This window comes from Trichoplusia ni, chromosome 14 (assembly GCF_003590095.1).
Source record: "Trichoplusia ni isolate ovarian cell line Hi5 chromosome 14, tn1, whole genome shotgun sequence".
Lineage (NCBI taxonomy): Eukaryota > Metazoa > Arthropoda > Insecta > Lepidoptera > Noctuidae > Trichoplusia > Trichoplusia ni.
Genome location: NC_039491.1, coordinates 1475884 through 1620062, shown reverse-complemented (window position 1 = coordinate 1620062; position 144179 = coordinate 1475884). Strand labels below are relative to the sequence as shown.

The window sequence follows — 144179 nt, the reverse complement described above, 5'->3', positions numbered from 1 at the left end:
TAATTATATTTATTATGCTATTTTTTTATTCTTAATTCCAATCGAATTTGAATCAAAACGAAAGATAACTGTTCAGTTATTATGGACGGACAGCCGAGTAGCATACGGACGTACAGTCAGACAGACATGAGCATTAGGGCCGCAGTCTTAATAGGGCATTCATTTTAACCCCTTTCGTACTGAATTCTCAAAACATTGGCATAGAATAACCTTTTTTTTTTAATTGTTTCAAACTGCTATGAGTTGCAATCTGGCAGCAGAATATTATGTTACCGAACTACGTTAGAAAACAAAACGGTGTACAAATAGTGGTTCCGGTCTTACCTCCAATAACCAGACTTTGTCAGTCATGTAAGTATTGTCACTCAAAACTAACACTGCGGTTTTCAATATTGTTGGCGAAAACAGAAATATAGAGAATTCCTTCTGGGTATTTCTAATATACATGTAGGAACAGAGTTTTTTGTTATTTTAAGCGAACACTTATTCAAATCAAAGCCAAATATTATTGCAAAATTTTAATCGTTTATTTTCCAAAAAAATAATTTAGTTAAAAACCATTTTTGGTGGAATTTCAGCTTTTAGCATTATTTTTGTAACCATTGTTACTGTAACATACCCAGTGGTGTACAGTCTTTGAAATATACTTACGTATCAAAAATAAATTAAAATCTTCACACTACATTCTCCTTCAGTCTTTCTACTATTATTATAACTACTATTCATTAGTTTCGGTACCTTAAGCAACGTCAAGTGCAAGTACACATAATATAATACAAGGTATCCGTCAGTCCTTGCTATGATACCTTTCAAAATATTGAGTCAATTTGAATTTGACTGAGGCTATCGAATGCAAATTCCTTTGGGATTCCAAAGATGAACGCAACCTGAATGTTGTAAAAGAAGCTTCGTTGCGATGAAAGCCTTCGCTAGTCTAAGCGGAATAAAAAACCTCGAGGAATCGGAATTACACTGGAAAATGCAGTTGTCAAGCAAGGTGTACTAGGTTTATAAGTTTACTTGTTTGTAAAAAGCGTTTGCATTTGAATATGAGATACAATTAGATTTTAAGGGTTATGACAAGCATTAAGGTTCTTGTTCACCTAAATGCAAAATTTAGAAATCGTTATTTCCAAACACTGTTGAGTAACTTACAGTCACGACTAATCAACAAAATGAATCTAATTAAATTGTCAATAATAAGCTTCAAATTTTGTTCCTCATAAATCGTATACATTTTACAAAGAGTCCAAATCTTTGAAAGATTACGAACTAATGAATCTTAAGACTTGAAATTCCGTCAATATTCTTGTAAAGTTGGTGTAACGAGAATATAAATTCCTTTGAATTATTCCGCTAAGCCGCTGTAGTTGCAAACGGGATGGGCTATTAAACCGGCTAGGACATCTTCATCACCGGCCGCTGGACTCAATAATTAACGCTGAGAAATCACAGCTCTAAAATGAAATAAACCTTATTCCCAAGACTCGACTGTAATTTAAACATTTCCATGATTTTAATTTGAAAGTAGCTTTTGCAGAAGGTATAAGTGGTAATACAAGTGGTATTTTTACGTGGAACGTTCCTTTTGAACTATTGTGCAGAGCGAATGTAGAAATTTGATTCATTTGAAAATATATTTAAAACGCTTTATGTTATTAGGAATTTCGACTAAACCGCAAAAGCTTGATAGAATTTCGAGAAAGATTTTGAATAAATATGATAACATTTTTAATACAAAATTATTAGTTGAATGGAATACGTTTAATTTAAATGGCAGTTCAAGTTTTTTTTACTCGACATTAGGATTAGATTAATTATATAAATACTAGCTGTTACCCGCGACTTCGTCCGCGTGATTAGGAAATAAGATATTTTCTCGTAATGAATCGTAGCCTATGTGTTAATCCAGGGTGTCAGCTAACTCCATACCAAATTTCATTCAAATCCATTCAGTAGTTTTTACGTGAAAGCGTAACAAACATCCATACATCCATACTTACAAACTTTCGCCTTTATAATAGTAGTAGGATGTTTAATCCGTTTGAAAGATTTCCAAAAAATATTGAATACGTATTTTTCATTTTATTACATCTTTAAAAAGTAAAGAAGATTAAAAGCGTTTGAGATGATGAAATGTACCTATGGTAGATGGTACACCACCCTAGTAAACAGCGTACTGGTAAGTGACGTCACACAAGATTTTAAATTTCTGTATCAGCAATATTTTTTTTTGTGTACGGAGATAAAATAAAAATACGTATCGAATATTTTTTGTAACTATGTCTGACGGAGATTTTTTTTTGTCAATTACCCTATTTTAGACTTGGTTCTTGTTAGTTCGATTTTCGGTCACGGTTACTCAACTTAGTCTTGCTATCGGCCCAGATAACAAGGGGACCAGTGAGTGCTCGAATATATATCCTCTCTCTGTTTCCTGTAATAGTGCGATGGGGCATCAATCTGACACAACCGAAGGGAGATTAGGCATAGGATCAATGAGTATTAACGGCTTCGGGGTTTAAAGAGACGAGGGTTATATGTCTATTCACCACGTTTATTATTTAATACACATAATAGGCTATGAAGCGGATGATATTTGCATTCGGATGTGATGCTGTTGGTCCAGTGGTTAGTGACTCTGATTTCTATACTAGAGGTCGTGGGTTCACTTCCCACTCGGGACATTTTTTTATTTGATCACGGTCATTTGTTCTGTGCCAGTGTGTAATTTATCTATGATATTTTAATATGAGGAAACAAATAATTATGTTTATTAGTTAGGTTTGAATCCTATCTAATGTTTGAATTTTTTTATTGTATTTTCATACGATTTTTCTACCATTTCCATCTACACATTTAACTTAGGAGAATCAAACTTCTTTGTCACTTTTTTATTCACAACACAACGTCCACTTGAAAGGCGAAACCTACATTACACAACATCAAGGTAAGGTCTGATAAAACAATGCCTGCATGAGTATCTTAGAATTCTTTAATAAACTTAGACACACGCGGTTTCAGACCGAACAAACTTGGAAGCTACTTTTTGAGACCAAAAACTTCGATACACCGGTCAGTTTGAACCTGGTTAACGTCTTTGAGAGAAACGGGATTTCTTCGATTTTATTTCAAAGCAAAGTAACTTTAACGTAAGTGTGCTTTGTACATATTTAGTGCCTCGGTGAACGATTGTTGGTAAATATTTTTCACAAGTTCGTTGCAAACACGGTGCTTTTAACATTTGCAAATCTACTTACTTGTCGAAAAAGGTTTGTAAACTTTTATATAATACACAAATGAAATTTTCCGTGAAACTTTCAACTGTCTAGCAGTGAAGATAAATTAATTTAATTTTGAAAATATTTAGCACATACATACGAGTACATACATGGGCATATACATACATGGGATGACATGAATTAGGAAGAGAGCAGTTCTGTCATAAATAGCCATGGCATGAAAAAGTGTTAGTACAAAGTAATTTCGCGATTTATGAGATACAGCCTGGTGATGGGCGGACGGATGGACAATAGTCGGTAAAAGAGTACCGTTTTACCCTAAAAACTGGTATTCCACATAAACCACGTGTAAAACGAACATTGTTTTTATCGTTAGTTTCTCGAAGGCTCCAAGCCCATATTTTAAGAAGACAGTTGGTAATAAATATCTACTTGTGACACCCCGACTTAGATGCAGACCGTTGTTTTTACATAAACAGTCACTAACTTAGTTTGCTTTGTTTTTTTGTATACTTCGGGCCATATTTTATCATTCTGCCAAAGTCGTGAAACAAATATTGGAATGAAATAACCTTTAGTATATTCCAATGACAAACACACAAACAATTCGAAACACAATCCGTTTCATTGGCACGTTTGTTATCACAAATACAAGTGATAGGTTATGTAGTTTTTCTGCACCAAATTTTTTGTACCAAACTTTGCCCATCTATCTATACTAATATATAAAGCTGAAGAGTTTGTTTGTTTGTTTGAACGCGGTTATCTCAGGAACTACGGGTTCAAATTGAAGAAACCTTTTCGTATTGAATAGACCATGCATCGAGGAAGGTTATAAACCATCAAGCTGCGACTAATAGGAGTGAAAATATAATCTATACTAATATATAAAGCTGAAGAGTTTGTTTGTTTGTTTGAACGCGGTTATCTCAGGAACTACGGGTTCTAATTGAAGAAACCTTTTTGTATTGAATAGACCATGCATCGAGGAAGGTTATGTTAAAATGTGGATAAATTATATCTTCTAACTACGCGGACGAAGTCGCGGGCAACAGCTAGTTAAATATAAAAATACTCTTAATTGAGCAGTTTAGCCGTAGAACGCAACACACATTATTATTATGGTGTTATAAACTCTGTTTAGTTTTCCAAAAAGCTACATCAAAACCACACTCACACGGCTTTTGTTGCTGATTGTACAAAAGTAAACATGTCTTGCTGACATACGGGACAGACAAATGACAACTGAACGATAAGACTGGCGTTTCTACAGGAGTGGTCGATCTAAGGTTTACGACGTGACACGTCACAATGGCGACCTACCCTCGGATCACGTGTGTTACGAGTTTGCATTTCTTTTTATCCCATTCCCAAAAGTGCCGGTACTATGGTCTTTTGTCGTAGCTATTTCACTTGCTGTGAAGAAAAAAACATTAAGTCTTTAAAAGACATACACCCAATGAGCCTTTATCGAAGGGTCACATTTTGGAAAAGCTTAAAATATGTATTGTTTTCGCGACAAATATTTTTCTTGTGGTTATTAATATCGAATCTAAAGAGCATTCTTCAAACAAGGCAAGACCAAAACCTTATCTGCAGCATTCTAAGTATTCACACAACTCACGCCGCCCCACGAGCATGTTGAATAGCGACACTTTAAAGATGTGAAGCCATTGTGAAGCCAGTAGTTGTTTCAACGGAGGTTGTATTGTGTAGTCAGGCAAACGTCACTAGCACGTCCTGTTTCCGGTAGGCTGCGCTTCAAAACTGCGCCATTCTCTTGTATGTAGGGCTGTGGAACATTTTTTCGGACTATGTCCATTTTGTAGGCAACTTTTTCGGACGCCATGTTGGATTGTACGTAAGTTTGTAAAATTATTTTTGATGAATTTGATATAATTATTTTGAAAACGATACATGAAAGTGGCTTTTTAAGCTTCTACAGGGCGAATGTAATGGGGAAATAAAAATATTTAAAAAATAAAATTGCGACTAACTAAAAACGAATTTAAAAAAAAAAGTTAGAAGCTTCAGTACAAAAGTTTATTTTTGCCACCTCGTAAGTTTCAACAGTGTTTGTCAGGAAGTCTCTTTAGATAAGAATGATCAGGCAAGTTATATTTGAGCGAAAAGGAAACTTAAATTGAAAATTGTGTTTCATGTCTCTTGAATTTAATAAAAATCAATCCAAATTATTGTCAGAACACTTGAATAGACATGTGTTAACGTCTATTTAAGACATTAATTTTATAATACTCTGACAAGAGACCTAATAACATTTAGCTCGTGATGTAATTTGAGGTTCTATACCACGATCAATAGTACACGAGTCTTATTAAATAAAAGAATACTTAACTCGCAAGAGTATATTAAGTTCAAAAGAGTTTTTCCCTAGAGCGAAAAGTTTATGAGAAGAATAAGTCCTTTCAAAATGTGGCCTTGTTTTAGCCAAGGTAGATTTATAACGTTAGTTATTACATCGTTTTTATCGTTCTTCGATATTTTTTGGTTTACAATATGAGAAACAAATTACTTTTTTTTCTTTATAAATCAGAAAGTAATTTTCAGAATAAGTTGACGAATTAAAAATTGAATTGAACTGTGTTTATGAATGATTTCTTTTTATAAGAAAAACTGATCCATATTACATGTATATTATTACTTTAAGTATGGTTTGCTATCCATAGACTTGAGTATTACTTACACATTATAAATAAAAAAAGTTATACCAACTAGATTTACATTCACTCATGGAGATTCAATAAAAGAAGAAATATAAATGATCAAAAATCTTTAGAAAAAGTGCCGGTACCTTAGTACCTATGTATATATATGTATCTTTAAAGTTTCGTAATCAAAGGGCTCGCCAAAATTTTCGCCAATCCATCCGACTGGCTGTATCTCAAGAAACGTGATAACTGAATAGGATACATTAAAAAAAATGCTGCACTTCTGTTTTTAGAGGTTAAAAAATGGTTGAGGCAATGGTAAATTTAATTGGTCACCATTTTGTTCTGAAATGTTGTTTTTCTTTAACACATTTGTGTGGGATCCTTAGTGTGACGAGTCCAATACGTACTTTGTCAGGTTTTATATTCACTGGGGGATCGCTAAGTCCTCAAGGAAAGCTGTTTTCTTTTAAGCAGGTCTTATATTACTTTGTATGCATGACTTGTCTCATACGTAGAGCATAAAGAAGTACCTTTGACTAATTCTATGAATATATTAAACGGAGATCCTTTGATTGTACACTTTCATTACGTATTTAAAATATGGTATTTAAATCATCTTTCACGTAAAGAAATGAATCTTGGAAATTTGTTTTCAAATTATCTGACCCTAACTTATTTAAAAATATTTGAAATGTTTCGAGATCGATCCTTATATAAATTTGGAGTCTCGACTAGACCTTTCATATTATTATCTGTGTAACTGTATCATTACGAGTATATGTGAAGTGGATCGTTGGTTGTAACCCTAGCAGGCAATAATGAAAATTCATATGAGTATCACTAAATAATTATCTAAATATAACTAGTAAAAATAACAAATAGAAATATAAATTCAATTGACGATCGTAACATACAAAGATAAAAATACATCCTCCAAGTGTCTCCTTACAACACTAAATCAATTATTTAAATACTAGAAAAGATACATTAAAAAGGTTTTCATACCTTTAGTAAGGCTTTAAGGCTGTATTTTATTAACAGACTATAATTGACAACCCTACAGTGACGATTGTTGCATGATCGTCTCTCTGTTCATTTAGAATCAACATTATGAATAGCATCATATTTTTAACTAAAAGGTATTTTGTGCAGTCTAATGTAACTGACATTTATGGAAATTATTGATATAAGCATAATATTTTTAAACTAAACTTATTAACATATTTTTTATGTTTTAGGGTACTGTAAGCCATTACCCTAAGGGTGATTAGGCTCCGCTGTCTGTCCAACTGTCCGTCCGCCTGTCACAAGCTTATGTCTCATAAAGCGTTATGGTAATACAGTTTGGTAATTTCTCTAGATACTGTATTTCGGTTGCGGATACAACAACAAATACTTACTAAACGGAACAATAAAAAACTCTCGAACAATTTTTTTTTTTCGAATCTTACAGTTAGCAAAAACCTTGCACTTGGCTTTTACTTTATTTAACTAATATTCATGTAATTAATTAAAAAGTTTGAGCTAGAGTAAGACGGTTCCAGCTTGCAGAACCAAAACTGTCTAGATTAACAAGAGCGTCTATATATTGCAGTGTTCAGTCGAGCAATATTGTTACCAGTTAACTTAACCAACACAGTTAAATCGTAGAATACCGTGCACCTAGGGCTGACTACTGACTATATATATGTATCCCCCTTTTCATAAAGTTCTAGCTGATAAGTTTATTTGACAATAGGGCATTTGACTAAACTAATCATATAGGTACAGATAGACAGATTTCCAAAAATATTGAATAAGTATTTTTCATTTTATCACATCATTAAATTTTGCAGCCCTTCGCAATGTCTAGAATAATCGGCAAGTTTTATGACGGACCTCTCTATTGAAGCCATAAATTATCTACCACTTAGTATCATTCAAGAGTTATTTACCGAAGACAAACCGAGTAAGTGTCGATGAAGATACCAAGTGTTTGAAGTGGCCACCAATCTGTGGCTGAACCCCAGTCGGAGCTCTCCTCATTGAGTACCTTAGGAACAACTCAAGCATGTTGATAATCTCCTAAATAGGCATTACAGAAATCTGCTAGAATGATGCTTAAATATCATATTTTATTGTTATTACTATTATATAATATTATATTATTTTATTTACACCCATATTTTATTGTCAGGGTTGGAGAGGGGTATTCCAAAAAACGAAGGAGCTTGTTATGATATAAATAGTCACCCATCCACGGATCGACTGTATCAAGCGTCATTTAACCTGTGATCTAAGTAGTGGTGCAGGTGTAGCTTAGCCAGAAGTCAGATACCTTATTTTATAAGTGAATGTGAATAGGAAATTAAAAATGCGTCTTTAAAAGCCAAACCAATTAAAACCCTTCCCTATGTGGAAAGAGGTATTTGCTCCACAGAAACACATTTTCAAATTATATTAATATGTTTTCAATACACTGAACATCGAACTTAAGACTTAAATAGTATTTAATGAAAGAAAATGACGTCACATTTGTATTATTAAACTTTTGTGACTTGACAGATGGTTTGCACTACACTAATGTATTATTTTTAAGTAAGTTACAGAAACGTGTAATACAAAACTTGAAATTCTTCGAAATACGTCTAACAATGTTCGATCGTGTTCGTTCAAATAGTAGCAAAGGAAACTGATATGAAAGTGGAGAGCTGTCAACGAGTTTTCCGTTCGAAACTATCTTCTAAAACGACGAGTTTCTATGAACGAGTCTGCTATCGAACACGCTATGTTCAATATTGTTTTCAATTTGTTTCAAAACTATTGTTCATGAACAAATATAATTATGAAGAGTTATTGAGAAATGGAATTGCTTGGTAGCTTTGAGGTACGGTGACTCTTTTTCAAAGAACTGTCCAGATAGTCAGGCTTTAACTGCTTCACCACCGATCAACATAACATAATGTACGGAAATAAACTCTGGTGATTAAAGTATGTCATTGTACGCATAGGTATCATGACGGCATGGTAGCCTTGCAGATCTATGCATGGGTTTGTAAGTATGAGTTGCAGGTTCCATCCATGTGCCACCGCAATCAAAAGTCGAAAAAAATGTTGAATGTTTGTGCCGTTATAAAAATTCATACTTAAAATATGGAGATTTAGCTACAGTCATACATTTAATGGGTAACAAATGCAGTTATGAAAAATTGGTTGGTGGAAAATTAATTAGTTTATCTAGCCCCTAGCTGATTCCACTTGGCCGTTTTTTTTAAATTAAAATACTGATTTTCTTTTCTTTACATTCACACACACCCATATTTGTTATAAGAACAAATCTATATCTAGCTGGAGAGTTTGTTTGTTTGTTTGTTTGAAGGCGCTAATCTCAAGAACTACTGGTCCAAATTGAAAAATTATTTTAGTGTTGAATAGACCATTCATCGAGGAATGCTTTAGGCTATAAACCATCACGCTGCGACTAATAGCAGCGAAGATAGGTACAATGGAAAATGTGAAAAAACAGGGCAGGTATAAATCATAACTTATAACTTCTACCCACGGGTACGAAGTCGCGGGCAACAGCTAGTTGAATATATTCCTCTCGATTCATTACAAGCTTACTTGCTTAAATAATAATGAATTTCTTCACTTTTATCTCCTGTCTCCACACAAAACGCAGAATCAATATCGACTAACACAATTGATTTGCTTCCGTGGTTCATTTCCATCGCATATCAATTAATATTCAAATGAGATTTTTCATTGCTTGGTCACCCTCTCTGCCTACCAATGAATTTTATAAGCCATCGAAGAGGATTTTGTTGTTTTATTCCATTCAAGTCCTTATAGGGTTCTGCATAATAATATGTTTCTTGCAGTTTTCTGTCTTTATAGTTGTAATGAACGAAGGTTGTAGAATATTTGATTTGAGGGTATTGTATGGTAATTATAATTATGTTTACTTTTTATGCAAATGGGAATAAACGAGAGGTACTGAAAATGCATTTCATTTCTTCTTAATAAAGGCTAGACGACTTCTTTCTCCTAACTTCTTATTTTAGTTTCTTTTGAATCATTCCCATATTATAGACGGTTTATTTCTTGTGTTAGACGTACCACTGAATAAACACCAAGATAACATTATTTATTTTTTACTGTTGCACTTATTTTGTACGGTAAAATAAGATGATATTTTTTCCAAATGAATGAGAAATCATGAAATTACTCCTCCCAGTTGGAATTGAGCGAAAGGAAGTGTCAGATTTGTTTACTGACCGAGCCCTTCCCCATGTATCTTGCTTTGCCCTAAGTATACCGATGCCCTGGTAACCTATATGCACAATCTTGCTGGACCAGCAAGCAACAGCTCTCTTGGGCTCCAAAACACTTACTGACAAAAAAATACATCCATATCTTTTCACTATAATTCAGGATATGAGTATCAACAAATAATCCTACATAACGCCTTTAGACTTATATTAAGTTAAGCCCAAAGTACTAACTGAAGATCATTTATATGTCACAGATGTTTAGTACAACTAACTACAATTAAGGCACTGAAACTTTCACTTAATATTGTCGAAGAAGGGTTACTATCACAACTTCAGCGCGTAGCTTTAGCTTATATTAAGAGGTTACATGATTTTGGGATTGTTTCACATGATAAAATTTTATTAATTACTAGTTTTACATATGACTGAAATGTGGACAAAATTTGTGTTGATTTTTCCCTCATTTTTATAAACTCACTTTCTTGTTTGATTGTCGTTCCGATTGGATTTTTGCCACTCAAATTTGAGGCACTTCCCGATAAGCTAGCAGGCTGACATATTCAATCTAGCTTCAAACCCGATGGCAATGCATTTTACAATTCTAAAATCGGCTGGATCAATTTTGATAAAATTTTAAAACGTGGGTTTTTAGATTTTTTAAATCTATTAATTTTCATATTATTTATGACTAGCTGTTGACTAGCTATAAGAAGTTATGACGTCGTACAAACGGCTTAATTTTGAAATCGACACGCAGACAGAGTTTTTTATTTCGTACAAATCCTAAGTAATACATAGAGATTCTTTTAATATTACTTCCAAATAACAAACCGAAAATGAATAACCAAAGGTACTTTCACACAATCTTTGATTTAACGTTGTTTTGTTCATAGAATCATCCAAGTTTTATTATTTATGACGTAACTTGTATGAGCTTACCTACTGGTTTAATTATTATACTTAGTATAAGTTTGTGTTATACAGGGTGCCCAAAATTCTTTATCTAATATTTGCAATTTATTTTTTATATCTAATGCGATTCCTCGTTTTTTTTTTGTTATGTTTTGCGGATGACCAGACGCTGTTTTATTGAATCTCGTCAGTATTTGGAGCTGCGTCTTTACTGTTGAGATATTGTAATTTCTAAGAACACCCTGTGCATTCAGATAATACGTAGAGTATTTGACTAGTGTAATATACTGTTGTTTCCAATAAGCCTGCCAGGCATGATTACTTATACCCGGCATGTATTGTTTAAGTACATAGATGTTCCTAGTTTTGTAATTATAAGAGGTTCTATTAAACTGATAATATAAAATGGTTGTGGATGTTCCATGGAATATATATTAGGTAGACTTTATTAATTACTAGCATCTAAATATTTTGATAATCTTACGGAATGTTTAAAATATGGTTGATAGGATCAGCCCGTGGATGGGCGATCATCGAACCATGAGGAGTTACTCCGAGTTTCGTAACGCACTGCAGCTATTCGTTATACATCTGTGTTTCGTTGCGGGTCGTTAGAAAAGTCTGACAGCCGTAGTCTTACTACTAAGGGCTATCATGTTGGCCAGATAACCAGGTAACTGGGTTAAAGAGATTTGCATCTCGTTGGCGCCAACCCTAACATAATTAGAAAAAGGCTATGCTGTTGTTTATATGAGCGATGTATACCTAAAATATATCTACCGTATATGTTTCTAAAACACTGAGATGATTTAAATATGTAATAGGAACTTTGTTGAATTAAAATAAATTATAATTCAATTTGCTACGAAACTTATTCACAGGATCGTAAAATAATTTTAACGTTAACCACATCATTTTGGGAGTCAGTGAAAAGCGCAACAATGCGTCTGTCTGTGCATCGAGATTGTCATCAATACCCGCTTCATTTCCGGGTGTTCGACTCGTGGAAATTGCGAGTCCATCGGATGTTGACACATCTAGGTACCACCACAACCTCTCAAAGTACCACTACAGTTGAGGAAAAGAGGAGGCAATATACTCTTTGTAGAGCGCTGTCTTGCTTCCTCATCTGCAGTAATACACACTTCAGTCGATGGTAGTACGTGCATTACGCTGTGACTGACGCATTTTAATATTTTTATTCGTGTTTTGTATTTAAACCGAGTTTTTAGACAAAGAGACAAAACAAGGTAGTTACCCTTTTTACACTTTTAAAACGTTAGGTATGGTATGCTTAGGCAGTACGACCCAGCAATAAGTTCTCTTATTGAAACAAATCCAACTTTGAATTGAAACATAACCACACTCGTCAGAATTATCGATGAATAGAGAATTTCAATTCATCCAAGACTGCGTACATATGAAATTGAAATTACTGAGACGTGAGGGCACGTAATGAAATCTTATTATGTTGAAGTTCGGTTATTTTAATGTATTTTGATTGAATTTGAATTAAGATATCCATTATTAATGCTTCTCTGTGATGTGAATACGAAAGTATGAATCTTGTTGCCCTAATCTTGCCTATTTTTAATGTGGAACAACTGGCTTGATTGTCAACTGATTTATTTCAAGTGCATTCTTTGATAAAGTACCTGCTTTCTTGACAGTTGTCTTTAAATTTCACCAAAATTCACTGTTTAGTGAATATGTAACTGAATAATGACGTCACTAAATCTGTGTTGTGGGGTTCTCCGTTTAGGACAGTGTTTGTCTGATCCACAAATGCTTTACAAGTGTCTTAGTGTGTGATATGAATGATTGTAAAAACCCTCGTGACACAAGGGTTAATTTGTTTAGTAGTTCTTTGGGGGATCGTTTTTAAAGGAAAAAAAGGATACTTGAATTTGTACATAGTAATCATTAAAACCGAAACGTTGACATGCCAAGGAAAGCAAAACATGATGCCCTGCCTATTTAGGTCATGTGGCTTTGCGTAAAACATTTGCCGTACGTAACTATAAAAGCAAGTCTCTAAAGCTTGGTTAGCAAGCATCCTCACGGGACGTCTATTATTACCGAGGCTTCCAGTAGGATTTGTTTTATGAAACTTTTTGCTTGTTAGCGTTGAGAGAGCATTTTTCAGTTTCCACGCCTAATGTATGGAGCTCATAAAACTCTCGCGCGTGTGCTTTAACGAGTGGAGTCGGGTTTTTTTTAATGGTTGACATTTGTAAGTAAATGCTTTGATTAGCATAAGTGTTTGGTTTACTTTACCCAAGTGTTGTTAGCTGTTAAATATTTTGACAAGACATAACATTAGAATAAATTTAGACATTCTTATAGAGATTATGTAAAGAAACCCAGAAGATTTTGAGCCTGATAGTTATTTTCGGATTTACAACCTCTCATTCAGTGGTACTCTCTAATGGTGTATGAACTACAATACTGATATTTCAATCCAAACGGCACCTTTACCGCATCGATCAAAATCATCGATAAGTAAGAGACATCCATAAGTAATCAGACGCATACACAAAAACACACCGACCGAATAGATAACCTCCTTTATGAAATCAGTAAATCACTACACATTTCCCACGTAGCAAAACCGTCAGTCGTTCGCATTCAATATTTTCCCTTTCACGTCACATCCTGTCATACATCACCCCAGAATATTCGCCATATTAGAATATGGAGTTCAAATCATATTAATGACAAAATGCAAGTGAAGCGTAGGATTTCCATTTCTCGATCGGAGTGAATTTTCACAATGTCTGCACTCAGCTGATATTCAACGTTTAATATTCACGTCTAGTGCCACGGCAGCTTTCCTTCCTTACACCGAAATTAGATATTCGTTTCTCAGCGCAAACTTCGACATTAGCCACTGAATACTCAAATTTGCTCCCCAAGTAACGTTTGTTCTTAGTTATAATGTTATTACCATTGTAATTGCCCAATTAGGTAATGTTGTGAACTGTTAAATGGTCTATTTAATATAGTTTCATTTGATTTTTACTACTTAGTTGGATAAGACGTTAGTCTTAATGACTCTTGATATCTTTAGAATTAACAAGCAATTTTCATAAACAACGGTCATCGACGGGTTTTTGTGCATACATGTGTAGGTATTATTTTCAAATACGCCTCTTATACTCAGGATCACCTTCAAAAACTTATAAAAAGTATTCGTGGATAACACAAACGCTAGTCCTGCACGGGGATCGAAACCGCGACACTTCGCGCAAAGTGGACTTAGAGTGGTGACTTCAACCGGCGCGGTTGCGCACCCGGCATGATGTATTACTACAAATCAAACATCACCCATAAATACTAGTCAATAGTGACTGATTAATGCAATCCATAGGCCTGCTTCATTTACATCAAACCCTATTAATAGTGTTTTAAATTATATACAATTTAAAACACTATTAAATCCAATATAAAATATCACCCACATATTGCCTTAAACGATACATAACTACAAATCTATATTTACAATATTTGCCACGTGTATGACCTTTTCATTTCTAGAAATATAAGTAGACTCAATTCAAGGCGTTCACTATAAAGGTCAGATCGTTCCGCCTGAAGTATTCAGTCTGAAAAGGAATAAACATGGCTGTTATATCGGACTTAGGCTTTAGCCTTCTTAGTTTTCAAACTCTGCACTGAGTCTTATACAAAAATATTACGTGAACTTCTAATATCAAATATAGCTATATTTATATCAATCTCACTATAATAATATCAATTATAGCTTTGTGGTCGTGATTTCGTGAAATGACATTTGCTGGCATATGGAGACTACTGTTTCCCACTTCTGTGCAAAGGCCTACCCAAAAATCTCTTCACGATTTTTAATCATGGGCTACATGGAACCCTACCACCCACCGCTTTCTATTCCGATCAAGCTGGCGCTGTTCGTTAAAATTATATCATTAACTTTTAATCCTTTTAAAGTAAAATTACTATGAGAGTACTGACCCATTTAATATGATATAAAAAAATCGATTGGATTCTGATATTTCTCACCTAGATAAAAAATACCGATAAGTTTAAAACTTGAGTTTAAACAAAAACTAAATCACTTTAAAATATTGGAAAAAGAAGAAATATTAATTCAGTTGCGACATTCGATATGGATTCCCAAAACTCCTCAGCACGTCTTGGATAACATAAAAGAAATCCAATTTACTTCAATATTAAAGTTTCTTGACTCAAATGTGTAATAGGTATCCCATTTCCATAAAAAAGCTGGTAGAAAACGTAGTAAAATGCATCAATTTACATATTCAGATTAAAGTTGCATTTGCCTTAGATACCATTCCGTTTTTTATTTTCACCACTTATTTTCCTTGAGGATTTGAATAAAATAATCGCTCTGTAATTACTTAAAAGATGGTACTTTTCATTATTTATTACAACTTAGCATATTAATTGTTGTTTCAAGAGGTAATAGTAACTTTGAGCAGCTTTATAACTAGGATTTTTGTTGCTGTGGAAGAAAGTGTGCATTAGACTGCGGATTATGGCTTCTCATTTCCACTTGAAAGGCTACAAAAGAATTATTTGACAAGTTTCAAAAATCAAAATCAAAAGTTTTTATTTCAAGTAGGCCGTTTTCCAGGCACTTTCAAACATTAAGGTGATGGCTCTAGTTGCTCGGTTCCAAAGTGTCACTCTTATTGAGAAGAACCGGCAAGAAACTCCATAAGTTACCCTTTTTAAAAATAATACAGTATAAATTTTACAAATATTATATTTATGCAAGAACAGCGTAAAATAGTAAAATGATAAAAAAAATACAACCATAAAAAAAGGCAATTTTACTGGGGTTTACACTGTTCATGCATTTATAAGGCATATTTGACCAAGTTTGTTTCAAGTCTTATCGAAAATCTAAGCTAGAACCCCGTACTATTATTCTACCGTTTTAACTCTTTAGGTAAGAAAACCCACGAAAAGCAAAATCAATGCCAAACACTATTGCCATTACCAATCTTTTAAAAACGTCTATGACTACACTGACGTTAATATATTACAACAAAACTCTTATAAAGGACCACACACAACCAAAAACGGTAAAAGCACACTCGTTAACAAAGACCCTCGTTTCGGAACACTTTATACCCAAAAACACAAACATTTACATTAATAAAACGCACATTGTACCTTAACAAGGTTACAACAGCAATAATTAAAAAACCACTTAATTTATTCATCGCCATACCTCGGTCTGAAGTCAAGCTTTCATTGTTTATATCTTTTTATCATATAACAGAAATGATTTCATTATTTCACTCAGCAGTACTTTGGGGGGAATAAAAGGTATATTCGTACATTAAATAATAAAATATATTCATGAAAATTTTCATTTGTATGCATGCATGTTTTTACGTTGGAGTTACGAGCTGGCTTTTATAGTTTAGAGGTTTTTGATAAGATTGTATTAGATATTAATATCTCGTGAGAGGCATGAACAAAGACCACATGATTAGAGCCACACGGTTCCGAAGGCCTAGGAAGTAGTGGTAGGACGATTTAGCCGCATACCGCGTGGGTTGGTTCCAAGTGGCCAAGTTTAGACATAGAGTGCAACACAGTAGGCTGGACAACAAAAGGTTATTTATTTCGCTAATATTGTAGAGTACAGAGCTTTTACAGTTGAATTTAGTTTTGGCACATTTTCATATTTATCTTAATATTGTAGTATTATTGAATAGTGTAAAAGTCGACAGAAAAAGTTTAGTATAAGGCTAGTTTTATAAAGCCATCGGCTATTTCTATAGGTGACTTCTTTTTTCTTTTATCTTCTTTATACTCAAATAGAGCAATAGATTCTCAGTATTATAAATTTTAATGAAAATTCTATTATAATAGAATGTAAGACAGACTTACCACGCTTATAACGCGATTTCAAGGAAAAGGCTAGTTTGCCTCCAAGAAAGGGCTTTTGTCGAGACTGACATCCACGTGGGCGAAACATAGAACTTTTTTCTCTTGACTATAATCCACGCAACAAATGAGTTTAATAAAGAAAATACTTATTGAAAATACATTTTTACTCTAGCTGCTGCCCGCAAGCTTACCCGCTGTAAATCGAAAATCCTCCTACGGGATCCTACGGGACATAAAGTCGGGATAAAAACTAACCTAGGCGTTAATTTTGGTTAAGAACTATTTGTGTACCAAGTTAAGTAGTACCAAGTTTAGTAAGTAGTTTTTGCGTGTAAGAGGACCAAACAATAGAAGGTATGGATATATCCACACATCCATCCAAAAAAACACATTTGCATGTAATGTATAAAAACATGAAAGTAATTCCAGCAATTTGAACAACGGTTTGAAATAAAATGATGCCAAGGGGAGTATTTACAAATGAATGCTTGATGATGTAGCGAAAAGGGACAAAAATTGTTCAGGAAGTTATTAGATATCGCGATCAATCATGCTCAATCGACACTTGTTGATTCTTTTGTGGAATGACAATCGATCAATTAATAATACTTTTCAATATTTTTCATTCAATAACGTGAGGAAACCTGAATTTCAAATATTGGAATTTGAAATTTCTAGCTCAGAGTGTTGTGGTTGTGATCTATGCTTAAAAATTCCCTTGTGTGAGATGGCACTTGCCCATCCGTTGGATATCTCTAGGCTGGTACTATAATTATTGTTTTTATTTCTTATTTAACCTCAACAAGGTCAACCTTAAATATGATGTGCTCAAAAAATTTTACTCTAATTGCAGCACCAGTGGCTAAGTTTTGATCTTTCAAAGTGCAGACCTTTACAAAATCCTGAACTCTGACCTAATTAAAAGAAATATAGACCTTTTGGAACCAAAACTAAAAAATATCTTATCTTTAAATTTAGAACATGTTATTAATGAGGCAGAAAGTTTCATTATTATACTTAAGAGAGTTCAGGGGTCACAAACAATTTTGCTCCATAAAGTTATGTTTGAGCAAAATTGGATAATAAAAGCAGACACACGTTGTTATCATGTTAACCTTAAAATGTTTAATTACGAATCTAATTTGACACGTAAGCATGTAATAATTTAACCCCTAATTGTAACTTAAGGGTCTTAAGGGACTGATAATGTTTTATGATGGTTATTCTACGAACATTATTTATAATTGTAACATTTATCTGAAAGTCTTCTGTAATTAATATTATTTTACACCTTAGTTTTAATTGCTGTTTTTTTCTCAGCTTAATTGAAAGTAAAGAAAAGACTGGATGAATCAATTTTTAAGTTTAAAAATTTGTTCATCCAGTCTGATAAAACAAACATCAAAAAAATATAACGATACCGACGAATTAAGAAACTCTTCCTTTCTGAAGTCGGTTAAAAAGTAAATCTATTTAAAAACTCTTCTATGAGATTTACGTTATGAACTTTAAAGCTTGTCTCAGATAAAGTTCTTTATACGGGTGGAAAGAACTTGGCTGAAATGTAAATTGATGTGACAACAGCTTTCAGATTATTCACGACTTTTTTATTTTCTTCCTTGTTTTTTGCGTTAATAAGGGAAAATAAAAAGGAGGGCTTTTGAGTACTACTGAAACCTACAAAAATTAGTTAAAAAATTTAGGTCAGCCTCAGCTCATAGTATATTTCTCATTTAGCCAAAATCCCACCCCAAATGGACTTTTTTATGAATACCATAACAAGACCGCCAAAGGAGTAACTGAGTTCCGTAAATTAAAACTTGGGCAATTTAACTTTTTGTCGTACCTTTAAGTTAGTTGGCGTTAAATCTTTAATAAGTTTATGCGGGAATTTGTTTTGATGCCACCCTTGACGTGGACAAATTCACGTATAGGGAATATTTATGGCAGTTTCGTAAGAATGTTTAAAAAGAAAAAAAAGTCATTTTGTAGAGCAGCCAAAAAAGATACATTTCATTTTTTTTTAATTAATGAAATTTAGAAAACTTGATGCAGATTTTGATTCGATTGATTGTGTCTATATATTATATTTTCTAAAAATTACAAAAAAGTGGCAAAAAAGATGGAAATCTTACATTTTTAAGTTGCAAAGAGCAACATAAAAAACCTGCTCAATTAAGGCTTTTATTCCTTAAACAACAATAATCGGTTTAATATTCTGTCTTTCCGTGTGTTCTGAGACGAATCTTCAGATATCATATAAAGACATCACATCTGATCCGAACTACATGTGTCATACACAATTATCTACCCAGCAAGATACATACACAAGAACGATTTACCAAAATGTACCTTATGGCCTTCACATATGAGTTATCGACATAACGTTTCTGCCGACGTTTACAGCGACAGTTGGAGTCATGTTAGTGGTAATGGCTTCTCAACATCAAGATCAAGGCAGTGACGTCATCAATGGGCTATATTTTGATAGGAATTGAAATTGAATGGAGTTGATATTGAAATGGTATGGAAATAGAAGTTTGCTACGATTGAAAGTGGATTTTTTAAGTATTTCACCCTATTACTGATGCTCTGTTCTTGTTTATCTGTTCGTACGTCTGTCACTAAAGTTTTTCTCATAAACCTTAATAGTTAGACTTTTAAAACTGATTATGTATTTTAAATATATAATATTCTTGCCGCTATAACAAAAATAAACATAGTAAAATAAAAGATATTAAATGTGTTTTATTTTCAAATGATTACATACAACGAATCAAATCTATTTTTTAAGACCTAAACCTAAACCTTTTTCTATCAGAAACCTACATAACTAATGCACCTATCTACAAAACCATTTTCAGACAAAACTGAAACTTTGAAACCGGTTTCGAAGCACTCTTGGAGTACCTCACTTGGTTATTCACCACGCTACGAGGCATTCTTCTCAACGAAAATAAATTGAAAGCTGTAAAATTCTAAGAGCACTCCCTCCATCTAGATCTAGGGTTTGAGAAAAACTCATGAATGAATTTTGAACTGCCTGACATAAAACAGTCGAAGAATGAATACACGTTTTGTTTGCCTGGTGAATATTTTAATTTGTTTTTTATTTATTTTATTTTAATGTTTACTTTTATTTGGGCTGCCATTTTATTTACCTATTTCTATTTTTGGAATTGCGTAATACTACGGTTTTTAGACACTTAGCATTATTTTAGTCGCCAAACTTCCATACTTATTTATGGAATGGTAGCATTAGAAAAAAAACTGTCATAAATTGTCGTATCGGTTTTTTCGAAGTATGGCAAGGCTTAGAAATTCTTGGTAAATATTTTATTAAATACAATTTTCCCTCCCGAGATATATTATATTCTGCATTTGATTTGTTCTTAATGGTAGCAAGTTCTTCCTATAGCTACTTGCTATACAGTTTCCAATATCGCTTTGCGACCATAAATCTTTACTTTCTGAATATAAAAGAGATTAGGAACGTTTCCATTCCATTAATTCGATAACAATGGGTGCCGATATCAATTTATATTTTGCTCTCGAAAGGTTTTTTTTTAATTTATATTTTGACGGAAATAAAATTCAGAACACAGCATCAACTTCTTCACTACAATATAATAACAAGCGGTTTATGAGACGACCGGATATATTTTTGTGTTTATAACTACAATGAAAGTTTCTCAATCACTTTTTCAAGAGTAAATCTCACAACCTTGGGTTACGATCACGTTTCTTTCAACAATATTGTGGTTCTGAAAACGTGATGGCGCAATACACTTGCTTTTTCCTTTTGTTTCAATAATCGATACTTATACTGTCAAGCCGACTTACAACCACAAAATAATCTTCAAACCTAAGTTCAGTCTCTGAAGACCCGCTAGAACAACCGTAGAATAACTAAGTTAACTGCTGACCGATGCTTTGACCTGAAACCTAAAGCGACGCTAAACTTAGCGCAGTTAAACTGACTTTAAAGATATTACATAATATCATTTTGGAAACTTCGGAGCTAAGTCGGCGTTTCCCGTTTGAATTGGAATATTGTTGCTTTCTAAACTCATGTTCAGCTACAGTCTGTTTAGAATTAGGATATTTCAATTGTTTAAGAATGGTTTACTCGTGCGTGTTTAACGGGATCGCTTGACTACTTTCAGACCCACCCGGAGTCCCTTGTAACAAGTCCAGTTGTCGAACTGTTGACTCACGACCCCGATTTTGATTGTCATATCTCAATTTATATGAACAGTATAAAAGATTTATTCTTAACCAATTTTATTTTTGTTTTATAATCATTCACAACACGAAACCACGATCGTGTGGAGTGCAATGTTTTAGCAATACAACCTAGAGAAGAAAATGGTTTGACCAGTTTCCATTAAATCGTACGAGCGAAAAATGGGCGTTTTCATTAGATCCTGCTCCGTAGTTCGACGAAAGGCGATTTGCAAGGCTTTTTCGTAGATTGAACGACATCCACCAAAAAAACCTATTCATCAACGGGCCATCGCTCATACAACGAGTTTTCAAAGGGAAATCATGTTCAAATATTTTCTTTACTAAAATGTGGAAATAGAAAATTAGTCGGCAAGAAAACTGTTAAAGAAAATGCAAGTTCGAATACTTTTTCGAAAAAAATAAAAAAGTTTAAGTTTAAAAGATAAAATGAAAGAATTTAAATAAGAGGGATGAATAAAAAACGGACAATTGAAGCCTCATTTTTTAAGTTGGTTTAAAATGTTGCAAATAAATACCTCGATTTGTTTGGCTTCGCTAGAATGATTGCCCTGTAACGGAATAAATTATACTACTCCATTTTCCAGCAGCATTTTATTGATCTAAGTAATTGTGTTTTTTTTTTCATTGTGTCTGTAGAGAAGCTTATTGTGATGTGGTGCTTCTGACCCCATCAACTTAGTTCATGTCTATTTTAAAATACTTTATTTACAAATAGACTGAAAAATTGGTTATGATTATGTACAATTTTGAACTTATTTTGTGTCAATAGAATCTTGTCGTTGTCAATAATTTTTAACACAAAAACCTGAGGTTTGTTACTATACGCATACAAGCAAAATATTTAGGTAAAATAACATAGAATACACAATATTTTATTCAAATAAAAAGCCTGCGTTTAACGCGTCGCAAGTATAGCGCGTTCGTCAGTGCCGACTACAAACAGGGGCGGGTCACAGCGAGCGGTCCCGCCAACTCATATAATGAATGCCAACTGCTTCTGTCCCATTGTAATGTCTCTGACACATTCATCCAAATTACCCCGTCCTCAACTCAAATGTCGGAAACTGAAAAAAATATTACATCGTAATTTTCCTGTAGGTTCCGACCTATAGGGTATAATCCCCTTTTGTGTGCTTCAGATGAAATGTTGTTGTACACAGTATTAACCAAGAAAGAAAATAAAAGGCTTGTTATACAAGTTCCGACAAAGCTGCTCTTGCATGGAGCGTTCCAATACTCTTTATAAGGCCAGTGACTGAAGATCCGAGAGCTTTCATCTAATTACCTCTCCACTATAGTACAGTAGTCAGTCGGAAAGGGGGCTGAGAGGTCAAGAAGACTGGTGTTCCTCCTATAAAATGAGAAGCCTTGTTATCACTAGATATTATGGCCGCGATGCAGACTTTATGTGCCGTAAAGCGCCATTCGTTAGCAAATGAAATAAAGAGTAAGTGATATGCGAAATTGTTATTCTAGTCACATAATTTGTTTCCCTGATTTATAGTGGTCTATAAATTTTGCCGCCAACTTACGTTCGACGTACCCGAAATCTGTTAAGATGTATGTTAGTGTTCAGTATTACAATTTACGTTTCCAATACGAATATATTTCTGTAATAGTGTGGTATAAGTTGTGTGACAATAATTGAACATAACATTCATGTTTTGAAAGCTAGTTTAAATTATATGGGATTTACAATGATATAAGGAAATAGTTCGAGTACGAATACACAATGTTCTCGAAAATGGGAGCATGTAAAAGAATTATTCACAAAAGTTCCGACAAATAGGCGCTACTAAAATGGGCCTTTGCTCAGCGAGGGGTGGATGCTCTTTCCTTATTTTATTCGCTGCCTATCCCAAAGCTGCAATGCTTCAATTCGCTTATATTAGAGAATATGAGATGGAATGAAGTGGCGCTATATCGACCGTGACAAGATTTGCAGTTCCTTCGTAGATATTCTGTTTGAAGACAATTTGAATCATTCGTTCTTGTTGCAGTGGGATTTATTCTTAAAACTATTTTCATTGTTTTTTGCTATGAGGGATTTTGTTTGAAAATAGTGATAGAAACTAAATTTTTACCACGTTCAAAGTCACTTTCAAAATTTTATTTTTTATTTTTTTAATAATTATGAAATAATTCTGAGGTCCAAAATGTATTCAAATATTGACCTACCTTACCATAAACAAAAGTTGTTTGTATAAAAGCAACAATATATTATCCTAAGGTCTACTTTTATTTTAATAGGACTACGGTGACACGGCTCAGGCCCTCCGAGGTCCAAATATTTACCTTCACGTACCAATGAATGATTTATTTGGGTGTCGGGCCCTTTAGTAAACAGAAACGACGCGATTACCTTCCTCTTGGTTTTGCAAGTCTTTTGTTTTGTATTTAGACGTTAATTTAACTTGATTTCTTGTTGAACAACTTTATTTTTGGTTACAATATTTGTTGTTTTTGTCTCAGTTTTAGGTTATTTATGCATTTGTTTGACACTTCTTTGTTTGCCATATTGTTTAACTACGAGTACGTAGAATGGGTGTAGACTCCATTCCTATTCGGGTTATTTTTTGTGTTTCACAATATGTTTTTTTGTTTGGATGTACTTAGTAGTTATTTTAAACAAAATGTTTTTTTTTTTTTTGTGTAGCGCACATAATACAAGCTTGCATAGAATGACACTAGATGGCGTTTTATCAAATTCGTTCAATCTGTATTTTTTAATTAATTTCATCATTCATCCATGGGACAACGTTAAACGTCTCAGAGTCAACTTCTAACCCATTTAACTAACTACTCTTTTTAAAACTATGGTTCATGTCACGACTAACTACAAAATATTGTCTCGAAAATTATTAAACAGAATGTGATTATGTTGTGACGAGAATTTTCACGCGTGTATCTTTATAAATGCGGTTAGCCATCTATAACGACTTTCTCGTTAGCCATTTAGTTACAAATGATAACAACACTTCTCAAACTGTTACCCTGCATCTTTGCGGCGTGTATTAGTTATCATGTTACCATTATGTGTAATATTTGTGGACTATTATATATGTTGGAGCTTATAATTGTGGAATTGTAAACTGTCTTTGCTTGGTTGAAGGATCTATTTTGCATACTTGCTGATGTTGCAATGATTTTTCTTTTAACGAATCTGAGCTGTTGCTGAGAATGATAATTAATTGTAATTATACAAAACTGTAACGTGTATTACAATTGTCTGTCTGGATTCCTCAGTCGATCCGGACACGGATCGCGGAGTACAGGCATTTCAGTGATCCAATAATCCATTACTTTGTGCTGATGACTTGAATGTTTGTGAAACACTGCGACACATGGAATAAAAAAACTACACTTTAAAAGACTAAGATTAAATATAGATATCTCAATCAATTAAATAAAACTATAATTATATAAAAAAGGTTTTATTTAATTGATTGAAGTAATAACGGTATAAACGATACCGAGTGGCTATGAAAGTCAAAGAGACAGCCTAGTTAGGACTATACCTAGACAAGAGATGTGTAATCGCTGAATTCGGGTAAAATATCCCAAAATATATTTTAGGGCTAGAGCGAGCACAGAAATACACGTATTCTTGGTAAACTTTATTGCATTTAGTTAAGAATAAAATAATGATCGACAGAGTTATTTTGTTCAAAGTTTTGAAGCATTTCTAAGATTTTTTTAATACTTAATCACAAAAAACTGTTATGATGTCATCAGTCAGACAAATAAGTCGAAATTCGACGTAGAAATCAGCCGTGGTCTAGACAAACATATTTTTTTATATAATTACATTAAAAAGTGACCTCTAGCTTGATCATTCAAATACCTATTTTTTTGTTATTTTAAAATTTTGTATATTACTGACAGATTTCAACGTGTCAAAGCACTCTTTGAAATTTATTAAAGTATTTTATATTTCACAAATATACCTAACAAAATGAAAAAATTGTGGAAGGATTTTCTTACGGCTGCGACTGTTAAAAAAAAATTAAATGCCTGACTAGTTAGAAATTATACGGAATTATAATTATATATTATTTTAGTTCTAATAATCCCAGCTTTGACTAATGAACATGATCTTTGGTCAAATTAAACTGTTTGATCGCTCAAATTTGCGGTTTTAAAGGTTTTCCAAACATTCAAGAACACTGTTTGCAGTCCGTTTGGTATTTTTTTTATATCGTGATGGCTTAGAAGTTCTTTGTATGAATTTCAAAATTGCTATAGTATTCAACTACTGATAAATAGCAGGTGTAGGAAAACATTTTCAGGAAAACTGGATTTCATGATATATGGGAAAAAAGCAACAATTTATTTTTGTGTTTACAACAAAAAGGAACAAAAACGTTGCGTTTTAACCAACTCTTTTGAACGCCTACAGCACCCTAAAGGAAATCCTTCAAAGTAAATAGCCACATATTTCTCATTGAATGAGTATTTTATATACAGAAAACAAATAAATTGATGACATAATGTGGTTGAATAGAATGTACAGCGAGAATCTCATAAATAAAGAAAAACAATTATTCTTTATTGCCAGTAATATATTCTTTAAATCTGATATTGGAGGCTGTATTGGTTCTTTCTCATTGACTTACAAATAAAGTGTTGATAGCATGAATTCAGTTTTCGTATCACGTACAAACTTTACTTTTTAGGATTCCGCACGCAAAGGGTAAAAACGGAATGCTATTGAGACTTCGCTGTTTGTCTGAATGCTACTAGCCTGTATGTCATGTTGAAAATTGAAATTGTAAATAAGGGTCAAACTGGTAATAGGCGGACGGATTCCACAGATAATTTAAATCTGCCGCTATTAAAAAAAAACCAAAGGTAAATCAACTGTGGGTGCGGTCATTTGAGACCCAGCCACGTCAGCTCATGATTAAGGACTCCGGTTGAGTCCGAAACTAGTCGGGCACCCCCGATAAATACGCGTGAATAAACCATTACATCATTTAATCATAAGTTTCATTAGTGAGCAGTTTTTTGCCAGTTGTGTTTGTACCATAATTGGACGGAACCCGCAGTGTACCGAGTCCTTCTCGCACGTGACCGTTTTTTTATATTTTCTATCTCTTTGTTGAATTCAATTACGAGTTACAGACATTGGCGCGGTAAACGATTTCTTCGAATGGATGACTTAGTTTCCCCCTTTCAGTTTGACTTCATAAAACATACAATGTATGTTAGTTTTATAAAAGCGGTAATTTGTATTACTTTATGACTTAGAAGTTTTCTTATCCTTGAATTTGCTGAACAGGAAGTAGTAGAAAAATTCATGTAATTTTTTGTGAATACGATTTATGCTCAAAGGTAACTATTAGGTTAAAACTGAGTACAGAGAAAGCCTAAAGGTATGATCGTTGGACTGCTAAGCTCAGGGTTGTAGGTTCAAAACCCGGACCGTAATATTTTTTTTTCGCAAACGTTGGCTAAAATTTTCACAAAATCACAGTCACTCATAAGATTTTTTCAAGGTTATGTTAAAAGCCAATTAAACTCTAGCACCTGATTGATGGTAAATCTACAAAAAAAATAAGTTTCATAAAATAGGGCCTAAAAATGATATACTGGGTCTCAAAATAACGCATTTCATGAAAAGACAAATAATATAAATTTTACAACGAAAAATCTGTATCGAAAATTCTCTAGTCTATTTGGCCCGCAAAGACACAACGTGCGTTTATTCAAATCGTCAAACAGTCAGCATTTTAACAGACGATTTCTCTTTCTCAATTAAAGCACATGTGTGCCAATCTACAGCCTTTTTAATTCTGTTGAAATGCCTAACGAACCGCCAAATGAATTACAGAGTAAACCTTCTCGAATAATTTATTCTGTAGGAAACTTCGTATAGGTAACGATGCTTTCTGTTAAAATCACATAGCTCCGAATTTATACATATTTCATCAGTGCTTGTTAATTTTGAAGGCTGTGGAGGGTTGTAATGACGTCAAGTTTCAGCTTTGTCACTGCGGCGCGAAAGTTATTATTTTTTTGCAGTTGACTTTTGGATTTTTTTAAAGGTCCTTATTTTTTATCTCCAACTCAAAAATAGTGTGACCATATCGTCATAGTTCCCGAACGGATAGAGCAATTTCATTTAGTGTATTTGGTATTAAAAGTGCATTGCATGCAGGTGTTTTTAGTTTAATGAAAATCGGTCAAGCAGTTTAAAAGTTGTGAGGGTGAAAGTGGGGAAGAATAATCCAATATCTACAAATATACTCGGGTGGGGAATCACCTGATGGCGCACTGAAATAGAATATTGATGACTTAATCAGGGCACTTCTTAGCTTCGTTTGATGTTAGAATTGGTGGTAATGCGTTAAATGTAAGGCGAAAATTGGGATATTGAAATCCGATTGTCATGTGAGAGAATCAATTACTCCATTTCAGTCTTTGCAATTCTACTGCAGATGATTGGTCGTGAGGTTTACCGTAGGGGGGTTAAATTTACCTCGTCACAAGTGTGTAAAATACTAATTCGTATAACATTTGTATTGATATTCCTTCGAAGTCTACTAAATTACGATTAAACTGCAGAGTAGAATTTAAGAAGCAAATGGAGCTGAATTTATACACCAGACAATTTAATTTATCTCTCTATAAACAAAATATATGTTTGTTTCAATATCAGTCTAATTATATCAACGTACCTAAAGCTCTACAACTTATCAAAAAAGATTCAAAATGTATTCATCCGAATGAAGGTATTTTGTTATAAAACTAAAGCTATGAATAGCATGTGGCGTGGTGGTTGAAATATGAAGCAATATCTTACCTGCCCTCTTTACTGCGCCTTACGATCGGAGCCCCGTTTATGAAGATACTTGCCTTGTACAGGAAAAAGGAAATCTGTCTGACTAGACACCATTTTATGCAAGGAGTATATTCTTTCTCATTTTACAGGCTGTTATTAGATACAGTTTTGCTTACACCGAGAAGCAAAGTTTTAGGAGTTCCGTCATCATCCCTTTTTCGTATCGGTTTTCAGTCTAACCGGACTTTTCCCAAAAATTTCGTGGTCGGCGTTCAGTCTAACCAGTGTTTTGCAAGGTCTGCCATCAAAATCGACTGTATCAAGTGTGCCTCGAAAGTCCTCCCTCATAAAAAATATACCGTACTGTTTGACTTAGCAAGCAGTTGTAGTTTTACGTACATAGTGTTTATATTTGAAGTTTTTGACTTTTAATGGAAATTGTGTCGATTTAAACATTATGACTAGATGTATTTAATAAATATCAAACGCTATTTCCAAAGGATTATGTTTTGTTCGATGGCAGGTATCTCTTAAATACCATTTCTGCAGAAGACCTTTCTAAAATCGTATAATAGCCACACTCACATTACTTTCATATTTATTATCATAAGTACTCGTAACTAAGACAATTCGAAACGGTTATTAGTATAATAAGCATTGCGTATAATTTATGAAACCTTCACAAACGAAATATTTAGCAATAAGATGGATCTGTAATTAATATCAGCGCTTACATTATATATTACGTAAAGTAATTGCTTCTGCAATTTCTCTACCTTAGGGTGGTTTGCTATTGCCATCTTTAAATTAATTTGGTTCAATATGATCGCATTCAGCAAATAATTATTCAAAAATTTTAAAATTTCGCTATTAAAGTTTAGTTATTTATTGTTAAACTAGCTGTTGCCCGCGACTTCGTCCACGAGATCGATTGTATCTTCGCCTATTAGTCGCAGCGTGATGTTATATAGCCTATAGCCTTCCTTGATAAAAGGTCTATTCAACACAAAAATAATTTTTCAATTCGAACCAGTAGTTCCTGTGATTAGCGCGTTCAAACAAACAAACAAACTCTTCAGCTTTATATATTAGTATAGATTAAAACTATTGTTCAAAGTTCACAACTGATTAGTCATTAGTTAGCCTCAACAAATCAAAATAACATTTTGTTTTGAAAAAAGTAATTCGGTACGAAAAAGATCAATTATCACTTCTACGTCATTCATTTAGCGCTTTTTTTGTTTATAATAATTCAAGTTTTTGATACATACACAAGTGTTGAAATCGGTTTGTTTGATTCCCAAAAATACCATTAAATTTTATTTTTTTATAATTGCTATGCTACCATAAAAATGTTTCGCGACTCAAAATTATACAAGAATTTATAATACTCAAAATTATAATAGAAATTATACAAGCGAACTTAAAAACCCAAGTAGTCCGTACAAGACTTGCTCCCAGTGTCACACGTCTCTTAGAGTGAGCTAGGCAACGAAATAAATCATTGTACACAGTCCCGACGTTTTAATTACATATCGTAGTAACAACCAGCTCAAGATTAACAGTCTGCGGCGAGAGCTGGACCAGGCTTTGTTATTATTATCTTTATCATCCAAACCTAGTTAGCGCCTTACTCAGACTTACCCTGCTCAGAACATCTCGTGTTCCATTTTTAATAGTCCATTTCTGCAAAAGTATGATTAGCTTGGGACAAACTAGGTACCAAGATTTCAAGAGTAGGTATTCTTTTGTCTTTTTCACATGTATGAAACCTTATTTTCTTTGTCCAAAATTGTAATAGAGAATCTTTAATCAAGGGATACCTAATAAATAAAACTGTGCATGATCTTATAATCTATTTTATTAATTAAACATCGAATTTTAGTATTATTCCTCTTTGGGCTCTTAGGGACTTTCGTTAAATTTAGCTATTGTACATTTCTTTATAAACTAGTATCAAAATCTTAAAGTAATTTAATTATATACTTTCGTTGGACAACCACTTTTGATCATAGTAGCATTCTTCTTTCGTAGGTTTCAGTCTTATAATACTATCCTCTGTAGCATAAATGATGTCTCCATTGCCTTCAACAGCTACTCCATAGATATTTTCCATTTTAAAAAGCTCATCAACTTCATTCGTGACTTCATTAATATAGTACACTCCGGTAGGAGTTGAGAAGTATAAGTTACCGTCGATGTCAGCTGTTATCCCATTCACAACAGCCGTATCCAAAAGGCTAGTGGTCATTCTAAGCTTGTTATATACGAACAACCCTGAAGAATTAGCGTATACCATATTCCCATCTTTATTGACAGCAATCAACATAGTTTTGATATTAACAAATTCTGGTACCACATCCACCTTCTTTTTTTTATACAAGAACGCCGTTTCTTCGGGGTAAGTTGTGAAGTACAATCCATCCTTGAAGAACATTTGCCATATATTGACGTTGTTTCTGATGTTGAGGTTGGTAGCGGTTTTATTTTGGTAATGGAACTTGTAAATGCCATCTTCACCTCCCATGTATACAATACTGTGCTTAGCATCGACAGCAGTGGCGAATCCTCCATGAATACCGGAAACGACGCCATATTCATTTGTTTTTAAACTTAGATATGCTATTTGGAACATTTCTTCTTTTCTGGCGGTGTAACTGAAGAATAGTGTATTCGTGTCATAATCTATTGACAGTTGATACGGGCTCTTAATGTCAACTTTAAGAACTTCCTTTTCGTAGCTTCTATTGCGTATAATTAAGCAATTAGGTCTGATTTCGCGAGCGTAGATCACAGCGAAGAATGATAGCAGGATTAAGAACTTCATCTGAAAAAGAAGAATCATTTTATTAACACATTGTTTAGCAAATTTTTGTGTGGGATGTGGTTGCGTGATATCATTTCATTCTGTGAGACATTTAAAGTCCTTCCTTATATGGAAAGATCGGCAAGACATTGTGTTTGGTAATCCTTGTGTGGCAGGGGTGTGAAAGAATCCTGGCTCTATCCTACTCGGGGATCAAACCCGAGTAGGATAGTAACTCTCTGCGAGTTACAACTTGGCTATCAATGCAGTCACTGACTTGACTCGATATGAAGTACTTTCCGCATGCTAAATTTTAGATAAACATGTGCCGTGGTATTAAAGTAAATCTATACATAATTCAATAAACCATATAAAAATTGAAAATCATACGTCATTGAACTGAAATAAAAGAAATACGGTAACTACAAAACAAAAACTAGAAGACCGGGATCTACCTCTTTAGATAGTCACTGTCAATGACACTTGACCTAGCCAATGATATACCTACTCATGTACATAATTATTTACAATGCTGTGATAAAATTTGTTGTTGTTTCACTTTAGTTTGAAGTTAGAAAATTCATGACCCGAAAAAATAGATAGTACTTCAAAATTTTCACATTTTATTCATAAAATAAAACATAAGAAAAATATTGAGCATGGAATGACTAGATTGTTAAAAACTTGGACAACGTGACTCTCAATAACAGTACTCACAGGAAATTATATTTTATAACGAAATTACATTATAACTGCAACAAAACAATATTGAAGGAAACGCTTAGGGAATTTTTCAAGACATTTAATCAGGTATTAAATTTCAGATACAAGATTAATTTACGAAAATATTGAACACAAACTGACTTTAATGGTTACTATTTTGTTATCAGAAAGATGACATGTCTCATGTAGTTTAAAGTAATATTTTACGGATTAATTGACATAATTAATTAAACCCATACTTTAAAGTCGCTACACTCGTAGGAGCTACTGCCAAACCATTTTAAGGCAACAAAAAATAAACAGTATTACGTACCATAATTGCTACACAACAAGTTCCGAACAAGTCAGAGATATTACTAACGTTTTATTTATTTGCGCGCAAATCAATAATAAATAATTGTTTTTACCTACTTGAGGTTACTACAAGTTATCACGATGACTCTCCTTTAAACCTTATGAATTATCTCGTACTTATTAATACTTAAGTTACGAATATAAAAAAGAAGGAAACAGCAATTTTCACTAGAATAAATGTGGTATGTGAGAAGTGAAATATTGCTATATGTACTCTAGGAATATTGATCACGTGGCTTCCCTGGACTCCCAGATCACTAAGTGGTGGTATGCCTCCTGTTTTTCTAAATAGCTTTATTGTGCACCATACATCTGTATATAATCTTATACATGTTAAAGGGACACCGAACCCAAAATAACATTATTTTATGTTCAACAGAATCAGGCCGAATGTTTGTTACGAGTTGTCTAGAAGCTAAAGGCACAGAATCGAGTGTGCGCGATAATGTAATAATTTATTGCACCATATTTCACCCAGCGTGGTCCAGCGAGACCCTGGTGACGACCGCTGCGAATCAGAAATGCGATAGAACACACCAGAGAATGGCCGAATATTGATTCGAGGACGAATATTCGGCTTGCATTTTCGGCTTTAAGCGTCTGAAAATACAGACATTACAAATGGTCTATGACCATTTTATTGGGGCTTTCTCAAAAAAGCTCATTTTAGGTATTTCTTTGATGTATATAGTATTAGGTATTTCATTGAAGTGTTGGAGTGTGATGAAACCTTAATCTAAACATATGTACGCTACGAGACTTTATTAAAAAAAATAAGATGCGCTACTTTTTGATTGTCAAATATAAAGTATTAGTATTTAAGGCCAAAGAAAACTTACTATTAGGCAGTAGAACTAAAAGCCGAATATTTATTGTTAACGAATACTGTAACGCCTCTATGTTCTAATTTTGCTGTTTATACGAAACAAATTATAGCGCCAGTACGTATAGTTTGAAGAGAAAATAGTGATAAAACCCGCATCACAACGCTGAGTATTTTGACCCGTTTTTTATCTACTAATTTGTTCATTCGACTTTAATATGGAAAAATGAAAGTTATGTTAATCTAAAACTGGGTGTCGGTTAAGAATAAAAAAAACGAAAGTATTATTTGCATTTAGCTTGGTACTGAATAATGTTTTGGTTTACTCCGAATTTTAGTTCAGTTTTGAATAATTGTATAAAATAAACTAAAAATAGACCAACCAACGCAACGAGCCTTTTTTCTCGGAAAAACCAAATAAACTCTTCGGCTTCATAAAAATGATATACAATAATATAACACAGATCAGTAATACGATGTCTCTATTTCTGTTTTTTTCCCATATTTTACCTACTTAATTACTTACCAAACAATAATATTTATTGTTGTTGTTATAATAATAATTGTATAGACAAAACATTTATTGTTGTTTAATTTACTTTTTGTACTCGATCGCTTATTGTTTCAAGTTTGTTATTTTAAAGGGTTATCGCACTTTAGTACTGAGTCAGCTTCCAATGTGTTTTTTTCTAGTTTAATTATTTTTTTCAAATCGTTTAATTGATCACATCAACGCAATGGGGATAGTTTCATTTTTTCAATTATTATCTAATTGTCTATTTTGAATATTATTTCTCTCATCCCGAAGACAGAAATTGATCAAATTACAGTGAATGGAACTTACAAGTGACGTCAAAATTGTGTATGAACTTTACGAAGTCGTTACGTCACAATATTATAACGCAGATAATAATTAGTGACGGCTGAAAAAAAACTAGTAGTAAAATAGGTAGATTCCCCACTACCCAATTTGACGTCAGATCTCCAATTGTATTTTGCACTTAATTCAGCTGAAACGTGCAGTCAGCAACGACAAATTAACAAATTTTCAGCAAATTTACACAGTTTCAGACTTTTTAACCAGTCTCAACACTTAGTTATCTCATCTATACCTATCCCTCGATGTAATTCTGAATTTCTCAGTGTTTTGACTTTTGCTGCCGACTGTACAAAGACAGTGACGATGTAGGCGTTAGATCGTTGGAGCGCGGGTTAGGGGCCCCGGAATATGTTTCCGGAGTCAGCCACGGGTGTTGTGACGCCTCGTTCTCGTTATACTGACTACTGGGTACTATATAGAGAGACATTATGTAGGTACCATTTACCGACACATCATGTCTGAATGTGTTGTAGGTATGCATCGTTGAATGAAGACTTGAGGCTGATTTTAAATGAAGTTTACATTTTAATTTTATTTCAAGTTTTTCGTTTTCTTTCTAAGACTTCAAAAATAATAAGGAAGAATCCTTTGTGTGATAAACAAATGCTTGTCCTGAGTCTTTGTGTATTTGTGTATGTGACTTGAATGTTTGTAAAACCCGCGACCCAAGAATCCAATTCTTTAGTAACGGAGTTGTTTTAAAAAAACGAACTTTTTAAAGTAACCTTGAATTATAAAAGCCTTTTTTTCTACGAAACTTATTTAACAAAGATATAACTATTAACAAATCATCAAAACAAAGAATCTGCAAGAAAAATTATATTCATGATTGAGGACTTCTTATAAAATCAATCAAATGATAAGTATTTTCCTATCCGATTAAAAACAAACCTAGGGAATAACGTGCGTGTAAAAACAATCCGCAACTTTCCTCTGAGAATATCGATGTGATGTCTACTACGTATTTTTTTCAAAGATATCTGCTTTTGTCACTTTAGGTGTAGCAATTTAATGAATATTAGTGACAGATTTGAAAATTCTTACAACTTACGCACGCGTATTAATTGGGGTTCGTTGACAAGTGGAGTTTTGATTCCGATAAATACGCGTGAGTAAGCCATTCTATCTTTTGAGTATGAAGCACTCCAGCAAAAGTTAAAAAAGTAAAGTTTCTACGACTGAATAAGAAGGTTTAACTAATGACTACATGAAAAAAATCATTTTAGTTTTTGGCTTTCCCTCTTCCCATTACAACAATTACTGCCAATCTCGAAATCAGTTTCTAAAATTAGGTCTACGCCTCTAACGTGATGTAGGACAAATGGGTATCACAATAACTTCAATTTCCCAAGCAATTTATTATAAAACGGTTCAATCAAACCCGTTGAACAAGACATATTGTTTTGGGCCAAATACAAATCACTCGGAGATTTCTTCACTGGCAAATACAGAATATGCATTGTCTCATCCATCATAACTTGACAACTTATGGCTGTCTCTCTTGTTACCATAACAAATTGACGACAAATCATTCCTTGTTTTCTATAAATATTCTTGCTTCTTGCCAAAATTAGTATATAAGGAAAATTGTCCATTGATAGGAATATTCCTGAGGATAAATCTAAATCAGATTTATCCTCAGGAATGTTTTGTTTTGTTTTCTTTGTTCTTTGATACCATGCCGATGTTTGCGTTGATTAGTTTATTTATATGATTTCTACGTATTTTGGAAATAAATCCACTGAAAATTACTGAGAAATGTGATTAGATTATTTATGTAGTAATAGCTAGTCGAATAAATTAGTTCGACGACCTCCGTGGTCGAGTGGCGTACGCACCGGTTTCAAGGTGTCGCTAGCTCTGAGGTCCCGGGTTCGATCCCCGGTCGGGTCAATGTAAAAATTCACATTTCTACATTGTCTCGGGTCTGGGTGTTTGTGGTACCTTCGTTGTATCTGAATTCCATAACACAAGTGCTTTAGCAACTTACTTTGGGTTCAGAACAAGGTATGTGATGTTGACGGCATTTTTATAAAAAAAAAGAAAAAAAAAATAGTTCAAATTTGTTAAGCTGTTATTGTAATTTGTTAATGCTGTTAACATGTAATAAAAACGATATTATATTACATTAATAACTAAAAAAATAAAAATTGACTTGCGCAATGCAGTCGAAATGCAAATTGAACTGAGACCCTGCAATTAAAGTACCCAATCAAATTCAACAATCCATAGATAAAAGAGTGAGTTCGTGTCCAATTAACTTAATTATTCTCTAAGTTTGAAAAAACAAATTGCGAATATTTGATAGTTTTTATTTTTAAATTAAAAGTAACTATTATCAATAAGCATTTTAATATCACGATAAAAAGTTGGTTTTATTGAATTTGGCAGTATATTATTTAAGTGCCATCTATAAATATTCGCAATTACCTAGCGGTAACGCCTTATGTTTCATGTATAATTACCAATAAATTCCCACTTTTATAAGGTAAAAAATAATTTAGCGACATTGTAAATCCACTTATATTATACTATAAGTCTTAAATTCAATTTCTTCTCTTAAAATAATGTCTTAAAATTAAATTATTAGAGCTTTTGCTACTTCGTATTCTTGTCGTAATATTTAAGGAATTTTCGTGCCACGAATGATTTGGTACCGAGAAAACGATGAAATAATGATAGGTGCTTTTAATATGAGGTGTTTCTTTTTTATCTAGACCTCTATGTCTCAATGCTGGGCAAAGGCCTCCCCCAAATCCTTCCATTATTCTCTATCCTGGGCCATATGGAACCTGGGCCAAATGATTACGGACTCCGTTTGGGTCCGAAACTAGTCGGACAATCCCGATAAATACGCGTGAGTATTTAATAATGAATCATTCTCACGACAGTTACTATCAAAATACCCTCAAAGATTCGATGGACTAACCTAACCTAACGTCTTTTCCAAGTCAACCCTTGGCCTGAAAATAGCCCTACTTTTCCAATACCTTCATTTTTATTCCTAACTTTTACCTAGGCTTCGCAACCACAAGCGTTCTAACTACAAATAGATGACCCTATCATTTACACCTTCTTCTGATTATGGTCTGTAAAAACAATTGAGCGCTACGTGCAACGATCCCTTTCTTGTTTCTTCCACAATATTATATTTTTTATACGTCACAGGTTGTGACTATTACCTACCTGACTTTTGCAAAGGATAATAAGGTCACAGTTACCCTTTCTGGAAGATGGGACACGAAAACTTCATTTAAATCCTCTTATCAAAACCTTTGCCATAAATGTGTTCGTTAAAAGCATTATAATATTATTATTTTACGAGTCATTTGGATTTTCGTTAAACTAATTGTCTGGTAAAAATTATTGCACAGTCCAAAGCTTTTAATTTCTATACTTACAAAATTACTTTATGTATTTCTTTAGTATCTGAAATTTATTAATTCGTCGCCTCTATCAACGTTTTTTTCAAGCGCCTTAGAAGTAGAATTTTAAGACATAAACGATATTATTTTAACTACAACATCACAGCAAACATACCATTGATTTCAAATTAAAACTACTGAGTTAAACTCGAGTATTTTTTATGAGACCAAATGACACCTAATTCGCATCAAATGAAAAGGAATTCGAATTATTCGAAATTGAGAACCTCCTTTTTTCCTATCCTCCTCTTTCCCGTCCATCGTTTGAAAAACAGTATTCAAGTAAGAGCTGAGGAAATTAGAATCTGTTAAACTGAACATCGTATCTCTAATAGAATTAAAAAAGAAATATCCAAGTGAGTGTCTTCCAGTGTAAAACTATACAAACAAATATTAAACTGACAGCTAGAGAATAATAGACACTAGCACAGAGTGAATTCATACACGTTATCACGTCTCCCACACATCGGTAATATGAACACACAATGAACAAAGTGGAGCGAGATGAGAATCGATGTTTCCAGTAAATCGGGGCCAGATCGACTGTGTCGATTTACTTAGAAATAGCAGCACTATCTAGAATTTAAACATGGATGTTGAGAAATGTTTCTGGTCTGGTGGATTTCGGTTTCTATTTTCTGTGAATGGGTTTTTGATTGGAAGCTCTAGACACCTTTGGAACTGGATATTCTTTTGATAACAAGGAAAACAAAGCTACATTGTTGAATAATTCAGTAATAACTCGCACACATATCATAACATCGTTAAGGAACTCGATGTGACTTTTTGTACATATGTATTGAGTAATGAGAAAAACATTACTAGTTTTTTTTTGTCTATAAAACCATGAAGCATAAACTGTATGCAAGTGTCAAGTTATTTTTATCATGCGTGTAGTCAAAACTAAGGAATTATAATAATTAAAGCTTATACTTATTTCCTTTATGTGTATATTCTTGAATTTGCATCTTTATAGTTGTTTATTAGCTGTAAATTAATTTCGTAGCGTTATCTAAATATAATGAGTATGTTCTATTAAAACTGGCATCCAAATCAGTTCAAACGCTTAGGAGGGTGGCACAAACAATAACACACGTCTCGGTGAAATTTAAAACGCACCTTTATATAAAAATAAAAATATCCAAGTTCAAACCGAATTTTGGATTTATTCTTATTTGCCCTATTCAGTTTAGAAACGTATTATAATAGTACTGATAGAACTATCTAGACTGCATGACAAACACATAAATCTATGCATATAAATCAAGGAAATAAGCATATAAAGGAGGTTTCCAGATTCATTGAACTCGTCTACACGCGTTAAGAAAGAGCCCATTGTGCACTTGGATTCAATTTAGATATAATACATTTTGTTTAAACAAGACGTGTGCCAATAACATACTGTATTCAAGCCAGAATGTTTATAAGAAATTAGAACAATAGCTCGAGATTCTTGTAAAACGATTGTTATTACGAAATCCCTATTCAACACGAATATATTCTTAAAAAAATAAAATGCTTTCTAATAACTACGCTCCAATTATTCGTTTGTAATGCAAATATTGTTCGCTTACGAGTAGCTTTATGAATTTAAAATTAGGTTGATTAAGAAAAAGGAGGTTCTAATACACGTACATTAGAAACTGCGTGCCGGTACCAACTTTTCCTTTTTGTAACTTAAAAACCTTTTCATTACTCCGGCATTGAGGAGGCCCCAAGAATTATAACGTGCCCTGAATACTCCTCAATGATTAGGTGACATTAATGAGTAGGAACGTGGTTACCCAAAATCGCCTAATGGGAACACAATTATTCACTTAACTTATCTTAATTATGTTGAGACGTAAAAAGGCTCGTTTATAAAGAGATCTAAAGGCCGCGAATTATAAAACATTGTTGGATTAATCCTCGTTTTTACTTCAGAGATAAATAATAGATTAGCCCGCCATTTTTGTTTTGAAATGGCATAGTTAATTTTCTCAATTTGTGGTTATAGCCGACAAAACGTTTTCTAGATTACGGAATTGGAGCCGTGTCGGGAATATTTTATACAATATTCGAGGCTTGGAAACATTTTAAATTTGTACAAAATATAATTTTTGTCTTAAACTTTAATACAGATGATTTTGAAGAAAACTTGGTATCCATATTACATACATAAACGAATATTAAGAATAGAAAAATAATAGAATATTTTTACCTTGTTGAAGATAGCACCGAGAGCAACGTTCTAGTCACAAAACGATTTGTGTAATAAAAGTCATAGCACGGCCCATTATAATATAGGACGCGTGAATGATGAATGAATCAATATTTTACAATTCATTCACAGTTCAAACATGATACGTGTGTGACCTTTAAACAATGAAATCTTACTCATCATAATATTTCTCATCGAACGTCCCCTTTTCCTATGCGGAATGTTCAAGCACGCGATTATATAACGTTTCATTTCTAGTTAGTGATTGACAATAAGGTGGTGAGTAATATGAAACCGGTTAACGGTGAGTCGGACTTACGACACTGAGGTTACAAATAGGCTCTAGATAAAAAATCGATGGGATGTCAAATAAAGCGGATACTGTACTCAAATTTATTTGTCACTCAGCAACAAATATATCTCCGTAAAAACCTGAAAGTTTCAATTATCTAGCAAACACGGTTTCTGATAGACGGACAGACGGTGAAAACTCAGTAATAAAGCTTTGTATTTTCCCTTTGGGTACGGAACCCTAAAAACTGTATTATGAATTATGAAGCAGTAGCCGACGACGTAGCCGAGACGATAAGTACTCCGATTGTAGAGTGACATGCATCACTTCCAACACAGCAACAGTCGTAGTTATTGTTAAGAGCTAGAAGACTGCCCATGTCGAAGATATATAATAGATCCCAATTTTCAATAGGGTATTTGCCAAATAAAGTCTGTATAGCCCCTCAGAAAGATTTTCAAAAAATATTGAACACGTATTTTTTCTTTTATCTCGTAAACAAAAAATAAAGATGGTACAGTGATTTACAATGTCGTGTGACGTAACTTACCAGTAGGCTTTTTACTAGCAAGTAATGTTTTAGCCTCTACTACCTTAGTTAGTGTTTTTTATTTTCCTTACTTTTTAATGATCCATTAACACTTTTAATTATATTTATCTTTAAGATCAACCTTATTCACACGACATACGACTTTCAGTCTTACAAAATATGTAAATAGCAAACAGTAGATGTAATCACTTGAGTGTGCCCTCGTATCTCATTAGGTCCAACGGCATGGACGTCCGTTTTTTCTCGTCCCCTGATTAAAATCTTTCATCAGAATTAAAGTACTCCTTTAGATTTTCCAAGCTTGCTCAACTTTGAAACGTGATTAGAAAATATGAAGTTTTCAAGATCGAGCAAACCTTCATATTGTGTATAAGGTATGGACGTAATTGCAAGCTCAGGTTTGATATTGGTTTCAGTGAAATACAGTTTGAGTTGGAAGTATTTTTCCTCGTTTAGAGTGTTGAAGTGATTTTCATTGCTTTTATTAGATTGGTGTGAAAGTGATTAAAAAAAGCCTTCATTGAAAAAAAAGGTAGATATTTTTTTCTAAAAAATTATTTCGTTTTTTTTTCAAAGAAATCAATCTACCGTACTAGTTAATATGGTTTAATAGTTATGTATTTTTTTTCTATTCATAAATTTTATAAGATCAATATTAACGCCATTTACATAAAACGAATTTTGTTAAGAGTAGTGTTCAAATTACACCATTTTTAGAAATAGATTTTTTGTGAAGCAATGTTCATTAAATACAGTAATTTTACACACGTCTGATCATATGACCCGTTCCTGAATAAACGGTCGAGGTACATAAAGCTTTGTTGATGCCACTTAAACTCTACTTGCTACAAATGAAGTAACACGATGTACTATGCCCCAGTATACCGCGTTTGTACTTTACCGTCAAACCAGCTTATGTCCGGCCGAATTCAATTACTAGCTGCAGCAACGCTTCATGCGTACAAGCAAAGGGTAACTGTCATTCATTTACGACAAGCACGAAACTGGAACTGGTATATTAATTTCTGGTATTTGACGAGAGATGAGATAAGTGATTTTGTGAATTATAGAATCTGTATTAAACGCGCAAAAAGGTGTGATTACGATAATTTTGAGCAACATTTTGATAGACTTCACCTCGCTCTGGTTACCAGAGTTAAAAGAACTCTTCTTTTAACTCTGGTTACGAAGGTGAGTTTTGTTACAAAACCAGACAGCAAATGGCTCCGAATCTTAATGATAATTCTAGTCCTATTTTTTCTTTAAAATCTGTATGATACATAAACCAGTCAATTAATTTAAGCTGGGATTGTCCATTGCTGGACATGGGGTTCTCCAAGTTCATTCGCACCATTCTAATATATAATTGTCCTAAAATATTTATCCGCAAAAAAACAATCTAATAATTTGACTTTCTATGCATCGAAGTGGCCGTTTTGTATATATAATATAGGCACTGACGCTCTACCCATCTAGCTCTAGTCTGAATCTCTTTACGATGTATTTCACTTTTAATAACATTGAGAGTTATGAAAATAATATTCGAATTTTATGGATTCAATTGTAACGTAGCTACTATTCAGTCCGCCTCGATAGTAACATAGAACATATTACTCTCTAAATAATTCACTATAAGAATTTCTGAACAATAAAATAAATATTTTTTGTTTGAACCTGAATAAAAACGTACTCCTGTCATTTTACCTTTCACATTATTTTCGCGTAAACGTTGTAGTGTGAATTAAAGCTTCAAAAAAGAAAAATGAAATAACTGAAGGGCATGCTCAGTATTCTATATTACATAAATGTTTAGTGAGAAAAAAGTCGAAAAATACAAATATACAGGATGACCAATAACCAAAAAGCCTTAAAGTTGAGGAAGAATTTTTCACCCCCAAAATAATATAGTAGAGACCATGAAAGAAGATGTTAACTGACACTTAACTTCTTAAATAAATAACGGATATTCCGTTTCTATATCTGACAAAAGTAGAAACATACAGCAGGGGAAAAATACATCGCCTTTAAGTAAACTTGTTACCGTGAACAGTAAATTTCCAAGCAGCTACAGTCATCTGCATCGATAGGGTACCCATTACTCATATTAAAAGTTTTAAAAAATATTAGCAATTTTTATCAAATACCTTTGAAATATTAATTGGATACACTCTGTATTAAATAAAGTACTTTTTTAAATAAGTCGTTTGATCTATTTACAGTTCACACAACACACTATTTAAATATTTAAAGCAATATTTTCTTGTTAGAGAATATACATATTTTCAGATTCTAACTCCAACACCCTATCGAAGCATTCAACTGTACATAGCTTCATGTTTGCCGAAATAAAATATGCATTGTAAGCGAATGTGAGCATCTCAAGAAAATAACCGTGCGTGTTGGACAAAAGCTTTTAGAGAGCTGCATCCCATACATATTTGTAGAGTTAGGAACTTGACACACGGGCGTCGGGTAACCGCAAACTTTATGTAAATACATTCCACGTTCAATGCCTGTACTATAAACTGCAAAGCTAGGACTGGTATCGCTGCGGAAGCGAGATGGCGCAAAAATTTAAATGTAGAGTCTAGCTTCCACAATGCTAGCAGAACTGTTTTAAGATATCATGGTAGAGGTAAAGATACTACGCTATTCCCTCCCACTATCTCGTCTCTAAATTTTATGAGAATTAAAATATGTAGGTACTTTCAAAAAGTTTATTGGAGACCTAAACTCTAAGGACTGCTTAATGGAATTCATGGACCAAACTTTCTGATGAGCGGAATTTTTAAACTCCTGTCTGTCTATGATCTGACGGCCTGAGATATTAGTTCCGGACCAGTTTCTTCTAGTTCAAGGCAAGATAATAATCTATATATTAATATATAAAGCTGAAGAGTTTGTTTGTTTGTTTGAACGCGCTAATCTCAGGAACTACTGGTCCAAATTGAAAAATTATTTTTGTGTTGAATAGATCATTCATCGAGGAAGGCTTTAGGCCATAAACCATCACGCTGCGACTAATAGGAGCGAAGATACAATGGAAAATGTGAAAAAAACAGGGCAGGTATAAATCATAACTTATATCTTCTACACACGGAGACGAAGTCGCGGGCAACAGCTAGTTATGAAATAAAGGAGTTGTACGGCTAATGACTTATGAAAAAGGCAAATAAATAATTTAATAGAACAAACAATGGAAAAATGACAAATATCAAATACCAGTAAAAGGCAAAACAAAACTGATTGTTTTATACATACACGTATATCATAATCTAAGGTATTTTAAACTAACCCCAGTTTACTTAAAAAAACGATAATATGAGAATTTTTCTCACAACAAAATATGAAATCTCATACAACCATAAATATCTGGAAACAATAGAGCTGTTACGTAAATAGATAATACGATCTGAGACTGGACTTGAATTCACCTCTGAGACAGACGGACGGTTTCAAATTATCCGCCACATAGAATTCAGTGAATAACACAAGTTTGGTATTCGCAATCCGTGAACTAAACGGACACTGTGAGTGTGGCATGTGACGGGTTAGATTAAAAAAGTAAGAAAGCTAGATAAAGAAAAATCTATTTTTCAGTCGGATGGCTGGATCGTGCGGTTCCAGTGCTTTCTGTCTATCTCTTGTAAGCAAAACCAGTGGAGTGTAAACTTTTTAACACAGTTGAATCCTCTTGAGTTTTCTATTTTGGATGCTCGACTTACCATGTCTGGGTGCAAAGAATAACTGCCAAGCAAGTTTTAGAGAAAAAATGTTGTCTGTCTCGGTACTTCGGGACCGTTTTTTCTTTGACAATATTTAATCAAATACCCCAAAAAGGGTAAAGTTACTCGTTATTTTGTCACCGCTATATGTAGATCTATTTGTACGCGCTACCTAATGAACCGTCATAGCTCGACGATTGAAATTTTAAATAATTATATAAATAAAGGTCGAAGTTTTTTCAGTCATAAATTGGTTGGGTTAATTCATTTATGTGTCACTAAATTACTACGGAAACCTGTGTGGTTAGTCTGACTCGCAGTTAACCGTTGTTTACTCTCATTGACAATAACAGGTGCAAAAAATGCTTAAGAATACATTTTGCATTTGAGTGGTTAGCTAAAAAGCATACTCCTCCATACTAACGTGTGGAACGTCTCTAACTTTCTGAATACGCGACGACCGAGTACATTTTCATGAATCACATTTAAATGACACTCTCTAGCGATGAATGACTTACACTTCGCTCACTCGGTACTGAAATATTTATTTGTCTGCCGGTGTATTCAAATGTTTGTGTAGCGTATTGAAGAGGTGGGTGCCTACCGCTACACCTTAAAGTATTATTTTTGTGTGGGAAAGAGACGCCGCTCTACGCAGTGTATTGCGCTCTCTTGCTTCCACAAACATAAGTATTTTACTTAAAAACCCTCAGAAGGAATTTGGAGGTTTTTTCCTAGGAGGCTTATTTTTATGGATGAAGATATTTAATCCTTATAAAATTTCAAATTGTGCACCAATATTTTTTTGTAGTCTAAATTCAAGATTGAAATAATTACTCTGTTCCTTACCGCATAAATTAACGTACTCGTGTGCAGTTCTTCCTCTTCATAACTCCAGAGCGCCACTCAATTGTAGGTGGTTCTTTGAACTCGCCTGCATAAAGAACTATTCCACTGAAGGGTTTCTTTTTGTTCTAAGGAAACTCTCTGACGAGGATTGTGGGAAATGACGACAATTTCCCCTCCTGTACAGTCGTAACTGTTTTTACTTCCATTCAACACTCGTCTCTTGCAAAACCTCGTCTTGTTTACATAAAGTTGAAGATGTAGTAAACGCACTTTGGGAAACACTCGTGCATACACTTCAACTCTTGACTTTGTGTCATTTATCACGATTGAAAAGCTGAGAAATGCACTTCAATTTCAACAAATGGCAGGTAAATGGGACCTGACATCAAAGTAAATGTGTCACCTATACAGTAACCACTCTACTAAGAATATTATATTAGAATGTGTACGCATAAAGTCGTATATAGTCGTAGGTTTGCGTCAATAAATTCAGATGGCAGGCGCGGAATTCCAGTGCCGGGAATCCACATTACGAAGAGATATTTACATGCATTGCCGACGAGTTTTCAACAAATACTCGCTTAGTTCAACGGAAGATATAAAATTTATTGAACTCTTATAGAAACTTCTTATACTTTTTTATATAAAGCAGCAGCTGATCTTGAAATTGGAAAATATAACTGATTGCATTCACGGATGCGATTTGTTCTGTTTTCATTTGAACAAGTAACTCCTCTATTGATAACGAGTTAATTTATGAATGTGATCAGTTCAGTATTTTAATATAGATGGGAATTTTTCACCTACTATCAGACAAATAACGAATAACTTCAGACGAAAAAAAAAAACGCTGCAAGAAATATTTGATATGACTCCGACGTCTGTGAAAATTCTTTACTAAAACTGAACACTGAAAACAAGAAAGAAAATCCAAGACAAATTGAAATACACTACGCTACACCTAAGATCGCAATTTTATAGAGCAATGCGATCGACAGCTTTTATTTCTCAACTTTTCTGCCAGTGAAGTCTCAGCAAACGCCAAAGACCCCGCAGAAATTAATTGTACTCCGATATAAATCAGGTGTAGACGCAATCAGCGCCCTCTGACGGACTATACCTCCCACGTGCCCGCTTCCCTCAGATTTACAACCCTATTTTGTAATATAAAGACAGAGGCTACAGTCTTTATTATGGCATAAATAGCCCTTAAACACCTTTATAGCCCCCACAGTATTTGTATGAAGTGCCCCCGAGGGGTCAATGCGTATTATAATCATTAAGCCAGCTTTATGCCTCTTTCATTACGTTAATGTATTTTGGTAATTCTAATTCTAAATAGTTCGATTTCATAAAATAGGTTAACTTTTGTTAGTAAGGCCAAATGTTTATGACATTGTGTTTTGTTGGGTGGCTTGTTCATTATAATATTATTATATCTCATGATTTAAGGTGAATTTTCTCATAATTTTATGTAATAAAGCCAGCCTATATAAATCCCTCTGCTGGACAAAGGCCTATTTCTATATAGATAAGGTTTGAGTATTGAGCTCTCTAAGAAAGTATTAACATTGTTAATTTTAAATCGATTTAATTTAAAAAATGGTCAACCTTCAGGTTAGATATGTATATTATGGTTGTAAGCAGATTATATTTAAATTAGTACGTAGGATATGTGTATACCATAGAAGGTATATTAGGTAGGTATTCTTTATATCCCGGTTAAAAAAAGTATCCCAGCTAGATAAAAATTAATTTCCGGTACAAAACTAAAAACCCCTACTATGCCTACGCCAATACAATTACACAGCAATAAATATAGATGGACACGCGATACTGGACACGGTTTGCTTTCAAAATCGATTCGCAAAAACGTTTCCAATAATTAAGTGAGAGGTGAAACGAACGTTTAACTGTCAGAGATGTGTTACAATGAAAATGGTGTTCGATTTTCAGGAGGAAAATGATTGTTTCTTCAATAGGTGTCAGAAAAGATCTTTACGTAGAACGAATATTAAAGCCTTAATGGATTTGATTTTGTGTAATGCATGTAATTAATTAATAGATTTTAAAAATCAGATAAGTATTTACTTTATTTCTGATTATATTATATTAGTCTTGAAATCTTCGTGAAGGTCCAGACTTAAACGGTGAGAAAATATGGAAATATATGTACTTTTGTCTGCATTGTTATCATCGACATCGACTAGTGAACAATAATTATTGAGGCGTTGCAAAATTTAGTTGTCGATAAAACGTTACACGAGGTTTCAATCTACTGTATCGTCTTCATTTACTGTTCACTCCATGGAACAAAAAAAACCTTTCCGATATATTTGGACGTACTATTTCAATTTTGTATTCAAATTCGAAATTCTAGACTAAATTATCCATTAATGCTAGTGCGGATATCTAGCGTTGTCCAAAGCTTACCGTGAATTTATCTTTACGTTGTCATATAAAATAAGATAGCTATAGCTTCACCGCAAATTAGTTACCGCTGGTCGGTTTCGACGTATAAAGCAGAACCGTTTTGTTAGTATGCCCGCATCCATTTACCAAAGTCCGGCAATCGTCCCGGACAACTAAAACTCTATTTTATTCGACGGTCAAAATGTTTGTGATCTCTTTACTAGGATGTTCAAGTATTCTAGGTATATATTCAAAGGAAAATTGGAAAGAACTCTAGAGTTTGTTAAGGAGTTTAATAACAAAGTCGTTGGATTTTTGTTTAGAAATCTATGAAACTGCTAATTTTTAACGCAAAAAATAATAAAAATCTTTTTGATGAAGAGTATTTGATTTGTATCATTTTAACTAGCCAGGACACTTCTTTTGGGGGAGGTACTGGAAAGCGTAAAGAAAAAAGTGACCTATGAAGTAAAACCTTATTTTTTTGAGGAGAGTTATCCCTAATGTACTTAGGGGAAGCAAAGAGGTAAACCGGACTCAAACCCCTTGACTTGTAGTACCTGAGAACTTGACACAATTAATCTAAACATCCATTTTGTTAAAAAAGTAATAATACTATGTAACTTGACAGAAAGTTAAAAACGTAGAGTTGACTTATTTAAATAATTCAAAGAAAATTGCAGTACGTTAAAGTGTTTAAACCCAGGATGAATTTTGCTGCAGTGCAGCGGAGAATAGTCCGTTGTTTATGCATATGCCTACAATGAAATATGAAGCGTATTTGTTATATGAAGGTGCCTAGATACAAGCTTAAATAAATCTGCTTGGACGCAGAGAGTTACTTGCAAAGTTATTGCGGACGTCTTTGTTTAGATGGCATAAGAAGTCTTATCTTTTAAGTGAAAATATTTATATTTTATTTTATTCTATATTTGAAACCTCCAGCTAACTAACTAAAAGAATCACACATCTCACGGGATGTCATACCCACAAAGAAAATAAGACTCAGAAAGACCGTTCTTGGATCACACAAACGTTCGTCTTACGCGAGGCTCGAACCCGTGACACGTCCCGCACATGTAGGTTTGGCTTGGTGAACTTTTTCAATTGGCAATCCGAGTACAAAATATTATAAAAAGCTAGGAAGCAGTCTAAATCCCGAGGTATAAATAAAAATATAATATATAAAATATGAATATAAAATTTTAGTGCCAGCTACAATTTTTCGTGTCTATAAATCAAGCTGCACCAAATTTTAAGTTTACCAAACACTGATGACCAACCTAATAAATGTTTAAAAACAATGGAGCATCTTCCACTCCAGCCAACACAATTCATTAGTATTGAGTCAATAACAAGTCGACTGCTGTGCCCGCTGGTCCAAGCCAAACTACATTGACACAGAAAATAGAGCAGAAAATAGGATGAAACTTTGTACCTTCAATTGTTTCTTTTTGTTAGCCAATTTGTAGTACACGACAGTATGAATTATTACACTAAAGTATTATGCTTGTATTGGAAAATGTAGAGCTGTAATTTTGTATGTGTGTTGCTTGGTTCGTGATGAAAAAACTAATGTGATTTCGAGTTTTCACTGCAGTTATATTTGTAGTTTGTTTTCTATCATTTTCTGCTGCACATTCAGTATTACATGCGAGTTAAGTTTTTTAATGATGCTAAGTACTTCTGTTCAAATGCCATAGGTTTGGCAGCCTATTACTAAAATTTTCATCCTCGATGGACAATCCATAATTAAATAATGTGTCTAAAAGAATCAACGACACGAAGCATAGTTCTAAATTCAGGTCATAATTATTTGGTTGTCATTATGGAGAGCAATAGCAATCGCAATCAGTCTATCCGCGGACGTTTGATCTCACGTACATATTCTCGGTTCGGAGTGAGAGCACATAAATGACTCGAGCAGATACCAATACACAGACATTCACAGTGCATCTGTTAGCGATAGCAAAGCGATTCAATAACCAAAACAACTACACCGTTTTCTAAATAGTTGTAATCGGCTTCTAAAGCAATATAGACATTTTCTTCAATTATTTTTTAACATTTACTACATAGTTGGGCCAAATTGCGTGAGAGGTGTAATAGAAAAATAGGGGTAAACCCGACTTGGACTCTCTCACAGAAAGTTCCGTAAGATTAAAATATGACAAGCGTGTTTTTTTTACAACAGTGTTCAAGAAAACATTATTTTTTCACTTATTGCTTTAAGAGATACACAGCTCTTTGAAAAACGAATTCGCAACGAAGGCTTAGTAATAGGATCCCATTGACACCCTCCTTAGAAGGGACCCTAAAAAGGCTTTATTAAAAACACTTTCAATATAACACGTATTCGTAATATACATTAGAATGGGCGCAACGAAGTTTGTTGCTGAAATTGGTCCGGAAATAAAAACTGTATGTGAATGCTGCAGTGTTCGAGGTACGTGCACGGCATACGCGGACACATTGGAATTATATAAAACGCTCTCTCTTATATTATTATTCTGTGTAAGATAGCTGATGATTGCTTTTGTTTAATACAGAAAAGAAATTATAATTTTCTGGAACTTTTTCTTGAAGTTTTTTTTTCAAGTTTTGATAAAAGCTGGTTAGATTTTTTCGATGTATCTGTTGCTTGTTTGGAAGTTCTTTTTAGTATCACCAAAATACCTTACAGTCAAAGTTATTTGGGCGGTGTGAAAAACTTATAATTAACTTTTGATTGTGGGAGTTCAATTAGACCTTTAACGCCTAATAGAATTTAACTAGCAATGAGTAAATTAATCACACGTTCTACGTTTAACAATTACTTAAGATGAACTAGTTTTACATTAACTTTCAATCGAACTTGTTATTTGAAGTATATCAAGCAATGGAGGAAAGCATGTAAATACATTTACAGTATAATAATATAAATAGTAACATAGTGCCACAACGGGCCTAGGTGTAGTTCTTATTTAAGTTACATTTATATTTTTGCAACCTTAAAATATCACTCCCTCGCCCACATCACGCAATGAGTCTCTTAATAATATATCCAATTAACAATTTCCACGAACCCAATTATCCCCAAAGTCATGACACTCCATTCCACAGCCCGTTAATTAAGAAACGATATTTACGAAGTGTTTATACAATTACTTGAGAAATAAAACATTTAGCGACAGATTTCTCTCGTTACGAAACACTGCATTCATAAATGTTGGCATTGTTCCAATCCTCGACAATTTGTAGAGTCTTCAACTCTTCAACGCTTGATGACGATGCAAAAACGTGACTAAGAGAACACTTGCATCAGCAGTCTGTTTGAGATGCGAAAGCAGCTTAATTAGAACTTATAGCTAATATGGTAAGATAGCTCTAATACGCTGAGAATGTATTAATACTAGGGGATAATGAACCTGAACGTACGTGCCTAATTTCTTCGGAAAATTTAGGTATTGAAATATTCATTTATTTGGTTTGAAACTTTGTTAAAGTTAATTCTAGATTAAATTTGTTTTTAGATGCTGCGTCGGCATGTCATTATACCTTCCTAGTACAGAAATAATCAACATTATAATTAGGTATTTATTTTGAGCTCATCTTACCCATCGCTGTTATCCTCATGGAAACATACTCAAAGCGTTATGATCATTATGTTCTAAATCGATTCAAGAGAGCGTAAGTTTAGGTCATATCTCCCAAATCATCATCAAAATTCTTAAAACATTTATTTATGCTCAAAATAATTTGGCAAAAACGTTTAATTTTTCGTAGGTTTTTATCATTTTCTCTCATGAATGCAGTAATTTAATTTTGCTTCAGATATAAGGTTTTATAGGTTCTGAAATGAAACTACTTTTACGGATTTTTTCGCGGTTTAATTTTAGATTTTAGTTCCCGACGTTTCGAAACCTTTGCAGGTATCATGGTCATGGGCAGACTGAGATGGCGTTCGTCTTGACAGAAGATGTTGCTCGTTCTACCTTCATATTTTAATTAATTATTTGTGGTCCGACCTACGCAGTATGAGCTCACTGTGTCTTGATGTCTTGCAGCGCTTGGGTTTGGCCTTGAGTTTATTTATTTTTTCATTTCAATGACTGACATTCTCGTAAACCTAAGAAACCACTTTTATAGGTTCCTCAATCTATTCTATCTTTCCCCGTGTTCTATAAACCTCGTTACCATGACCAATTGTGTTTCTAGGACCAATCAGAACTATAATTAATTAAGGTGCACAAAACTGTACAGTCTTGGAGTCTCTTCTTCGAATCACAACTGGTAAGTCAATAGTCCACATTGAATTATGGTATCAGTAAACTAAGCTGAATTGAGTTTGCCTTTGTGTTGTTATTAAGAAAACAGTAACTTCTGTACTGATTGCTTCAGCACATTTATAAAGACAACAGCTATGGGATTCCCTTGAACGTAATACGGAGGTTAGAGGTTTTAAATTTGTGCATATCGAGTATAAAAGGTAGTCGTTATAAAGCCACTTTGCTCAGCTATTTGGAATATACTGTGAAGTTGAGAAAAGCTTCTAAAGAAGAAAGAAAGAGATTAAAATATAAAAGTCTTTACAAAACACTATTTTATTAAATTCACTTGATGCCGGGAAGCAGCTCAAAATTTCAAACAATGGTCTGAAAATAAAAGCCATTTGTAATAAAACATTTAATTACTTAAAAAAAGGTAAAACAAGTGCGCATGACAACCCTTCTTAATTACACAAAATGAGACTTGTAATTTGATAACAAGGGTAACATTAGGTCTCTTATTTAACGCCCTGCTTTACATAATACCTATGTAAAAAATATAAATGACCATGACAAGCTTCCTTTGTTTCCCAGTAAAATGAGTTTTGGAGTTCCGATACCCGCTCAATGTAAAATACGGTAACAACCGGTAAGACAGGAAACTGACCTCAACATAAATCGGAAAAAAATCATCCGGTTTAGTGCGAGTCATACTAGCAGCACGCGGCCTAACAAAATTATGACTGGAACAGTCGTTGCTTAACTTCGATCTTTACTTTTAGTATTTGTTGTTATAGTGGCAATATAAATACATCATCAGTGTAATATTCAACCTTCTAGCTCTTGAACGGACAGACAGTGATACCCCAATAGTAGAGTTCCGATTTTAATTTTGGTTATAGGACCCTGAAAAAAGTATAGCTAGCTTCTGCCGAAAAAAAAATTATGTATGTTTTAAACAAGGTTTCTCAGAAAAAAAGAATGCAACATTTTTTAATTTTTTCAGACTGAGAAGATTAATGTTTGAACATAGAAAGAATGAATAGCATGACACAAAACCTGCCTGTTGCTGTCCCTCAGATATCTATTGAAAGACTACATATCAAAAGTTTTTCGAAAGTTGTTACTAAAATGCCGATACCAGCAATGACGATACACTAATGTTCTACATAGCTAATTAACATTTTTCGCGTCCAGCCGTTTGACCTCCACAGCCCAATTATGAGGGTTGGGATCATTAGTTGCTGATTAAATCGGCTGTCAAACTTTTGGGTTCCAGTGTGTTAAAAGCGAGTGTCGGTACTTAAATTGTATTTCAGGGTAACTATATACAAGCATAATTAACTTTTGCCTCGTTTAGTTTTGGTTAATGTTATTAAAGCTACTAGATCCGTTTTTAGATGGCAATGTTTTTAGACCTTATAAAATCCACAGTTAGTTAGGTTTCTTCAGAATGGAAAATCTTGCTATTGGTACAGCTAGGTATTCAAAAGGCGTGTAACATTGCTCTGCATAAATAAGAATAAAATTTACAATTTACATTCCACTTGCCATGGTTAACTATATCTTATGGAGGAAAGAGGAAGCCCGAAAAAATATACGAAACTACATAAAATAAATTGTTACTTTCTGAACATTTTCCGAGCTCGCCAGGTGCCTAATAAGCCGTTTATACAACCTAACAAAAAATAAAACTCCACACAATTTCTCGTCAAGCGAGCGTTGGCCGTTGGAACTCATTTCGTTTCTCATTACTCGAAATCCGGAGCAGGTAGTGCGAAGTAGATAAAAAATACATGCAGCAATAAATTTAAAAAATGCGAGTGTGAAGCACCCTTGGGAGGCATAACTTTAACAAATTACGGCAATTTCCAATATGTAACGTATTTCGATGGCAATTTACCCGCTACCGTCGCCAAAGTGGGAGAGGTGCCCGCGATATGACGTCATCAGTGTTCAAAAAACTGATATCGGTCTGAGGTGATTTTTTTCCTAAATTGGAACTTCGATCCAAATGTAATTTAAAGTGTTCGCGTAAATTATATGTACATAAATTATCGTATATAAATTAGTCGATGAAAAAAATAAATAATGACAGTATTCGCGTTTCATTTGTCTTGTGGTAGTTAAACGTTAGGTAAGAGTTTCATTTTCCCTATTAGTACTAAAAACGTAACTTTGTTTTTTCTTTTGATATTAAAGAAACGTTTTAAAATTATTAAAAATCGTAAAAAAAGCCTACCAAAACTGACCAAGGTACTTATACAAAATAATAGCTTTGTAATAAAAAAAGCAGAGAAAAAACTAAAATATAAAAGAACCTTACAATTTTCAATATTTCTACGACAATATCATGCAATAACAGTCTATTTCACAGGCACTTTTATCAAAATATTTCGGAGCAAAACACGCTACCGATCTTGCATTACTCATGCAGAACAACCAACAACGCGTCGACGATGTGCGACGCTATCGTATTGTACACTGCACGTTTGCTACATCTTGCAAACGAATTTAACTTGTGATATTTTCATGAATAACATACTAGACAGTCCTCAGTTCAGTTTCGTACCTCAGGGAAGCTAAAATAATAGTTGTTGAGTTCTGAATTATTTTCTGTCCTCCCGTTTTGTGCCAATCTGTTTTGGAGGACTGCTGCCCAGGAAGGACATTGGTTGCTATGTAGTCAGGAAGTCATAGTCAAGATTTAATTAATTTTAAATTAATTATTATTTATAAAATAAATATTAATATGAAATTAACAGGCCTTAACTTAAAATAATTAAATCCAATCCATGTTATGTTAAAATACGAATAAAAAAAAATGCCTTTATAAATGTTGAAAAAATAAAAGGAAATTCGAGAATCTGAAGCCTATTTTCATTTTTTGTACAACAAAACAGAATTTGACTTACCACAGTATTAATCAAAAACAACACTTTATCATCGCTTTTTCGTAAAAAAAGATAAAATACTTAGGGCTTTACATTTTTCATTCAATTAACCACTCGACGCTTCTCAAATTCATTGTGATAACCACTTTACCCTTTTTATGAAAACTGAATCACTGACCGTTAAAATATTATTCCAGACATTAAAAAACAAATTACTTTTCTCGCCGTGTTTGAACTTATTAAAAAAAAAACACCCACTTTAATTTTAATCGATTTAAGTCGACTCAGAGATTTACTGCAGGCATGGATTACATGAACGCATTTTTTACGCAGGCATCGAACTAGCGACATGTGCCGCACTGACTCGGCTATACGTGCAGTCGATAGTTGCAAATTTTTATCAAAAATTGATGTAAATTATCTAAAACAGTTAAGCCTTGCCTTTTTTAATATATAATGCTGTCCTCTGTAACCTCGTACTATTTTGGTTGTCTGTGCACGCCAATTCCGCGACAAATAAATAAACTAAGTATTTATTAATACTCTTTTTTTCAGTTATTTTTCTGTAATTAAGAAGGGTAAACTAACCTAAGCTGATCTAACCACCAAACCACATCTGCAGTACCCGACTTCCTAACTTTGCACCATTAGTGGTTATCAAAGCCCCTAATGTTGTATGTAAGGCGTGGTTTAATATTTTTGGTGTAATTTTGGGTATTTCTTTTTAATACTTGAATTGACGCAGCAATCGATGTAAAAGAAGCTGACACCTTTGCCACTGAAATTCAAATGAACGAAGCCGGGGGCAAGAGCTAGTATAGTAGAAAACTCTCCATTCGAAAACCAGACACCGTGACTCTTAATAACAGTTTACAGAATCTGCTTTTACTTTTTTTGTAAGGAAAAATAGCCTGTCGAAACCATTTACTTGAACGAGGAAATTGTTAAAACGCTTTCGTTCCCATCTGGGATTCGATGGGAAACTTCTCACGCAACTTGGTAAAGTCAAGGGACTTGGGTCACTTTGATATCCTTTTGCCATTAGCCTAAACGGTAAGAAGTTTCTGGTGATTTATTTTCACTAGCCAGCCAATGATTTGGAACGTTCAAATGGAGTTCTATTATTTACCATTTTATTTTACTTCGTCTTTTTTACTCCTTTCGTTCTTTTAATTCGGTAAATGAGAGATTCTAATGAAATATGACGTCATGTGAAAGTGACCTGTCTGCTTTCGCGTCTGTACGGTTATCCGAGTGGTGGAGGTAACCACACCAAATCCACAGGGTACGATGTGTCGCGGGTTCAATGCCCGTGTAGAACAATAATTTGAGTGATCCACGAATGCTTGTCCTGAGTCTGGTTGTCTTTGCGCCTGTGAATTGAATGTTTGTGCATCCCTCGCGACACAAGGATTAAATAAATTACTGCGGGAGTCGTCATTAAAAAAAAATAAACAATCAAATTAAAGTCATAGTAGAAAAACATCATTGAGTTGTTCTGAGCAACACGAGGCTGATAGATAAAGCAGCGTAAGCTTCAGAAGCAATATTGAAATTGTAATACCAATTGCCAATCACAATACCAATCTAATCTATGACATCAATACTTTTCAATCGGACTTTGGGTCACCAGTCTATGCAAGTTTACATTCTAGCAATCGTATGTCAACAAATCATGTTAACTTTGATTTCCGCACTGTTTTCTTTCTGTCCGTACGTTCTTTTTATTTTGCTGACTAGTTTTTTTCCTTGCTTTTATTGAATGTTCCATAAATAAAGGGTAACAATGGTACTCTGTTACCTGGGCACTGCTGTCTGTCCGAATATCCGTCTCTCTTTCCTTCTATAATTTGAAATGTACACTATAGGTAACCACAAAATTAATTAATGCCAACGAAACGATTTGTTGAGCCCTCAGTTTCGCAAGTCCAAATGAACTTGAACTTAACCGGTTTTCATATCTATACTTCTATACTAATATATAAAGCTGAAGAGTTTGTTTGTTTATTTGTTTGTTTGTTTGAACGCGCTAATCTCAGGAACTACTGGTCCAAATTGAAAAATTATTTTTGTGTTGAATAGAACATTCATCGAGGAAGGCTTTAGGCTATAAACCATCACGCTGCGACTAATAGGAGCAAAGATAGGTACAATGGAAAATGTGAAAATAGGGCAGGTGTAAATCATAACTTATATCTTCTACCCTCGGGGACGAAGTCGCGGGCAACAACTAGTGTTCAAATAAATGTGTGAATATTTTTCATCATTATTTAGTGTAAAGGCTGAATTGATTTAACATCCTTCTGAGCCGTACACAAAGTGTACCCGTTTCATCACGGCAGGTACATTTCAACATAATTTAGTTTACCTAGCTGATTAAACAGTCCTTTCGTTTAAAGCTTTAAATTGTTTGTGTTTCTTAGTGAGAAATGTTTTACTTCTCACTCCGCTCTTAATTAGTAGGTATTAGTGGTCGGGTGCGCTAATTAAACCAAGCGTGTAATGGTCACAATTAAAACGAAGCTTCCTTGAAGGGTCTAAGTCGTTTATTATCTGAAGGGTTGAACTTAGTGTTCGCGTTCACTTACAGAGCTGCCAGTGTAACTTGGCACGCCGGGAAAGAGCTGCAAAATATAGCTGTGTCTGTTTCACGTAAATAGCTTGTATGCTTTGATCTCGCTCTAATAACGTTTTATTTTTTTTCCGAAGCGCTAAGTTAAATCGGTCGTACTGTGTGTGGAACTGAACTTCTATCAGCAATTCTTAAAGCATTCTGCGATTGTGGAAGCGAGACGTTGCTATATCGGGTGTAGTGCTTTGTCCCGATTCCACAATCATACAAATATTACTTTATGTGGCTGGTAGGTTCTCAGTATATAAGTGCCTACTTAAATGTATTTTGTAAATAAACTTTATATTTATGCCCGAAACAGTTTGAATGAAGTTCATAAATATCTCTTGTTCTTTTTCTTTGGGATTATTGTTTACTTGCTTTGTTTTGTCTTCGGTTGGGTATTGAAAAGTTGCGTGTTTATAAGTAACTTAAATAGTTATTGATAGAAAAGTTCCTGAGTTTTCATACTGTATATATAATACTAGCTGTTGCCCGCGACTTCGTGCGCGTAGTTAGAAGATCTTCGATGAATAGTCTATTCAACACAAAAATATTTCTTCAATTTGAACCAGTAGTTCTAGAGATTAGCGCGTTCAAACGCGTTAAAAAAAACTATTATTTTTTAAAGGAATTTATTGACCTATCTACTTGAGATGAACAGATTACGTCATTGAATATTGTAGCACATTCAATTATTGTATGTCATAGTTCATACTGCTACTAACTCGCCCGTTATAAACTAATTACACCTTAATTGTTTCTAGTACATAGAAGGGATCTCTTGATTTAATGTAGGCAGTAAAGCAATGTTGCTTTATCATGACACGTCCGAAATTACGTAACGAATAATCTTATACCCTATTAAGCTACAGTGTTACTGCTTTTCAGGTGTCTAATGTCTAAAGGTATGATATGTCAAAAAAAGTGTAAGTTATCTCGACACTGAAAAAGACCTTTCAGAGTCGAGATTAAACAGAAGGTTAAATTAAATACTATTAAATTTATGACAGAGCCAAACAACTGTTTTAATATTTTTGTTATTTGTCATTTTAGAGGCAATATCAGTACATGATGCAGTCTGGTGATAGGCAGATGAACAGACGGCGTATTTTACCATTTGGGTACGCAAAGGGTAAAAACGCTGAAAAACGAGAATTCTAATTAATTCTGAAGTGTCAGTCTAAAATATCCTTACTAAAAATTCGCTTGACCCGAGTCTTGTCATGACATGATTTGACTAAAAGCTTTAGTCGATATCTGAGATTCAAAAATTTTATATATTTAAATGGTTTAATTAAATTAAAATTGAAATAACTACAGTTACCCCGAAGTTGAATATACATACTATATGTATGCACCGAAAAAGTACTAGAATAAATAATAAAGTGAGCAAAGTCAAAATGTTCACAAATTACAAAGCATTGGAATCATGCCAAACCTGACCAAGAACTCCACATATTCTTTTCCCAGAAAGGCCTATTTCAATAGACCGTATGTAAATTCCTTTGCCTGGAATCGGCTTTTGACGATTAGGAAAAAAATGTTCCGAGAAACCTTTTTTAAACGTTTATCTCGATTTTATTTATATCACTATACACATATAACATAAAAAAAACATAAATAGAACGTACAAAATAGTTGTCGCCTAAGAAATAATGGGAAGATTCAATTGTGCGAAAGAAGATATTGCTGCGCGTTAGTTAAAGAGCGTTACTTGTGGGATGACGTCAGAAACAAAGAAATGGAACAAAAAAGAATGCCACTCACCCCAAATAAAAAAAATAGAATAAGGGGAGGGGAATGATGATGGTAAGCCCTTTGGCACCCAAGTATCAGCAAAACATTTATAGTCTACTAGCTGTTGCCCGCGACTCCGTCTGCGTGGACCGTTTCCGTGGGAATATATCGCCGTAGTGATCTTTTTCAATTTTCCCTCGGGAACTATTTCAAAAATCACAATAAAAGGTAGCCTATGTTTTTTTCCATGTCAATGGCTATATGCGTGCCAAATTTCATCCAAATCTGTTCAGCTGTTTTTCGTGATTAAGTAACAAACATCCACACTTTCATATTTATAATATTACTAAGGATTATCATTAATAATGTAATTAATAAGACTGTTGGGCTGTCGATGATTATAGCTTGCTGTGTGTTGCCGATGATCTCGCACCAAATGGTCACGATGTATATAATAATCATGCAATCATAAAATTTAATGGCAAGGAATTAATTAAAAATAATATAAATATTTATATTGATGTCGTAACAAGTAATGATATTTATCAAGGATCAATTGAATGCTTCGGGTTGTTTTTAATGTAAAATGCTATATTTATATTTAATTTCCTTATTTCAATGAGTCTTGTATGTACGCTTACTAAAGTAAATGTTTAAAAAAATATCATTATAAAATATTGAATAGAGGAGAGGATGGAAAACATAAAATAAGGCCAAAATCATACTACATTCCGATAATTAATTTTTTTCAAGAAAATATATCTAAGTCTGGGAAAGTTTTGCCACAGCGGTTAGCAACTCTAATAACTGAACCGAAGGTCATTAGAACGATTGCCAACATGAAATTTTCATAGTGAACACAGATCTTGTTGTAAATTATGTAAAGGTAAATATTAAAAACATTCTTCCGTTTAACGTATTACCAACTCACCCCAACTTACTACCAGAGAACCATGTACAAGTGAGACAAAAAAAAACAAAAAAAATAATCACCAACAGAACGCGATCACAAATCATTGCGAAGCCCGTAAATGTCCACAATACCTTCCCGGTTTCATGGTACATTTACTAAACTTCCTTAGAGCAATATAATGCGGAACCACTCGCGTGAACTAGAACACGCCACCGGATTTGAACTTGACTCGTAACTACAGTTTTGTTCCGGGTTTCCATGTTTATTGTACGACGGTTATCTAAACGGATAAACAATATCCTTGATGTGTGAATGAGATGGCAGTATATCACGGTATTGATGCATTAAGTCACGCGGTTGGTGCGTGATGAATTACTATGCATAATGAAGAGATTTATTCAGTAAGATTCTGACAATATCCGCTTCCCCCGAGAAAATGGATGTCCATGAAGTTTTCCTAAACTAACCAAAAAAGTTACAGCGTTAAGTAGGATTTAAGTAAGGAGTTCAGTAGAAAATATCTACCAATGTAATGATAGCGACAACCTCTCTGTATGTAACGGGTTTTTCGACTAAACCTCTTAACTGATCTGAACTTAGTTTTGTCGAAACAACTCATATCTTCTGATTGAGCGCTCTTTTCTTATCACAATCTTTTGTCGATCCGCTACTGAGCAATAGCGTAAGGAATTTTCATTTGACATTAAACCACTTCATCTTAATCAAACCAAAACTATTTCCATAATGTAAAATTAAACACTATCTTTAGAAAATGGTCAGTTTATGTTCCACATAATATCATTTGACATAGGTCTACAAAGCAAAAACATTTAAAACCAAGCTATAACATTCGAATATAAATAGAAAAAGCTGGCCCTAACATTTTGATCCCCTAATATTTCAAATGAAAATGTTCAAGAAATATGCCCCATTTATCCTTGGGCAGCAATATGCCTTGTATGAAATAAGACATATTAGGGTAGGTCAAGTTATGTATTATGATTTCAAGGGTTACCTACGAATATTTTTGGGAGACGTTCTTTTTAAAATTTCAGCATATTGCTTGGCTAATTGATAGAAAATGGTAACACAGTTCGTTAAATATGCCCCAGTAATGGTATTATGTAATTTTACTTTACTTTTTAATAAATCGTATTTATAACCAAAATCAGAGGGCTAGATATAGTGACGAGACTTGCGAGGGTTCATGTCCAGCTTTACTCTAAATTGAGTTTTAATAATTATTTCTTCTTTATATTTTTTTTAAATCCTGCAATTAGACCAATACATACTAATACAACACAAGTATCACAATAAAGTAAATTTCTCCATTTATTATCTGGAACGATATTGAATTATTGTAATCTATCCAAACTTACCATACACTGTTTGTTAAAAACTTCGTCATAATAGATACTGTTATTTAAGTCCATAGTTTAGTATGCAGGCGTAACTAGCCTAAAAAGTTTTGATTGAAATATTTTCTGGCCACAAGTAAGAATGAGAGGACATTCGAACTACAACAGTATTTGTCAAAGGACTTCCTTGGATTCTACGTATTTTGAAAGGAGGTTTGTTTGAGGTTTTGAGGAAGTGAAACAACGCTGTACACGGCATAGAGCGGTATCTCTCTTTAACAACCGCAATATCACTTTAAGAGTTGTTAAGTAAAATATATCTAAAAATATATTTAAATACTTCAAAAGCTTAATTTGTTGAATTGAATTGGATATACTTACGCTTCTTTAGCAGTCGAATTTTCTATATTTATGTACAAAAATTAAATTATTACTTTACATAATATTTACTATTATTCAGCCAAAAAGCACCCATCGTCATTGGTTAAGCCCAATATTCTCTTAGGTAAAGCATTAAGTTCTCCTGATACAGCAAATCTACATTATTTCGTCTAAAATAATATTTGTTTTCCAACGAAACTTAGATTCAATATCGGCCACTAATATTTAAGTTCTATGCCTTAATATAGCGTTGCAATCAGACCTAGTATGCTGGCAGAGATTCAAAACCAATACAACAAATGAAACAGCAAGATTAGTTTTAGATATACGAGTATACATTTCTTAAATAACGTGTTCAAAAAGAGCATCGTCATATTTCGAAAATCGTCTCTCTAAGGGAATGGACTGATTTCTATAAGCAAGTTATATTTCTCCGACGGCTCCCCATAGCAAATTACTAAAATATAGAGAGAGAAAAAGATAAAAAAAAATATCCTGGACCTTTGAAGAGTTCTCTTGGAAACGCGATATAACCGACATCGACGCGGGCGAAGCCGCGGGCGAAAAGCTAGTTATAAATATTTGAAGTCCACTATTCGTATTTTTTCTGATGAATTTAAAGTAACCAAAAAAAAGGGAATTTACATAAAAGGTTTTCCAACTTTGTTGATGCAGTATATGATTTTTCTATTTGATAATAGACGGCTTCCTGAGGAATCATATAACCTCTTCAAGGAGAGGCTAAAGAGGGTGTCACCACTGCGGGGATGGCTCGGAGAACTCGGCGGAGCATGCGGAGCATAAGAAGGTCTATTGCGATACGGCCTGCATGGGCGGAGCACCGCTGTATCCTTGTACCGGCATCGGTCGACCTCGCGTCTGGCTCTGGTTCGGCCTATGGTCCAGTCTGAGAGGAAGTGCAACGCAGTCACCTCCAAGCCAAGAGCCTCGCAACCCAGCCGACGTGGTAGACGCTGAAAGCCTTGGTAGCCACTTGATAACTCCTGGTGCTGGTCTTGATCGGGCCGTGAGTGATGGGTAGCTCAACCCGATCAGGACCAGGGTCGTGCTGGATGGCGTGTTTGTTTTCCCGCTCGCCTCAAAGAGATGGCATGTGGAGCCCATTAGAGTTGATATCTGCCGGGGCAGTGGGATTGTCCAAAACTGTTACCGTGGCCCCGGTACACGAAGGACAACAGAAAAAAGCATAAGTGGGTTTTAGTCAGTAGGAATCTAATACTGCCTTCGGCTCAACCCAAAGTTGATGGAGAGATTTGATGATATAGCGATAAAAAAAAATATTATTTTTGATAGGTGATTTGAAGCAGTGGAGCTATACCTACCTACATTTTTGGATGGCATATTCTCATGCCAACCACTTACGCTGGCGTAATGCCTCCGTTTAAAGAAATAAATCTACGAATTTCTATCTGATTTATTAACTGGAAAATACTGATTTATGGTCAACGTTTCTCTCGCAATGGCATACCGTAATAAAATGAAACGACTTTTACGGATTTTATCGCGGTTTAATTTTTGGTTTTAGTTCCCGACGTTTCGACACCTTTGCAGGTATCATGGTCACGGGCAGACTGAGATGGTGTTCGTCTTGACAGAAGATGTTGCTCGTTCTACCTTCATATTTTTAATTAATTATTTATGGTCCGACCTACGCAGTATGAGCTCACTGTGTCGTGATGTCTTGCAGCGCTGCTCTTGGGTTTAGCCTTGAGTTTTTGTAGTATTGGGTCCCAAGTAGGTGATATCTTCCAGCCATCTTCTCTATTGAAATTAGGGTGTTTTTTAATCTCAATAGCCTCGCGAAACATCCTTGGTAGAAATTTGGATTCTTTAGCGAGGATCTGTGGTTGATCAAATCTAATATAATGGCTGGGATAACAAATCTCTTGCCTTCCTAGACATATTAGTTAAACGGAATCCTGATCAGACCATAAGTCACACCGTGTATCGCAAAAAGACCCATACAGATAGGTACTTAAACGGTGAATCTCACCACCACCCTAAACAGTTAGCTACCGTGGGAAAATCTTTGTTTCAGAGAGCACACGGACTCTGTGATGACAGACACCTTGCCGCTGAGCTTCAACACGTCAAGCAAGTACTGCGAGACAACAAGCTCCAAGTTCCACGGCCCCGTCACAGAAACCGAGTGAAGCCAGCCACAGTTGATCGTTTGCCTGCTGTACTACCATACGTCCGAGGAGTCACTGACAAGATTGGTTACATCCTGAAGCGAGCTTCAATTAAAACATACTTTAAGCCGCCCAAGAAGATTAGCCAGTCCTTACCATCTGTCAAGTGTCACATACCTCTACAAGATGCAGGAGTATACAAACTAGATTGTGACTGCGGCCTCTCTTATATCGGTCAAACTAAACGAAGCATAGGGACCCGCGTAAAAGAACACATAGCTGACGTCAAACACCGCCGCTCAACGAAGTCTGCAGTCGCCGAACATGCTGAAGGCTCCAGCCATTATATTAGATTTGATCAACCACAGATCCTCGCTAAAGAATCCAATTTCCTACCAAGGATGTTTCGCGAGGCTATTGAGATTAAAAAACACCCTAATTTCAATAGAGAAGATGGCTGGAAGATATCACCTACTTGGGACCCAATACTACAAAAACTCAAGGCTAAACCCAAGAGCAGCGCTGCAAGACATCACGACACAGTGAGCTCATACTGCGTAGGTCGGACCATAAATAATTAATTAAAAATATGAAGGTAGAACGAGCAACATCTTCTGTCAAGACGAACACCATCTCAGTCTGCCCGTGACCATGATACCTGCAAAGGTGTCGAAACGTCGGGAACTAAAACCAAAAATTAAACCGCGATAAAATCCGTAAAAGTCGTTTCATTTCAATGTCTAACATTCGCGTAAACCTAAGAAACCACTATACCGTAATAATTTTTCTCTTTTAGTTTTTGAACCACTAAAAACTTCATTCAGTTTTTCGTATTATTTTGCAAATTACGTACTGGTAAATATATTTCAACTGCCCCGTTTGGGTTGTAAAGATGGCTCAAGCAAAAAAATGTTTAGTACGAAACTTTACGAAACCTTATCATAGTTCCACCTAAAGTTCCTTAACAATCTTATTATCATTGATTACGATAACTGCAATAACCACCTATACTCGTACAAAAATTCATGTTTTAAACTCGCGAATAGCACATCTGAAGGCTACTTTTTGGCCCTAAATGGATGTCGGAGTTTATGTGAAGCTTTTTTCAATAGACTACGACATTGAAGTAATGGGTGGTCCAATATTGTTTATTTAAAGCAATGAGAACCGCCACGTGCTGTAAACTGAAGTCCACGCGGAATTTTCGACCATCGGTGCAGTCAAACTTGGCCAAAGTCTTGCTCAGTGTCTGTGTAGCTTGTTTTATCTTTCTCGATATTGTGCCATCTTTTTACTTCATCAAATGTTGCAAAATTTCAGCATTTTCCTTCAGCTCAGTCCATGTAGGTTCTTCTAAGTTCTCCTCAGTTTATAAAAAAATTGTATTTTTTGAATTCATTATACGCATGTATTATAAAATAATTTCATCATCATCAAATCAAAATTCAAGTTCTTCAGATGGAACACATTCACATGCATTTCTCTGGATCTCCTCGTCAAATTGACAAGAGCAATTTGCAAATCCCGGAATCTGATATATATTACAACTTGTATCGTTTTTGCAATATTTGACTGAAAATTATATATATATTTTTTTCAATACTTCAGAACTCAATGGAAAAAGAGCTGTATAACGATTGGTTTTTGGAGAAGTTTTTGATACACGCTTTTATGTAGAAAACTATTTTGCTAATTGCTGTCGAGGCAGCCAAATCAACTAAGCCTTAAACTTGGGCTGAGTTGATTCGGCTGTAAGAAGAAATGTATAATGGCCCTGATTTTCCAGGTATGGGTAAGTTTTTCTGTCAAGATTCTTCTGAACCTAAGGATCAATTGATAGTCATACGCCCACTATGACTCAAACTCTTGGCCGTCCGGTTTGTTGACTATTACCTCTTAAAGTACAATTATTGCAGTTTCGTAAATTTGACACTATACAGCGTTAAGCGGCGTGTCTCTTACTAAACAGCAATAATTGTACTTTAAGAGGTAATAGTCAACAAACCGGACGGCCATTAGTATTTTACTGAGAATATTGATATAACATGCATCTCAGAACCATTGAACAAAACACTACTAAAAATGGGGAAATTATTCCATAGAAAATACCCTGATCTGGTTGGTGAAAGTAAAAAGAAATGATAAAAAATCCCGCATTGAGTTATTAATCTTTTTGTCAAGGAGGGTTTCACATTGAAGTTACGTATACAAAGACACCCAGACTCAAGACAAGCATTCGCGGATCACACAAATGCTGGCCGGGAATCGAAGGCGCGACACGTCGCGCTCACTGAGTTTGTCGTGGTAAACCACTCGGCTATCCGGGCAGTCGATTTATAAAACTTAATGAATTACTTACTCGTAGACGTGGGTCTTGATACTTCAGCCAAAGGTACCAATGACGTGAAGATAAAGAAAATATATACTAAGTTCATGGCTGGAAGTTATAATATGAATCAATCGCACTAGCCAGTCTATATAAGTTTATTTTCTTAGCTTTTTAAATTTTCTACTTTTCCTTGTTAAATTTTCTTCTCTTTCAGCTTAGCTTCTTTAAAAGCACACATATGGACGAGGAATATAAAAAATGTTTCTTCGTAACTGGTTTATACACGTTTTTTTTTCGCAATATGTACAGACCTCTACGTCCAATTTTCAATGATATTGCACTCAAGTGAATTTTCCTGATTTCGTTTTTGCATAAAACCTTCTTTTTGCTTCTACTTTATTACTTTGAATGTGCTCACAACAGTTTTCATTAATACTTGCAAAGCGAATTATTGAAAAACGGGGTAATAATTAGTTTGCTTAATTTAATCGCACAGACCTATAAAAGAGTAATGGTTTTGTACCTCGATAAATGTTTGATAGGAAAAACATTTGTAATCACTGCATTTACTTGCACAAACTTGCCGAAGACTAAATTATTCTACAAGAGCTGTTCTCTACCTGAATTTCGGTTATTGCTGCAAAAACATTATCTTCCTTTATCAAAGTCGAATAAAAGTATCCTTGATGTCATCCCGAAGTGTAAGCCACCTCCGAGCCAATTTCATCAAAATAGGTCTAGCTGTTTAGGCGTGAAGAGGTAACAAACATACAACACACACTCACATACTTTCCCGTTTAGAATATAGCATGATAGCATGATTAGTAAGTCTAGTCCAGAACAAACCCTAACAAACATTTCATTCATAAATAAAATCATTTATAATACATCTGCTCCAGTAGTTCTATTCTGATAGTACTTAAAAAGAAAGTTTGTTTGAAACAAACCACCAGAGGCCGTAAAGCAGCGTCTTTTACTGCACTCCTCAAAGGAAGATCGCTCTATTCGCGTAACTGCATAACAGTCTGTGGTTTGTAAAACATAGAGGACCTTCAAATATAAAATACCTTTGTACTGCAAGACAATATTGTTTGAACACAAAAAACGCACAACCGATTTCAAATAAAAATTTATAAGCCAAAAAAATCAAAATCAAAAGGCATTTATTCAAATTAGGCTACTAAACTTGCCAAACTCGATGAAACACATTATGGGATCAAATGACAGCTATTTCCAATGAAAAAAGAATCAATAAAATCCAGACCATACACGAATTGAGAACCTCCTTCTATTTAAAGTCGGTTGACATAAACAAAATTTTAGACTACCGTATAAAATTTTCGCCTGCTCATCACTTTCCTGTTTTTATGTAGAAGTAGTCCTTTTAAATCCCAGTACCGGACAAAGGTTTCCCCCTTTCTTTTCCAGACCTCTCTATCTTTGAGATTTCTGGCCGAAGATTAGTGTTATTGTTTTAGAAAATACTACCTTAACCTTTTTTTAAGGTAGCTGTTTAATTATATTCCTAAAATTTCACAAGAGACCATCAACCAGACACGTATTGCATAACAGTCGCTAGAAATGAGGCCGTCTGCCCAAAAATACTTTTTCATCAATACTTAAATCTATCTCAAAACTAGAACATATCTCTATTTCGATTCCCCGAGCGTCTCGATAGCTGAATAGAAAATGTGGAGTTCAGAACGGTTGACCTAACTAAAATTAACTTTTGTTGTTCAATGTTTATTCCCAGACAACAATATCTTTGGCTGTGGGGAACGAAGTTTAAAGTTTCTCATCTTTGTTCGCTATACTTGCTGTGCAGCACACTTTTGTATATTATTTATTTTGCTTCAGTGTTTGCTTGTACTTGTCAAGTTTTATTAGTTTAAAGGCTAAATACTAAATCAATAGATTTGCAGTTGTCTTCAAGACTGATGCTGACACAGATATTTGATAGTGAGAAGATCAACAATGACAAAAAGGTGTATTTTGGTATTTAACAGTAAACAGCATTGTTAGCTTTTTATTCTCGTTACAATAATAAATTCTTTATCGGGATTGGTCGACTAGTTTCGGACCACACCGGAGTCATTACTCATGAACTAACGTGCGATTGTGATTGCCGATTGCGAGTCGTACTGGTCCATCATAACATTTAATAATTATTTGTTATAATAGGTTTTAAGCTTATTATTGATTGCCCTTAATAAAAACAAAAAAATAAATTAACTAGAATTTATCATGTTAGGATGTTGGGTCCGAAACAAGTTGAGCACTCCCGATAAATACGCGTGAGTAAACCGCTACTTCATTCAATCATGATGTTAGTAATTCACAAAAAAGAACCATCCTAAGAAAAATAGACTACAGAGTAGCAAACCAAACTTGAAATGAGTATTATTTTAATATATACACAATTTTGCTTGTACTAAACTCAATTAGAGTGTCCGAAGTAAAAGTTTCCCACAAAGACCGTCACTGGACAATTTTGAAGTTTAGGAGCGAGAGTAGGGTTTCAAAAGGGCCGTTGTCACTGTGACCTATATAAATCTATTGTGAGGAAAGTGGATGGCTATCAGACCTAAAGCCTGTCGCCATCTAAACACTTAGCACTTATATTTTAAAAAAGTATCTTTTCGTTGATAAATTGGAAGTTATTGGAAAATATTTGATCTTGTTTTTGGTATTCTTGATTTAATAGAGCATTCTTTAAGTCTGTTTGGAATTATTTTGGCAGTGGTAAAACTATTTTCTGGGACGTCATAATCTATCACTAATTGTGAAATTCTGTTTTATAAATCTTAACTGTCAAAATGTGATCATTAACAATTAGTGTTGTAAATAATAAATACCTTTACCTAGTTTAAGAAATAGCTCAAATTAGAGTCATGATTGACTACTAAATTATAGAAAAAAACAAGTATTTGGTCACCCATTATTGCCATGGCCAGACCAATAGTAGGTTACCTTGATTTTTATCATTTTTTTGTATTATTTTTTTTTGCATAAGACATCACGTGTGAATATTTCTATTTAATATTTACACTTGATGAGATACAGTCTGTTTACAAACGGACGGACATACAGACCGACAGACATGATAGCCTATTTTTTCTTCGGTTCGACGCACACAGAGAAATTAATTTATATTAAAAAGGCAACTCAACGAACAAACTTCTTAAACTCCTTCTTAAAACACAAAAGCTAACAAGAATCTCGTCCATTTAAAAGCGATAATGAGCTAACAATATCAATGAACTTGTTGCAACTCTATTACCAGGCCATACAGAAAAGTAATTAGTTGTGAAACTATAGCCTTTATGCAGCCACCATCCGTGTTTGGTCGGGTAAACAGGTTTCTATTAATGTTCCCGCAAGCCGTGTTAAGCTTCTCATTGTGCGACCACTGGCAGTTATGAGTTTGAAATCGACGCCATTTTAGAACACTTGAATATACTATCGTGATATAATGTATTAGGTATTGTTCTTGCGGTGTACGATAGCGGTCATATTTAGCTGGTCTATACGAAATTTCGTTGTTTAGTGATTGGCAATAGGCAGTCCAAATAATTGGTTCATGGTTTTCAGTTCACACATTTCGTGAAAATCGATTCGTCGATTAAGTTTATAAAATCTGTTAAGTGCGATGTTGACTTGCAACATTGTGGGGTCCACATAAATATGTAGCAAGTAGAAATGGTACTAACCCCCACATAAGTACCAGCAATGTACATAAGTGAGAGTTAGTATCATTGCTTGCTAGTAAAAAGCGTACTAGTTAGTGACGTCACAGGAGATTTTCTTCCAGTTTTAGTTATAGGTTTGAGTTTCCGTACGAATGTGGAGACCGTGAACATAAACGTTAATTTAATATGTTTAATAATTTTTATTACCTCTTGTATATTTTACTATGGTCATAAGTCATATTTACTTTATAGTCATACAAATACAATAACTATACACCTAGGTAATAATTAATAAATAAAATCTTCTTCCACACCTTACAGTTACACCTTTGAGCATTTAAAACATGTTTTTCTTTGATACTTAAATAACATAGATTCATGCTATTTGTGAAAACAGTTAAATTAAGGATGATTGAAACAGCAATCCTATGCTTTTCAGGCCAACCCTATCATGCAACGAAATTGCGTAGCAGCTGTTATAAAAAAAAATGGTCGAATTGAGCTTTGCATGGGTTTAAAGACAGGCACACGAAAAACAACAATAAAAACCTACAAGTGCAGCTCAGAGAATAAATAGGAATTTAAATAACATTTTATTATTTTAATGAATACTTTAATAATAGTATTTAAATGTTAATATAATCCTGTCAAATCCTCTGCGTCGCCCACAGATGTCGGCCACAGCTGTGCTATTGAAATGTTCCAGTAAATGGAATCCAGTTTCCTCGAAGGTGTGACCAGCATTGTCGACATAAATAAGATACGTTTGTTTACTAACTAAATCAAGGCTTGCGTAATTTGTCTTTAAGTATATTTAATTTAGAATTAACTTCCAGAAATCTATTTGAATATTAAGATATAGCACTATTTTGTGCAGTTTTGGAGTAGTCAAAAAAGTCTATTTTTTTTGTATTACCTATTGCGTTGCTTGCTTGCTCATAGAACTAATGCTTTACTGATCGTCTGTCCGTTTATCACCAAGCTGTATCTCATGAACCGATTATTACCGAAAAAAAAAATTACGGCTAATGTATTCTTGGTGCTGATATAAGAAAGGAAAAAAAAATGTGCAGCAATAGCTATTATGGTCCTAAATTTTTTAAGTAACACATTTTTTCTTATGCCTTTTTGTATAAAACTCTCAATGTCGCCGGTCGAATTACATCTGGCTTTCAGTCTGGGTGAAACCTGCACCCACTCGAACACAAGTCCGACCAAAAAACCACTAAGCCACCCGACATCCAGTCATATGCTTACTTCTTCTGCTTACAAAACAGACGGGACTTTATTTATGTACGTAACTACTTTCCAGCCATTATCGTTGGTATATGTTTTCCAGCTGACGCAACAAACAAATAAAGTGCATATAAAACTTTCTTGGCGCAAACTGCGTCGTAAAACTGGCAGTTAAAGTTATTCAGCTACATTTTAAACAAAGAACTGTTTCAGTTAAAAAACAAACGTGCGGTCACACTTGCACATAACCGTTTCATAATTGCAATCGATTATTTCACTTGGTATTGTAGTTTGACTTTTCGATTAACGGTAAAATTTTAAAATGAAATGGTTTGTTTGATTTGAAATTTTCAATAACAGTGAACTATCGTGATGAGCAATGCTGAAACCTTAATTTTAGTGGCCAGTGCCCAGCAATGTGACATTTATAGGCTAGTACTGCTATCAATTATATCTTTATAGTTCTGAAGAGCTAGATTGTTGGAACGCGCTAATCTCAGAAACTGCTGGTCCAATTTGAAACATTTTTCGTTGTTAGGTAGCTCATTTATTAAGAAACGACTATGGTATAACAAAATGATGTAATGTTTACTCACTCGTATTTGTCGGGTAACCCGACTAGTTTCGCTATGGCATATGTATATATCACAACGTCATAATAAATAGGAACGGATCAGAAATAAAATATGTGACAAAAACGGAGAGAAGTTGTGTGATAATTCCTAGTCAAACTAAAAGGCACTTGATATTATAAAACTGCTAAAGTAAGTCGACTAGGTAGATGTTACCTCATAACATAATAGACTTACCTACTTCGTTACTTGAGCCTATTCCAAAAAAAACGCCGGCAGCTATAGAACATTTCTGAGGAATACGAAACCCAATAACTTTGCCGATTCCTACAATTCAAGACCAATGAAATGTTTTCTTTTTGCTGTATTAATTTACTTGTACCCTTCGGCGTTAGGCTGAGAAATAGAGGATAGGAAAGAGTAAAATAATACTGGAAATAGTAAGTAAGGAAAGCAATATCCAACTCACTAAATGTAAAACATTTGAAGTCAGAAATCTGATACGGTTTAACCTACACACGTACGATTCTAAATAAATACATAATCTTACGTATTATAATTAAAGTGTCTTCACGCGAGTGATTATGATAAAACTAGGCTAGGAAAGTACTCATTAGGTAGCTAGATAAAACGGAAACTTGATTTCAATCTAGGTACCAGTTATTTAAGAGGCAATGTCGAAAAAAAAGGTGTCAAAAACGACGATAATAAAGACTTTTTTTTATAAATTCAAATAACTCAGACTTGAAGGAGCATAGAATTGAAGTAATTCATCTCATTTTTTGCACTCATTATCATGAAAAGAATGTATGAAAGCAAGCACGTTTTTTAATTACGAGCAACCCTTTTGGGTAGTAACGAAATTCTTAGTCGTACGCGCGGTACGCAAGGGCCTGCTAACAGCATGACAGCATGTAATGAGGAAGGTACAAGGACATCAGATGACAATCCCGGTGAAAACGTACTAACACTGGTCCCCTTAAATGTAATGTATATAGTGAGCCTCGTCTGTCCTTAGTAAATTAAAAGAAGGGTTTATTCCTGCGATGGAAGTATGTCTCACGATGCTTGCACGGTGAAATATTTTTAGAAGTGTCAAAAGAAATGGATTCGCTTCACGCGTTGCTTATATTCCAAATTTGTTCAGGATTTCATATTTTGCATGTGGGTATGTTACTAAAGCGTGTCGTGTGTAGTTGTAGGCTTGCGGTTTGATATATGGATTTTGTGTACGAGATACAGGTTCAATTAGTCTGCCGTCAAAATGTCAATATAACTTTCATAAGTAGTTCACTTTTTTTTGTTATTTCCATAATTTGTCAGCACCAAGATTATTGTTGACAATGCATTATAAGATCGTTCAACAAGATTAACTTTAGTATAACAATGCAAATTATGTCATCTGTTATCATTTTATTACACTTATATTTAATAGTTAACTGACTGATAAACAACTGATTAAAACTTTAGGATTATTATGTATTAAGTCATGTCTAAGACTCAGATCAAACTGAAGGTCAGAAGGGCTGCTGGCATTGTGGAAGTAGCATAGCATGCTATGCTTCTGTTGTGTCTCTCTTCCACAACTGCAAAAAATTTATAAGGTGTCATAGGAGATTCCCCAGAACTTGCTTGCTAGCTGTTGAGAACATGGCCATGACAGGACGAATCCACCCACGAGACGCGGGTTTGATCCCCACGTAGGACAAGAATTCATTTGATTCAATAATGCTTTTTCCGAGTCTGAGTGTTTACGAAACTGCACTTGGATCCAAGTATTAAACTCCTAATTCTAAAATGAAAAGAAAATGAGATAAAGTGACATATGTTGGCTGAAACAATGAGAGGTTAATTTTCCTTAACTCGCCAGTTAACAATAAGGCTTAATGGAATTTCAGTAACATTCCTAGTTATCAAAATTAGACAAATTTTAAACCTTGAATTCGCTAAAAGTGGATTATTAAGCGTTATAGACAGAAAATGCAAATAAAGTTGTTTTCTAACTTTATCCCTTTATTTTTATCGTCCCCTACTAAATAAAGATTGCGACGATCCAACAGGGATTTTCAAATTGGGCAATATTTTTTTAACAATCGTCTCCTCTCGTAAAGAAGACTCGAGGGTATGATCCCATTTTATAATTTTATGTCAGTTGCATTATTTTGACTTAAGGTTTTTGTGAATTGAGTTCATTTTAGCAATTATATTGAAACTGTCGTTAAAGCTGGGAAAATAAAATGAATGCAATAATTCTTAGCTTTCATTTTAATAGTCATTTTAGGTTTGTAACGCAAGGGTTTGTGTGGTTGTTAATTTATTTAAGTTTCATATATTTCAGTAGTAAAAAAAATGACTTTTCTATTGGTGGTATACTTCACCCACTGTGAGTGTCGACGGGTTCGAAATCCGCTCAGGACGAGCACGGGTGCTTGTGAATTGGATATTTTTAAGCCCCTTTCCTCACAAGCATTAAATAAGTTAGTGTGAAATAGTTACTCACTTTGAAAGAAAAAGAAGAAAAATTTTCGTATTTTGTTTTATAAATTAACTTAAAAAAATAACAATTGTAATAAAATAACGTGTTAATCCTAAAATATCACAAATAGTTGAACTGGAATGGCCTTATGATCGGCGGCTTGATATAGTTGAAGTCGATTCGGCGCGTGCGCACGATGTTGGCATAGTTCTTCGCCGACAGTTTTGGCGTACGAGTTTTCTCTGGGCTGTCGAAATCCACTTTGTACAGCCCGAATTTGAAACTGGAAACAAGAAAAAGTAAGAATTATTAAGAAAATATTTGAATCGTTTAACTGTTTAATTCTGTAATAAATATCTAAAATAAAAGGACAACATATTTAACAAATCAATAAATTTGAATTTAAACAACTACTTAGACCCAAATTAAATTTACCTAAGGTCTAATTCTAGACGTATAAGTAGTAAAACATCAAAGTGTCAAAGAAAACAAAACAATTTGAATGAAGGACGAGCAGAGGAACAACAAAAACAATGGCGAAAATATTGAAAAAGCTAGTTAAGCTGTTTGTTTCAATCAAATAATCCTCAGTTATAAACATTATTTAGAAAAGATTAAACCTTGCAAACAGCTTTGTTAGAATGTAATCAGAGTATGGTCGTGACTTAAACATTGATACAGACAAACTGCATACAGATAAATGAACGGGTTATGCAGGAAATAACCTCTAACTTGAAAAGGCAGAGTTCAAGAATTGAGATTTCGAAATTATAACTGTACTTAAAACTTGTGAAAGCGAGACGGTGATATACATTGTATGTATTTTTATCTCACGTATGTAACAGCTGTTCCGCTTTCGCTTTAAGAGTTCGTGGTACAGGTAATGGTAAGGAATTAGTACGAGTATAATAATATGACGGTTAACTGTCGGTTTTGTATTTTGTGGAAATTTTTGTGATAATTATGTGACCAAATGTCACATAATTTAATTATACATATTCTCTCTTGAGTTTCTTATCAGAAGTTTCACTGAATAAATAACTTTTTTTAATCCTTATAATCAGTCTGATTCAATCTCATTCGATGGTATTTTAATAGAATAGAAATTACTGATTAAGAAACCAAAACGTCATTTAAGAGTTTAACTGCAATTTTTGGTTTGCTTTTTAGTAACAAAACTAGCTGTTCCCCGCGACTTCGTCCACGTGATCGATTGTATCTTCGCTCCTATTAGTCGCAGCGTGATGTTATATAGCCTATAGCCTTCCTTGATAAATGGTCTATACAACACAAAAAGAATTTTTCAATTCGAACCAGTAGTTCCTGAGATTAGCGCGTTCAAACAAACAAACTCTTCAGCTTAATATATTTTTATAGATACACCATTTTGACGGTAGTATTATTCAGTAACAAACTGTTACTTTATCGTGTCAGTTTTATTAAATTGTTTATAGCTTACGTCTATTTAAACGTTTTATAAGTTATTATAATTATACTCAGATATGCATTTAGGTTAAGACTGTCATTCAGAAACATAAATAGTGTTAACGCAGTCAGCTGAGTAAATATTTAGATTACGTTTGTGAAATGAATTATTTTTACTTTACAATGTTGTTTAACTGACGGATTATATCTAATTAAATTGTTTATTTAAAAAAAACATCTGCGCTCAGCTAAATTAAGAATTATTTCTTAATTACAAATTTTAATACTATTTTGCTCTTATAAGGTGCTATTACAGAGTTTCCTAGTTTTGTTAAATTTTCATTTCAATTTCATTTTTTTTTAAATACTGGCCAGTGTAAAGGCTTCATCTCTGTATTGCATAAAGCGAATGTTCGAGTGAACGACTCACGATACAACGATAAAATTAGAATTACTCACGTGTATCCATCACTCCATTCGAAATCGTCCATTAAAGTCCATGCGAAGTATCCTTTAACGTTGACTCCGTCCTCATGTATAGCCAGTAAGACTTGGTGGAGGTAGTCGTTGAAGTATGCTACTCGTTCATAGTCTTCTGTTTGACCTAAATCTGCCATCCCATTTTCTGTGATGAGTATAGGTATGTCTCTCAACATTCTATAGTTGTCTTGGACGTAGTTGAGCAGTTGTCTGAAGCCTGGTGGGTATACCTGTAAGAAGGAATAATTATTAAATTATTATTTAAATTCTAACATTTTTTTTTTGTCAATATGTAATGTTGACTACACAGATTGCCGAGTGGTTGAAATCACCACGTAAAACCAGTGTCGCCTGCACCCAAGAATTAAATTACTTAGTGCGACAGACGTTGTTAAAATAATGTAACAGTACTATGAGAAGCAGTCAAGGAAATAGAGATTAAGTTTTACGTTCTAACATTAAGCATTCATTATTAATAATATGCTGTATTACGAGCTATTTATTGCGCCCTCTTGCTCTATAACACTAACGTTTTTGGATATAGAAAAATTAGGCAAGAAACTCCTTAAAAAATTTACACTAACACCATATTACATTTATACACCGTTGGATAGGTCTCGCCGAGCCGCATCCAACGACACCACTCACGGTCGGCTAGCTCACACAGATCTTTTGATTTTTTGAGTTTCCTCCGCACTTATGCAAATATTTATAGTATTAATCACTTCTTTACACAATTTAATCTTCTTTGACCAAATTATTGCCCCATACATATTCTTACAATAAGAAACAGTCGACAACTTTCAGCTTTAGCTTATTGACACCAAAAAGCTTGCAACAAAACAGTAGCTTAGGCACGTTATTGTGTTTTATTACTTCCTAAGAAATCCAGCCAAGACTGAACCGATAGAAATTCGCTTTTGCGCCACCGAATGCTTCGGGCTAGCATTCGAATATCTTTGTAACACAAATTGAGAATGGATAGATTTTGAAGACGGTTGATCTTGTTGCTTTTGTCAATCATACTGATATTATAGTACGCGAAAGTTTGTATGTATGGATGTTTGTTCCTCTTTCACTCAAAAACCCTTTAACGGACATAGACAAAACTTGATACACAAATGGTTTATAACCAGGATTAGCATATAGGATAGTTTTTATCCCGATTTTATGTTCCCGTGTTATTACTTTTGATTTGAAGCAGGTGGGCCCGCGAGCAACAGTAGTTGAGACGATTGCTAATAGATTGCTTGGTTGATTACAAAATCAATATTCAATTTTAATTTATTGTTTAAAAATGTAAATGTATAGTAGCATTGCCCTTGACCACGAGATTTTGTCTCGTATCTGTGAAATTACCAAAATTTGCGTAAAGGCCATAAAAATGTCGCGTTATAACACGTTTTGAAGGATGAAGAAGATTTAAAAAGTCAATAACCTCTTTTATACTGGTTTTGACTTTATGACAGAGAAGAACTTCCGCAGTAGGTACTTGAAGGTTATCAATATTCTCATTTGAATAAAAATACACCTATTAATGTTCACATAGGAACTTATAACCTAACATGTTAACTTTATAATTATTATTTATTGTAAGGTGACGCAATACTTAGGTATATTGAATAAGACCGGATTTGAACAAACGTGCCTGTCAACGCAGCTCTGCAAAGTATTATATTTGTAAGCCATTGTTGATAACGAAATCAAAGAAAGGCACATGAGGTCAGTAGAAGTCTGATTCTTCGCTCGATCCAAAGCGGAAAGAGTAATTTCACAATTTGCCATCCGAAACAAAGGTTATTCAAGAATCGAATTGTGAGTTTTAAGAACCACAATCATCTTTTGTTGGGATCTCATACTAAGGGTCTCAACAGGACGTGTACTCCAAGTGTTAAAGTGTGACAATGCACTTCAAGACGTAGTGCAGCATCTCTCGTCCACAACTGCAATGAGTTCACTGTGAAAGCCTCCTTCTGATAAAATTTTCGAATCTAAACTTACCGTCAACCATTCAGGCCCAGGTCTCGGCCAGGTTAAGTTTTGATCTACTTTAACACCAGTATCATGGTCTAACGAAGGCACGTTCCATTTTGGCTCCATGGAGGATGGGCTCATGATGAACGTCGTGTAGTGGTTTAGACCAAAGAAATCTGCGCTGCCTTTGATGGCAAGTATCTGAAACGGAAAAGAGGATTTTTATATTTGGTTTTTGTTTTTAGTATTTGGTCTCTGCAAAAAGTAGATTGAAGTAAATACAAAAAAAAACAACTTTTTCTAATGCAAGATTACATTAAATCAGATAAAACAGTTCAACACTTGATATATAGACGACTTTTACTTACTTTTTACGAAAAGCCAACAGAAAATACCCCTCAAACATTATCATCTTTCCACATAATCATATCTTAAAGAAGGATTTCTCTGGCGCTCATGAAGACATACATAATATGAATAAGATATAGTGATGTAATATCTTAAGTATACTGACCTCTTCATCTGTGAAATATGGGAGACGCGAACGGGAGAATCCTTGTTCTAAGCTCATATTGTTAACCCGTTCACGAACGAAAGTAGGATAGTCGCCAACATCAGAGAATATTGGATGCGCGTAAATATCTAGCTGAAGGAAAAAAAAAATGGATTTATTGTTTCGAATTCAATAAGAAAACTCTAGATTTCTGATACAATTGTCTGGAAAATAATGTTGCTGTTTTATTAAAGGCTTAGCCAGGAAAATTTCTGGTTTTGTTGGTTTATAGTTAACTGTCATAGACATAATACATTTCCGTTGTATAACAAATTTTGTAAGCTGTGTAAGTCCCACTTTAGGATATAGAATTCTGGTCAAATAGGAAAACTTTAAGCATTGATCCATAATATCGAACGATCCAGTCAATAGTAACCGACTCAATTATTACTTGATTTGTTTTAAAATCGATAAACAAGTAGCTACTTACATGCATATGAAGATAAGCATTTGCAGCTAGAACATCCTCAGCCTTGTTAGCATCTCGTGGTTTAGCCCAGAATGCATCTAGTGTTATTCCCACTTTACCTAAAATCATTAAATATTAGTTGTCAATAATGTAAAAAAAATAATATCGCAGGCATTGAAAGAAAAACCTTACCAATATTGCAATATTTACACTTTCTACTTAAAACACAATTATTATGCCGTCAATGTGCTGTGATTTTTACAGTTGAATTAACTTAATAAAACTTTTTAAAACACCGGCTCATTTCCTCAAAAGGGGATGTATAATCGGAAAAATTTAACAGCACCATTCCAGTTTGAAAACATCACAAGTATTCAAGTTACTTTAACCAATACCCATCTCGCGTCTTACATAATTCTGCCCTCATTTACTCATACAGCATAAAGCAAATGATATAACAAATACTAGAATTCTAATTAAGGTATAATCCGATAGCAGAAATATCTCTGGCTTTCCCAGTTTTATTGTTATTTATAATCTCAAAACTCATTACATTCAAAATAATGAATGGGGAAACAAATTAATGTCTAGGAAAACAATGTATGATCACACAGAGAGCGATAACGGAATACGTCGTGGTTGAAATTGCAAATTTGTTTGATTTATAAGGATTATAATATCTAAATACATTTAAATAAATTGCATATTTCTTAAGGCTAACCTTCGTAAATGTTGTGGTTTTGGATTCGATGACGTCAAACCTTTCAATGTTTGTATTTATTATGTAATATTCATAATTATTATATTTTAAATGTCGACCTAACTAAGTTTAAACGAAGTATATTTTTGTAGAGCGTAAATATTATCTGAGTCAGTGAAATATTTTCTTAGTTATACGGATAACCATGTTTTTTCCAAATTAGTATTTTTAACCTTTTTTGCAGTACTCTTAGGCTTTTTCAATTTTAACTTAACTAGTAATTATCGTAAGTACCAATTTCCAACAAACAACTGACATGTCAATAAACACTTAACACACAAAATACGGAAGCAATCAATCAAAATGAAAACCTTTACCTTTCTGATAAGGTCGAAATTCTTTTTCATACATCCGGTAGACCCGAGCATGGGACAGTAGAAGGTAGTGAGTACATAAATACTCGCCGACACCGTGTGACATGAGCGCTGGCACGAAGTAATCAAGGCCGTAGCCCTGATAACAATCCGAGAAAGAATGAATGAGAGAGTGGAAATTAGAATGAGATTGATGAAGGATGGTTGGTGGTATTGTTGGGCTGATTTAAATGTGGAACGTGGTGAAATATGTATATGTGTGTGTGTGTTATGTAAAACATATTTTTTACTTTTTCTTTTTTTCTTCCTCACACTAAGAAATTTAATATTTGTGTCGCGGATGATTTACCCACAGGATTCAGACCCCTAGACTGACCAGTATTCGTGGATAACTAAAATGTTTTTCCTTCGCCAGGAGATTACCCGCGGCACGTACCACTGACTGGATTTGGTATGGTGATCTCAGCCAATCTTAAATTGTTACTGGTTTCATACGCTTATCGATTTCAGAAAGTACTTGATTTTTAAACAGCTTTTCTGGACTTCATACGATCACTCTGATGTGATCACACTTACACATTTCAAAAAACTGCCGGGAACTTTCTAATTTATCATTTTCTCTATTTATATAACCTACATATCTATAGAAAATTTATGTAATACATACATTATAACAATGTTGATGCGGTTCATTCAGCGTCGTCCACGTCTTAATGATATCACCGTACAAGTTAAACGCTACTCTTGCGTAATCCTCAAAATAATCCATGACCTTCGGGTTGGTCCACCCTCCGAGGTCCATTAGAGCAGTTGGCATGTCCCAATGGAAGAGGGTCACTATTGGAGTAATGTTGACCTTCAAAAGTTCTTCAAATAAAGTTCGGTAGTACATTGCTCCTTCACGACTTATATTGTTATCGGTGCCGTTTGGGAGAAGCCTGTGGAAAGAAGACAAGACGATAATTGATAGATTTGAGATAGGCGAATATTGGGGTTTCAAGCAGCTCAACAGTTATGTGAATAATAATAATAATATAATATAAAATATATCCTGGGACGACTCACACGCAATTATTTGATCCCAAGCTAAGCAGAGCTTGTATTATGGTAACCAGATTACTGATAAAAAAAAATTTTGTATTTTTATTTGTCCTGGGCGGGAATCGAACCCACGACCTCCGGAATAGCAGTCAGGGTCACTAACCACTATACCAATAGGCCTGTCGAATGTTTTCACTATCATTTACGACAAAAAACGTATCTATTAATAAACAACCCTGATCTCAGTGATCTCAAATTAAAGACCTCTTAAATGTTAAATACAAATGGTTAAAAATAAAACAAAAGTCAAACGTTTTATGCAAAATAATTTACATATTTATAGAGAACCTTTATCGTCAACAACAGTGTTTGTAAGTTTTGTTTCACTACGTTCTGGCGTAAATGATTAGCTATCAAAAACATGACGTGTCCCTTTTTACTGTAGCCTTGTTTTTCTATAATTTAAATGCTAATACGAACAAAACTACCGAAACACGATTTATAATTTGAGTATTAACTATGTGTTTTATTCAATGATAATATGCATCATTTTCCTGCGGCATTAGCAATGTGGATGTCTATACACCGGGATTTTTTAGTCGTCTTACAAAAGCAGCCCAGTTCATGTATCCGACGTAAAATACCCCTAGGCGCGATTATTATTTTTTTATCATCAACTAAGATAATAGGTACGAAGAAAAATGAAGCAAGAAAAATCTGAAACATACTCTTAAAAATGATAAAAAACGCCGCCGCTCGCGCCCCTCACCATTGTTACAAGGCTCAGACCGCGCTCGCAACAGAGCTGTGTTTCTAAAACTACGTATTGCATCATAATATTGAATAAAAATTGCATTTTTAATTTATTCAAATCTCATAAATACCTATTTTTTTTATCATGATCTAGTCATTGGATACATGAACTGGGCTGCTTTTGTAAGACGACTAAAAAATCACGGTGTATATGAAATAATAAAACGTAATTGTGTGTCTGTTTTTCGAGATTGAGACATAAACAAAATCGGAGAATTTTACTTCAGAAAGAGACTGGCAGACGAGAATTTCTTTCACTTTTTTATATTAAGTAGTATGTTTGGGAGACCCACACAATGATAACATTCCTTACTTTGGGAGTCGTTAAAAAAAAGAACGAAAATTACCTGGGCCAAGAAATAGACATTCTGTAGTATTTAACCCCGAGCTTCTGGATCATCTGAATGTCTTCCATATATTTATGATAGGAGTCGGCTGCTACGTCTCCGTTAGACCTATCCGGGGTGAACTGTGGGTTCTTGTGGAGATAAGTGTCCCACATGCTTTCGCCTTTGCCTAGAGAAAATAAATTGTTATAATTATGTATAAGGGAATTCTCAGGTTAGATTCCCGAGTAGGACTTATGGGATTCCGAGTATATTACCCACGGCGTGGGTGCACATTCGGTGCTATGGATGCGGTCCCAATATGAGGCGAGGAGGCCGACGCTCTTTACACGTCGGCCTCCACACAACACAAGAAAGTGACCTACCGGCCCACATTACTGGCCGGTGGAAGCCCGCGGTCGGTGTATGAAGGATTGCAATGCATTACCATACACCGACACAAAAACGCGGATGACGTAGCACGGCGGTTCAGGTATAGTCAGTAAAAGTCTGACACTACCCATTTCCTCCCCCGAGGGAGTGGGTGTCCATGAGGATTCCCCCGCATAAACAAAAAAAAAAAAAAAGACTTATGGGATAGGATTTATGTGATCAACGAATGTTTGTCCCGAGTTTCTTTGTGCTCGTGACTTGAATGTTTGGGAAAATCCTTGTGACTCTAGGAATAATGCAGGAGTCTTAAAAAAAAACGGAAAAAAGTGAAGTAGTAAATTATAGTAGCATAAGTGCGGAAAAGCCCCGTGCGACTCGAGTTATAGCCTTCAATCAGGTGACATTTTCAAATACGGAATTACTTTTTCTGTTCCGTATCGGAACAGTTCACATACGACTAGATAATTACATTTAGGGCTTGCAGTACAGACATGAACCTATAAAGAAAGTAAGTTAGGTAAAACCTAAATTAGTTTGCCGTAGTTACTAGTCGATATTATTTCAAACTCAAAAAAACGAGGTACCAGAAAATCAGAAAATAAATAACATTTGCAACAAAACAAACCTAGAAATCCACTAGAATCCTTTGCTAACGGTAAGCAGATTACGTCTAGAATGCGCATTGAAGAGACCTCTCTGATCCGAATAGTGGTGAGCTGTTACCACTTTCCACTATTCGAATCGGTACATGAAAGAAGAACGTGCAGAAAGACCGCATAATGGTGCGGTTTCTATATGAATATAAAACTTTTCCAACTGCACGAGAGTGAATTCGCCACGCTGTGGTCCTGCCACAGAGTGGCGTGACCGCGATCCCCTGTGATCCGATCACTCGATCCCTGTTTTTAATCAACAGCATTCGTTACGCCAATCGATTTTATCGTCAATCGCAATACTAACAATATTTGTGGGAAACACTATTCTGTAAAACGTATATCGATAAAAAGTTTCTCGAAATATAAATTGTTTAATCGATTTCAGTCCAGGGCCCAGTAAAGCTTTTATGCAAAAACATTAAAAGCCTTTTAATATGAGTAAGTATGTTGTAAAGTAATTAAAAAGTGCGAGACGTGTACTGGGATGGACGTATATGCTTTATAGCTTGAAAGTCTGACGTATTTTCCTGAAAAATTAATAATTACGGTTCATTTATATTATTTGCCGCACACAATTGTCGTTTCTATGCAATTTGTTTGCTTCAACATCTTTTTATAAAATATTAATTATGTTTGGAAGAAATAAGAGAGTTAAGAAAACTATGGCAATGGTATTTTCAAGAGGTATCAGCACGTCAAAAAAATTGTACCAACAAAACGAATAACATGTACATTAATAGTAGATTACAAACTGTAAAGGTAACACTGACATTGTCTGCGACCTAATTTAGAAAGTACATAATTTGTTGTTACGTCTGACATGCGGTCAACCGTATTTTAGAAAGACAAAGGTACCGTCAGTAGTACAAGTCCATAAATTCTACTTGATTAAAAAATAGTCCTGAATAAAACAGACACTTATTGTACTTTAATTAAGTATTGGGACTTTGAAGCAAAGCGACTTAAATACCTGTATTCCACTAAAATCTTGCAAAAAAAATCAAACTAATATAAATGTGGATGTGAAAGCGTGACCGCAATACTCTTTGTAGAGCGGTGTCTCTTTTAGTGATAGGTTTCAGAACACCATTTCTGTACCAATATTACGATACAATACGTACGATTTTTCATCCAATTTCATTTCAAATATTTAAGGGTGTCATTGAAATATGAAATTTAAAATAACACTTCGACCAATCCTTGATACTAAGCGAACATTAACGGTAGTTATAAAAATTAAATCTAAATTACTTCCACTTTGATTACGTTGTTTACGTATGAGAGGTGAAGGTTAATTAACGAAACAAGTTGTAACGAAATTTTTTTTCCTATATTACAACATAATTTGTAAATAATTATAAAATGTAGAGTTATGAAAACGTAGATTTTTAGCTTCTGTCATTATCGTTGCAAGGATAAGTCCAAAAGGACTGATAAAGAACCGCATCAGAATCTGTTAAGTAGTTTGTAATATTTACGCATAAACAGCGCTAGATAGACAGCAGCAGCGACAGATTTATATTATGTAGTGCTAGTTATTGTCAGTAACGTTTTAGTGGTAAGAAAAATGTGCCAAATGTAACTTTTTGAAAAATGTAGAATGGCATATTAATGGCTCTTGAGCATATTTCTATTCTTATTCTTTAATTTTAATTCTGAGACAATACTGGCAAAGGCATCTAAACGCTTAATGATGCTGCGATAAAATTGTATTTAATGTGTAACATGTATTATTCGCTTTAATCAACAAGTGAGCAAATCTAGTGAATAATTCTTAATCAATTTATAGACAAGAAGAGGTTTTCACTTATCAATAAATTTACAGAGAAAAATTAGTCTAAGAGATAGTCATTTTATCGAGTGACGTTTTTATTTCACGTCCCCCAAAACGTATAAATTCGTTTAATTTTAACAATGTGAATGTAAATCATTTTATCTTAAATTATACGACATTTATTAATATAGTAAATTAAAATTGCAAATTAGTTGTACCTAGATTGAATCTAGAATCAGGTTTTAAGTAAGCAGTAAAATACAAAACGTTCCAAAGAACGTTTAACCGTGTTTTACTGGGTGACCTTTCTGATAAAAGAATTTAAATTATAATTGTTTTAGTATTAATGTTGTTTATTTTTGTATCCGCGATTATTACAGTTTAAAATTTTATTTTTAAAATGCGACAGTTTTGTATTGTGCTCGTAACCTGTTTCGAGCAGGATAGGATATAGAACATTTTTTTTTTAATGTCTAAGAATAAATAAAGACTGTGACTCAAGTAGTATAAATTGGTCAACACGCTAACTGCCGTTGAGCGTCGTGTTGCGCACTTGACATCGACTTATGCATGTCAACAGTATTTTTGACTGGACGTGACTCAAATAATTTATATACAAATTTCTCTAAAAACGAAATGACATAAAAAGTAACACTTGCTATTTGATATTGTTAAGGCCTATTACCACGGCATGTTATATAATCGCCAATATAACTTTCTATAGCATCGGCGATGCCTAATAAGTAATAAAATGCACCATCTGCAGCCTTAGCCAAAATATTGATAATCTTTAACATTTATTGAGAACACTATATGAAAATGACAGTTAAAGGTCACGTGACCAATCGAAACGACTATTATTATCATACATTGAGGCATCTTTTACAAACACAAACATTTTTATACATAACATTGTTTTTATCTAATTATTTATAAGGATCTACATAATGTGCGCTTAAAATAAGTAAGTAATAAAAAAAAAAATATTAAAGTAAAGCATCAAAAAATTCATCGGCATCGCTGCCGACTGCCAAAAGGCTTGCAGCATTGCCACGTTGAATGGCATATCATTTCTATAAATACTGGCAATAAATACGGGCATGTTACTTAGCAAAACAAATATATATCTCACCTCCTTCGTTCCATGCTCCTTCAATTTGGAATGCGGCCGTCGAGACTCCGAAAATGAAATCATCTGGAAAGGAGTAATTGCTTGCCCTGAAGTCGACTCCGGCACTCCCACCTGCTGATCGCAGCAAGCTACGCAAAACAAATGAATTCAATTAATACATAAATCGGGGGCCTACCATTGTCTCGTGAAGCACTACCATTGAAATTTTTAGTTAGGTGAAGTTGCTCTCGTATGAAGGATTGCAACGTATATTTTATTGGAAACAATATTTAAAATAAAATATAGCCACACTTATTTTAGCTTCACTGTAATTTAAACTTAATGTTTATATCAGTCAATGCCTTTAACGAGAAATCTCACTTTATCATTTATTATTCCTAAGTCTATTGTTCTTTATAGTACTATTGTATGTCTTTTAAAGTACACTAACACGCATAAACATGCTAGTTATAATTAAAAGTCAAAATGTTGTACTCTCATGGTCGTGAGACCGAAATAATAATTAAAATAATATAACGTCATTTAAATAAGAAAATGTTCAAAAATATTTTGCGCATAAATAAGATTTCAATAACAATAAGAAATGGACCAATTGACGTAAACAGTAGAACAATACACTGAAACGCTGTAACAATGCAATAACAGCTCTTAGTCATTGTATTAAGATTCAAAATCATTTGCACCAGCCTATTCTGTACCAGCAATTGCAAACAGTATTTACAATTTGGCAGTTGATCCTTTTAATACAGAAACTCGCAACCGTTTAAATTCGAAATTAGAATTCAATGAACCGAACAATACGAAAAACGTAAACAACACAATTGGCAAACAAAAAAAAAACTCATTAAAAACACTTAAATTCACATTTCCACGTCAAGTAACAAGTTCCGGTTACCACTTTAAATAATTACGAAACGACTCGAGCTCACCAAAGAGTTACCAAAAGTGCTCCGAACAGGGCGACTCTACTCGCGCTCCGCATTGTACCAACTAAACAAGGCTCAGCTGCGTTTAACTATTCATTACAACAATCTTAATCATAGCCTTTTAGCGGAATAACCTTCGGGGGCTTCCCTGCGAAGAACGAGTTGCAGTTGGATAGAGTGGTAGCGGCCGCCACAAGCTGCCTTGCTTCCTAAAGGTTTTATGGAAAATATGTATGTATCCATATTCTGCTATTAAATACGTCAATAGATCGATCGTTTTGTATTTATTTGTTGTTTTGTTTATTTTCCAATCATCAAGGTTGTTGATAAATGTTTCATATGTTGTGATACATTTTAAGCGGCCTTGCTTTTGCAAGGTTTGAAAGGGATTTTTCCAGACGTTTTATCTGGTGGCTCAGAAATATCTTTTGTTAATGTGATCTGATCAATTGTATCTGTTGTTAAAACTACACACTACGGAGCTTCAATGGGCTAGAATTGACAAGTCCAAAATTATGAAATAACCTTATATCCCCTTATATCAAGATTACCTTACTTAGCTGGCACTCAATGATTACTTACACAACTGCTTGTCTCTGGGGAATAACATTTTTTCTAAATTCGGGCTACAGGGATTTTTTTAGGGTTTATCGAACCCAAAAGATAAAAATCGAAACCTATTACAAAGCGCCTCGTTATGTCCGTTTGTCCGTCACCAGACTGTATCTCAAGAACCGTGATTGTTAAACAGTTGAAACTTTCACAGATTATGTGTTTGCTATAAGTAGTAGTGGCAGATAAATTTGTTGTTTGTCTTTAGCTTATTTGTCCGGAAACCTCACTGGCTCGTGACTCTTTTTTTTCATACACAAAACATTAGCTTTGTATTAACTGACAACTGTACACAAAACGTCTTTGTACAACTGACTGATCATAAAATTTTAATCGACTCGGAAATTTTCTCTGTTACTTCCACTACATTTCACACGCCGTCTGAATGGTCTGCTCGGGAGTTTACAATTAAAACTCAGATAAACTTTGGAAACGGATTGAATTAGTAACACGCTTCACATACGTTCCGCTTAAAAGCGCAAACTTTTTCAATCAGACCGTGATTGGCTGAAATTGGTTTTGAACTAGATTTACACCACTAGCTCTCGCTGAACATATTTTGCCAAGTTTGTTTTTGCCAAGTCTCCATAGGCATTCGTTACGATATAAGTATTTACAGAGACATCTTTGTTTACGAGTACTTGGGTGTTAGAACTTAACGATCATCATGATTGTTTACTACACTTTATGGATAGCCGTATTGTGTATGATATCACAATAAATTCACTTAGTTCGTTTGTAATTGTTTAACAACAAAAACAGCAGTGGACTGCGATAGGCTGATGAAGAAGAAGAAGAACAACAAAAACAAGCAACTGACTTCAAATACAAATTCCTGTGACAAACTTAATGGTCTGATCAATGACAGCAATTTTAAATGTTAAACGAAAAAGGATTCAACCGAATTGGCTCTTCTACTAAAAAAAACCTCCTCTTTTTTTAAGGAATTGATTTAATTATTAATAGAAAATGCCATCAACAACAATCAGCTGTACTGTCCAATTCCCTTTATCCATAATGAAGCAAAATTCTAAGAAAATCGGTAAAGTAAATCCCTTGGTGATTCAAGTGTCACTAATCGTTATGATACAGTTTCAATCAATAATGAGGTATGAGCAAACATCTTCTAATCAAGTACTTTTTATCTTCACGGTTTATATAAAACGAAAACAATACTGTGACTAACATGTCTATAGAAATAATCATTTCGTCAAATATTATATTTGTACAAAAGAATGTAAGTATCTGTAGTAGTAGTCTGAGATCAAAGGGGCGAGTGGAAGCGTGTCAGCGCAATACACGGCCTATAGCGGCGTCCTTCTTCCACAATTGCAATAATGTTACTTTACAATAACCCTTTGGTAGTACCTATGTAGTGGTGATTCCGATTTTCTGAACTCTATATTATAATTGTATCGCTCATAGTAGGTACTGAGATAAAATACCTGTATGTAATTAAACACAATTCTAATCTATTTATAAAGAATATATCCATATATAGAAACAATATACTATAATCTGTAGGTCTAGCAATTACAAGTATTTATCATGCATAAAGGTAAGGTATCCGGATAAATATAGGTTATGATATAAATTGTTGACTGGGACTTGACACTCGATTGCATGGAAAGCCGAGTGGTCAACACGCCGAACCCATTATCGGCGTGCTAGTTCGATCTGCGTGTACGACCTGCAACGACCGTAATTTTGGCCCAATGGGTATTAGGGAGGGACCTACTATGAGCGACGTAGCGCAGGTTTGATCTCCTTCTACGACCTGCCACCACCGTAAGGCCTACGGGTGTCCATGGTCGATACTCTTCTTTTACTTAAACGTCTTTCTCACCTTAACAGTTTCTCAACGTATTTAATACTAGCAGTTGCCCGCGACTTCGTCCGCGTGGTTGGAAGATATAAGTTATGACACCTTGGGTTACAATATCGCAATTTTCCTGCGGAACCCTAATATTTTTGAAATAAATTATAGCCTATGTTCAGCGGAGATAATGTAGCTTCTCAACAGTGAAAGAATTTTTCAAATCGGACCAGTCGTTTCGAAGCCTATTCGTGTAAAACAAACAATCAAACATTTCCTCTTTATAATATTAGCATAGATGTAGCCTACTGTATAGTTCCGTTAAAAAGTTGTGTCTGCATACTTGACCTCCACAATGTATTTTAACAAGTAAAATAGTTCATATCTAATATATCCTGGGACAACTCACACACGGTTATCTGATCACAAGCTAAGCAGAGCTTGTGTTATGGTAACCAGACAACTGATAAACTTACTTATATATTTCTAAATACATACATATTATAGACAAATTACACCCAGACACCAGAACAAATGATCATGCTTATCACACAAACATTTGTCCTGGGCGGGAATCGAACCCACGACTTCCGGTATAGCAGTCAGGGTCGCTAACCACTAGACCAACAGGCCCGTCAAATAGTATCTCATACTATTAGATGTAGAGTAATCCAAAACCATAATTATAGACCTTTGGTATCGTAAAAATGAAGGCTAAATCCCTTTAACCTTCGAAATCAATGTTAAGGTTGAGGTCAATAATATTAATTTGACATTCATTAATATAGCTAAATTATGAGTAACATAACCTCCACAATTCACCATTTATATAATTTAAAATGAACCCGATGACGTCAATTACATAGGAATTAGGAATTATTAATAAATTATAATCATATCATAACGGTGTATTGAAATGTAAATGGTCTATCAAAACTATTCGAACAGGTTTATTATTAAAACAAGATTTTACATCTAGCATTCTTATTGATATTTTACTGACTCTATTTAGTCTTAAGATATTGCAGTATTATTCTAACCAGGTTTCTGAACACACAGGATAAAAACGGAATTCTATTAGGCACCGCCGCTATTGTCTCTCAAACTGTCGCACAGCTGCATCTCATGAACTGTGATACTTAGGCAGTTTAAATTTTAAGATTGTACATTTTTGTTACCGCTTCAACAACCCTAATAAATTTGGTACGGTCAAAACTTTGATGGGTGGCCGTTTTTATTTCGTACATTTGCTTTCCTTCAGCCTAGTCGTACCGAACCATTAATGACGGGAGCCTGACTCGTACGTGAACGGTTTTTTTGATTAACAGGTAATGGCTTATACACATGTCATATTTGGGGATTTTCTATCCCACAGTATAAATATTGTTTTACTTTTTAAACCCAGTCGTCATCCCTATTGTCAAGATTTCAAAGTAATGCAAATTTTGTTTTGGCAACGTCTTAAGGACGCGCGCTTTATCTCGTAGATGCTTATGGTGCCCATGGGATAAGTACCGTTATTCAGGTAAACAAAATAATGCATAAGATAGAGGCTGTAAAGTAGGCTTTCTATACAAGCAAGGGAGCAATAGAAAAAGTAATGGTGGAACTTGTTTATCAATCGAAGTAGTGTCTATTTGTCATTTTTTTAAGCCTACGCTGTTAGGTCGATCGAAGGCTTTGACTGCTTGAGTATGATGATTCTTTATGCATCATCATCACTTCACGCACCAAGAACTTGACTCAGCACGACACCTCCCCCGAGGAGTGATGGATATCTACAAGGAATTCCTGGCCTAGACAAAAAAAAGTATCTGACTCCGTCTTAAGACTAAACAACATAGAAATAACCGAACGCGTAAAGAAAATCAAGAGATCGGGTATCACGAATTTATTTGTCAGTTTTACCCTGCCTCAGGCCAACAGTGGAGGAATATTAGCAGATGATGATGATAACCCTACCTCCATTATAGGGTTCCAATTTTACACCATGGGACCGGAATCCTAAAAAATAGTATTAAACAAAATGACTGCATTATACAAGTAAGCTATTTATTACATCATACAAGTATCAAAGCCAAGGACTTAGCTATTATCAACAAGCATTCTAGTGTGACACTATAATTACTAGGCATTCCATTAATTTGTTATAGATACAAATTAAATAATTGCTTGTCTTGTTTCTAAATTAAATTAACGACATGGTTTATCTGTGTCTATATACATATAATAAAATCGTAGGAAAGTTAAATTCGTACATAAAATATTGAAAAAAAAGTTCAATGTCGAAGACATTTTTTTTTGTTTGTGCTTTTGTGCCCGATGAACTCAGCAACGGTTTGTCCATATAAAATCGTTTTATGAATAAAAAAGTTATGCGACTGTACAAAATCACCGTGTTTCGGAAGGCACGTTAAATTGTGGGTCCTGCTCTCATTCCTACATCTTTGACAGTAGTTGCAAGTGGTCAGAAGCATGAAAACTCTGACCACCAGTGTAACCAAGGGGAATCGTGTTGCCCAGGTAACTGGGTTGAGGAGGTCAGATAGGCAGTCGCTCCTTGTAAATATTGGTACTTAGCTGAATCCGGTTATACTGGAAGCCGACCACAACATAGTTGGGAAAGGGCTAGGGCGATGAATGTAGATATAAAAGAAAAGATTTGTCCAAAATTTACAAAAAACACAGCCTCAAGTTACTTTTCGACGCGAACGTAGTCACTGGCAAAGCTAGTTCAACAATAATTACAAAATACGCTGACAGTAGCTTTACAATTAATTCAAATAACAAGGACCAATATTAATGTTTTAACATGCAGTTGGATAACAATTACTAGCAATTTAATAATAATATACAATGTACCTATTTTGTACCTAGATATCCTTGAAGGCTCTGTCATTGCGAAACAGAATAAAACAAAAACGAATAATATGATGAAATGCATAAATTCTAAGGAACAAGGTTTATTATAAACTGATGTGTTTATTTAGTTTAGTTTGTTAAAATCTATGTGCGATTTGGAATCGTAACACTGTCTGTTTTGTACAATTAGGATAAATAAAAACAAAAATTTCCAAACATATTAAAACTCTTTAAAGTTTTAACCGTGTCAAACGTTGCTTATTGAATAACCAGTGTTATTATTTGCAGCTGTTAGATATTTAAAACTTGACGAAACGAAACTGATTTATATTGCTCTCACGATTTATGAGATATGGCCTGGTCATGAATGGAAGGACAGACGGCCTCACAGACAAGCAGCGATGCCTTAGTAGCTATTCGTTTTTTTCGTTTTCAGCCTTTGGGTAAGAATCCCTTACATATATTTTCTTTATAATTTGAAATCTAGCTTTCTGTAATAGAGTATGCCAAAATTCATTTTTCTCTAAAATTATTGGAACTCAAAGCTACTTATTTCATAACAAAACAATTATGCAATAAAATAGAAACAAGAACGGGTGTGTGTGACACTCTCTGTGCTATTAAACTGATAAATCTAGGCAGGCACTTACGTAGAAACAGTTCTATGTAAATTTTGCTAACATTTTACTAGACCTATATCGTATTATACTTGGTGTATAATTGCTTGGCTACTTAGGACAATTTGCTTTGACCTATATTCAACAAATTAATCCAATTTGTAATTTATATTATTGGCAAATAATTTGATTGAATATGATTAAGGATAATTATTGATATATGTATGTATGTGATAAGTATGGATTTACTAAAAACCTACTCAAAGCTACTAAAATCTTTTTAGTAGCATTAAGGTTGTAGCCACCTCTTTTTAGAATGTTAGTCTTGCTGCCATTGTGCTGTTCATGCAAAGGTTGAGAGAGCCGTGTGCCCAACATCGAAACTGTACCACGGGACCGCCTGTATAATATTAACTCAGATATTAGTAATAGGTACATAATGTAATAAATATAATATTCCGTATTCGACAACTTATAAACATACTGATACCTATATATTCCTAGTAAATTACACCCTGACACAACAACAAATATTGACGCTCATCGGACAAAAACTTGTATAGGTTTTGATCGAACTCACGAAATCCGGTGTAGAGTCTGAGCATTAAACTACTGGACTATCCAGCAACATAGATATGTAAACAGTTAATATACAAACAATACTTTTACTTGTTTTAAAACAACATAAAATGCAATATGTAGTTCGCATACACTCGCGCCTGATACAATTAAGCAAGCAAATTTATTTTGTCGTGCCATTTTCTAACTAATAAAAAATACTAATAATTTCAAAAGGATATTGAATAACAGTTTTACAAAATAAATTGTAATTTACTGTTGTGCATTATATAAGTATTTTTTTGTAAAAGTATAAATTAATCATTTTGATAGAAGTTTTATTTTGACTCTTTTATTTAGTGTATACAACATCTAATTTACGAAATGACTTTTCTGTTAAATTAATGACAATATTAATTGTTATCAAGTATGGATCAAAATGTTTTTTTTTCGCATTTAGGAATCTAATCCTTGTCTCGCGGGTGTTTTTAAAAACATTCAAATCAAATGGACAAAAGCACACAGACTGAAACCAAGCATTCGTAGATCACAAAAATGCTTGGCCTAGCGGTGATTGAATAAACGAAACGTCGCGCGCGGTGAGTTTTGCTATGTGACCTCAACTACAAAAACGTAATGAAGTATTTATTACTGAAAGCTTTTCCGGTATTTTTTAGGTTTTCAGAATCATCACAAGCTTTGTTGAATACTTATTGAAATACGATATTTTTAATTACAATAAATAAAAATTTAAATACAGTAAGATGATACGATTGATCATATATACGATTTATAAATCGAATAGGGATGAGAAAAAAAAGCGACAGTGAAAAACATTTTTATATAAATTTCAAAAACAGATTATATTCTTTGTAGTGCGTTGATAGTAGTCGCATAAAAGGCTTTCATGATCAGAAAACTCTCGTAAGAGTCTGCCTTCAACTACTTTAGTTCAGTCGTCTTGGAATCCATCCAAAACTATTTATAGCAAATTTTCGGTGACTTGCATTTAGACTTTCTAGACCCAGACATCTTGCGGTACTAAAATAGTTCTCTGCAGTGTACATACAACTTTCGCATAAGGCTCTTCGTACGCGGGTCAAGCGATGACTTTAATCTTCAATGACTCATGATGCTATATGTCACTTCTGAGTTAATGGGGTAGTCGTCAAGACACTAAAATCGTAGGCTTGTGGTGGCACATGTCTAAATTAGATAATTAATAGCTTCACATTTGTTTCAGAATATAAAATAATACCTAAATATAAAATATGCGCTTGCGCAAACAAACATAAATTTTATCAGGATCGCCCGACTAGTTTCGGACCCAATAGGAGTTCTTTTTTAATCATGAATTGAGGTTAGAATTGTAAAGAATTTGTAATTTAGTAAAGAACTCGGAGGTAGTTTCAAATTGTTCAATGAAAGTCCATCGCAGTTACAGTGCTGTTCCGGGCAATTACATTAAGTAAAGATATTTTAAAATCTTGGTAGAAGCTTTCGAATGTTTTCAAATGTGCAAGAAAAGGCCGGGCCTTTGATCAAATCGAATGATAATATCAAAGATATAAATTGCAAAGTATGATTCAAATTGAAAGAAAAATAAATTTCGAAGATGAAAATATTTTAAATTCCAATCTTGCACTTTAGTCCGATGGCACGGGCAGACATGCAGATGGGCCGGGAATTTTCAACGATTTGCATCGGTTGCAAAACTAAGTTATGGTAATCTGGCTATAAGTTACAAGCTCGAGCTGGTAAGCTTTTCAATTTTATTGGGAGATTGGATATTTTGAGCCTTAACTCCTTAGGGAAATGGAATTCCACCGCTTTTAGTAAAGCGAATGAATTAATTTGCATAACGATCGTTGAATCACATCCGTTGGTTTTGTACTTGTCGGTCAAAGGAATAACTTAACTGTTTTGCACCGGAATATTTTATTAAAGATTAATGTTGCCTGATTTCTGATATATTTTATGGGATAAATGGTACACTTGTTACGGTCCGTTATTGCCTGTAACTGGCAATCCCACTTATCAGAAAAGATTCACGTAATGAAGCTATTATAATTATGAAAATGAAATGAATTATTTATCCAGTTGGTTTGGTTGAATAATTAAAAACGAAGCTTAAGCTAGCTTGCATAAAAGTATTATAGACACAATAGCTTATTGAAAGGAATAATATTGAACTAACTTAGCGTTTACCAATAGTAAAATACAAAAAGCGTATTTGCTGTATCGCTACTAGATAGATCAAAAAGCTTACAAAAGAATTGATAAAATATAGTTGACATATAAATACATTACCCAAGAGATTTCGAATTTATTCAATAAAACTGAGCAACAAAACGTACGGTTGCAGATTTGTATTGCCAATATATTTGTAACGTTGATATTTTTTGCGGAAATAAACTTGCGAACACAACACAGCTCTGTGTCAACGAAAACTCAGTCAAGATTTATTGTAGCTCGCAACCAACAATATTGAAATTTCAATACTATGATAAATCTGTCACATCATATTTTTCTAACTTTGCATGACGAACAACATATCTGCTTGTGGTTGTAAATTAAATACTTGAACTTTTCTATAGGTATCTAAGTTAAACTAATATTGTTTTAATAATACCTACTCTTATTTTTGTTTTTTTCTGGGGTCATAAGCTAATATCAGGCCACACTGAAGACACGGCATCTATATACCTATATATGGAATGTCACCTACTAAAAATACCCTTAGAATTATCAACTACCTGACCCCAGAATCACAGAATCTATACGTACGACGAAGAACGTATACTCTGCGCGTATCTGGTTAGCCTTATTCCTACTAACAGGACTTCTGCTTAAAAGTAAGGTTAAGGAGCCCATCATTTAGTTCACCTTTCACAAAGACCGCGTCATTTGCTTGGCCTGCAATAGTGTCCTGCTGACACTACTCTGATATTGATTAGGTCTCTCCTTTTTGTCCCCTTAGACTTTTTTTAAGTAGTCATTTGTAAAAAGTGCAGCTATGAACATACCAAGAACATACTATTTATCTATAAGTACATTACATGAGATAGATCGCGCTGTACATGTAAATGTAGTACATGGCAAGTTGAACTAGGAACTCCAGACAATCTGTGCGTATGCATTCAGAATTTCAATGAACTTAAAATTCTATCATCTTTGGATCGATATACTATGGGGATGAAGACTGGATACATATATAAGCCTTTTTGAACGTATCATTACGTTCCGACACATCCTCCATCAATATTCGTTTGGTTTAGAATTGTGAGCTACGGAACTAACTAAAGTTTATAACGGAACTTATGATGCTAGAAGTTCAATGTTAGCTCATTTAGTTCTCTGGTGTAACTTGCTATGCATTTCATTTTATGTATAAAGGTATGATAATACAAAATTAATAAGTGGTCTATTTTTAAACATGAAAAACTTGGGAAAAACTAAAAATTAAAAAACAAATTTCATGGAAATGGACTGTATTTTGTACGTTTTTGAAATTGTAACAAAATGAGGTTGGTATTTAATTTAACATGTAAACATGTTTTTTTTTATACTCTACCTTAACCCAATCTATTCCTAATTACAAGCCACGTTGATCTTACACAGCGATTACAAAATGCAAAATTCCCAACACATTATCCGAACCAATTTCAAAATCCATAAAATTTAATGCAACAATTTCTGCAAAGATAACATACTAACTAACGACGCTAATGTCAGCGATGCTAAAGCAGGTGCGAGTCGAGACTGTAAAGCTTGCATCTCTTAAATCGTTTAACAGTTGGGTTTCATTATCAGAGACTAGGCGAGAGCTCTCGTCAGGGTTATTATTCGCATGCGTAAACCTCGCTACCGTATCAGACCATTCAGTGGCAAAGAGACACCGGGCCGGGAACACGTCCCGACCCAGGCACGCTCCGACGTTAAATATTACGCGACCTCCATTCGATTCGAACATGAATTCGAACTTGAATAAATTCGTGATAATAAATAAAATTATTGTGAATGTGGATTCAGTAAAACTGATCAGTGATTAATTGACAAGTGTAATTTTAAGGGTTATAAATAAAACAACGTATGTGAAAGTGTTAATAATTTTGATTGATGATTAATTTTATTCAATGAATATTTAGAACTTGTTAAGGTAAAAAATATCTATAGATAATAGTTTTTTTAAGAAATTAAATACCATATTTTTTTTTACTGATGTTAAGTAGAATATTCATGTTAGGTATTTCTATGAAGGATATAGGTAATCTTCTTTTCATTCTTGTAACCTACATCATTCATTGTGTCCCAGGTCATTTGCAAGGCAATGATCCCCTACTTGTCATTCTCTTCGCTCACTACTTTATCAACGCCCTAATCTATCTATTGTTATTCCAATGTAGCAATCCATTCAAAATCTTTTATTCAACAAGATTCTTAGTCTTGACAATGAATCCTACTAAATGTTCTCCCAAAGGCCAACGCCAAGCTTGCCGTGCTAAAAACATTTCACGGAAATTGTTGAAAATTAAATGGTTTTTCTTGGAACCATTTTTGCTCCCGTTTATAAAATATCTTTTGAGATGCTTCGAAGATTATTGCGGCAAATGCTTTCGGTGTTACCTTCAATATTATAAGCCTTTTTGAAGACTCCCTTAGGAGATTTCAAAAAATACTTAACTTTGGTTTGTTATAGAATTTTGTACTCTGTTGCTTACGATTTAAGTTTAGGGAATTTCGGCGAGAATTTTATGTATTGTCATTTATAAGTATGGAGTTCGGCATCAAATTTTCGTTATGCAAATTGAGTGAGTCGAGCGAGCTCTGACAAATCGCGTTTTCTTTACGACACGCGCAGATCATTTTGCGGTGACTGGTGGAGCTTTTCCCGAGAACTGTTTAAGAGTTTGACGTACCGATTAACAAACTTCACACAAACAGACAGCGTTAAACTTTACACCCGTATTTGAGTAACGTTCTAAATTGTGGAGGAATAATGTTTACTTATTCTACTTACCAGCATTTCTCGGCGCGTTGCCAAATGTTGTGTCCGTTCTTTTTACGTTCAAGTTTGGTGCATCTCTAAATTATTTGGCTTGTGTTTACCAGCTACGGTTATGGTAACCAACTGTTTTTAATTGGCAAGACTGATAAACTGACTTTTTGATAAATTAATTTTGAACGATACTCTTTTCCGTCCACATACTACAGTTCAATCCTTCAAATACTTGATTTCGAGGATTCTTTTTCCAACTCGAACATTTTTAGTACAATACTTAGTTCAAAATGTTTCTAAAACATCTATCGTTTTATCTTCTACGTAAAGAATCACCTACTTATCCCTAATGATTTCACGAAGTCGAATTTAAGCCACACTAATTAACTCCTATAAAATATTAAGATTGCAATCGAGGAAAGCACTTAGTACGTTGGAATTTGCACTTAAGACTCCAAAGAGCTAAAAGCGGTAGCTTCTATAACTTAATGCATGAATGAGAATTTATGTCTTTCTCATGCAGTTTAACGATGTTCATCGTTAGCAATCCCAAGTGCCTTAGCATAAAACAAAGCATTTACGATAGGTACTAATGTAAAACTTGAGTACTTTATAAGATCGATATGGATATTTTTTCTTATTTCTCTTTGTCTGTTTTGGAATCGATATCCAGTCTCAATGGATTTAGCTGAATATCTCTCTTTAGAAAACATTCTGGTTCAAATGCCATAAAAGGAAATTCAAAATATAAGTAATAAATCTCGTTCAGAAATTTAAAAAAAATCATTCTGACTGCAATCTTAGACTAAATACAAAATAAATGTTCCTGCTTCTAGATATACAGAATATTGTAACAAAACGTACACAAAGTGCCATCGACGTGTAAAATACAAATTCAAAAACCAGCGATGGCCGCTTGAAAGCTTGTGCGACAAGCTTTATCAGAATTTCATATTCCACTGGAACACAATGTCTTTGCCCAGGCATACAAAGCGAAAGTAGCACAAAACAAATAGGTATGGAAAACAGAACTGAATTCAACACGACATAATTATGACAATGGACTTGATAGTCTTGCTTATTTATTAAGTTCTGTTGAAATGGGGTTTACGATTTAGCGTTTGTGGATTAAATTGAAATTCTACGAAGTTTTAAACACATAAACAAGCTTAGTAGATCCTTTTAGCTTTAACTAGTTATTTCCAAGAAGAAGTGTATCCTATTAAGATTTTGATTTTAGTCTATTTGAACGTTTAATTTTTTTTGCAGGCGAACTGATAAAATAGCTAGGTGTATAATTGTATATTATTTGTCAGGTATATAATAGCTAGGTCTATATTAGACGTATAGATTTTACCTATATACTTAGGAATACGTCAAAATTTTATTCAAGATTTATATGTACGTACCTATTAGGCTTTGTGGTAAAGGTAAGCCAATTGTTCGGCTGTGTCCTTGTGGGGAGGCGTGGCACGTATATTTAATATTTCACTCCTAATTCAACACAAATCCGTACGGAGTGAGATACTCACCAACTGTTGGGGTTTATTTTTAATGTTCAAAGTTTATATGGCTCTCTACATATTTCTAGTTATTCATATCATGTGGCACTATTTTAAAGGTGTGAGTAGACTTAAGTGGGTTTTAGTTATTTAGGACCTGTCCTGTACATGAAAGGTCAAGGGAGATTTAATAGCCATTTGTTGGATAAAGAATTTAAAGGTGTACTAAGAGTTTGCTAACATTGAGTCCTATACAAATATTTTCTAAATTAAGCATTAGGATCAACGCATTTTTACCTTCCTATACAAACTAACAATTGGAACAGATAAAAGGTTTATCTGTTCTCCGAACGTGAAACCTCGAAAGGATAAGCTAGGGTAGAACTATTTGACCTAACCGTATGCCGTTGAATATAAAAAGGTCGTCTATGAAATAAATAATCAATAACACCTTTGTAGTCAAAAAAGGAATCCCGCGATTTGAAAAAGAAACGGGGCAAAGGCTGACAAAGTTTCCGTTCGTAAACCTTTTTACGAACTGTGTCTCAGAATTGCTTTCACGCAAGACAAGGATCTAACTCGACTTCGAAGCTTGCAAAGCTTTGTACAATTCTATTGAGTGCTGTTTCTATACAATAACTTTTGTAACTGGCACACATGTTTATACAACAGTAGCCTCTTTGGTTCTGGTGTAGAAAAAGAGTACAATTTAAAAGATAGACTCATTGGTACGGGCTCATTATTTTTTACACAGAATCTATTAGGATGTCCAAATCATTGTAGTTCGTTAGCAATTTTAGGATCGATTAGGATATTCTAAGAGAAATTAAAAATCACAATATCGTGGTTATTTTAAGAAATGGCTTCAAATATTATTATTTTTTTGTATTTAAAAATATTCGTCGTCTCTAAGGAAAAGGTTGTTTCAATTAAGTATTGAAGCAGTGAACCCCACTTCAGTGGTCAAAACAGTTTATTTTTGCCTTACTTGAGGTGAAAAAGGATTTATTTCATATTTATATTTTATTAAATTTAAGTAGCTGATATATTCATATTCAGATTGCTTTTGGTTTTTTCCAGTGAAAAGGTTCTATCCCCGGGCGAATCGTCCTTCATGGGGTCACCTTGGTGAAAAATTCTATCGAAATCCGCATACATATTGGCTAAGGGAATTTTTATCTATGTAGCCCCAAATAAATGTTACGATAAAATATCTTACAAAATCACTTCTACTGGTTATTTTATCATAGATTGACTCACATTTTCTTAAACGTCCATAATATCAGGTGATATTCAAACTTTCCTTAACACGTTATCCAAATAAAACTCATAAGTAAAGTTAATAAATGCCTGTCAGAAGATACATACTTGATACCGACCCGATCAAAGATTTAAAGATGAGAAAAAAGAAAGTGAAAGTGAAGAGTTCTAAGTTGAAATTCGAAAAGAAAATTCTAATAAAGTTAACTATTTGGTACTACACTGTGACATTGCCATTTGGCAAAAAGTGAAAAAAACTGGAGAGGAATTTCAACAGCATGGCGACAGTGTGAATTTTTGCTCTAGTGATAATAATGCTTTACCATTTGTATCTTTTCATTCACTGCTTAAAAAGAAACCCGATCCTTTTTAAAAGATCCGACAAGCATAAATCTTGTTGAAAACTCTTAAAACGTAATGGGGATTATCAACCCCCTTTCTTGAGAAAATAGACATGAGCAAACCAAAGTAGATGCAGAAATATTGCATATTAAAAATATGAAATATAATGAGGCTATACTGTTCTCATTAACGATCTCCCAAATTTTACAGGTCCAAATACTTCATTAAGCTGGAACCTTTCAACTTAAAGCTTAAAACACTCAATGTATTTTTAGCACCAGCACAAGAGGGTATATTGTTAATATAAAGCCCTGCTCATATTTAGTCGGCTATTTTGTAACCAACCCGTGCGGGCAGTGAAATGAAACAAAGTTACAATGACGGCGTATTAGGTGAGAAATTTAAATTATGCAAAATATTTCAGCTGAGCGACGCCATATGTAGAGAAACTTTTTTGAGGTTACTTTTGCAATTTAATTTTTTGATCAAGTTACCTTTTGGTAAGCTTAATCTTCATAGGATGGATACTAGTAGGTTTCAGATACGAAGAAACTATTTTATTTATTGAAGAAATAACATTCTCCTTTTTGGACTATTTTTATTTTCATGTTTTTGTTCGTCGACCTTACAATGTTCTGTCCAACTGCTGTGAAAAGATCTCCCCTGAATTATTTCACGACTGTATGCCAACTCATCCCAGATATGCTTACACGTTAAAATAAAAACAGTTCTTTTCCACCTCTAGACTTATTTTTCTCAATTATCATTTAGCACTTGAATTTTCAACCCGATCTTTATTCCTGACAAAAAATACTAAAACTTTTCCCACATTCGTTGTAGGTGATACCAATAAATAACCTAAAAGTGTACAGGAAATAGGATTTCTCAGAGTAGTTGTTTGCCCGTAAAACATGCTTAGAATATGCTCTCTGAGGCATAGAAGGGTCTCAATGTGTAAGGGACGGTCACCCATTTATAGAGAGACGTGACACTCATTTGGTCACTATTCTTACATCAATTTTCGAAAAATACTTCGAGAAAAGAAATTTCTTTACCGTAGTACGAATAAGAGATGGTTTCATCATGCTACAAGCTTACTTTTACATGTTTTGTTTGACGAAGGCTGTCAAATATTTATTCTTCACAAAATTCTAGGTTCAAATGTCGTAATTAAATTAGACTGTTTTTGAACGTTGCTTTTGATTAAATTCTAAACTTCGGAGTCCTGAATTATAAAGTCTATTAAAAGTTATTGCAGATTATCGAATCTATCATTTATTTATATACCTTAAAATTGGCAAAATATTGCTAAAAATATTTTCCTTAAAGATATTGTTTACGAGCTAATTATAGACATATATTTAATTACTGTCAATAATTTAGAGTACTCCAATGGAAACTTCGAAATTGAGTTCTTTAAATCATTCCCATGGTTAACTTTATCAGAAGAGACTATTGCAAAGGGCCAGATCCCGGATTATTAAATTTAATATTTGTGGCCTTTGGGAGGATTCTAATTTAATGACTACTATTTGAAAAAAAAACTGACGGTATTATTGTTGTTATTTGTATCGTCAATTATAATTTTCGTTCTGGAACATCGCTTAAGATCTTTTCCGCTCAAAATTTATTCTGTTATACTTAATTTAAATAAAAGGAACAGTCCGAATCGATTTTTAAGATCCTGGAATAGTTTTGACTCCTGAAGATGAATTTATTACTGATTTCATGTAACAAGCTGAACAGTTAACGTAACTTTATCAATGAATGAAACAAAATTTCCATGTTGTACATTCTTGTAAAGGTTAATTGAAACAACCGGCATCAGGCACATACCTCACGATGAACCTGCTGTCATATACGTAGTATAAATAATGCTGGCGGCACATTCAGAGTAATTGGGCTTCCAGTTATCGTCTCTCAGGGTTCAGCGGTAAAATAATCTTGGTACTTCACACAAACAAAACTGTGGTCATATTATCGTCAATGTATCTGTTTATACTAAACTTTTGGAAAATAAATCTGTACCATGAATAAAAACTTAGTATTCCAGTTATTCGGTAGTTAATGTCCGTGTAAAAGAAGAGTTATTTTTCATAGAACTCTCTAAAGTAGTCATCATGCATCACTCTGCATCTGGTTGCAGGGTATGAAATAAAATCTCGTTAATAGATAGCGGTACAGTTATAATTCCAGATCAAATTTGAATTAAAACTAAAAAACTGTTTTAAATAAATAATTATGCCACCTATTTCGTCTGCAAATATGTTGTTTATTTACGACATGATAACAATATACCCCTTCATTTACCAACTTTAGTGTTTCAAACTAACCCAGTTGAATTTTGCTCCGCAACAGCAAAAACTGTAGCTTATACAAAACTAACATTTGTTATGGTGTTTAAAATATAAATCTGACATGAGCCAGAGATCTAGGCCGCTAACTTTTTCTTGTTGCCTAAAGGCCTAACATGACATAACATTTTGGACCTTTGTTTCAATTATGAATATAATGTCGCTTTTAACAAAAGCCTTTTTGTTAGAGAACACTTCCATTAATCTTTTTGTAAAGTAAATTTTTGTATGAAATAAAATATTTACTTAAGTAATTGTGAAATGTTGAGATAAAAGTTTTTCAGATACAAGGAATATAGGAAGCTAAATAAATGAGGTATCACAGCCTTCTAAGATTAATACTTGGATTTAATTGATTTCTGATAATGAAACCGTATAGGAAAAGACTGAAGCATATCTCAAAATAGCTTTGTAAATACGCTTGAAGGTAGAGCAATTCATTTAATTAATAAATCTAAAACTGAAATTCCAATTTCTACCAAAAACACTTTTCCATTCCCCGAAACCTAAAGATCGCCATTCACGACCAAAATAAAAGCTGAAGCAATGAATATTTAATTTCACAAACAGTTTATCCTAAGTGCGGAGCAAAAAAATCTTGAATGTTGATGTCGTTCCTCCACTCGCTATTACGCTAGTGAATTTTCAATAATTTCCCGTGAGATCAAAATTTTCGACAAAATTCGTCGCGAATATTGATTTCAGAGGGCTAAGCGTCGGTAACCAAGCCCTCGGGAACTCAAAACACGATATCTATTATATCATACTCTGTATTTTATTATTAATTTATCTGAGAAGGTATACCGGCGATAGCTTGTAACGAATTGATATTTTTCATGAGCCCTCTACGGTAAGGAGTGCCATTAATATCATGGGGCTGCAATTTATGGCTGTCATTTATCATTTCATCGAGCTGAAGGACCCTGACATATCGCAGTGGAGAGCCTCCCATTGTACTCAGCCCTTTATTTATTCCCCTAGGTATATTACCTCTAATAATGCTGTGTCTAATGGTAATCACTTTGGTGTAAGTACAAAATTAGTGTCCTTTGGGACTTACCTTTATTTCCGAGCCAAAAAACTGAAGAGGATTGAAAGTGACTCCATATGTAACAAGACATAAATAAACTTATCATTAAATAATTTTAGTAGAATAATGTCATCATTTAAAACTAATGTAATAACAATTTCTCCTACAGTAATATTTTCGTTACTATTCTGAAAGAGTTTCAGTGTAAATAATGCTGACAAACTATGTCTAGGTAATTTTGACTATTAACGACAGACAAGTAAATTTTTAAAGACAGTGAAGTGGTATTATGTAGGCATTAGGTAAATAAGTGCTTATGACATAAACTTACTTAAGAAGATAAGCCAAGAAAAAAAGCAGAAAAATAAAAAGACTAAGTGTAAAAATCTGTCATACATGTATACTAAACCTATAATCCCTAACAATATGAGTTACAAATACTAACATTATTAACGTCAAATACATTCGTGTTCAAATTAATCCAGGATTATCAGTGCAAAACAAATTAAAACATCAAAACAATGTGAAACGATCAGTGCAGTGAAGTGATAAAACAGAACGATTTAAACCAGTGTCAGTGATGCAGAGTCATTAATAAAATCTAATTAAACTGGTATGCTATAAACTAGTGAGTGTCGCATAAATGACGGCTATAGTGCCATATCCGTAGTAGTTGCAGCATGACCACGTGGATGGCGCTTTTCGGGCTAGTGTGGCTGTTGCGCGTGCGTGGTTCGCTCTGCGGCTGCGCGGCGTGCCGACGCGCGCGGCACGATGCGCACGAGTCGCACGGCTCGCACGAGTCGCAAGGCGCGCCTAGCCCACGCGCCCCCAGTCCCGAGAGCACGGCGCCGTTTGACGTCATCACTCTAGAACATTTCACCCGTGACGTCACGGTACAGACTGACTTTGATGACGAAGAAGTTGAAGACCTTGATAAGATCGAGATGCAGATTTCTGAAGAATGTAAGTATTTTCTTTTCTAAGAACTAGTCAAACAGGTTATGCTTTAGAAGTATAGTCACCTACTTTTGGAAAAAAAGGAGCCCAAATATAAAAAAAATCTTCTAGTTGAACTGTCAAAATCCTTATTTTCAAATGAAACACCACGAACACCAGCAAAGAATCGATAACACAATATAAGCCATAGTAACAATACTTTCATGTAGGATACCAAAAATGTTTTTTATATAAAAAAAATGGGTTGCACGTTAAATAAAGCAGATCAAATCTGAATGCCTTATCCAAAAATAATATTACCATAAAACCACGTTTGCTAAATGGATTGGTCACCATAGTATGGTTTTATGAGAGGGATGGCGGACCCGCCGTACATGTTACTGAAATAATCTCTGTATTTACTTTCATGCGGTTACTTATTTACTCGAAACACAAATGGGCACTTTTGTATTTTTGCGATGGATTTTAGCGAAGCCACAACCGTTTATTATTTTTTATAGTGTGGGTTAGTAAATGTAGGTAGTAGAGGCAAATTAACTTTAAAAATATACTTTCCATTAAGAAGGTTACTGATATTCATGATTTATCTAACAAAACTGGCTCATGTCTGAGATCACTTACAAATCCAATTATCAATCTTAAAACCTTGTCAAAACATTTTTGTACATAAATGATTTTACTGTCACGATTGCTAGTTTATAAATGTAAGAAAATCAAATAGGTTTTAGACTACATCAGACGATTTATAGAGTAGTCCAAGAGACGACGCTAAACAAACCGTTTCCACAAGATACTTTACTACATGCCGGCCGTGAGAAGTTTGTAGTGGTCGGCACTGCGTCATGCAGCCTCTGTCTTTTGTCACAAGACCCGCCACAATAATGCTTTTAACACTACACAATACCACCGTACAGTTTCAACACCTTACTTACTACGATTAAAACTCTGTATCTCTGTTGCCCACTTTCAACGAAAGCAGTATTCCGTCAGAAGCTTTCACAGCAACATGAGATAAATTGGATTTATCTCGCAACGGAACAACGCCATAATTTATTTAAGTTCAGACTTTGATAAAGTGTTTACTATGTTTCACAAGTATTATAAAACGAATGAAGAAGAAGACGTATTGTACTTTGAATGTTATGAGTCTTGAAAAGTTTTTACGACTGTTGATGTTGCATCTTTCTTTGCTTGTTTTTGAAAATTGGATGTTACGTAGTATCTTCATAGTTTTATCAGTATGAAGTTGGGTTTCGAGCGATCTTAAAAAGCTCTGTAAATAAGATTTACTAATATCTCTTACGCAAGTACGATTTTCTATCTGAGTCTTAAATAGAGAGTATTTTGAACCATGAAAATAAAGTTGCGATTGTCCATGGTCCAATATAAACCGGTCACCTTGACCGGAAAATGTTATTTTTGTTTTGCAAGTAACCTTCGCGCGACTTTTAACTAAAATTGATCTTTTGTTTTTACTGGTTTTCATTTATATCTAATAATACTCATTTAATTATTTTCCTAATACGTAGAACGCTATTGTTTAAGGTATTTTGTTTTATAAAATCTTTGTTTTTCTGCGTCTGTCCAAGTTGGCACGCGTAGCCGGATACCTGTCTTGATTATACAACACTTTGTAAGATAAAATGTCCGTCCCATCTACCAGAGATATCCTTTGCTTTTGTAAAATATAATCACGGTATTTTTATAACGTTGAGCGTTAACGTTCCCTTTGAATATTTTAGTTAGGGGAATGTTCGGGCTGTGGTTTTGCCAACCTAGTTTAAAATTACTTACCTCAATTTTACTAAGGTATTATTTAAGTTGTACGTTGATTTTATATTATCAAAGTTATAATGTTTTGAAATTGAATTCATTTGAAATGCAGTGATACACACTGAACATTATCGATACACGGCTTGCGCACGAAATTAGTCACTGGAGTGCCATTTATAAACAAGCACTAATCATGATTACACATAGTTCATCTGTATAACGAACACATTGTTGAGATGAGATTAGTATCTGATTCTGTAATCGATGCGACAACAACCACTCTAGCTAACAACATGAACAACACAGATACAAAAGATAATAATTGTATAATTCAGTATAATAAATTAAAAACTCAGCGACATGAATTATAATTATGACACAGCGAAATGCTCATTAAACTATCACATACTTCCGAATCAACATGGATTCAGTTCCGTAGTAACGTTGAACACCATGCAAGGATTATAAGGAGATAATAAATGAACAAGAAATTACGTTAGCGCTGACCCAACTTCCATTTCTCCATGAGAAATTCGCCTACAGCGAGGTATTTCATTCCCCTACCCATCCATGGCTCTGTATTACGATCTAAATCTCGGCTAGTAGCGAAACTGAAACCATATTTTGCCAGTACTTTTTGAGCAGGTGTTATGAGACTGGAAATGGCGAAATAGGGGATGGTATCCTCGTTTCTGTGAGCCGTCTGAGTTACAGTCAGATTCGTGCCGATGGTACGAGTATTTCAATCTTTTTGTTTTATCTAGATTAATATACGTCCCTATTTTTCAATTTTTAACGGTTTAACAAATAATTATTAATATTATTCGAAATTACGTAATTGTTCTCGTATTTTAGTATATATGAAAATTTTAATAACAAAATAAAATGATCTATGAATTATTTACTGTACACACACATCCATTTACAAAGTTAGCGTACAGACGACGTGTTTGCTCATTATCTCTTTTGCTTACGACGCGGACTAATCTTAAAGAGGATTTAATATTAAATGAGGCACTCACCGTCACTTGTAATATTTAAATACTCCAGACATGTTGTAAATTAAAAACGTATAGAGAGAGCATTAATCTCTTAGACTATATATGACGAAAACAAAGTGAGCTTCCTAATGTCACAAACATTATTAAGTATATTGGTGAGAATATTTGAGATTTTGGGGATTTGAGAACATTGTTAAACAGCACTGCAACACTTGCATATTTCCTTCATTACAGCATCTGAACATTTTGTATAGCATAAAGATGGATTGAAGAAAAGAGTATCGTAGAAATAGTTCATCAACCAAAGTTATACATTCGGTCGGGTCGGTAGAGTTACCACTAATTACTGTAATGCGTATGTTAGATCGACTTATGTGAAAGGCAAGTTAGTTTTCAGAGTTTGATAATAATTCTACAATATTGTACCGAGAATATTACCCTGAGGTACCCCGTAAGTTACTATCACTCCATTACCAGTGTAGTTCAAAATTGTAATGCCCTGTTAGCAGGGTTAATAGGTAGTTTGATAATAGCTATTATTTTAACTTTCTGTTTCCAATAACCGTAGAAATATTGTAGCCTGGATGAAGCTCTTGAGTCAAAAGCTTTACTCACATAATATATTATGTAATTTTCAATATAATTTACCTACTACGTTCTAAATCTGATAAAATGAAAAGATTATAATAAAAACGTTTACTTAATTTAATAATGTATATATTATTTACTTTCCGAGAAGTAAGTTTTCGAGAAAGCATAAGCAGCTACTCAAAGATGCTTAATTTGCAAACGCCTCTTTTTAAGCTCAATTGTTTCATAATATACTTACTAAATAACTGAGAAAAATCGTCATAAAATATCAAGTAAACCTCAAGCTGGACGAAATCCTTTTTACTTAGCATCGCAATATTACGAAGAAAAGAACAACTTGCTTACCAAGATAAAACTTGAGTGACACCAGTAATAAATCAAGATACCAGATTCCAACAGAAAAATCTTGAAAGAGAAATACAATTGTATAAATGTTTAATTTAAAAATGTCAGTACGCCGTAAAGAAATAACTTAATACTCGTCAAATTACATTTTTACGTTATTAACTTTTCATTCCACGGCTTTACATGAAATAAAATTTTACGATTACGAGTGATCTTGACTTGTAGATACGTGATATATTTGTGTTTTGACAAACATCAAATCCGAGATATTTGCCTGTTTGGCACTCATCGGGATATATACGTTCATCTCCGTAAGAAGGCCGTAAAATTTCAGTGCGTATATCTTGCGTTGATAGGAATGAGTATGTGTAGGAAGTCGTATAAGATTTTCTACTTGAACAAGAATTTATTTAGATCAGCGATAATTTTATATTCCCACTTCTTAAATATCAAATTGATGCTAAAAAAGAAGTCACATGAGTAACGATTCAGAAATTTGCTATAATTTAATGTACGCTCTTAATAATCAGAATATAGTGTATACGTAGAAATTCAGACATGCTTTCTACCACACAGTATCTACATAATGCTATTTACCCATTAGACTTCTTAGAACGATCTCGTATAATGGAAGCACGTGTAAAATCGTTTTATTTCCACGTCGTTAGACGCAAAGAGTTGTATCGCACTTTGTGATTCGTATTTCCTTGGATGTCGAGTATTTGACGAATTCCTCGAGTTTGGAGGAGGATTTAGAAATACTAGTCGATGTGTGTAGTTATATATATTTATTTTTATTTGTTGGTTTAGATATCTGATTGAAAAACACTATATTTATGCAAGATTTATTTATTTAATTATCACACTAATCTACCATTACAGGTTACTTAACCTAATGCGGACTAAACAAAGGTCTAAGTATTTATGTGAACTAGGGTAGATAAGATAAGATATACTTTTAAGTGGATAAAAAATACGATTGATATTTATTGACCAAATTTTAAATGGAGAAACAGTTTTTAACACTAGATATAATAGACGTACTTACTAAAAGTAGGCTTTAAGGCTAAATGATTTTTAAGAATATATGTATTAAAGTCTCTCTTTATCTTTTATGCTCCAATTCTATACGCTCAAAGTAATACGATTTTTTTATTCACAGCAAACGTCGGTAACTACGATTGCGGCCGAGAACAGCCGGCGCACAGCCCAGGAAGTGGACGACATGGCGCCGGAACCATTCAGGTCCGTTCATAATAATATCGTTAGCGCACAATCGTTCCGGCAGCCGGTAGACTCGTACGGGCGATCCGGCGGCGAGTGTATGAAAAAAAAAACAAAAGAATCAACCCGATGCATGCCGACCTGCTCCTAGAGTGCCGGATGGACGGCGCCGGGTGACCGGTTACCGGAACGTGTAAAAACGGGGTTAGATCGTTTCATGGCCGTGTATAGCCTTTAACGTTTTTCGATTTCCTTTTACCTCCAATAAACGGTTGAACGCGTTCCATTATTAGCTCATTCTGTATGTTGGCGTGTAAGTGCTTAAAGGATTACACATCGACATCTAGATAATCCCTCTTTGTATGCTTCCTTTATTCCTCTCCGTTTTCTTGGTGGAATAAAAGAACGAGGAGGTGATTTAAATGTTGGTGAAAGGTGTGATCACAAACCAAACCAATGAAATTTGCTATCATTTAAACCAGATACAAATAAAAATTTAGTAAAACGAATTAAATCATACCGCAAATTCCAAGTCACCACTGGCAAAAACTCAGTAAGGAAACTTAAATTAAAATTGCCAACTTCCAGCTGGCTAGGTGATTAATTTTTGTTTTGTTTCTGCATGAAAAGTGGCTGTATCTCTGCTGTGGTTTATTAACAGACTTATATTTTCCCTGTAGCTAGTCGGTCCCTCATTACTGAGCATCGCCTGGCGAGAAATTTATTGGAGGGAATTATATTTTAGCTATAGATTTTCATCAGGAGTCGATAGTCCATACAAATTTAAACTATAGCTCAGGTTTTAGCTTTCTCTTGCCTTTATCTAAAACTGAAATCGATAGGCCATACACGTCGCAACAATAACCCAGACTTTTTCTTCTTTTTGCCTTTTCGCAAAAGTTTTTGGGGTCACGGCTACGGGAATCCACCCAAACCACAACTGTCTTATCCAAATCTCGTTTCATAAATACGGCTCTGAAGGTCTCAGTTCCAACGTCTAATAATCTTGAAGTCACTGATGCTCGATGAAAGCAAATATCATGTGTAAATCTGAACTTAATGGACTCCGCCAACACGCAGTGGAGCAGACGTAATAATAATGTTCTCGGCTTATGGCAAAGCCTTTTACACTTCAGTGCTCTTGATATTGTTTTTAGTGTAGTATTTACAAGGTTTCGAAATGTTCTCAAGTTTATTTTTACGTTGTATTAAAAAAAATAGAAGCTTTTGACGTTTTTTAATCATTTTGGAGTAAAGCTAAATTTTTGCTTATATAATATTGGCTCATAGCATGTGCTTTGTGTAATCTTGTTATGACAATCCATTAAATAAACTTAATTTGATTAATAAGATTTTCTTGAATTTAATATTTTCAATATTTTATTTGTGCAGTTTGAGGTGGCTGTTTAATGATGTTTAGTGATGATCATCATGCATGCATGCATGAAAACACGTGTAGAATGTAAATTCTTTAATATTACCATGACAGTGTATGTCACACATCTAGTCCTATAATCCGAACAAATTAAAATGATATACTACACTTTTAAATGGCATAGCTTTTTTAAAACATTAGATTCTAATAAAGGCTCTTTACCAGAAATTCTTGGTATTTCTTTAAGAAAAATTTATACCAAGCTTTTATTTATAAAACTGCCAGTAAAATGGAGGAGTTGTGCTTTATTTAAACCGTAGCATAATAATATAATCAAGTCTCGGACACGGATACTTAATTCAGTTACCTGGTTATGCTTGGAAAACGTGCTTATACTGTTCTGGTAGCTTAAATAACCTTATAATATAAAACAGGTGTGCAAAGTTCTAGATGCTTCCTTTATAAACTGGAAGATACATTCGACTCGCGATCCCGCCGCGTCTGCTCATGATTAAGGACTCCGGTTGGGTCCGAAACTAGTCGGGCTACCCCGAAAAAATACGCGTGAGTAAACCGTTACATCATTTAATAATGGAAGATACAGTTTTCTTTTAGAAAATGTCGTCATCATTATTTACGTGTGACCTTAGTTTAAATAATTGTCCATAAATGGATGTATGGAAGTCTAAATAGACAGTCCGAGTGTGAGACGGACAGTCGTCACTAAGGGTAGTGAATAAATAGGCTGAGAAAAAAATCACAAATAATGTTATGCCCGCTCTAATTGTTGCCTTTCCTTGATGTTGATTCCTATTATAATTGTTATCGAGTCTTTAGAAATACATTATCTGTGAAAATTTTAATTAACAGTTAATGAGATACAGCCTCGTGACAGACGAACGGACAGGTCGGACGGGTAGTAATTGGGTTCCGATTGTACCCTTTCAATATTTAACTCTAAAAGGCAGAAGACCCAAATCATTAGTTTATGAGGAAACTTCAACGGAATTGTCTTACCACTCTCAAGAAGATTCTAGAATCAAAACACTACATTTTAGTTAACCCACAGTCATAATACATTTGTGTCATATTTCTTAACAACTAGGGAACTAAGAATGTTATGTGGTCAGTTCGTTATATAGCATATTCTCTGAGACCTCGAATAGCATTAAGATATATCCATAATTTGTCTTTACGACAACCGTAGGAAAATATGTGGTGGTGCTATTCTTTTATGATCCGACAAACAGTGTTTAGCTCCTAGACTATTTACTGTTTGTACCAAAGAAAATAAGGTTATGGAGAGACCTACATCTAATCTATACTAATATGGATATAAAGCTGAAGAGTTTGTTTGTTTGTTTGAACGTGCTAATCTCAGGAACTTCGGGTTCAAATTGAAAAAATCTTTTTGTGTTCAATAAACTATTCATTGTGGAAGGTTTATCATCAGGCTGCGACTAAAAGGAGCGAAAATACAATGGGAAATGTGGAAAAAACGGGGAAAATTATTCATCGTCGAGGGCTTCCGTTAACTTATATCTTCTAACCACGCGGACGAAGTCGCGGGCAACAGCTAGTATTGGTTATAAAGTACAAATTATTTCCAATGTAGTGTTTTTGTCGGTCTCGTTGTTATTAAATTTTATTCTAAGTATGTATGAGCTTTTGTAGTTTTGTATGGTCTGTAAAATCGTACTCTGAATGCATTATGAATGTTTTCCTTTTTTTTATTTCTTTTCTAATAAATTTAAACGCTGTGTGGCGAGAAGGCTTTACAAATATTTATATGACTTGAAATGACACCACCCCAAAAAGACACCCAAATAAGCGTGGATCACATAAATGCTTATCCTACGTGGGGATTGAACCCATAACGTGTCGCGCACTGTGTACTGGTGACCTAAATTCTTATAAAACACGTTCAATTAGTTTATTTGCTTAAGGCAGACAAACATTTTATTCATTATCAAAAACATAATTTGCTATAGATAATGTAGAGCACTAGCATGTATACTCATTTTTGTTACCTCATTAACATACCACTCAAATATCTGTACAATTCAATGTAATATTCTATTCTGACGTTCAATGTTCCATCTACGAACAGTTTATTGCTTACGCAAAGTAAATGCATAGCTACTGTCACGGGCGTATTGTCCGCAGTCCAAGATTGTGCCAAGCAGTGCCTCAATTATCATAAAACTACATACCTCGGCCTGACTCCATAAATTTGACTTAATTTTAATACTAACTGTATATTGTCCGGGTCGTAAACCGGGATTCTCTTTACTGCGTTTAACAGAAAGCTTCGGTATTAACATAAATATTTATATAAAGTTCGCAGATGGTGGCTAAAATGTTGAAGTTATGTTAACAGTAGCAAATGTTCGCGTGTTAGTATTTATCTCGGTAATATCTCGCTAATACAATATATGGGGAAGTCCACGAGTCCGTGTTTGCGAGAGTGTTTGTGACTGCGAAGTGAAAAGTATTTCAGTAACATTTGGTAGAGACGCAAAAATAGTTTTTGTTGTGGAAAATTATGAACTCTTTATTCGAGAATCGCAATTTGAAACAAAATGAAGTTGTATTTTAGAAGCTTTTTAGTTGGATGATTTTGAAAATATTCCTTTTCTAAATAGAACTTGGATAAATTTCTTGCCTATTTAATTATTCCAGGCAGCTTAGATCAAAGTTAGTAAGTGGTTAGAGATTCAGTAATTAAGTTTTAAGTTAAAATCTCCATAGATTAGTTGATATTAACATTTACAAAATGTTTTTAGGGTTTAAAAAGAGAAATAGAGAGAACATCATAGCAACATCGCTTGTGCCGATTTTTCATACAAAAATTGAAAGAAAGGTAATTTCTTGAAAATGTCATAAAACATATTTATGCGATCTCAAGCTAAATGTTAATATGCTATTCTTCATAATCAATGTGCTGTTGATGTTTTTACAACTGTTGTAAAACTTGACGTACCCTTACAAAATTATTCAAGAATAATAACCGTTTATTTCCTTTATAGGAAACATAGAACAATAAAAAAGGATTAATGCAATGCTATTGTGCAAACGATAAAACTTTTAAAATAATCCCTAACGCCATAAAATTAAGATTCAAAACTCAATAACTGTTTCCTCAGACACCAATTTGGGCGTTTTGATTGCAATAATATCTTAAACCTCGGGCGAATCTCGTTTAAGTATTCCAAATTGAACAAAATAAATAAACACGAAAAGCTTAATGTTATTATATCATTTGCATCTAATTACATTTTGCCTAACGAAATCGTTTCTGCTGCCATTACCGTTTCGAAAGTTTAAGGAAGGTGGTATTTTTCATTGTTGAAGTATTTTCACCTCCACAACGACCGCGACGCGCCAAGGACTTTTTATCACTTTTTTGCTGACTACACAAATATTTTCGTTAAACAACTCTAACGAAAATGTTTTTGACATCGTCGGTTTATTGGGTGTGATGTGCAAACGGGTGCAGATTTTTTACGAAAAAGAACTTTGAATTGAATTCTTCTTTTTTTTTGTATGTTTTACTAAATTTATGTTATTTATTTGTGCCCATTTTCTAGAAACTTAATTATATACATAGTTAAATATGGGCGTTAGCTTGGACATGAAAGCTTTGCAAGCCTACTTAGGCGTACTAATGTGGATTATGTGAATAATCTAGCGTGACCGCTCTGGTAAATACTGAAAAACAGACTGAAATTCTTTTTGTCTTTCAAACTTAGCAACAAAAACGAAATATAACAAACTTAACTAAAGTGGAATCAAATTGTAAGTGTTTACATCATCTGATAGATAACTATTAATATAATAATATGAAATTATATATTTTTTTACAACATTTGGTTAAACAACCCTCTAGGCGTACGGGTAGGTATAAATACGTATAGATAACCAGTCAGGACCAGTAATAAAGACAAAAAGGGAACCCAAAATAAAGAGAAGATTGCCACTCAACGCCGAAGAGTTCATTTTTCAAAGCAAAGAAGAAGAATACAGCTAATTTATAATACGCTTATCTAACTGAATAATTAAGAATTTATCTAACAGGAAAATGTCTACTCTCCCCGAAATCAGCCAAATACTGAACGTTAATGCTTTTACATCATGCCTATTACTGCTGAATCAATAATTATAATTTACAAGGTAAAATTTTGGCTTCCATGCAAAACGATTCCTTAATAAGCAGGCGTATTACTGAGGGCTCACCACCAGCAATTATAGTAAAACAGCTGCAGTTGTGCAAGCGATATAGCAAGATACAAATTGTAGAGCGGCATCTCTTTCTAACAAAGGTCTTGATTTGGTAAAGTGTGGCAGCTCGTAGGCTTCCAGTTTTCCTGCCAATATTTTGATAATGTTGGCTTTGTTTCTTGTCCCAATATCTGTAGCGATCTGCTCTATAAGTTGCTCTTGTATGGTTTGTGATCTATATGATAAACGTCTGATACAGTTGTTGCAATATTATTGGGATGTCAAGATATTTGTTTGTTTTTTTCGCCTACCATCTTATTCAGGCCGCCTTTTTGGGCTTAACGATATTATTTATACATTTTTTTATACGTCACTTATAATATTACATATTTTTGTACCATGTTAGGTTGATAACTACTAGAAATGAAAACTATGGTTCTATGCTCCATTGTGGTAAAACCATCATCAAAAACCCTTGTTTTCGGGGCACCCAGTAATATGACGGTGTATAATATAAAGTCCATCAGATAGATTCCAAATAAATATTGAATACATATATTTTCTTTTGTTGTGTAAACAATAATTTAGTAAACCACAAGTGATTATATTATTTGACTTACTTGACTTAAAGTCCTATGTCCCCTAGATGGGGCAGAGGGCGTCCACAGAGGTTCTCCATCTCGATCTGTCTTGAGCTTCATGCTTCATCTCGCTCCACGTCATACCGATGCTCGCCGAGTGATTATATTAGCGCCCACTTTATAAGTTTCAACATATTTAACTCGTAATACCTTGAATTTTCTACTGATTTAATAAAATAAAAATACACATGAATTATTTATATTCTTTTTATCAATTGGCAAACGTCAAACTAAATAGATTTTTTTGTCAAGTGCCCAATTTTGCTTAATTTCACTGTGTGAAATCAGCCTTACTTAGTAAAATTTATGCTTGCACAGAGTTTATTTACAAGACGATAGTTTGTAAAATACGAGCAAATTAACCGCTAACTAAAGTGCCCTCATTTCTGATTGTTTGTTTACTTTTCGTTATTTATTACCAGTTTCGTTTGTTTTGTTGTTATTTTGCTATCACAGCTTTATCGTAAAACGTTATTGGATGAAATGAATCTTTGACTATAATTTCGTCAATCATCAATATCTTTTATCAAAACTTCTTCTCTAAATCAAAAGACTGTACCCAATTAAATGAAAGAAGTTACAAATATTCTACCTGTTTTTTAATGTATGTTCTCCTCTGGAATCTAGTCCATCCATAGGTTGCCTGTAAAAGATCGCTTTTAGCGATAAGACCGCCACATTGTGGCAGCAAGTATCTATGTATTTGTATCCAATCCTGCACTTTGAGCTGTGCAAGAAAGAATATTCTGTCTATCCATCTACCAAACGCAGTGTACCAGCTACCTATCTCCATTCCCGCCAATCACAGCTCTAACAATACTTCATCTGTTAACAGTGTCCTTCGGATGTCGACGGCGAGGCGGTGTGGGAGACAGCTGACGTGACGTTGGAGCGGGGAGCGAGCGGGCTCGGCCTGAGCATAGCAGGCGGGGAGACAGGCAGTGACGTCAGCATAACACGGCTAGCCGTGGGAGGGTCCGCGGCTAAAGACGGGAGGCTGCAGATAGGGGATATTTTGTTACAAGTAAGTTCATTTTGCCATCGAACCTGATATACTAATAACTTAAAAAGGTAGCTGGATAGGCCTCTCAAGGCCTATGACCAGCAGTGGGCCGCGATAGACTGAGTTGAAGTACATTGAATTGAATACTTTTATAATATACTTAATTTTGTCACCTGATTTATGATATCGCTTTTAAAGAAAAGTTCTGAAAACTAAACTAAATAGCTTCGATGTATAAAACGAAAAAAAAACTAGAATGCAATAGCTTGTTATTTAAAAAAGGCTAAATGGGTAGTGGTTTTTACTCTAGTTTACAAAAACTTTTGTATCATAATAAAATTACACGTTAAACCCCTATTCCGAAATCCAATATTTCATTATTAGGCTCTGTAGGCGAATAACAATTAATATGAACAACACCAAAATAATGCTAGAAAAAAAAAGGAAAACAATTTAACATTTTATTACTTCAAATAAATCTTTATAAATTGCACTCATTCCAAAAATTAAGCAATAATGAAGTCGGTATCGCGAACGAGAAATACTGTTCGAAATTGATTTACAGTACAACCATTATGAGACCGTTAACGTAAGAAGTATTACCGCTATAAACCTGTTATTACAGCTTCAAAATATTGCTATTAATTTAAAACAATTCCACGTACGACACCGGTAATATATATTAACATTGTCGAGATCAATTTCCAAGAAAAATACACTCGGAACCGCTTATTTCCGCAAGAAAATAATGGTACAGTACGGACTTACGTAGAATGATAAAGTACCAATAAATTACGTCACTCTTGTATCCAATTTTATAGAACGCTTTGTGTAGAGAAAAGGGAAATTAAGGGCTTTTCTCTAACAGAAAATATTATACCTACTCAAACTTTTTTTTTATCACGTACTTATAAAGTTTAAGAAACTTACTTAAACGACAAAGTTTTCCTGTTTGGTCTCTTCTTCGTTCGCATATTTAATTTGACTGTCAGATGTTTTTTACTGACACTGGAAGGTATCTTAGTTTTTTTTTAATAATTATAAAGCCTATATCTTTTTTTAACAAAATATTCGTAGATAAAATTACCCCTTTTTAGAAAGTTTTGAAAGTAAATCCACGGCATGGTCAAGTAAAAATTTTAATGAAAATGAATAGAATACAAAATCCTTTTCAAAATCATCATAATTTTCAGCAACCTGACTCGAATACGGAAAATATTATGGGTTACTCATAAAAGAAAATAACACCTCATCTTAGCCTTACTAGATATTATAACATACTAGCTTTGCGCCCGCGGCTTCGGTCGATTATATCGCGTTTCCAAGAGAAGTCCGGGAAAAAAACTATCCTATGTTCTTTCTCAAGGTCAACTCTATCTCTGTACCAAATTTCGTTATAATCAGTTCAGTGGTTTAGACGTGAAAGCGTAACAGACAGACACACAGAGTTACTTTCGCATTTATAATATCAATAGGGATTTTTATATTTAGCAATCATCATACCATATCATCATCATTTGAAACTAGAACTAATATAATGAGACATTAAACTACCAACAACACTGTTTCGTTAACAGCAAACTTCTCATAAACAAATGATAAAACTGTCCGAGTTCAGAGTAAATTATTACGAACTAGAAGTAATAAAGGCGCAGATTAACAGTATCAGATTAAAGTGAATAGCTGTACTTTATGTTCCTGAAGCTCAGATATGGCTATTAAGACTCGCCCTTACTTCGTAAAGGTTAATTTTCGCGCCAATTCCAAAGTAAACCTCCGCTATAGTTGATAATTTAACTGTTGGAGTTTAATTAATGAATTATAAAAGGAGGTTGAATGCATTTTGTTTTTTTTTTTTTTTATTGGAATGATGGAGCTTACTTCTTAGGTTTAAAACTTTTTTTAATTGGATTAAGAATTATCGTTTAAAGTGTTTATTAAAGTGGTTAGTGAATTCAATCCTTGAAATAAAAATACTGTTTTGGAACAATGAAAACCAAATAAAAATTATTAAAACACAAATTTAAATAAATATAATTTTATTCATCAAATTATCATGTCGTATTCAATTCAATGATTAGTTGAAAACCTCTGATTAATGGACAATAAACAATACCAATAAATGTAAATATCATAAAAATTGTCGTAACTATTAAACTAAAATTCCAATGCAAACTACACAACAATAATACCAAACTGTACTATTATGTACTACTAGCTGTTGCCCGCGACTTCGTCCCCGTGGGTAGAAGGTATAAGTTATGATTTATACCTGCCCTGATTTTTTCACATTTTCCATTGTATCTTCGCTTCTATTAGTCGAAGCGTGATGGTTTATAGCCTAAAGCCTTCCTCGATGAATGGTCTATTCAACACAAAAAGAATTTTTCAATTTGGACCAGTAGTTCCTGCGATTAGCGCATTCAAACAAACAAACACACTTTTCAGCTTTATATATTAGTATAGATATCGATTAATAATTTTCCTATGGCAGTCATAGTAATATTCTACACTACACACCTACCACGATCTCTCAGCGCAACAGTATTGCTGGCCCCGATTTTGATATTTTACAATACCTGATGAATGAATGGCAATTGGCTTAGATTTGAAATTATTCCTATTCTCTTAAGCATTTGGCCAATACAATAAATGAAAGTTCATTGTATCGACCTTGCGTGTACCGTCCGGTACTGAATTTCCAGTTATTGTATAGAAAAATTTCATTCATTCATCGGCCATTGCAAATACCAGAATTGGGGCCCAGGTGCGAAAAAGGGACACTGCTCTACACAATGTAGAGCGCCATCTCGCTCGCACAACTCCTACCATTCTACTTCAAGTGGTAGTGGTTAGGCGGTAATAAATTAAGCAAGCAGATAAGAGCTTCAATACCGTTATTATACCGTTTAACTATAGCAGATTAAACTGTGAACACTTAACAGACATTAATATAAGCTAAGGCGGAGTTATCGAGACGCATGTATAGCTTCAGTTGGTAATGTCAGCGATGAAAGTCTATGTAGCTATCGGATTTATACGGCGCCTAAAAAAATATAGTACAATTCGTTTCTTTTCTTTATTTATTTAACCCTGAAAAAATACGATAATGGAAGTATTCTCTCACTTACAGTACCGAGGCGAAGAATAAATTATTTTTAACATTTGAATTCTACTGTAATCCTTCGAACACTTTAATAAAAATAAAGTGATAATTTAATATAAATATGGTGTTTCTTTATCAGTAGGTACTTAACCTAATAAATAGTAAGTAATCTTTTTGTATGAGTTTTTTCAAACAATCAATCGCAAAATAATTGTTTCAATTGTCATATCTATAACATAAAATTTAAATAAAACGAACTTTCAATACTCGAACTCGAATAAATATCAAAAAGTTACACAAAAATAAATCTGACTGAAATATTGACACACACTATTTGACTATAAATGTGGAATTGAATAAATGAATGAAATGCATGTGTACGCGGGAAAATATTTGTGTTCCGAACACAAACAACTGTGTACACATTTGAATTTGAATTTGGAACAACTTTACTCGTCGGTATGTAGAGACAATCACAATAAGTAGTGTTGCCAGTCTACTCCGTAGTTTGTACAAATTTTACCGAAAGAGTTTGCATAACTCGATATTATTATGAAACAATTTATTAACGAGAACATGTTACTTGTTTGTCTTTTTATATGTAAGTATTTTGAACCCTAACCGGCTTCAATGTGTTCTAGAATAATATGATTTATTAAAACGGTAAACAAATAATTAAAAGTTATAGAGTATTTTTCATTTATTGTAATTTTTCATGTAGAAAAGAGAAACGAATTAAAATTTTAAAGATTCAATTTGCGTTTGGCACAGTGCCTAATTGCTTTAACATCTGAATAACGGATAGCAAGTTCGAGAGCGGCATTGATAAAGTATCACCCCTCTGATTTACTTTTAGTTCACCTTTCGGAGTCAGCTTATGTGGGATCTAGAAAAAGCCTCTTTACCGAAGAGCGTAATAAATCAAAGACTTTAGAGAAAAAAAAAGTATTACCGTCCTTCAGGTATTATTTATGAAAATATTTTTTTTTCAAAGAACACAAACTATCATATTATTATTGCGGTTTTTATAATTTTATTTTATGACTTTTGAATATGACTTACTTCTAACACTAATCAATGCAGTGTCTAAAACAAAATAATGTCAAACAAATAATTGATCAAAACAAATTAAGTACTGAGGCTGTTGTGAGCCACCTCATTTACCTGTGTTATTCCAAAAATGTGTCAAGATATTTATAACACCACCAATTTTATCCCTTACAAAATACTTAAAAACTAACAACTCAACCACGTTTCATAATGTGGCAACACAATTATTCCGTCAAATTAGTTCTAAACGCCGCCTTTTGCCACCTTGCATTTACTATTCCCATTTTCTGTTCAGGTTAACGACATTTCCGTGGAAGGTGCACCACATTCAGTAGCGGTTGACGCACTTCAAAAAGCCGGGAGCGTCGTTAGATTAGTAAGTAGAACTCAGTTTGACTCAGTTTGCCTTCAAAATAGTACTCTTGGTTAATTGGTTGCTTTATACGAAGCTCTGCAAAAGATTTTGCTATTTAACTAATGGTGCTGCGAGATTGGACGACTTGTTTGTGTAGAGAAATGTTTTTAGGAATTCTTTGTTGAGATTGTCTATTGTTTTGAGTTTGTTCTATTTGTTACTTGATTAGAATTTTATTGAATTTTAGCCGCAAGTTTTTTTGCTTGTGCTGATGCATATTGAAATTTTGTTTCCTGCTATACTGATCTTGATTTCGTACTGTAGGTATATTGCTTTATTTATTTGTTACAACATGTATATCATGTTATCTAACTCCGATATTAAAGTCCCGAGTCTTTATTGCACAAATAATAGCTTTTTATTATTTATCTTTTGATGGTATGCTTACATGTAGATAACAATCTGTAATTCGAAGATACTTGCCATTATGATTTGTGCTTTTTATTCCATAATTTTAAAACTTAAGAAACTAAAAATCGTATATTTCCACCACATAATTTATATATAGTCTGCAAGGTTTACAAAAATCCTCGCTCCCCAGGTGGTACGCCGAGCTCGCAGGCCCAGAGTGGTGACGCTCTGGCGTGGGGTCCGAGGCCTGGGTTTGGGGATAGCCGGTGGGGCAGACGACGCGGCCGGTGGTGGCGGGATCTTCGTTTCACATATAGCCGTCGGCGGGGCCGCCCATCATGACGGCAGACTGAGATTAGGCGATAAAATTCTGGCTGTGAGAGATAAAGATGTAAGTATACCGTTAACCACAGCGCAGGCAATAATACCTACTGCTTTTACTCACAGTTCACAGTTGTCACATAAAAGACGGATAAAACTACTTTCTAATAAAAAATAATTCTACATCATACATTAATTCTCTCGAAATCATTACGTTTACCTACCAATGAGAAAAGTACCTGCAGTCAATTACTAAAAAAAAATCGTAATGTTCCTTTAAACTGAGATTAGTCTAAAAATACATAGGCACGTACTTTGGTGAATATTTGTCGCGTTTATGTAATTGTTCAAATTGAGTGTTGATGCCTAACAATTAACAAAATCTTGCTCGTAATTATTGAGTTTATTACTACTAATTTGCAAAAATAATATATATATATACGTTTTTAACACTCCTTAAAGTTATTTATTTTACATTTTTGTCTCCGTTCATTAGCACCGTAAATCCTTAAAGGAGATATAAAAGAACGAGCTTAAGCCAGGACAATTTGTATTGCAAATGTAACACATTCGCGACTTAGGAGCACTGCTGTGCTGCATTATGTATGTAAAGTTTGCAGGATTAGGGGATCCAGACAGTGTGAACAAGCATTCCTTAAGCAAACGTGAGCAAAGACCTTGGTAATATGCTTAAAAATAACGTTGTTTAAGATTCAGTATGAAAGCAAGTATGGCATGTAGAGATAATTTTGAATCAACGAAGTTTTTTTGTTAACAAATACAATTTAATCGTATGTATTAAAAAAACAAGGATTGTATGAAATCTTTTATAGACATAAACAATGTTCATCCTTTGGCTCCTATTTAATTTGCTTCTATTTTCACGTTGATCTTATAGAACTATAGATATCGAGAACATAATAATTAGTAAAAATAAATAGTAAAGTAATTGGCTCAGTGATCCTACTAAGCCAATTATTTATCTCCTTTTCTTAATCTTCAAAAAATCCTTAAAGAAAGATGACAAAATGGTTATGACAAAATTATTTTAATTTCGAGTTATTGATAACGATTGCCTCAAAACCTGTCCTATCCAGCCAAAATATATTTCAGTTACGTGATAGAATTATTATATTAATATTAACCTCAAAAAGTAAATGATAAGTTCACACTATTTTTTCTTTATCCAGGGTATAGAAACGTCCTTGATTGGTTCAACGCACGCTCAAGCTGTGTCCGCATTGAGGAGTACAGGAGACCAGGTCACGCTGGTCGTACTGTCTGCAGGTTCAGTTCCGCCCGTTGCTAAGACCGCGCCTTTGTACTCAAGTAAGTCAGTTATTTACTGGATTTTCCTGCAATTGTTATTTTTTTATGTCATAAAAAACATACTTATTTCTATAATGCCTTTTTTTCACCAGTAACTATTCATTAAACTACTTTTCTGCATTAGTTTTACCTTTAAAATAAAATGAAAATTATATTTTGTTTTGTCACACAGCAAAAACACAAGCCACGTCGTGCTCGACACTTCACGAACTGTTGGAAGAGGAGCCGAGCGAAATTCCAAGGTATCATTGTTAAGAATAAATAAAAAGTTATTCAGGTTTAAACACCACTCAAATTATAAAATTTCGTCTTCGAAAAGTTGTGATTTTAAGGTTTTCCACGTATAGAAGTCCGGTAGAGTAGGGTAGCGAACAAAATGAAATTCTTCTCCGTTTTTCGTATGGACTATAAACTCCTCAGTTCCTCACAGTCCTCGATTTCGTCACATAATATCGTGCTTCAAGACATCCACACAAATTGTAAACTGATGCTTCTCATGAGTCGACCAATTGAAACTTGACTCAGACATCCAATGATCCACTAGGCTATCACTGCTATTTTCTACCATTTTATCTTTCTATTATCTACATACCTAAAGAAAACTTACTCGTATTTTAGAATTTTACCGCCATTAAATGCTCAAAACATAATGTATCATAATTATAATAACAATACGTAACATACTCCTTCGTACATAACGTAAAATACTCCTTCAATAATTTCTAAAATGTTCACAATAGCAGACTGTTCTCGCAATTACCGTCACAATTTCACAAATATTTCAGCTTCCATTTTGGCACTCAGTCAGGTCATAAGTCGGTAAATATTGAACCAGTTCTCTTTGCCAGCAATGCGATCTTGTTTTATTGTTTATGTGAGTAATTAAAGAAGTTCCATCTGTTTATTGTCACTATATACTCACACGAAACTTGGCTTATAGGATAGACGTCTTCCGATAAAAATCTGTCTCCACTTCATACGTCTAAAAGAACAGAGCCGGTATAAGAGTTTACGGTGGTGATATAAAATTGAAAGCAATCCTTGGCCATCAGACTTAGCCATTATATAATTTTATTGAAATCCATTGAGCGGTTTCTATGGAATCGGATTGAAGTGGATTTTACAATTCTTAAACAATGCTATGTCGCACACACAATATTTATACTATATGTTACAAAGTTGGGTATATCAACTTGACTGCTTGTTCTGCTAGGTATTCGCATATTTATAAAAGCATTTATAATTTCTTTTGTATATTGACGTAAATACTGAATTATAGTCTTACTATGAAACAAAGAGCAACTTCAAATATTGAGTGAAGTATAATCACATTTTTCTCTGTCTTTTGCTGAACAGAACAATAATTTGCCGACAAAGGACTCCCTAAATGGCTTAGCTTCAATCTCCACAACAATGTGCTAATGAAATTAATCACCTCGTCGACCACAAAACAAAGACAATAAGTTTCGAACATTCAGAAACTTTCATTTGTTCTGTAGAGCTGCAAAACCTCAGGACCCGTCTTTGCAACTCGAAATTTCCTAACTTTTCTAATTCTTTCGTTTGTAACAGAAGAAAGGACGGTTTTTAAAGAAATTAAAGTTTAGAATTTAATTGTTTTTATGAATGATTATTTTTATTTATTTACTTTTTAGGAAAGTTTATGAAATTATTTTTTATTATTTTATTTCATAAAATTGCGAGTTGAACGTACTTATGAGTTTTTTGGTATACCAACGCTGTGAGATCGGTACCTACGGAGAAAAAGTAACAATTGTTCAATTTAAAAAATAAAGGAATAACATTTTTTTTTGGGATTTAACATTTTCTCTTCCATGCTTCATCTAACATCCATCGCGTCCAGTGACTCTATGGACATCATAAACTGTTTCTGTAGGTCAAAGGGTTAAAAGGGTCCGTAAAGATTAAGAAGTGATGTGTCCGTAAGAGATGAAATTACCTTTGTTTAGTTATTTTACAGAACTATATTAGTTACATTATAGAATTGAAAATAGGTTAAAAGAAAAATAAATACGTATTCTTTTCAACACAGATGCGTCCGCATGGTTCGACTAGTCCGTTCCGGCTCTCGTCTCGGAATGGACATCGTCGGCGGCCTCGGAGGGGAGGTAGAGGGGACTACGGAGGAAGACGCCTGCGGAGTCTTTGTGTCAGGAGTGTCAGTCGGTGGAGCGGCATATGGTATGCTGCATCGAGGAGACAGGATCCTGAGTGTAGATGGCAGAGATCTCACGAGGGCAACGCATGAACAAGCTGCAGCAGCGCTGAAGGTATCTTCAATATTAATACGTTTTCATAGTTAATCTTACCAATATCTCCTAACGCCAATATAACTTTTACATTTGCCTCCAAGCAGTACTCAGGTGCGACAGTGAACATCGCGGCGCAGTACCAGCCGGAGCAGTACGAGCGGCTGCGCGCGCGCATCCGAGCTATCAACGCGGCGGCCGCCATGTCACCGCGAGCGAGGCCCGTTCCTGTACATCCTGATCTACATAGTATGTATCCAAGGTGAGTTGTATTGAGTATTATGAGCCTTTTATGAAACCTTTTTTTTTCTTTTTCTGTGTTTTGATATTTCTTTGAGGGTAGTTAGATGAACTGTATGGACTCCAGATAAATCAAAAGACTTAAAATATTCTACCGTTTCATTTTCAATGTTATAAGCCTCATTTATTGGGTTTGTTGTTAGCCTGATTTCAGGTCTTCTTAATCGGACTACGCACTAGTCATATTTATAAAACAGTGGTTGGATATCATAGTATCTTCTCTATTTTCATCTCTTTCTATGTCTTACCATATTTCCATATCACATTGCCGTAATACAAACATAATATTCATTAATTTTGAATAGATTTCAAGTTAATTGTAATAAAGAGCGTGTAATAATATTAAATTTTACCAGGAGTTTTGTTTGTAAAATCAAATTAATGTATCTACTACAATCCGTTGGCAAAATACCAAGCTCTTAGTAATAATAGTAATACTCTTAGTAGTTTCTTAGAACTTAGTGCTATCTTAGGCTCACGGGACAAACTTCGTAATGGCGTCAATTCAGCAATAACTTGTAACGTGATTACGCAGTAAATATAATTTTATTATAGTAAGGCGGCTTAGGAATTATTTGTTTAATAATGGTTTACTTATAAATCGGGGTCGCCCGACTAGTTGCGGACCCTACCATAGGGTTTAACCATGAGATTCGGGGTAACTCTGTCTCTTGATCGACTCACAACCCTACCGCCGCGTCAGCTCATGGAAGCAGCTCTCGGAGGACTCTCCTCTCTTTTTCTAGTCGAGTCCGAACTAGTCGGGCGACCCCGAAAAATAACCATTTTTATGTAAATATAAATTTTGATCAATATAATGCTGAACTTTTGTCATGTCAGTGAAATGAATCCCTCGTTGGTATTATGACAATTGTTATCTCTTTATAGTGACACAGCTGTAAACAGCTGGAATCTCTTTAATTCCAAAAGTAAAGATCTACATATGATAGTAATATAAAATTCGATGTACTTATAAATAAGTAAATTTCATTTATATGCAGTCCGTTTATTTTATAATCATAACATTTCAGTTGCGAATAAATTTATGCATGTTTGTCACTCTTGGGGTTTAACTTTGTTTAGTGTTCAGACTCTAATTTATGTTTATAATTAGAAAGTTTGGGTTTCAAATTTTAAATGTATCTAGTATTTATTTATTCAAATGAACCGTTTTTCATGATTCATATTTTGAAAAACATTTTCATAGAAAACTAAAGAAACTTGATTAGCATAAATAATCGAAAGACGCTTTAAAGCTTTATTTGCTACAAACATATACGTTTATTTGTGAATGTTACGCGCCAGTCATAAAACAAACGGCAACTGAAATTTTAAAACTACGACAAATAGAAACCAATACCCTATCGCCGACAGAATTCAATGAAACAAAAACAGTCCCCTGCAGTGACATTTGTCTCAAAGCTCCCAGTGAAGAATAAGTAATAGATTCCAATTCTAAAATGTTCCCTTCTCTATTTATAGAAACAGTATAAACTGCTGGTGAGACAGCAACGGTCGGAAATAAACACGTATCGAACATCCCAGAATGTAGGATGAGAACAAATGTTGGATACATTTTCTTAAAGCATTCTTAGGGGATGCTGTCCTCTTTTACATTTGTGGATGAGACTCGGCGTTATTTATTAACTAAAGTCGATTCTTTATTGACAATTTCGGACCACGGTTTTATATCACTCGGTTTAATAGAATCGACTGTATGTTTATTTCGAAAGAACGAGAGATTATGAGATTTTAGAAATTTTTACTACCAAAATATAAAATTTCTCTGAAGCATCATAGTTCCCAGAAAATTTTCTTTGAAATTAGCTAGTTATATATTTTTGCCGTTTTTTATTGCTATTGAAGAATTTATCCTATCAAAGTGTGCTAATTTTCGTGAAAAACATAATTCTAAATTTATTATTAATCTCCATATTGTACAATTTTGTGCTAGGTTCTCTGTTGATTTGCCTGTATTACCTACAAATACTACGTATTACTCCTTATCTCGAAAATTTAATTAGCAGAATTAGTCAACTGTATTTCAAATTTTCAGTTCCCTTATATTGACATTAGAATTTGGTTGGTTGGCTCAACGCCAGCTTCTGAAAATTGGTTCACATTAACAACTATTATTTCAACCTGAGCGAGTCACACATATGGCACTATATTACTTTTGGCAGTAATTCCTAATGCTGAAAATACCTGGATGAAGTTCACGACTTGAAAATTTAGCTGATTAATTTTTGGGGCTGTGTTCAAATTACTTACCGTCTGACTGAATTAAACTAGTAGTCAAGTGCCACAAGCTGACAAGTGAAGCGGTTTGTCCATAGATCTGTTCGATATATAAAGCTGCCTGCTGGCATTGACTGAAAATATAGAGTATAAGTAGACCAGCATTTTTTTGCGTTCCTGACATGTGTGATTTCTTGGAAAATGTTACCTAATGAAAAGGTATACTTTACAGTCGCGTCGGCGAATAGATAGCCATCAAAGACAGCTGAAGCATTATTTACCAGTCAATTAATGATCGAAATGTGTTTTCGATTTTTACTAATTAATCAGTTTATTAAGTAGCTCATGAACCATTACAGCTATTTGAGAGTTATTTAAATAATCAATGTCTATTACAAGCTTTAATTTTTTTATATCACATTCTGATTCTCTTTCTTAAGTTTTGCGATATTTTTCTGTAACTCAACTTCGAAATACAAGTCCTTAATCCTATTAGGCACCGATCCCTTTAAGCTGTCTGTAACATTTAATATTTTATAGCACATCAGTCCAATTACTTACTCCCACCAATTGGGTCGTCAAAAACATTCTAACTCGTCGTTTTATCGTAACGTAATAAAATATAAGTAAATTGAATTTCTGAAGGGAAATATTACTTATTATTGCAATAACGTGCTAAATGACTAATATGATGTAACATTTAAAAGTATGTTCTATTTCTTGTAATGCATTTAGCTAAATGGGGTAAGACTGGAGACCAAACCCAAAATATCTTGGGAAAAGGCAGAAAAGTCCACACAGTCTTACATAGCTTCGAAAAATATCGCAAATTCGTTGTACGCAGAGAACAATTTACTGTCTCAGAAACCCATTCCACGTATTTTCTTTCAAAAGGGAATTAGATTGTCCAATTGTACTGCTGAAATTTGTATAGGCATCCTAAACCTTCATAGTTTACGAGTTTGTGTTTGTCCCACTATTGTGTTTTTCTCGTGTAGGTAGTTTCTACTTGCGGAATTCTAGTACATATTTTATACTGACTTGTGTATTTTTGTGTTAAAGAAAGGTTATTACTATACTTTTTTTTTTTAATGATTTATACGAAAAAATTATGAAATAGACTTTTAATGTTATTATTGTGAGAAAGGTTTGTGAAACTCTCAGCGTCATTTCCTTTGTGCATGAGTATTTTTTATAAATGACATATTAGGATTTTTTTACCACTATAAACGACAGTAATGTTAATATTAAACTTGTACTAAAACAAACTACTAGCAATATACTTACGAAATCAAAAGTAATTTCGGTAGCTAAAAGAGAGAGCCATGAGGAGCTCTCGAGATTAATTCAAGCCGAAACTCGATACCCGGAATTAATCGGAAAATGGAAGCCGTTGGCTTATTGTTTGTGCAACCACGTCCATCTATCCGGCTGTCGCTAGGACATAACTCACTAGCCGCTTACCCTGGCTACTGAACCCATTAATTATGGAGAATACCTCCAAACGCAATCACATTTGACACTCGACATGCCGACATACGGTTGAGATGTTAGGACAACGTTATAAGTCATTTATGAGATAGTAAATTATGGGAATGGCTCTTAGTCTATTTATTTGAAATGATTTCGGTTCAACCAAATAGGAGACGGCCAGAATATTTCTATCTCCAGGCCAGAAACGAAGCCAATTCTGACTTATGTCAGTTTCACAACATGACAGCTGTCAAAAAGTGTTTTAAGGGATATTTTGAATTTAAGTAATCTGGGTCGTTTTCTATTAATAAATGATGTTCACAAACAAATGAATATGCCAGATAGTAAATAAGCTTCCCAGTATTGTTAAAATCCTACGTATCGTATACAAAACACCAACAGACGATTGAAACGCCTTTAATCGCTACAATTCTATAAGAATATTAAGTCTCCATTTGGCACGAGGAACGAAGCTGCTAATTAATATTTTATTAAACGTTAACTTTCCGTTGTATAATTCAGTCGGGTAAAGTTAAATGTTAAGAAATTTACAAGTTGACAGAGTAACAACAAACATTTGAGGGAACTTTGGACGGCGATTAAAAATGTATAAGATGCCGTACTCCACAGGAAAGTAGGGACACACTAAGGGATGAGATTGGCACAATAAAAAGGTTGGTCGACAATTTGTACGACCCCCTTTATTTATTTTAAGGAAGCAGTTTGTAGGGTGTATGTAAAATACAGTAAATATTTGAAGATGGCATTACAGTTAACAAAATAACTCCATCCGCTCTTTGTAGGTTTTATGACTTCTATTGATTTTATCAAATAGGCAATCTAAACTTACTTTAATTCAGAGTCTCGATCAAGCATTTAGGAGTTGGGGTAAAATTACAAAACCCAAGGATGTATAAGTAGACTCTGAAAATATTACCCTACCTTTTTGTGACTGTATTTTCCCGAGCTCTGGATAGCCTTAAAAATAAATCTGACTCAGTTATATAAAACATTAAATAAATGTTTACTAAATAATGTTAAATAGTTATAAAAGTTGTTTTTGTTCTGTTTTATTTGTCTGTATGAGTATGTGTCTGTCATTTCGTGTAAATATGGATGTATACCTGAAAATAAACGTATTTTAATTCAATTTAATATGTCGCATATCGCGGTTTAAAACTGGGCATAGATATCCCCCTGTTGTGCCACACAGCAAACGAGCCAGCCAAAAAAATAACAAACATTTTTTTTGTCTAATCAAAGACAAAAGTAAGGTTTTCATTGCAAAAGTGTATTTATTTAGAGAAAATGTGAAGCCAGAAATATTTTACCTTCCCTAAATTATTCAAATCCACAGCAGCGACGATGATGATAAAAATACTGTAAAAATCCCAACTTTCGCAATTATGAAACTAGCAGGGAAAGCTGTTTTAGTTGTCTCATTTGTTTTTAGAGTTATGCCTTTTTAAGTCACTAGATCATTACGGCCTTTTACCTGTAGCGACACCTTCTAGGAGTAAAACATTGGAGGAAAACTTTGAAACTCTACCTGGATATAATTTGAGTGCTCCTAGATGTTGATTTTTTGGAAATAAAATATTAATTAAAAAAAATATTAATTTGACACGAGATGAGCATGAATAATGAATGTGTAATTAAATAATGCAATACTCACGCGTATTTGCCCGACTAGTTGCGACTTCGCCGCCACGATGGATCATGATTAGATTCCAGTTGGGTTTGAAACTAGGCGAGCAATCTCGATTGATAAAAATATGTAAATTAATAAAATGATGCAACGATGTACTCATGTGAAGTATATCGGTGCATCATTTTATTATGAATAATCCTCAAGACAGTTACTATAAATAATAAATTTTAAATATTTTTTTATTTATTAGGGTTAGAGAAAGCTCAGGTTGGTCTAAGTGAGAACGGTTTTGTTAGATGTAATTAAACAGGAAAATTATTACGACAGTTTTTGACAGCTCAGTGACCTTTGAAGTAACTATGCCTCCGTCCAAAGGGCCTTTCACCGTTTCCCCCGAACTCATATCCTGTCTTTTGAAGAGCATTCCGAACATTTATCTTGTATTAACCTTGCCTTTTCCTCCGCAGGTAGCAGTGAACGGGCTGTGAAAATGACCATTGATAAGAACTGAACATAGTATAGTTAGTGAAAATTTATAAAGTTGTATGTAAATCAATAAAAATATCAATTTCATGCGACCCTTTATTCAATTGTTTTGTTTTGTGGCTCTCGTACGATCAAAAAGTTAACCAAAACTCACTAAATAGAAACGAACAAGAGTAATCGATGAACATTCTTCAATACAACGTTTATGGTGATACAAACTCAATTTTCACAAATCCATACCTTACATACATGTCTTAAGAGTCTTTTTCAGGCCATCATACTGTTAAAATATAATATGTGGACATTTTGGGTAGATTTTTTTTTCATTTTCGAGACACAGACCTCAAAAAGAAATACATCTCCAATTAAGTCGGTATGTTATTTTGTCCTGTCCGGTTTTCTGTACGTACTTGTATCTTCTATTCTCGTGTAAAACCGACGCGACGTAATAGAACTCTCTGGACTTAACAAGCTATTTTTATAAGCTCTCGATTCAATGCAATTTTATTTTCTGCTAAGTCTGTCTACAAGTTTAAAATATACGATGCAACGTTGCTGTATTTTGTTACAAATAAGTTCTGAACTATAAATTTACAAGTTTTTATTTTTCTGTGTGCATGCTTGTGGTCTCTAATCACGAAAATATTTTACAAATGAAGTATCTCAGAATATTCAAATTCATTCAAAATGTCATTAATATTATGTGTTTTCATCAGTATAAGCTACCATACTTATTTAACATACAGTGAACAAGTAAACGTGATTTTGAATGTTAAATGAACAACATTTGCCATTTGCTACTATTAAATTATAACATGCTCAATCAAATTTACACGTCTAATAATTAATTGTTATTAGAGTACCACGTTCCAATTTAGTATAAATGTGATTTGATTTCCATAATATTTGGTACGTAGTAATTTAATAACGAAATGTGTGTTCGTTTGTATTTTGTTATTTTTTTTTATTTTGATGTAATGTACCCTTTTGTTTTACTGGTATTAAATCAAAGATTTTTTATGTATAATCAAAATTTTCATTTAGATTAAAAGAAAAACTGTATTTTCAATGTTATTTTTTTCCGTCGACAAGCCCTATGACGACCTCCGTGGTCGAGTGGCGTACGCACCGGTTTCAAGGTGTCGCTAGCTCTGAGGTCCCGGGTTCGATCCCCGGTCGGGTCAATGTAAAAATTCACATTTGTACATTGTCTCGGGTCTGGGTGTTTGTGGTACCGTCGTTGTATCTGAATTCCATAACACAAGTGCTTTAGCAACTTACTTTGGATTCAGAACAATGTATGTGATGTTGTCCGCATTTATTTGTAGTACGAGAGCTACAAACGTTGATCACGCTGTAAATACCGTTCTTTGGACATTATAATTTCACGTATAAATGTATTGAGAACCACAGTGAATTTCCTAGCTAAGATATTTCCATGTAAGTGTTAATCGTAATCTTTTTGGACTGTGATATTAAAATTAATGTTCGTATTGTCATTTTACGGTAAAAATGAAACTGAATATACGACATTGGCAAAAAATGTGGACTTATTTATTGGGAAACCGTCTCCTAGAAAATATGAGTATGAAATTGTTGATTTTGTTTCGCATCGAAAAATGTGTTTTGTTGTGAGTAATTATGGTTTATAATGTAATTGAACAGGCAGGAGAATTTAAATTAAATTTTTACTTTAAGACATTGAATTGTATATGAATAGCAGCCTATATACGTCCACAGGCAGAGCACCTCTTCCCATATAGGAGGGGTTTGAGCATTGATTACCAGACTAGCTCACTGCGGGTTGGCGATTCCAAATTCCAGTAGGTATTTCTAACCCAGGTTTTGCTCACATCCAATTTATCGGGTGTGTCTTAAAATAATTAAGAAAGTACACGAAACTTTGAAAAAGTCACACCGTTACTTTGCCTATGTTGGAATCGAACTTCTTGCACACTAATCTATGCAAGATTGAATTGTATTGGTAACTACAATTTTCTGGTTATTATCAAGTGTGTACTGATATCAATACTTTATCGTGTAATATTCTTGACTTGAAAATGTATATTGGTATATAGCATCAGTGGAAACTGAAAGGCTATGTATCAGTACTACGCTACGAGTTCTGATTTCTTTTGTTTTTTTAAAATGATTCCATCGCTTTTTTGTTTTTATTTTTGTTATGACAGAATCCTTTTGGCTGCATTTTCTGCCATCGCAATATCGTCAATCAGAATGTTTGGACACCGCATGTGAGTGATAGCAGTTCAGGGATAATTTTAAAATAAATAAAAAGCGCTAGTGCGAATGTTGTATACCTTTCACGCCAGCTTCCTGTTTTTTCTTTCAACCGCTTTTGTGAATACATTTTTTTTTATTCGTAAGTTTCTCTAATTTTGAAAGCTAAGCGTGATCAAAATAATATCAACCATGACAAAAAAAACATATGTATTATTTACACAACTAGTAAGCAAATTTTCAAATTTTAACAAATACTATCCAATCAAATCTAACATAAACAGTTACAACTAAAACAAAAACAATTTTATACAATCAACAACAAAAATGATAACAAAAATTTAAATTTAAAATTCAAAAGGAATATTTATTTCAATTTATCAAACAATGCAATAAATAACAGCACTGTTTCGGCGCTTGTCACCGGAATTTCACCGCTCCAAATCTGATAACACGTCAGTGGTCTCTGTCAGTGCCCTTCGTGTTGTGATACAGATAAAAATAGGTCAGACACAGACAGAAATATTGCTTTCAATAATTTAGTACACAGGTAGTTCGGTAAAAGTCTGCCGAATGGACCTTTGAACATCTCTTTTAGAATCATTTGTTTTTGTAAATTTTCTGTGTACATAAATACTACTTTCTTCGGTTTGTATGTATGGATGTTTGTTCCTCTTCCACGCAAAAACCAATGAACGGATTTGAACGAAACTTGGTACATAGATAGTTTATAACCGAAATTTACACATAGGATAGTTGTTATATTTTGTAGCGGGCGGGCCCACGGGCAAGAGCTAGTTGTTAAATAAATAAATGCCATCACCATTATGAATTCTATGGCCTGTCTTCCTGCAAAGCCTGATAGTTAAGTATCTTAAAATGAAGTGTTTGAAAACTTATCTATATTTTGCAAAAGATTTTCCTTATCTCATATCTTGTTACTGGTCTATGACATATCCTTTGTGTTGTACCCTCCAAAGATAAAATAGGTCCTTTAGAGTGCTAAAAACCTAAATTAGACCTTGAATTTTGTCATCCGCGTTAGACAAATGACATTATTACAATCGCTAACCCAGATTGTATCACTAAAATAAAAAAGCTAGAGCTAAGGCTAAATATATCGTTAACTTGTTGAAATTTTCTCTATAAAGATTATTTATACGAAAATTAAAATTTAAGTAATGAAATAAAGAGTTATAATTCCTTTCAAAGATTTTATTGATGGTAAAAATTAAAAAAGGAAACATGAAACTAAAAAACCCATTCATGCCTTAAGTCTCCACATACACTAGTGTATACAATACATACATAATATATGAAAAGGGGTCATTAAGGCGGTTATGCGCTTATCCTTTTATCATTATATCACGCAAGGAACGTCCTTTATATTTTTTGGTCCTTTGAGCCGGATCCATCCTTTCCGTCGTTCATTTTTGGTCTTCCGAGTGTTTTGACCCATCAGATGGCATAGAGAAGATTCTAATTACTTTACGCATGTTTTACTCACTAAAACTATAACTATAAAAATTTCAATGTTATATCGAGGTTATTAATTACCTAATACTTTATAGCTGGCTTTGACTGCATGGATAGCCGAGTGGGTGAGAACACCACGAAAAACCCACTTTGCGCGACGTGTGGCAGGTTTGATCTCCGCGCTGGACAAGCTTTTGTGTAATCCGCGAAAGCTTGTCCTCAGTCTGGGTGTCTATGTATTTGACTTGAATGTTTCTAGAACATTTTTAAAAAGATAGAAAAAAGGAAAAATCTAATAACGATATGGAAAGCGAAAATCTGCATGCCATCTCATTCTCTCCCATGTGTCATGAAAAAACTGACATCATTGGCCTAGGCTTTTCCCAACCATGTTGGAGTTGGCTACCAGTCCAACCGGTTTCAGCTAAGTGTTCTACAAGGAGCGACTGCCTATCTGACCTCCTCATCCCAGTTACCTGGGCAACAAGATACCCCTGGGTTCGACTGGTTGAGGCGTCAAAAATAGCTTAACCTGTGATCGTTTCACTTATGCGTTTGAAACAACTGACAGACATTAAAAACTTATTTTTAAATCACATTTCTCTATAACAAGGATTACTTCATTTGTACTTATAAATTTAGCTAACATACGTTCCATTAGTCCTAAGTATGTACCGTACTAAGTTATCAAACAATCTGCGGACTTAGAAATTGAAGTTCAAAAGCATTGCATCGATCAAGTTGTGAGTACTAAGTTATGAACTCAAGCTAACGGCGTTCTAAGATCTCCTCTCTCTATTGAACTTTGAACACTTAGAACGTTGTAGATTGCTAACTATAAGAATGATGTAAAACTTTTGAAAGTTATTTTGTTTTTTTTTTTTAAGTTTAGTATTGTTTTTGAGGAGCTCGTTATTTTTGATGAGCTTGAAGCTAACCTTCAAGTGCACAAGTTGATCGATCAAAGATGGAACTACACTTCATACCATCGGAGCGTGCATGGGTTATCCATGTCAAAACGAGTTGCTTTTCTTTTCTCTAGCCTACTGTGTCCCACTGCTGGGCAAAGGCCTCCCCAAATCCTTCCACGACTCTCTATTCTGGGCCGCATGAAGAGCTGTAAGCGTTAAGGTCGTCTCGCCACCGCTTCCTAGGTTGACCACCGTTGACACCCACGACGACGCCGTCCATCCGTTGGCTCCCATAGTGTAGTGACTTTGACTATGTCAAAACCAGTTATTTAAACAAGTTCAATATTAGATTCAGTAGTTTTATACTTACAAGTTTCTTAAGCACCTTTTTAGGCTTAGATATTAGAAATAAAAACATTTTCATTTCGATTTTATGTTAGATTGTGTTTTTAATGGCTAAAAGAGAGGCTTTGTTTCGATTGTAGCTGGTTACACCTTTTCTCCACTAAGTCCCTGAACGCATAATACAAAACGCTCCTAATAACAGAAGCTTTTTGTTTGACTAACGATCGCATTAGTACTATATTATCAGAGGCGACAACTTTGCAATTTATGCCCCTATAAATTTACGGCCCACCAGCCACTGAAAGTTTCCTAATTGATAAACACAATAACGACATTGCTTTATCGAGGAAGTGACCCAAGACCACGTACTTAAGAGGTCCTTAGATTAACTTTGTTATTTAGTACACTGAGAATAGGATAATATTTGTAATTAAATATAGATAATACAATTTAAAAAAATCTACCTTTATCTAAATTATTACTCAAGTAGCTAATAATTTAGCCGGTTGGCTGAGGGTAGTATGGCTATGGAAAGAGGCCTGTGATCAGCACGTCCGGGACGTCTTCAGGGTGAATGTCGTTTGTATAAATTGTGAATTTCTAACTGCCGTCAAATGTCATCTTGCCGAGGTGCAGAAAAATAAACTTAGTGGGATGAGAATAGATATTTCCGGTTTTCACCCGGTAAGTCGGTTAGGTAAGTCACTCAATATGTACACAAAATTTAATGAGAGTCGATCGAGCCGTTTTGGAGGAGTTCAATTGAGTACACTGTGACATGAGAATTTTAAATATTAGATTTTCATACAATGGGTTACTTAAAAAGAAAAAACCCCTTTAAAGGCTTATATGCACATGCAGGTCCAGCACGCAGAGGCTTTGTTCACACCTTCATTATTAATATAATATCTAAAATATGAAGCAAAATTATTATTCTGAACTCACCAAACAGTCCACAAATAAAGGTTATGTTTTGGACGAATTTTCTAGTCTCAAAGGAAACAAGTCCCAAACACGCATGGTTTAAAACTGTAATTAAACTAACGAACTAGTTAAATCTAGAAATTTTGAGGAAAGTTGAAGTTTTTGATATCATGTATGCGCATCGAGACAATGCGAGTTCGGGGGTCTACCACCTCATGCAGTTATACTAATTCAGTTGTAGAAGTGAGACAGAAGACTACATGGCGTAGAGCTGCATCTCGTTTCCTCGGCCGTCTTACTTTAAGCCTTGCTAGATGGTTTTCATTCTTATACTTTCAAATAAAGAAAGAAGACATATGATATTTGAATGAAAGGAAATCACACCATCAGTGTAATGTTTGCATGTGTTTTTTTGTTTGTTTGTTACCTCTTCACGACGAAACAGCGGTATTGATTTTGATGAAATTTGGTATGGAAGTAGCTGACAATTTGGATTAAAATGACTTTTATCTTCTTTACTTCTTGAAATGTTTATGCAGCAATGACCGACATCCAGCAGGGCGAAGCCGCAAGCCTCAGCTAGTTTTATTATAAAGTGGGCAGGACGTCCTCGTGGTAATTTATAAGTAACAAGTAAGTAGAATCATAAAATATACCAGCATAGTTTTTCATTTTTGATAGAAAAAGACGGCACTCTTGAACACTTACGTTGTTCACAAGTGTTTGAGAAACAGCAGATGGCTAGACCGCTTACACCACACAATCTTATTTCCCCCACTCCTAGTTTACAGCTCACTCGAGACATGTATACGGATTTCTAACTCGAGGTAAAAGCTTTAAAAAACGAAGTGTTAGAAACTTTGCTCAATGCTTTGCACTATAAAAAAGTAGAGTCAGCAAGTAGAGTTTATAAACAAATGCAGATTTAGGAATTTCTAATTAAAACGGTCAGACTCGTGATACTAAGGTTTCTAAAAATACAAAAGAAAAAAATGAGCAACAAATATTGATTACCCATCGAATTTATGACCTCACCAATCATTGCTTTATCTCGAAGTTCATTTCAATTACTAATTGTCATAGTAGCAATAACATCACATTATTTTATTGAAATTTAACTGTCTATCATCACAGTTCTTGAGGTACAGCCTGGTGACAAACGAACGGCCAAAAAGTGAAGCAAAATCATACAGTTCCGTTTTACTCTTTAGATCGGAAAGTTTAAAAATGACAATAAAATGACAATAAAATTGATATTCATCAAGTTTTTACTGAAGTCATTCTGGTGTTTAAGCTCATTTGTCTCGAAGTATACTAAACCAAAAGTACTCTACTTTTTGTTTACATTTAAGAGCTTTGTAAATCTTATTATTCAAAAACTTTAGTTGCCGATCATACTTAATTCCTAACACAGTTCGGATCTTAAGTATTAAGCAGATACCTGTACAGACAATAGGGCTTGGTAAGGTCGCAATGAAAAGAGGTCTTCAATAATCCAAGCTTCAAACAGATTTGCAGCTTACAGGTCGTATAAGTATCGGGAATCGTTCAACACGTACTGCATTCTACTTCAGGTGGTTTATTGCTGGTCGTACAGAAAGATTAGGTAGAAATAAATACTTTTTTTTTATTCTTAAAGCAAGATAGTTGGTTCTCTTTGGGAAAGGCTTACGTCTCCAACAGAGGAAGGTGCTGAATGGAAACACTTGGTGTAATATATAAGTATGGAAAACAAAAATGGTGAGTTAGCTTATTAAAGATCTAATTATCTATCACTGTTAAAAAAAAATATTTGTGTCAATAATATTTCTTTTTCTTTCACTTTTAAATATAACTAAAATGTCCATTTTGTTCACCTATAAGATTGATAAAAATCATTTTTGTGTTAAATAGTCTTCATTGCAGATAGGCCCAGATTGACGGACTCCAATATCCTTCCTATTGCGCGTCATCAGCGAGAGATGTAGATTCGTATAACAAATAAACCAAGCCAAAAACCGTAGCTTCTAAATAATGATAGTCACATGTTTCAGATTGCTTGTGACCACCATCAAGAGCAGTCTCGCCAAATCACCTTTGCACTCGGCGCAATGTGCGGGTAACTATACAGTCATCGCCCATAGCCTACATTTAAGTATAAAAATGAATGTTCTCATGCTAAAAATCGATGACAATTGTACGCACGGATAAGTTGAATTATTTGTAGTGCAAAAATGCGTCACGTATTCAACCAAAAGCGAATTAAAACAACACCAAACTATGCATACCAAAATTATTATTTAACAAAAGTTTTTAAAAGAATTTTATCGGGTTTTAGTACAATGCCGCCGTGTTATGCCGTGCTAGCAATTGATTCAAAACGATAAGTTTATATAATTATATAAGTTTCTATATAATTGTTTGTTTAAATTCTAATTAAATTAAAAATTGTTTAAGTATTCACTTTATTTATCCGAACTTAATGTCGTTCTTACACATAATAGTCATTAAAGTTAATTAAGGATACCGTCATAAGTGGCCGTTGCGTGAATTTACTAAATATGAAACTTTAAGAGGTTCTGCTCCAACGACCTGTATTTTCTATAAAAGAGTTCTCGAAACTTATTACCAGCAACCTTTCAAGGAGGACTCTCATTAAAAATTGATACTATAACCTTTGCATCTTGGCTATTAAAAAAAAAGTAGCATAATGAAACAGGTACATGGTCTCTTATCGACTCACAACCTACGCTGTCTTAAAAGGAAATTGGATCTCCAATCTTCAGTAACAAGGTAGTAAATAATGTTATACGAACTATGACAATGAATTCATTAAAAATACTGTTTCAAGTAGTCTGTCTTTGTGAAAAAAATAATGGATTCCTAAATCCTTTTATTTTTTAAATTACTTTCGCTTTGATAGATATCTAAGAACTGCTAAGCTGCTTTCTAAAATACAATATTGCTGCATTGCATTACGTTAGCAATATTGTATTTTCATTTGCTTCATGAAAAAATTACCAAATAAAATATTTTGACTGGCCTGTTGGTCAAGTGGTTGGCCTGAATGCTATACTGAAGATTGTGGGTTCGATTCAAGGACAAAATGTTTGTGTGATGTGCAAAATCATTTGTTATCTGCTTGTTATTAAAGATATGTAACATTTCTACTAATCATAAAACGAGCTGTATTCAGTTTGAGACTTGATGGCGTTATCCGGAATAAATTAAAACAACATTGAGCTTGACTCTACTCATCCAACATCGCTTACCAAAACGTAACTTGGAAACGTCTTACGAATCTAATATTAGCCGATAAGAATTTGTAAAGCAACTCCCGAATTAGGCTTAATCGTTTACTCGATCCCGTTAAAACAAAGCCCTGAAATAAAGCGCTCCTAAGTAAATCAACTTACAGACACACAAAAGGTTTTATAATAATCTCACTTTGCGATCCGATTTTAAGTATCGGGTCGGTTTGGTGCCGTAGTTCCTCCATTCGTCGATGTCTGATAACTTTAAAAGAAGTGATGCCCCCTGAGTTTGTTTTGAAGTTTCTTCACAATTAAGAAGTCTAAACATTAAAAAATACATGTAAAAGTGACAACGTCTTTATTATCCGCAGCATTTTTGTTTTCATTTCATTATTCAACAAGTTTTTTAGCAATTGCATCTAATACTTGTGTAGAAGTTTGAAAGTTGTCGGATCGAAAGGTACTGAACTGACTTTTGTGTCATATTTCGTTCAGATTTACACTATTCCTTTGAATGCTAAATTTCATGGGATATTTGAAAAGTCGTTTCTTTTTTTAATTCAACTGGTACTAAAACCACTATGTGAGTTTAAATAGATTCTGTCAATCAGTTATCTACATTGGATCCGATGACACACCAATCGTATGACTAAAATCGGAACGGATGGTCTAATTAGCGTTCCGTATTGTTTTACTCCAGTTTAAAATTATGAGGAACAGCTATATTTCTTCCTGATTTGGTGTTAAGGGAGACTGATAAATATGTTTGCCTGCGTCGGTTGATAGAGAAGCGGTGAACAATGATAGCTAATTGAATAATTAATGAATTGAGCGTTGAATACGTAATTTGTATGTGAAGAGACTTGCTCCCGTGTTGGATATTGGCTAATTGTTTTGTACAATTGACGTATTTGGCGAATACGGTGCATGGTAATGATGGATGATAGGTTTTTGTTTCAACGCTTTCTTGTTTTATTTCTTTGATAACGTGATATAGGCATAAAGTATAGTGTTCTAAATAGTTGTGAAGTCAATATCCAGTAACAAAAATGACTTTCTGAAAGTGATTAAAAGTAAAAAAAATGTTAGAAACAAACCTTACGTGTACAATTTTTTGGTATAGGAAAAAATAATAAACATTTGAAGCTACAGAAAACTATATAAAAAAACTATTTGCCTCTATCACTTAAAGTAGGTTTTTAGGCTTTCTAAGAATAGCATGTTTTAGTTTTTAATAAAAATAATATGGTATAGATTAGGAAGTTAGGTTTAATTAGGAAACAGCTAGGGTGATGATGATACTAAAATTATATTAAATTCTGTTACTATAAATAGGTCAGTGACACACACTTAGTCCTCATTGCGAGCGTGAATGACTTATTCAAACAAATAATATTTGTTACCGACAAATTAAAAAAAAATCCACATTTTAAATGTTACAATTTTACAAAGTTTGTTGATATTTATGAAGATCGGATCATATTTACTTAGTCACATGAATTAATTTGGACGCAAACATTATAGTCAATATTTGTACGTTGATATCCAAACAAACGTTACAGTTTTCTGAGTAAAAAAAATTAAGAACCGGTAAAGTGCGAGTCGGTCTCGCAATACTGTGGGTTTCGTAGAAATCGGCCATAGAAACATAAATAGGCAATAAAGTTGGATTTCCGTCAAGTTTATGCCCGTAAGATATCGGTTTACCCTTTATTAGTTGTAGTTATAACCTCAGCAGATATACACCATCTAGGAATATATGAACTGTCACATTATTTTTTCATTTAAATAGCTACCTAATGATGTTTAATTACTTAGGTCACTTTTCCCTTTGATTTCTGCTCAAAATATCTGAATATGATAGTAAAAACTACATTCAATTTATTCTAAATTTCAATGCACTTTATTTAAGCCTGACCAGCGACACAATGCTTAAAGTGTACAAAAGTAAAAAAAAAACATTTGAATAATTATTTCAATAGATCTGATGACATAATATGACCCAAACTCTGCATAAATGTAGGCTCAAACCTATCACCCAATTCATACTTTCATATTTAGAATCTGCTTTATTGTATAAAAAAATATATACACGGTGATACAGTACAGATACAGTAAAATACCCCTAGGTGCCATTATTATTTTTTTATCATCAACTAAGATAATAAGTACGAAGAAAAATTAAACAAGAGAAATCTGAAATATACTCTTAATAATGATAAAAACGCCGCCGCCCGCGCCCCTCAACATTGTTACAAGGCTCGGACCACGCTCGCAACAGAGCTGTGTTTCTAAAAAACTACGAATTGCATCATAATATTGAATAAAAATTGCATTTTTTTTTTTC

The 144179-nt window shown here is 34.1% G+C and overlaps 3 protein-coding genes across 4 annotated transcripts; 1 reads left to right on the top strand and 2 right to left on the bottom strand.

Annotated features, from left to right (window-relative positions):
* Nucleotides 1-29858: 29858 nt before the first annotated feature.
* On the bottom strand, nt 29859-39355 carry LOC113500676 (ommochrome-binding protein-like). Of its 2 annotated transcripts, none has more exons than XM_026881541.1 (2): nt 39227-39355; nt 29859-30842 (listed from the first exon to the last, which is right to left on the bottom strand). In XM_026881541.1, exon 2 carries the CDS (start codon nt 30840-30842, stop codon nt 29994-29996), a length of 849 nt encoding a protein of 282 aa, XP_026737342.1. In that variant the 5' UTR covers nt 39227-39355; the 3' UTR covers nt 29859-29993. The 2 variants fall into 2 exon arrangements, with proteins under 2 accessions (XP_026737342.1, XP_026737341.1); XM_026881540.1 differs by lacking the exon at nt 39227-39355 and adding an exon at nt 31858-32191.
* A 34344-nt stretch (nt 39356-73699) lies between these two features.
* LOC113500610 (myrosinase 1-like) lies at nt 73700-87215 on the bottom strand. Its single transcript, XM_026881463.1, has 10 exons — nt 86633-87215; nt 85704-85831; nt 81770-81938; nt 80236-80506; nt 79572-79707; nt 78516-78613; nt 78047-78178; nt 77560-77733; nt 75538-75788; nt 73700-73936 (listed from the first exon to the last, which is right to left on the bottom strand). The coding sequence occupies exons 1-10, from the start codon at nt 86683-86685 to the stop codon at nt 73774-73776; spliced, it is 1575 nt and encodes a 524-aa protein (XP_026737264.1). The 5' UTR covers nt 86686-87215; the 3' UTR covers nt 73700-73773.
* A 17497-nt stretch (nt 87216-104712) lies between these two features.
* On the top strand, nt 104713-133236 carry LOC113500623 (discs large homolog 1-like protein). Its single transcript, XM_026881476.1, has 10 exons — nt 104713-105547; nt 110414-110496; nt 117548-117736; nt 122167-122247; nt 122828-123028; nt 124149-124287; nt 124460-124529; nt 126341-126578; nt 126662-126819; nt 132687-133236. Exons 1-10 carry the CDS (start codon nt 105262-105264, stop codon nt 132688-132690), a joined length of 1449 nt encoding a protein of 482 aa, XP_026737277.1. The 5' UTR covers nt 104713-105261; the 3' UTR covers nt 132691-133236.
* The last annotated feature ends 10943 nt before the right edge of the window (nt 133237-144179 follow it).

Bases quoted from the DNA above. Each gene is read 5' to 3' on its own strand.
- LOC113500610 (XM_026881463.1), bottom strand. From the start codon at position 86,685: ATGCGGAGCGCGAGTAGAGTCGCCCTGTTCGGAGCACTTTTGGTAACT. The intron at 85,832-86,632 runs GTGAGCTCGAGT...TGTTTTGCGTAG, and splicing joins GCACTTTTGGTAACTCTTTG to CTTGCTGCGATCAGCAGGTG. The intron at 81,939-85,703 runs GTGAGATATATA...TATTTTCTCTAG, and splicing joins AGGAGCATGGAACGAAGGAG to GCAAAGGCGAAAGCATGTGG.
- LOC113500623 (XM_026881476.1), top strand. From the start codon at position 105,262: ATGACCACGTGGATGGCGCTTTTCGGGCTAGTGTGGCTGTTGCGCGTG. The intron at 105,548-110,413 runs GTAAGTATTTTC...TTTTATTCACAG, and splicing joins GATGCAGATTTCTGAAGAAT to CAAACGTCGGTAACTACGAT. The intron at 124,530-126,340 runs GTATCATTGTTA...TTTTCAACACAG, and splicing joins GAGCCGAGCGAAATTCCAAG to ATGCGTCCGCATGGTTCGAC.